Source organism: Channa argus, chromosome 11 (genome assembly GCF_033026475.1).
Source record: "Channa argus isolate prfri chromosome 11, Channa argus male v1.0, whole genome shotgun sequence".
NCBI lineage: Eukaryota > Metazoa > Chordata > Actinopteri > Anabantiformes > Channidae > Channa > Channa argus.
Window position 1 is genome coordinate 5697013 of NC_090207.1, and position 122470 is coordinate 5819482.

At 41.0% G+C, this 122470-nt stretch overlaps 5 protein-coding genes across 13 annotated transcripts in view; 2 read left to right on the forward strand and 3 right to left on the reverse strand.

Annotated features, from left to right (window-relative positions):
- The window catches only part of fbxo21 (F-box protein 21), a 7739-nt gene extending 2120 nt beyond the window's left edge, over positions 1-5619 (reverse strand). For 2 of the 3 annotated variants that reach the window (XR_010915541.1, XM_067521017.1), the window contains exons 1-11: positions 5369-5619; positions 4692-4827; positions 2686-2795; positions 2408-2529; positions 2147-2293; positions 1719-1855; positions 1474-1610; positions 1087-1266; positions 641-773; positions 191-381; positions 1-82 (exon numbers count right to left, since the gene is read on the reverse strand). The exon at positions 1-82 is cut by the window's left edge and continues 76 nt beyond it. Coding sequence is in view for 2 of the 3 variants with exons in the window: in XM_067521017.1 (XP_067377118.1) it covers positions 1-82; positions 191-381; positions 641-773; positions 1087-1266; positions 1474-1610; positions 1719-1855; positions 2147-2293; positions 2408-2529; positions 2686-2795; positions 4692-4827; positions 5369-5592 (1599 nt within the window). In the remaining variant the exon portion in view is untranslated. The remainder of the gene's footprint in view (positions 83-190; positions 382-640; positions 774-1086; positions 1267-1473; positions 1611-1718; positions 1856-2146; positions 2294-2407; positions 2530-2685; positions 2796-4691; positions 4828-5368) is intronic. The other variant, XM_067521018.1, reaches the window with a different exon arrangement.
- Positions 5620-6513: 894 nt separating this feature from the next.
- Positions 6514-31980, forward strand: nf2a (NF2, moesin-ezrin-radixin like (MERLIN) tumor suppressor a). Of its 5 annotated transcripts, none has more exons than XM_067521012.1 (16): positions 6517-7455; positions 8774-8899; positions 9039-9161; positions 11713-11796; positions 16914-16982; positions 17138-17220; positions 20327-20402; positions 20979-21113; positions 21412-21486; positions 21632-21745; positions 21939-22061; positions 22421-22638; positions 24008-24113; positions 25645-25976; positions 26605-26764; positions 30336-31980. In XM_067521012.1, exons 1-16 carry the CDS (start codon positions 7342-7344, stop codon positions 30384-30386), a joined length of 1989 nt encoding a protein of 662 aa, XP_067377113.1. In that variant the 5' UTR covers positions 6517-7341; the 3' UTR covers positions 30387-31980. The 5 variants fall into 5 exon arrangements, 3 of the variants coding, with proteins under 3 accessions (XP_067377115.1, XP_067377113.1, XP_067377114.1); XM_067521013.1 differs by having other exon boundaries at positions 6519-7455; positions 25858-25976; XR_010915539.1 differs by lacking the exon at positions 30336-31980 and having other exon boundaries at positions 6515-7455; positions 25805-25976; positions 26605-26745.
- Positions 31981-68503: 36523 nt separating this feature from the next.
- On the forward strand, positions 68504-89269 carry LOC137136629 (calcium-binding protein 7). 2 transcript variants are annotated; one of them, XM_067522191.1, is made up of 6 exons: positions 68508-68966; positions 69091-69433; positions 83341-83484; positions 83626-83738; positions 84945-85095; positions 86598-89269. In XM_067522191.1, the coding sequence occupies exons 2-6, from the start codon at positions 69325-69327 to the stop codon at positions 86726-86728; spliced, it is 648 nt and encodes a 215-aa protein (XP_067378292.1). In that variant the 5' UTR covers positions 68508-68966; positions 69091-69324; the 3' UTR covers positions 86729-89269. The 2 variants fall into 2 exon arrangements, with proteins under 2 accessions (XP_067378293.1, XP_067378292.1); XM_067522192.1 differs by having other exon boundaries at positions 68504-69433; positions 84945-85082.
- A 20421-nt stretch (positions 89270-109690) lies between these two features.
- Positions 109691-111776, reverse strand: zgc:112294 (transmembrane protein 17A). The gene is made up of 4 exons (XM_067522436.1): positions 111467-111776; positions 110720-110826; positions 110287-110400; positions 109691-110030 (listed from the first exon to the last, which is right to left on the reverse strand). The coding sequence occupies exons 1-4, from the start codon at positions 111591-111593 to the stop codon at positions 109710-109712; spliced, it is 669 nt and encodes a 222-aa protein (XP_067378537.1). The 5' UTR covers positions 111594-111776; the 3' UTR covers positions 109691-109709.
- Positions 111777-111911: 135 nt separating this feature from the next.
- selenoe (selenoprotein e) lies at positions 111912-115402 on the reverse strand. 2 transcript variants are annotated; one of them, XM_067522437.1, is made up of 6 exons: positions 115295-115368; positions 114043-114276; positions 113738-113896; positions 113330-113406; positions 112965-113043; positions 111912-112286 (listed from the first exon to the last, which is right to left on the reverse strand). In XM_067522437.1, the coding sequence occupies exons 2-6, from the start codon at positions 114160-114162 to the stop codon at positions 112143-112145; spliced, it is 579 nt and encodes a 192-aa protein (XP_067378538.1). In that variant the 5' UTR covers positions 114163-114276; positions 115295-115368; the 3' UTR covers positions 111912-112142. The 2 variants fall into 2 exon arrangements, with proteins under 2 accessions (XP_067378538.1, XP_067378540.1); XM_067522439.1 differs by lacking the exon at positions 114043-114276 and having other exon boundaries at positions 115295-115402.
- Positions 115403-122470: the final 7068 nt, after the last annotated feature.

The window sequence follows — 122470 nt, forward strand, 5'->3', positions numbered from 1 at the left end:
GTTGACCCTCATGGTGGTGATCCACTCCTGGCTCATGGTGCATTTCGGATCCCAGCCGTAGATCACACAGTTATAACCCGACCTGAGGGGGAGGAGGTGGAACAGCACAGACACGCTGGAGTCCTCTACAGGGATACAGTGTCTTAACAAAGGGATTTAGGCTTTTGTCAAACCTTCAAGGGTGACCCACCTCTTGTGTTTCATGATGAGGCCGACTGAATATTGAACCCGCAGGTGTTCTGGAGCACTGCGTTTCTTCACCTCAGGTGTCACAGGATGTTTCTTTTGCTGGATGTGCTCCAGTGTGTGCTGGACCAGATAACCCACTGCCCCATGCTGGGAGGGATCCAGCGCCTGAATATGCTGCAGGATGTCTAGCACCTGAGATGGTGAACAAACATCAATGGACTATGTTTGTAGGAAACATCTGACCTCTGATATCACAGCGACTTGTGGTAGATTTAAATACTGTGCAAGAGCAGAATAGTTTGTGTTGCGTACTGTCTGGGATTTTGTATTTGTTAATTACTTCTGAATTGACACTACAGAATCTGTGCAAAACACAAAACCAGTAGACTCAGTGTAATAATGGCTGGGTCAATATCAGCTTTGCTCTAAAACACAGCTTGTGCGCACTGACCTTTTCTGGCCAGATGCCCAGGTGGAAGTAGAGGCGGGCCTGCAGTAGCAGGTACTGCACGTTATCTGGGTGGATAGTGAGGTAGAGATCCAAAGAGTCTCTCAGCAGTTGGTAGGATTTTTCATTGCCCTCCCTGAAAGAACAGGAAATGTAATTCAGCCAGCAGATTGCATGAATTTATTAATTTAATTCGAGCAGCCAATACATTTAACCTAATAGTTTATTCAGTTCGAGATCTCGGCTTTGCAGCTTGGATAGACAACGGGATACATTCAAATGCTAATACTATCTAAAAACTATAATATCTTCCATGTTTACTAATCTCTGTGACTACAATAAACAGTCATACGTTATCCATCGATCTAGTATCAGCCCTTATTCATTTCTTTGGTCTAGTCTAGTCGAAGACCTTCAGCAGTGGCGGTCAGGTGCCCGGTTTTACATACCCTCTTTTGCCAATGTTAAGCAGGTTTCCCACCATCCTGAGCAGCACCTCTGTGGTGCTGATGGCACTGTAGTAATCTGCCGTCACCTGGTGGCCAATGAGATACTCGCACTCCTTGGCAGTCAGCTGCTTGCCTTTACCAAAGGCATCAATGTAGACAAAGTCATAGATGTCCTCACTCCTGCAGGAGCAAATAAATCTAGTAGGTAAACATAAACTGAGTATCTACTTTTAGTAATTAATTATGAGTGTGCAACAAAGATGACAAGTTATTACTATTATTATTATTATTATTTAGCACTTCTGGGGAAACCATCTACTATGTAGAAGACAGCTTAAGTCCCTCAAAACATTTCCAGAGAGTTAAGAGCTTCATTTTAAACCTTACCCTCTTGGTTTTTGGCACCAGCGCAGCAGGAAGTGATTTGGAAAGTTGACAGGTTCCAGTTGAACACACAACTTTCGGGCCAATGTCATGTAGAGAACAGAGAGACTTATGGGAATACCCGTACGGCGTAGTAGCACCTACAAAAATAAAAAGAACGGTCCAGACAGGTTTGTGAAATATTCCAAAATGAACACAGTTTCGATATTAATGACAAAACTTAAATCCATATTTCACTGGAGATCTACCTGGTGGATGTAAGAGTTGAGGGGATTGTAGTAGTCAAACTCATTGCCTTTGTATTGAAGTTGCTCATATAAAACTGAGTTTACAGCACCGAGCACTTGCCTCTGGAGCTCAAAGTCCTCTACAACAAACTTTTCACCTGTGTCACACACACACACACAAATAAAATCAAACTTTCATAGAAACCACCTCCATAACTTATCTTATGGGGGAGGGGTCTTGTTGACACCTCCCACAACAGACTGCAGACTCCCAAACAGCACTGGCATCAGTACAGATACGCTTCCTTTAGAAAAGTGGCGAGCCTTGTTTTTAAACAGCCAGAGAAGAAGGTCAAACCAGCTATGTCACAAGCTTGATACAAAACGGCACCTCGCATATATCTGCGAGATGCCAAATCTTGATGTCACTTCTAGTTTTCAAAGCCCACCTTGAGCAATTCGCAGACTAGGGTGAGACGGGTTCTTGATTCGCAGCATCTTCTTCACTTTCTCTGTGATCTCATCCAGCTGGGAAGATATACTGTCCAACGTGACATCAGCCAGTGGGTTACAATACTGATCCACCAGTACAGCACCTAGTGTGAAAGGTGAGACCAAGAGAGGACATGCATGAGGTACTGATACTTAATGCTGCTTAATAACAGGGCACAGTGAATAATAAGTTTGGCTGACAAGTCTGTATTTTTTGCCTTCTAGAGATGATTGTTGATCTGCAGGCTGCTCCAGGAAGGTTTTCAGACTCCTCAGAATGTTCTGTTGTCTCAGGAAGTAAAGGATTTTCTTTGCATAGTACTTCAAGGTTAAGCTTTTCCTAATGATAAATAAACAATGGTGAAACAATTGTCCAAGAATGAGAATGTGCAACACAGCAGAAGCTTTAATAGTTACAGAGGTCTCAGTGTAGATTAACATGTTCAATTCTGCGTGTGTAGTATGAGGATTCAACTGGGCACAGCGTTTCTCTCACCTCTTGTCAGAGCTGAGTATGAAGAGAAGCTCATCTTCACAGAAGTGCTCTGGCATTCCGAGTGACTCAATCTCTGCAAAGCTATCTCCCAGCACCTGGCCAACGCAAGGCTGAGTTACAGATCTCGGTGTTAGTTTGGAACATCGAAAACTTACATTTTCATGCACAAAATTACAGCCACAGAACAGATCAGCCAGCTTGCAGAAGAGAAATGACAATCATTTTTTTAATTCAGCTTGTGCAGATGTAATGCAACCACAGGGCGACGCAAGCCCCTGTCTTCTTGTGCCAGTCCCAAGTCTGGATAAATGCAGAGGGTTGTGTCAGAAAAGGCATCCAAAGTAACACATATCCCAAATTACACATGCAAATCATGACTTCCACACCGAATCTGACTTCCATACCGGAGCGGTTGCAGCCCGGGTTAACAATGACCACTACTGGGGCTGTTGAGCTACAGGGTGCCGGTGGAAATTGGGCTACTGTTGGTGGGAGAAGGAGAGTTCATAGGCAGAGAGAGAAGAGGAAAGCCAAGAGTGTAGGACTGACAGTAGGGGCTTTGAATGTTGGCACTATGACAGGGAAGGCTAGAGAGTTGGTCGACATGATGCAGAGAAGGAAGGTGGATATATTGTGTGTCCAGGAGACCAGGGGGAAAGGTAGCAAGGCTAGAAACTGAAGTGACTCAGATGAAGTGATGCAGAGCATCCCCAGAGGGGAGGACATGTTGGTGAAGGGAACAGAGGTTATGAAAATGGGATGGACAGGTTTAGTCATCAGGGCAGGAACACAGAGGAACAGATGGTGGTAGACTTTGCAAAAAGAATGGAAAAGTAGTGAAAACTTTCTTCCTGAAGAGGCAGGAACATAAGGTGACAAATAGAAGCAAGTAGAAGCACTCAGGTGGACTACATCTTGTGTCGACATTGTAATCTGAAAGAGATCAGTGACAGCAAAGTAGGGGAGAGTGTAGCCAGACAACACAGGATGGTGGTGTTTAAAATGACTCTGGTAGTGAGGAAGATGAATAGGACTAAGGCAGAGAAGAGGACAAAGCGATGGAAGTTGAAAAAGAAAGAATGTTTCTAGGAGAAGCTGAGCCAGCATCTAGGTGGATAGCAGGTCCTTCCAGATGACTGGAAAACTATAGCTAATGTGATCAGGGAGACAGGTAGGAGGGTACTCGGTGTGTCATCGGGAAAGAGGAAAGTGGACAAGGAGACTTGGTGGTGGAACGAGGAAGTTCAGCAGTGTATACAGAGAAAGAGTTTAGCTAAGAAGAAGTGGGACACAGAGGACTGAAGAGAGTAGACAGGACGTGAAGGTGAAGGTAGAGGTGGCAAAGGCCAAACAAAGAGCATATGAGGACTTGTATGCTACGTTGGACACCAAGGAGGGAGAGGTGGATTTGTACAGGTCGGTGAGGCAGAGAGATAAGGATGGGAAGAATGTGCAGCAGATTAATGTGATTAAAGATAAGGATGAAAATGTATTGACAGAGGCCAGAAGTGTGATGGGAAGATTCTGAGATTCTTTTTGGGAGTGACGAGGATGGACAGGATAAGGAATGAGGACATCAGAGGGACAGCTCACGTTAGATATTTTGGAGATAAAGTCAGTGAGGCCAGATTGAGGTGGTTTGGACATGTTCAGAGAAGAAACTGAATATATTGGTAGAAGGATGCTGAGGTTGGAGCTGCCAGGCAGGAGGTCTAGAGGAAGAGCAAAGAGGAGATTTCTGGATGTAGTGAGAGAGGACATGAAGTTAGTTGGTGTGAGTGAAGAGGATGCAGAGGACAGGGTTAGATGGAGGCACATCATTCGCTGTAGTGGCTCCTAAAAGGGAACAGCCGAAAAGAAAAGAAGATGAAGCTTGAACGGATGTGAAGCAAAACGTTTCTAATTCAAAAAAAATTGCAGAGGAATGTTTGTCACATCTATTTAAGCAAGGCTAACGGAACAACACTGTTAAAAATAACGTTCTTGATTACAAATGGATTACTTACAACTTCTGTGAAGAACCGCTTTGAGATTGATTCCACGGTCCTTTGTATTTGTATACCGACTCTATGTCGCGTTTTGTATTCTCTGAGCCAGTCGCAACTCTCATTCTGACGGTAAAACCTCTGCAGTCTGGGCCATCTGTTGATGAAGACAGTAAAACTGTTACATCAGAAATACTTTTGGGTAATGTATAAACACATAACCACAAGTAGTCAATACCACCTTTTCTTTTTGCACAGAGGAAACCAATTATGAGGGTAACAGCCAAGTCAGTCAGGAGGGGAGCTTGGCAGGAGCTGCACTCTCCTGCAGTTCAAAGGCTACTGTATAACGTTGAGCTAATGTAAAACTCAAGGTCACACAAATTCATTTTTGGGTGTTTTAAATAAAATTGTATGCAAGTATTAACTGGAAAAAGATTAAAATGTCAAGACTTCCAAGCTTTGAAGCTCTGCAGAGTAGAAGCTTCTCACTGACTCTGCACAAGGGTTAATTTGGTGCATCATCAGAATGTCAATGGCTGCCTGTTGGCAGCATGAACCTGCGAACTAGTCTTGAAATAGTCAATTTAGAGCAAAACAAATGAAAAAGTAAACGGGGTCTTGTTTCAGCAGAGACTTGTGAAAGACCTCCAAAGGGCTAAGCTGCCACGAAATACCACAAGTAAAAATCATAGCACCTGCGTTTGTACTGGTGTCCCCACACCTTCCCCCTCCCATGGCAGACGTCGTGCAGTCGTTTGCAGCAGCAGGAAACGTTACAAATGTCGACATTTTTAAGAACAGGGCAGCACAGGATGTGTTCGAGCAATTCAGTCGGCAGGTCGGTCAGTATTTTGGTTTGGGGCTCAGAAGTAATCCCATTTAGACTTGGTTGTCCCTCTCCACATACAAACGTAGCCATCTTTACTGTTTACCCCGATTACATCATTGCCCAGGTCCCGCCCCTTTATGGCGCAGGGGGCAGGGCCAGGGGCGGGGCATGAACACAGGAGTGTAAAGTGATTGGTTATGCGGTTAGGAGAAAAAAGGTAGCAACGCTGCCTTCAGGCTTCCTCAGACACTTGATTTTTTTAAAAAAAAGGAAATAAAATGCATTTTGGAATGTATAGTGTATAGTAGTGGAAGCTAACTTATTACATTTACCCATATACTGTATTATTTCGAGGTGCCTGAAAATTGTGATTTTATTTTATACTCCAATATAAAGAGAAATATGGTGGTTTTAACCGCAACCTTTGATGTGCAAATCCTGAAATGTATCTATCTAATACATTATGATGTATTATTATGGGTTAAGCCAAATGTATTAATAAGTACTGTAGGGCTTAACAGTTGCATCAATATTTTACATATAATAAAAAAATATTTAATACATATTGTACAACAACAGGCTATTCTACTATAAAAATATAAATACTACTTTTACTTTTGATACTTGATGCTAATAGATATCTGTGTTTACTTAAGCAGTTTTATTGTCACCATTAAAGAGCTTGGGGTGTTTTCCTTCTTTAATTGGAGGCTCCTGTGACATAGGACTTGTTCTTATGGCTTTAAAGCCCAGTGAGGCAACTCTGGGATTTGTTATTTTAGGAATTTCACAAGGTTTTTCTCCACTTTGGTTATAATTCCTAAAACTCACAAGATATAAAATCTTACAAACGTACTGGCATATTCACAAGATGTTAGATTTGTCTTTACTATGGGACTTTGCAGTAAAATTGGTGTGATTTCAAAAAGAACAGAATAAACATTTTACACCCCAGTCCTATACTTTCATGTGATAATATGTGGTACATTGGTATTACACAATTAAAGGGGGCTCAGTGGTAGAGCAAGGGCCAGCCTAGTGCTGGTCCCGAGCCTGGATAAAATGGAAGGGTTGCGGCAGGAAGAGCATCCGGCGTCAAAACTCATGCCAGATCAACGTGCGGAACACATTCCGCTGTGGCGTCCACTGAAGCGACAAGCCGAAAGCCGTGGATCTTTTTGTTATTACACAATTCTCGCCGGGCCTTGAAGGCAACATTGCAACAAATAACAAACAGCTAGTTAGCAACAGTTAGCTAGCGCTTCCAGTTTAGTTTGCATGCAACAACTGAGCTAATTAATTCTCCAGATTTCTGGGGTTTGCTTGGGTTTAAACTTTAACGGATTTCGGCTCAGTATACAGATACGTGTAAGTTTACCACAAGATAAGGGCTTAACGGTGACGTTCTGTTGGATATATAGTTAAGTTACTGTTAAGTTAGCTTCCCTTTAATCCACTGTTAAGATAGCTGACGTTAGTAGCAAGTCTGAGACTGCATGTAGAAGTTTATGCAAAAACGAATTTGTAAACAGTTTTCTTTTTGGAACTAGTGACACATTTATAAACACGGTCAGTGTGAGTAAACGCCTTAACGCTATGCGAAGAGTGATGGGAGTCGCCTAAAGGCGAAGCATCCATCTCTCGATAGTTCAAAGTGACGATCCTAAACCCGCGCGATCACATCTGGGCCACAGTTGCGCTCGTGGTATGAGAAGTAACGTTAACCTTTTATGCAGCGACTAACCCCGCGTGGACCCAATGTCTCGTCCGAGCGCAGCTTTCGTAGGAGCGAACGACTTTGAATAACGCAATTACAAGCAGGTTCATTAGCCGCCCACCATGGCGAGTGCCTTAGCAGCGAAAATGGGATTTAACTCCCTGATGAGAAAACAAGCCAAGAACTTCATCGTGAGGATCTGCACAATGGAGTCAGACATGGAGTTCAGCTGCGAGGTGTGTATATCAAGCTCTGTCTACACTAGTTACACGATTTCCTTCAACTCGCCCAAAAGGACCAGATTGAGACCACATTTGTAGTGGTCGAAACCACAGCGTCCCTCTCAGACCCTCTCCGTTCCCCTGCTGACTGTAATTTGCATGCACAGCAGTGCATCGGCTGCCACTTTCTAACCTTAACTATCATCTTTCATGACTGACTAAATCCTACGGACAGTTTAATCAAATATTAATATTTTTTCAAAGATAGTATTACTTTTCAACGCTAGATGGCAGCAGGGAACCATTAAAAAAACGTATAGCTGTAGTGAAGCTGTACTACACAACGCCAAGTCTGTATAATTTACAACGGCCCGTCTTATAATTTATCTCTGTCTTATGCAGCAGTAGAATCTGGAAATTGTAGTCACTGGCCACCCAACGGGTTTCCTGAAACTCCTAAACTTAAGTTCTCGACATTAAAGTCCTGTCATTGGTTGGTGTTTTTGTACTCTTGTTTCATGCAGTATTTATTTATTTTTTTTATTTGCCATATTTATATGTGGGGTCTTTGGAATGGTGCATTGCTCAGGAGATTATATAGAAGAGCCGAAAGGCATCAAAGTGACTTGCAGACACCATGTCTGTACTTAAAGGGGAGGAACCCGGCCAAAGTTTGCAGTTGGTAATTACACAGAGCAGCATAATGTTAGTTGCAGGTTTCTATTTTCTGTGCTGGAATGATAATTGTATCAATTACGGGTTTTGTAAATAGCATTTAACGGTGATAGGTCATAAAGACAAGATGGTCCTTTAGCCTCGAACAGGAATTTCTGGCCCCTCTTTCTGCACGGTGGAGGTGATGCTCTTCATTTCTTGTTATTAGTAACAATTTTTGTTCAGCCTTCAATGTACTTTACACTCGCTTTCATCCCAAGTTAGCACAGAGTCTACAGATGAAAGCTATCTACATAGGACATGAATGCACGATATGCCTCCTTCACGGCTCTCAGCTGGATGTATGGCTCCCCGCTTTAAACCCCAGACTGTGGTTAGGATGGAAATGCTAATACGTGTGGATTTGGTGGACATCCTACGAATGACTTTGGATGTTTAATCTTACAAAGAAAAGAAGTTATTGTTTTCTTTTGATCATTCATATGCTCTGGTGAATGATGTGAATTTTACTGTTACTATTTAGCTCTAATAGAAGGAATGGTCATTGAGTTTTTAGTTGTAAGAGAATTGATCTTTGACTATCAAATTAAATTCTGGCATTTCTGCATTTTTGTTCTAAAAAAAACCTGCATAACACTATGAAATTTATGTCTTCCAGGTGAAATGGAAGGGAAAGGACCTTTTTGACTTTGTATGCCGAACTCTGGGACTGAGGGAGACATGGTTCTTTGGGCTCCAGTACAACATCAAGGACACAGTAGCTTGGCTGAAGATGGAAAAGAGGGTACTTGATTTACCTGTAATATTGGGCTTGATAACAGCCTTGAGCCATGTAAACATCATCAGAATAGATGTTCCAACCATGGAAAGCATATAGATTTCCCCACCGTGCATATGCCGATTTCTTCAGTTAATCGTTGCAGGTTCTGGATCAGGAGGTACCAAGGGAGGAACCCATCACCCTTCACTTCCTGGCCAAGTTTTACCCTGAAAATGCAGAGGAAGAGCTAGTGCAAGATATCACCCAGCATCTTTTCTTCCTACAGGTAGCTATAGCTACATAATATAGCATAAACCTGTTGTGTTGTTATCGGGCTAATATGCAGAGTTCCATTTTCTCCATTTCAAGGTTAATCAGATAAGCACAGCATTTAAATAGTTTAAATATTTTATTTTGACCTTTGGGTTGTTCTTTTGTCTCTGGGTGTACTCTTGATATAGCATTTACATAAATGTCTTTTGATATATTTCATTTGTGCCCAATACGCCATAAAGGCCTTATGAGAAGGTTCTTTGTACACTAACTCACATTCTCTCCTTTCTCTGCTACCTTCCAAGTTGAAAATGCCGGAGGCTTATACGTAAACCTTAGAAGAATCTGTGGATCACTGCCTGGCTAGTAGACAGACAACCCTTAGGCCTTGACCGTAATCTTCCTAGAGGGGTGCTGTGTTTGGGGCTTTAAAGGAAAACATTCTTTAATGCTGGGTGTCATCATTCTGAGCATCTTGACTGGCTTTAAAAATAAGTTCGTGATTACGCGAGGAAATTCCTTGTCAAATTCAGACTGTCACCCTCGCCATGTATCTAAAGTTTCCTCTCCTTTGTGAGTTAGTGCCAACAGGGGGCACGCATTCAGAGTTTCTGACAAGTTGCTGAGCAGAGCACTCTGTAATACACTTTTTCACTTTCCCTGTCTGATTGTGTGCAGCCATGTGGAATCAACGCGCAACATATTACCGCTGCCCTTTCTTTCCACTTAATACTCCTTGGGGAGTTCCTGCAAAGCCTGCCGCACCATTCATCTCACAGGAGATGAGATTTGTAACTGTGCTCTCACATCCAATGCTGCCAGCCACATTTATCAATTACCAATTAGGTTTTAAAGGCTCAGTTATTGGCCCTGTTAATAACATATTCTCCATGGGACACTGGTCCCCCATAGTAGTCTCGTAACGTCAGGCCTGTTGTGCTGGTTTAGCTGTATGACTTTAGATAACAGTGCAAGCACTTATTTCTCAACATTGTAATACAGGCACACTGTGTGTGCTTAATGCATTTAGAGCTAGTTGAGGCAATTTATTTATTTCAGAGGGGAACCTTGCTAAACAAGCAAGCAAACAAAAAAAAAAAAACTACGCTTAACAAATTACTCAACAGTTTAAGCGGTACGCAACTACAAGGGGAGAAGAATACAAATGTGTATTGCCTCGCAACACCTGTCTCCTTATTACTCTGCTTTCATTAATTCTCATAATGTCGTGAGCAGGCCTCGGTTCAGATAGTGTCACAGGCATGACACCTGGATTAGTGCTTATCAGAAATGATCACCGATCCGCTTGCAAAGAAACACACACACCTCTTCCCTGACATGCTTTACACCACTTACAAAGAAAAGGCACATGCACATCTTTGTCACCTCAGCCTGCAAGTGTTGCAACAACACAGTCTCATTTGTAAACCAGATTGCAGCGTCTGCTTCTTTAGTGCATACCATGATTAGGGGCTGTCACCTCTGGCTCCACACCTTTGTTAGAACCAAACAAGAGAAGACAGCATGACTGGCTTTGCCAATGATAAAGTTTGAAGCATTAAATTGCCCACTTATATAACGACAGCTCAAGCACGCTTGTGCCATCTAACCTCAAAATCTGGCTTTGCGCTCTATATGTAGTTATGCGAGTTTATGATTCAATTAGTTTGAGGGGTTATAGAGCTCAAGTAGTGACACCTGGTGAGAAGCAACGCTGTAATCCAGAGGAAACTTGTTAAAAGGGGATTTTCCCCATTTTAAGACTAAGATTATTACTACGATCCATGACAGTTAATTCTGTGCTTGTAAATATGAACCACTTCTTGCTTAAGCTATAAACTGGAGCACTAAACCTTGAATTTGTCACTCACACTAAGTGGAGCAAACTCATACACAGAATCAGCTATTCTGGGTCATGCCGAAGTAACACGCATCATAAAAATGGGTGGCATTGGCCTGTAATTGCCATTTGAGTTCTCATGTTGTTATGGTCTGTCTGTTGAAAACAAACTAATAGTCTCGGAGTAGCTTAATGATCATATGAAATACTTGTGGCTTAGGTACATAGTTCCTGTCTCAGTGTCTAATAGGTTCCCATGGGGCTATGATACTTAAGTTCTACAGCACATATTTGGCACTGTTTGTCCTATTTCTAAACCTCTGAAAGTCCAGTGTGTTGTAGCTAATACACTGGTTTTTTCCCTGTACGGATATAAAATTACGGGAAGTTCTGGCTGTCAGAAGCACAGTTTTCAGAAAGTTGTATTTCAGCTTGCAGTGTCTCAAAGGTGTCAAGCCTTTTTTCTTTTGTATTTGAGTCTAGCAGATTCACCTGTCAGTCGGATTCAGACTCATAAGAATCATTTTGCTTCTCTCATGGAAATCGATGTAAAGATGATGTAATACTCAAACTAAAGCAACATGTAGGTGACAGGAACTTTCTTAAGTTCTGTTAGTTTAAGAACTAAAAAGCATAGAACATACATGAGATGTTAAGATTAGATTTTGTATTAGAAAGGTTTGGAGAAGGGAGTCAAAGCTGATTATATTTGGCAACTCCTCAGGTGAAGAAGAAGATCCTCGAGGAGGAGATTCACTGTCCGCCCGAGGCGTCTGTGCTCCTGGCCTCCTACGCCGTCCATGCCAAGGTTAGTTCTCTTATTTTCTTACAAGAGCTGGACATGTGTCCCGCAATCTGCATATCGTTTGAAAAGGTATCTTTACTTTAAAATTTGCATGACTCTGCAGGGCCGAGCAAGCAGGCGAAATCTTTTGTTTTTCCTCACAATTATGAAAACAAATCACAACTTATTGGGCCCATAAAACTGGTCAATAAAACCAAACTGAACTAAACTGAGTGATCTCTAAACAAACTGACATAAAGTAACCCAACTTAATCTAACCTGCCGATGGAACACGGGAACGTATATAATGGCTGATCAAACCATTAACACCACGGGTAACAGAAAAACAAAACCTCACAATTAACTTATAGGGACAAAAATATAAGAATAAATAACATAGCATAAATAACCCAAGATCCTAAAACAGAAATTACAATTCCCCCATAAGGTAGCAGTCTCCTGGTATGGTCCAATTGACAAATTCCTCTATTTAGATGTTCTGCTTCCTGGGGTCCATCTTCAGCTGAACAACATGTCCCTCCAGCAGCCGATGCCCACAGAAGTTCACCTGCACTGGTAACTTCATTATGATTAACTCAAGGAAAAATAATTAAAGTGCGACTGTACAGAAATTACCTAAATCTGCGCGCTACAAGTTGAAACGTATCAAATAAACTACATTTACAAAAATGAAATGACTCCTTATTTAATAAACTGTACAATTAAATGTGTTGTATGTACTAAATTATTTAATTAATAAATTTTGTCTTTTCGGCTTATCCCGTACGTTCGGGGTCGACACAGCGGATCATTGTCCGCATGTTGATGTGGCACAGTTTTTACGCCAGATGCCCTTCCTGACACAACCTTCCCCAATTTCTACTGGGCTTGGTACGTGCACTGGGCAGCTGGGGGTTCAATGTACTAAATTACTAAATGTAAATTAAAAAGAGCAAAATGTGCTGTGCAGGTGCGTTACCAATATTTACCTGGATTGTGTGGCAGCAGGGACGGCCATCACAGTGACTACATGTCGAATTGATCTGATTTTAAAAAGGTGTGTTTTATTTTATTTTTTTCTGTTTCTGGTAATGTGCAAAAAAACCAAAAACAACAACAGTTCTAAATTTTAAATGTTTCCATTTAATCGGAGCGTCTCACTTGATACAGTGGCAAATAAAATCTGTTTGAATTAGTGGAGGGAATATGTTTGCCCATCTGGAACTATCTTCAACAGTTTTTCTTTTTTTCATCTTATGTAATTAATTCCTTGGGCTGTAGATGGCTGCATATTTAAAAAAAAAAAATCTGAATTCATGGCCTGCTTTATAATCAATTTTTTTTGTCTTTTCTTATATCACAGTGTAAAAAGATTGTCTGTTTCATCCAGAATTCTGGTGGACCCGGAGAGCACACATTACATTCACATTTACATTTACATTAAGTCATTTGGCAGATGCTTTTATCTAAAGTATTTTACAAGTGAGGTACAAGGCAGGCAAAAAAAAAAAAAACTAAGTCAAGGAGAAGGCGTAAAAGCGAAATGCAAGATTGGAAAGATGGGATATGTGTAGAAGAAGAAATCTGTTTTCAGCGTTTTTTTGAATATTGGTATTGAGGCTGCTGAGTGTGCAGAGTTTGGTAGCTTGTTCCAACATCGTGGGAACACTAAGCTGGAGAGCTTTGTTTGGGGTCTTTTGCTGTTCGGTGAAGGGCACCACCAAATGCTGTTCATTAGCAGAGCACAGTGGGCAGGAAGCATTGTGGACCTGGATGAGGGAGTTCAGGTAGGCAGGTGCTGGTAAGCTGACCACTATCTTGGCAAGAGTCAGTGCTTTGAACCTGATGTGGGCAGCTACAGGAAGCCAGTGCAGAATTCTGAAGAGCGGCGTATGACGTATGTTATTTTTGGCTGGTCAAAAAGTGAGAGCTGCTGCTGCTGCATTTTGGATCATCTGGAGGCGTTTGATTGGGCAAGCTGGTCACCCTGTCAACAGGGCATTGCAGTATTCAAGACATTACACCTTCACTGGCTGTTTTAGGCAATCTGTGTTTCATGTAGTGTTATAGATCCTGGCATTTAATGCTTTTAATATAAACACCAGAGGTGCAGGTGCTGTAAAAGTACCCTCCTAAGTAACAGCTTTAAAATGCAGAACAGACACCTTTTAATAAAGTGGCGCCTTCTGATTTGAGCAGACTCCTGCGTAGATCTATAGGTGGCAAAAACATTCAACCAGAAACCTGCTGGAAAGATGTAGCCAAATAGCGGAGTGTGTCCGGTTTGATGATCTTACCACACAAAGATTGTCTACAGATATTTGCCATGAAGCCGAATGCTCCCTCTTTCTGCGAGGAGCCAGTTAAGTTATTTCCGGTGACTGATCAGAACAACCCCCTTGAATGAATGATCATACGAATGGTTGGGGGGGAAAAGAAAAATTTGTGAGTAGACCTGGATGTGTTATCCAGACACAGTGTGTCTGTGAGTTGTATTGAATTTTTTTTACAGTATATCATTTACATTTCTTTTTCTTTACATATCAAGCTTCAGTCTCTTATTATTTTCACTGTATGAATGGCACTGTACACTTTTTCACTGACGTACTGGTGGTGCACTAAACAAGAAGCTACCTGAAGTTTTTGGACATTATTCCACAGGAAAAGCTCCCTTAATAAACCACAAGCGATCTCAGTCGTTTTGGTTGAAGGATCTCATCTCTCTAAAATCTCTAAGAAAAAACGAGAGGGGGAGTGAGGTGCAGCTTTTTGACAGGCGGACAAGGTCTAGTGAGACTGAAACTCTACCTCAAAGATTTGGCCAAGAGCTCTCAGAGACTTTCGTTCCCATGCCAATTTAACAGGCCTTGGTTAAAAGAGACTGCGTGGATCAAGAAAAATTGGAAAATCAGCATGAGACTTGTGATCTGTACTGTCAGCACTCTCAGTTGGGAAACAGCAAAAAAAAATAAATACAGGGCCAAAATCTGTTTTCATTTAATCAACAGTCTACTTTGATTAGAGCCAATTTGAGTAAATTAGGATTGTAGAGGGGAGACAGGTACATGTTTAGCAGTGCAGCTGCTGAGAGGTTTTTGTCTGACTTTTCCCTGATCGTCATGAGATGTGTAGCCCATGAAGCGTAGAGTATGTGAGTATCTGCCTCATATTTAATCATTATTATGCCAGAAGAAGAAATCAATGAGGAATAGCTAAAGACCAACAAGGCCTAAATGTTTGAGATTTTTTTTTTGTTGATTCACAGCTGTCTTCACGTATGGTCGATCACGCAGTTTCCAGTTAGAGCGAAAGTGCTTTATACAGGATAAATAAGTAGAGGAAAAAATCTAAATTTCAAATGTTGGAGTAATTTGTGTGTGCACAAATACTTTAAATTCCCTCTCAGTCCAACTCAAAATATTGTATTAAAAACAAAAAAAAAAAACCTTTGGCCTTGTCCCCTGCGCACAGAGATTCCTCCTGATTCTCTGAATCTTTTGTTGCTATTATATACTGTAGCTGGAGGGATATTCAAAGTCTTCACAATTCTACATTAAGGAACATTTTTCTAAATCTGTTCCACAATTTTTAGAAGCAGTTTGCATCTTCACATTTGAGAGGCTGTGCCTCTCCCTATTAGTTGTCCAAGGCTCCTCCATTTTTTTTTTTTCATTTGCAGCAATTACTTTTCCATCCTTTTGTTGCCCCTGTTCGGATTTTTTTGAGATGTGTTGCTGCCATCAAATTCAAAATGAGCCAAGATTTTCCATGAAATGGTAAAATTTCTCAGTTTCAACATCGGATGTGTTGTGTATGTTCTATTGTGAATTAAATTTGGGTTGATGAGATTTGCAAGTCATTGCACTCTGTTTTTAATTTAGATTTTACACATTGTCCCAACTTTTTCTCAATTGGGGTTCAACATTTTCTACAGTGGCTGTGTTGAACCGTTTGTATCTATAATTCAGTTGCTGTATTGCTTGCTAGTGACAATTACTGAATAAAAATATTGACACATAGCTGTCCTAAAAGAATGGAGTCTGAAATAACTGGTGAAGGGTGTGTCATTGAAAACCCTGTGAGATCCCTGTCACTGTCTCTCCCTAAACTGAAGCCCATTTAGTGCCATAATAACTGTAGAAGTCTATAAATCTATTAGCAATCTAAACTATGTAGCAGTTGCAAAATATACAGGTGGGGAACTCAAAGAGTAGAAGCTGGAATGAGGGGAAGGAATCTAATTAAATGGCCCTCGGCTTCTTCACGGAGTTAACCATTGCTTCAGTGTTCCAGACTTTCCAGTCGATGTTGAGCTTATTAAATTCCGGTCTGTTAAATACTGTTTTAAAGACTTGTGTACAAAAAGAAAATCCAATTAAACCTCACAACCAAAGTAAACAGAACCCAACAAAAAAAAAAAAAAAAAAGCCCAACGCAGAATTTGTAAGTGGCCAAAAGCACCTCATTTGGTTAGTCTCTCTGGTAATTGTTAAAGGACAGAATTGTTCATTTTCTTCCAAACACAGTGTCAAGTGACATGGTTTTAGTTATTTGACACAGCGGTAAAAAGGGTTTCTTTTAGCCACACAAAACTTAAGTAGTGTCACATTTTGGTGTCATTTTCACTAATCTTGTGAATATCCCAGTGTCATGGAATAATGCAAAACTTACCCACAAAGACGCTTGCAGCATGCAGTAATGTACCACTAAGTGTTTACCTACAGCTTACCTACATTTAAAGTCATAGCCTCTTTTAAAGACTGTAGCATATCCCTCCATCAGTTTTACAGTAATCCAAAGGAACATCATCTTCAAACACGCTTGATATAATTTGTTTATTTGTACCCCAGCTCTTAGATGATAAGTGGCCAGTCGCAGTTCTCTCCCATAGAGCTGTATTAGCATCATTTACACCGGCACCCAACAACAGTGCCACTGGGTGTGCAGCACACTTTAATGACCTTATGGCAGACCAGCCGCCATTCATTCTGCAAGATAGCCTTTTCTTACCATTGCTGAAGTTTGATCTTCAACAGCTCCCAGGAGAGGCATAGTCTGGCCTATTATCGGATGAAAGGTGGAGAGTGGCTATTATTTTGGAGTGATTTTAGTTCCCTTGGCACTTTTGCTCCATTTTACAGTATGGAGACTACGACCCCAATGTTCACAAGCCTGGATTCTTGGCCGAGGAGGAACTACTGCCAAAGAGGGTGAGTGACAGCTCAACATTTAGTTTTCATTCATAAGTAAAGATAATTGCATTTTTGTTTTCATCAACATCCGTACTTGCTTTATAATACAAGCAACTGCAGTATGCACTCTGTGGATTCATCGACATTTATACATCTCTCTCTCTCCATTTTAGGTGATTAACTTGTACCAGATGACTGCAGAAATGTGGGAGGAGAGGATTACTGCGTGCTATGCAGAGCACAGGGGCAGGACGAGGTAAAAAACTGCTACATGAAATGGTATCACAACCAACATTCACAGTCATCAGCCCAATTGAAGTCTTGAGTTCACATGGCTTGTACTTAAAATTGGCTCTAAAAGTAACATTTCATGCAAACTCAAACCGAAGTTGACAAACTCAGGTTGTATTTTTAGCGAAGCTCTGTAAAGAAGTTAATGTATTCACAGTATGAACGTTTTACTATTTATTGTTGACCAAGAAAATGTTCTGCTTACCAGAGCCACACTCATCAGTTAGGTGTAATTTTATATACTGTTCATAATTAAAAGAACATTTGATTATTGTCACAATTTTGGAGAAGAAATGCAACAGAACTATTTGGCATGAAACAAATACAGAATCCACACAGAATCCAAAAAATGCACTGGACAAAATTATTGCTACCTTTAACTTAATATTTGGAAATCAATCGCCTCTCATAAGGACTGTGGTTTTGTCACGTACGTTTTGTCAAACCCCAGTCTTTCTTTTTGTCAGCCTTTGAGTCAGCATGGTGTCTTCCTAGGTCTCCTACCATGGCGTCCCTTTTCATTCAGATGGCGACGGATACTGTGATAGATCAGCTTGTAATAATTTTGTCCACTCCATTTTTGAGTTCTGTGTGAATTTGTATCGGATTTAAATTTTCTTCTGTTTTTTTTTGTGTGTGTGTGTGTGTGTGTTGATCCAGTGCAAACAAAAACAATAAGCACGTGAATACCAAAACATTTACTATTGTAACAATTGAGAAAGGTTGAATTTTCTGACAAAATTGCAGGGGTGCCGATATTTTTGGCCTTGACTGTACATCACAGTGAATAGCACTATCAAAATGATATGGCTGTAATTGCTTTCATAAATCTAAATTGACATTAGAATTAAAGTCTCTATTGTTGCACTTTACTAAACCACTAAGCTGCACTAAGTTGAAAATGGATGGAGAGTAAGTGTGAGGGATGTGGAGTGTCTTAAAACTCCCGTGGGTGGTAGTTTTGTGCTGTACAGTAATTGAGTTCTAAAAACCAGAAACCTCAGTCCTTAAAAAAAATAATAATAATTGAGTCACTGGTGGTGATCCTTTCAACCCCAGCAGAGGGTGTGGAGTTTGTGGTCCTTGCACATTTAGTGTTTTAGTAATATTAATAATAATTGATGTAGTCCAAACAGGGGGGACATTGATGTTTTCATGACTCTATGGTTGCGTGCCATTTACATATTTCCAATAATAGGGCCGATTGTTTTTTTTATCCATGCTAGTGTTGTGGCTCTAGGAATGGCAGTGTCCATCTATTGATCGGAGGTTGGCAACAACAAGCATATTCCATGTTCAGATCAGACCTCCACTTTTAGCGATGATAACAGTACTGAGAGCAAGCGGAGGGTCCGTTATGGCCAATGTGGAATAATTAAAAGCATAATAAGGAATGTAGACCTTTATCTGAAGTTTAATTTGTTTTTAAATTGTGTCATCACGTGAAGAAAAAAAAACCCACTACATAAGGAGTTGAGATGACGGAGGCTGTAGAATTTATTAGGAAGGGGCAGAGGTGAGCTCCACTAATCTAACACTAATTTCATGCACAATATTAATGTGTAGACACACGCGGTAATACATGAAAGCAGGTTGAAAGCCACGATTGATAATTACTCCCCACGCATTTCCCTGATCAATATGTTACAGGCATTGCAAAGAACAAATTATGTGAGGCATCCTGATCAGAACAGAGCTGTGCACATTATGTTTCTCATAACTTATGATAAGAGTTTAGGTAATTTAAAGAATTAGAAGCATTTATGGTTATTTAATACCTGTTAATAGAGATTTCTACAATTAAGATGTGTAGACAGAAGAGAGTTGGATGTAAATGCAGCTAAGGATCAGAAGAGGCACATGGGAATTTTTAAAAGCCTGCTAACAACAAGTTACCGAGAAACTACCTCCAATGGCAAATATATAGGCTTTATTTAAACATATATACTTGAATGAATGTGAAAGCCTAAATTATTTACTGTCAAGTCAGTTGGGGTTAGTGACAGATGAAGAATATCCTGTGAAGTAGGGCTTTCAGAGAGGAAGAGCCTGTCCATTGTTTGGCAGGAAGCATCGCGTGGTGGATGTTAATCTAAGCACAGCCCAGGCTAGTTGTGTTTGGTTACTATGGTAATCGAGGGCACTAACATTAGAAATGGAAATCGCAAGGTGAATAGAAGAAATATGATTTTCTGTCATATATTATACATCAAATGGCTCTTGGTGGGACGACCAAGTGGCGACAAAGCCCCACCCTGACTCTGCCTTAAGCTTGCTGCAAAAATACTAGTTCCACTAAATGTCCAGCCCAAGATGACACTATATATATGGCACAATATATTTATCAATAAAGTTATCTGACTGACATGTTCTTTTTTTAGAGTGCAACTCTAATGCTTTGTACTTTCACAGCATTAATCAAGCATCACCATTTAAATTTCCCCTGAGCCACAAGTTAGAATGTACTCAGTGTCCAACCTAGTTAAGATTTGTTTACTTGGCATGATGCTCTCTTGCTGGTTTAAACTTTGATGAAGCTTAAATCATCAATTTTCCAACCACCCATATCAAGCAGCCAGTTATTAAAAGTTTAGGCGCCTGCATGCCCTGATTTTCCCTCAGTCATCAAAGTATGCTAATGCTCCTTTTTGCTGAGTTGACCTCGAAATCACAACAGATCTACTAACCAAGCTGCAGAGAGAAGAAGAAGAAGACAAGAGTTTGATGCATTTGTTTTCTCTTTTGCAGCATTTTGAGTCTTGGAGGCATCAGTATGAGTCATCTACTTCATCAATCATGACCTCTAAAGCCTGTTGGCAATTTACAATTGTGTTGTGTGTCAGCACTGTGCTTATGTTTTCACCCTCGCAAGAGCCATGTGGCAGAGTTTTTTTTAGATCATACAACATGACAGATGCTACACAAAAGCAGAGGAACCGAGGTCTGATCTCCTTTTTTTTTTTTTCTCCATTTCTGCTCATCCTCTACTGCCACCCCCCCTTCTTCCCTCTCTTCTTCATCCCCTTGGATCCCTCTCAATCTCTTTCTCTCTCTGGCTGTCTTTGAACCAGGGATGAAGCTGAGATGGAGTATTTAAAAATAGCTCAGGACCTGGACATGTATGGCGTCAATTACTTTTTAATCAGGGTGAGCCAATGCTGCTTCGCTATATCTTTACAAAGTAAGCCAATATGCGAGATTAGGAGGCGTGTCAATTTCACCATGGTGTTAGGAAATGAAGTGGGGGAACAGCAGTCTGACTCTGCTTCTTTTTAAATTGTTCTTTGCTTGAAACTCTTATTTGAATTTTGAGCATTTTCCAAATAACTTTTTACTTAAATAAATAGCTGACTTCATACCAAAAACAAACCTGTAACAACTCCTGACAAACAGTCACTTGAGGTGAGACCGGCCTTGATCAGCGCATTCATCGAAAAGGCAGAGACATTTTAAAATGCCACCAACAAGTCACCCACTGTTTAAGTAATTCACTCTAGCATTACTTTTCAAATAAGCAAACCCAGACTGCATATACACCCGACAAGTGGCGTTGGTCAGCTCTGCTCAAATGGTTTTGGCAAGCAGAGCCGCCACAATGCCACCTCTGTCAAAAGCAAGTACAAATCAACGTTTGGCTGGAAAGGGGGTCTCACTACTGCTCACTGGAGTCCCTTAACAGACGGGTTGTAGTAAAGATTTGTTTGCTCTGCTGATGTGGTTCAGAATAAAAAGGGAACGGATCTTCTTCTGGGAGTGGATGCCCTGGGTCTGCACATCTACGAGCCAGACAACAGGCTGACACCCAAGTGCTCCTTCCCCTGGAATGAGATCCGGAACATCTCCTACAGCGACAAGGAGGTGGGAGAATTTGCTGCAGTACATTTCACCATTATCATTTTCAGTGCTTATACTGTTGAATTTTGAAAACAGCTAGTCGGTAATTACACGTGGTAGAATTTTTTAATCAGCCTGAAACCCTGCTGTCATAAAACACATGTATACATTTACATGCTGGAAAGACCGAATGGCTGGTCACTATCATAATAGTGACCAGTTAATTTTCTGTTGATTATTTGATTATGTGTAAGCTGTATCTCTTCTAGTTTTATCCCTGTTTTCATCTAAAATTTGATTTTGTTGTCTTCTCAATATTTAGTTTACTATCAAACCTCTGGATAAGAAAACCAGTGTGTTCAAGTTCAACTCTTCACGACTGAGAGTCAACAAATTGGTGGGTTCAGCTGAAATGGTAAACATTGTTTTGGTTTGTTTGTCATAGTTGATTTGAAGTAAAATGGTGAACGTGGCTGGTAGAGTTTAAAGATGTACCGAGCACTTTGATAAAGTGTAAACTCGGTTTTGTTTCTCTTGTGCAGATTCTCCAGCTGTGTATAGGGAACCATGACTTGTTTATCCGACGGCGGCGGGTGGATTCTCTAGAAGTACAGCAGATGAAGACTCAGGCCAGAGAGGAGAGGGCTAGAAAACAGGTATTGATGGAGACTGGAAGGAGCTGAACTAGTGGAAAGCTCAAAAGGCATTCTGCAAAAAAGTCTTTGTCGTGTTAGAGAAACTTTTTAAACTTCAGAAGCACCTGCTTCCCACTTGTGCTTTGACCATTATTTTTTAAATACATTTAGTAGTTATCCGTTATTAGTTCTGTCAACATATTCTCTAATTCAGGTAGAGAGGCAGTGTCTGCAAAGAGAGAAGCAACTGCGGGAGGAGGCCGAGAGAGCCAGAGACGAGCTGGAAAGGAGGCTGATTCAGCTGCAGGATGAGGCTCACATGGCTAACGAGGCTTTGGTAAGACTTCAGTGGTTAGCTTATAATGAAGTCTACCATTTTGTTGGCTATGTCATTTATTGTTTATGACTGTTTATGTCTTTCACGCCCTTGTCTTGCTTCTTCACCTAATTTTCTTATTACTTATTCCTTTGGATTTAAATGCCAAGGACTTCTGCCTCTTTCATCTCCATCAATAATCCTCACTTCTTTTATTTTATAACTTTTTATCTTCCCACTTCTCTCCTGTCTTTTATACCTGCCATTCCCTCTGTCTCTTTAACATTTCTTTGTTTGTTCCACTTGCCCGTGTTCACCTCATATTTAAAAAATGCACTTTTTCCTTCGACCCTTTTCTCCTCCCTCCTCTCTCTCTCCAGCTGCGTTCTGAGCAGACGGCGGACCTGCTGGCTGAAAAGGCCCAGATCGCAGAAGAGGAGGCCAAGCTGCTGGCCCAGAAAGCTGCCGAGGCTGAGACAGAGATGCAGCGCATCAAAGTGACTGCCATCCGTGGCCAGGAGGAGCGTCGGCTCATGGAGCAGAAAATGATAGAGGCAGAGATGCTGGCTGTCAAGATGGCCGAGGAGTCTGAAAGGAGGTGAGAGGGCTGGGTGGTCGAATGTGTAAAGTCATACAGCCATGTTGCTGTCAGCATACATTTGTTAAGCTTTGGGTGCTTTGTGGTTTTGTCTCTTGCTTTTTGTATGTATATCTCTCTCTCACACACACACACACACACACACACACACACACACACCATGCCTGGTTTTTGGATCTTGATATACCTCTTATTTTCCCCCTTTATTTGAAATGAGAACCTCTCAAACTGTGGGAGCTGTCTTGCTAAGGTATCAAAACACAGTTTCTAAGTCACTTCCTCAACTCAGAATCTTCCCATATGGGTTTGAGTTTCTTTACTCTTAAATGTCAGTGTGCTCAACCCCGTCAATGCACATCAGTTTGCTCAGCAACGCATCACTTTGCTGACACGTTCCGAACACATAGCAAGGTAACAAAGCTGTATTTACATCAACAAAGAAGAACTTCCAACTTTTTTAAAAATCATTTCATTTCAAGGCCTTTGTTCTTGCAGCGCAGCTGAAAAGCCAGGTAATCACGCCGTTACAGCCACACTGCCGCACACAAAAGAAAAAGTGAGCAAGCTTTTGTTCGACACCCCTCCCTCTACATCTGGGGCACAGCAGTAAATTTGTGCTAGTTAATTGCTAGCAGTGGTATTGATTGATGGTGTGAGTGTGTATCAAAGACTCTTTTACTGCACATTCAAGCTACACAGTGTTGAAACCAACTTTTTCATCTGCTTGTTGAATCGGTGCTTTAAAAAGACATCTTGTGATTCAAATCGTATCGTAAGTACATAAAATAGGTCTTGGTGACTTTAGAATTTCTTTGGAGTTGAGGTAAATAAGGAGAAGGAGCCTCATTCAGCACTATAGGTACCAATCCATAGAAGCAAAGAAGCAAATACATTTTCCTAAAAAAACAGTGCACTAATAATATCACTTTTGAGCCTGTACTTTACAGTTTATTAGACAATCATTTCAAATGGGCACCATTAAGCACTTGCCAGTAGCAGCAATTTCTCGATGAGCACTTTTCTACACGAGAGAAATTTAAACCAGGGGCACTCAACATGTAAATGACTATGTCCACTCAAACCCTTGAGGCACATGGCTCCCCCACATCAACGAGGAACTGCTGAGTGTTCAAAAGAAGTGCAGTCACCTTACCTTGCGTCACAAACTTGGCAGTAGGATAATGGAGCCTGAAATGATTGCTGGGGTGATACCTTGATCACATGGGTAATAACAAAATGACATTCCAGCTTCATCAAGTACCGCCGTGGCAATTATGCCACATATTTTTTGGATTGAATTTAGATCATTCTGATTCCTTCCTAGAAGGTGTATGAAAGTATTACCAGCATCTGCCTGTTTGTCCCTCAGGGCCAAGGAAGCTGAGCAGCTGAAACAAGACCTGCAAGAAGCCAGGGAGTCAGAGCGCAGGGCAAAGCACAAGCTGCTAGAGATTACCAGCAAAACTGTCTATACGGTAACAGACTGTAGAGATGCACAAACACACAGAAACAGATGTAGTACTTGCATATACTTAGAAGACAGACAGGCAAAAGCACAGTCTATACGGTAACAGACTGTAGAGATGCACAAACACACAGAAACAGATGTAGTACTTGCATATACTTAGAAGACAGACAGGCAAAAGCACAGACTTGACGTCTGTGCTTTTGCCTGTCTGGCATCTTCGATACACAAATCCAAGATGAGATGTAAATGATCAGGAATCTGTTAAATCAATTTATTGTTAATTGATCAATTGTTCAAATAATTTATCTTAGAAATAACAAATGTCCATTGATTCCTGTGCTCTAACCTTAATGTGTGGCTTATTTTTATGATCGCAGATTTAGAAAACTGTAAAACTGTAAACTGTGAAAAAACCTTTTGTCCAATACGCACATAGATATTCACTTAATTTTAAGAGCAAGAAAAGCAGTAGCTTGACAACTTTAAAATGTTTGTCATTCTTGCATCTAAATTCGTGCAGAGAACTTTGGAGCACCCAACCATTACCGCTCTATATCTGGATAAACATTGCTATTATTATTATTATTATTATTATTATTATATAATTTAAGAGACTGAAAATGCTGTGTTTCCACAGTATCAACATTTCACATCCACAGTATGTGACATTTCAAATAAATATATCTCAAATTCCTATATTTCAAAAATGTTGTTTTTGCTATTCATCAGCTTAAGCCAAGTCATCTAAACCAAAGGTTTATGGATGAAAGTAAATTAAAAGATGACTCAATAATAAAAACAGTTATTAAAAGGTCATGTATTGTAGATATAGTATATACACACCCAAAAAATAAAAAACACAATACAAATAAAATGCAGTACACGAATACACTCCCCGGAACAGTACAGAGTAAAGTATTTTCTCATTGGGAGTATGAGCTTGCTGAGGTTGGTATGAGCTTGCACTAATAGCACACACATACACATTTGTAATTTGTAGCACAATGAACAGGATCTACTTACATAAGAGCAGGCAGCATGTAAGGCAGCCTACGCAAGAGCTTCCAACATGCTAAAAACCCACACAGCACACATTCATCTGCTTACACACAAGTGCGCATATGCACAAACGGATACAGTATTCAGATGCTGGCCACTGATAAAGACATTTCCACTTGTGAGCTTATGAATCGGGAGCCTAAACACACGCACAAATATTGTGTGCAAATATACTGTTGAATACAAAAGACATGCTGCCACTCGAGCTCCTCTAAAACCACTTTAGCCACAAATCTAGTGACAAACCTATAAAAACTTACACTCCCACAATCCCATTTTCCTTAGTCAGTATTTACATCAAATGTATCCACCCTGTAGCATAGCACACGTGACACGATGGATTTACATTTATAGTGTGTACGATGTCCTGCAGATATTTGGCCAGGATCTCAAAATGGATATTTGTGTCCTCATGCTCTGTGACCATTCAAGTTGTCCTGTTTTTCCTCTTCCTCTCTTTTAACTGTTCCCTCCATCAGCATCGGGTTCCTATGTTTTCTGTCCATCATCCCCCATATTTTGTGATGCTCTCCTTTTTAATCTCTAATCATCATGTGCATTGTTTTCTTTCTCTTATCATTCCTATATTTTGCTCACTCCTTCTTTATTTAGCTGCATATGCCATTTTATTTCTGTCAGGTTGTCTGGATCTCTTTGTTCCCTACAATCTGTCTGTCCATCTCCCCTCCCAGTCCCCTGGAATGCCGCCTGACAGCATGCCTCCTGACCTAAGCTTCAGCAGGGAGAACCTCAGCTTTGACTTTAAGGATACTGACATGAAACGCCTCTCCATGGAGATTGAGAAGGAGAAGTGAGTGACCAGTCCTACTTTGCTGAGGCTCCCTGATAATTTATGTCTCAGCAAGCCTCAATTTTACATTCTCTAGCCCGACTGTGGGGTGAATTAGGTATTGGCATGATGATTAATTCTTTTTTAATGCAAAATTCTCTCTTTCATGGTACTCGTAAATAACTTGGAACTGTGTTTGAAAAAGATTTCACTTGGTGCTGTTTTGCAATTGGAAGAACACCTTCACTTTTAAATATGCACATTTTGATTCAGGAGGTCACGCGCGCAATTGACCCTCAGCATTAGCTGCCACTGATGTCGTGTTCAGCCATTTTATTTCCCAAAGCTCTCTAAGTAATTATTAGCAGGAAAAACTACATTTAGGCAAGTGTGACCCTGGCTGTGGCGATTTCATGTCCTAAATTTGTTTACGACGGGATTACCTCCAAACATTTTCCAAAACATGAAATAAAGCAGCCAAAAAAATGTTTTAGCAGGGTTATGATGTAAATAAAATTTACAATGCTGTGTACAATTTCAAATAAAATTATGAGTTTATATTTAAAATGTATGACTTACTAAAGATCTTTAAAGACAAAAGTTACAATCTACTAAACAGTCTCCCAACCTGCCGTTCCTCCGTGTTTAGGGTGGAGTACATGGAGAAGAGCAAACACCTGCAGGAGCAGCTGAACGAGCTGAAGACGGAGATTGAAAGTCTGAAGCTGAAAGAGAGAGAGACTCCTCTGGACATCATTCACAACCAGAACACAGAGCAGGGGACCAGCAAGCACAGCAACTTTAAAAAGGTTTGAACAAACTCAGCTGCTTGGTGGTAAACACCGAAACACACATTGTACGCACCAACAATTTCCCGTGTTTCTCCAAACCCAAATTCTCTCTCTCGGATCATTGGTCAGTGATGGGCTTTGGTTCAGGTTTGGACTTAAGTAGGCTGCAAAACGTTTGTCTACGGGCAAACCGACACTTGCCTTCAGACTCCAGTCCTGAGCCACAGGATCTAAGGTTAAACACAATCCTTAAGTAAGAGAATAAGAGAAACAGGTGGTTGTTTGAGTTTAAAATGATGGTAAAAATACGGGTTTGATCAGATGAAATCTCTGCACCTGAAAGTGCGGCAGAATAACCAACAAAAACATGAAAGAGTCCAGTTCTCGTTTAGGCTGTAACGTTTATTTATTCATTTAAAAAAAAAAAAAAATATTTCAGTTTCATTATATATGAAGTTTAAGATTTTGAATTTGTATAAAAAATGTTTTAAGTTCAATACATACATGATTTTCCAAAGTCAATGGGTAATGGAGTTAATTAATTAGGATCACAAATAGATTGTGAATATGATTTTGGTCATAATTGAGCAGCCCTAGTTTGACAGCACTAGTGCAGCGACGCTCAACAAGACAGCACTACGCTCTGGCACAGTGTGTGACCTACAGTACATTTTTCAAGAGGGGTGGGCCATCTGAAATGTATGTTGCAATGTAATATGCCGATGGCTGATGGTACCAATAGTAAAGTTATGGAGAGGAGCAGTCAACATGAGGCAGGTAACTGAATATCTAAATTCTGCCTCCTGTGGAACCGACTAAAACTTAAGTGAGCCAGCATTGCAAACGTCTGTTGAACCGAGATCAGAATTAAAATGTCTAGGGCCGAATTTCATTCCTAGCTATTCAGCAGTTGTCCAATCAGCTGAAGAGACACAGTGAAGTGACGTTGGTGGGAATTTGGTCTTAATACTGATCTTTCAAGTAAAAAATGTGCTAGTCCTTTCAGGTGCAACACGCCCGCTTCACCATCATATTATTTTTAAGGTGGGATATTGATTCTAAAAGTATCACTTAATAACAGTCATCTCTACTTGGCCTCGGGTTGATTTTTCAGCCTTCAAAATCATCTTTGATGGAGCCTGCTGGGGGAGCGAGAGTCCCTCAACCATGACCCCTCAAAGAGCACAGTGATTACTGGTCTTAAGTGCATAAAAAGATTCTTGCAAAGCAGAAGAGGGAAATGTGTTTTTGTATGCAACACATAAGTGTATCAGTGGGAAAAGCTAGAGTATTTAGTTTTACCTCTTCATGCCTGAAAATAAAGTCGTTTTATTACATCCTTGTTTAGTAATAATATGAAATTACACAATGAAGTGACACGTCCATTCAGCTTGAGGGATATTTCATAATTGATTGGTCAAAGGCAGCGGAGTTGCTATAAAAATACATTCGGTTTTCACTCTCCTCAGATGAACTGGCAGATTAGGCTCATTCGCCTTTATCTTTCCATTCCAGTAGCTGTCTAATTTCAATAAATGCATCAAATGGAAATTCAGGCTACATTCTTAGCACATTGTATAACAAAAAAAACCCACCCCCCCTTTTTTTCTCCTAGTGTAAAATATACAAGTTATGGGTCTAGTAATTGATTTTTGCATGGTGATTAGTCACTGGGATGGATGGGGACGCTTCTGGCATGCAAGGGGAGAAGGAGCAAAGATAAAAGTGTTTGTTTAATTGAACCAGAGGCAATTGGCATTCATCTTGTTAGTGGGGGGGAAGGAATGGAGGGCAAGGGCAAGAACTTGGGAGCGGGGAAGCCAAGTCCGCTTTGCCAAAAAAAACTTGAGCTTGAGGAAGGCCAAGTCAGGGAGACGTGCTAAGAACACACTTTGAAGTTGGAGACCAGAGAAGGACGGGATTAGGAGCAGACGGTGAGAAAAGAAAAGCAGAGGGAATGTAGAACGGAGCACAGATCTTTGAACCAGAGGCATCAGGACCAGCTGCACCCCTGAGGCGAAGTGTTGTCTGTCCACATTCCCTCTCCCCTCAGGATGATTAATGAATGGTTTCTTAACACAGCCCAGTGCTTTTGCACTTGAGCGGGGGCACAGGTTCTGCTCCGTTAGCACCGGGCCTGTCAGGAGAGCCCATTCCTAACAACTAAAAACAAGGGCTGCAGAGTTTCACTGAGGAGAATTTCCAGAGATGTATCATCCAGACTGTGTGAAGTGCAACACAAAGGAGGTCGACCACGAGGGTTTGCTCATATTGTGCTAAACACATACAGAAGTATTTATTTCCCACAAATAGCTCGCTGTTGTGCCCTTCACAACATTAATACACTGAATAAAGAGTTCTGGCTTTTCCCTGCATAGGGCCTGTGGGCAGTGTGGAGTACAATGCTGGAGAATTAGACACAGATAAACACACACACACACACACACTCGGCCTCTTACACTCGCTGGTTTGGTTCAGGCCGCTTATCATCTGGGACAATGGAAGGTGAACAGTAAACATTGCAAATCCATCCCTCTCCCACACAATATCTGTTAGGATTTGCTTAAGTCCCTCCATCTACACGTCCCCCAGAAATAAACCGGGATTTCTCTAACTGTCCTCCTTCATCCCCAGTCTAATATTTACCTCGGAAGCGGCTTTAATTCCTTTTACCCTACAGATGTTGAATAGAGGAAAAAGTTTGCTCAGCCAATTTGAAGCGACGCTTCCTCGCGCTGTATTAAATTAGCTCATGCTAAGATGTGTTTAAAGAGTGAAAGCACAGCCTGTGGCCTGAATTACTCCATCACCTAGTCTTTTAAACCTGGAAAGAAACACAATTACTAGTGTTTTCTCTGGGTGATATTGATCTTACTCCCCCTGGTCTGTCTCTGCAGTAGTAAAGAGTTTGGAAAACATTTCTTTCTCCATTAGTCCTAGTTGTATTAAATACTGCCTAAAGCTCATTTCTGTTTTCTTGATGTAAATTAAGATCAGTGCAAGGTGGATCAGCAATGCCGCGGGCTTTCACATAGCACTAACAGAATAACCCTGGGGATTGTTTGTACACTCGACACACAAAAGCGTACTCTCCGATTATCCACTCCTGATGATCACTTAGCTTTTTGTTATAAGCAGGGCAGCAAGTCGCATTTTTAAATTCACTCTGAATTTCATCAGAGGCATGATTGGATTAAACATACATGTGTGTGTTATCTAACCTCAGTCAATTCAAGTAATTTTCTAATTGTTCGTCTTTTCTAAAGCCATGGTCCCTAATCCGAACAGCCAATCAGAGGCGTGTCTGACACAGCAAAAAAAAAAACAGATGCTTGACGATGGCCTGACGTAGTCCAGTGGCTGACACGGCGGCTTGATGTGTCACGGCCCTAACACAACATAAGAAATTTCAAGTTCTGGAAAACTGTATTTGTGCAGCAAGTTTGTTGAATTTTCAAACTATAGTCTTATAAAGTCATATAAAGATGTGCAGTGTTGTTGGATTAGGTGAACACAAGCAGAAAGAAAGGGGACACCAGTCTCCAACAAGGTTTCCATCTAATCAGGTCTGTTGTTATCTCATCCACAGCTAACACTACAGAGCACCAAGTCCAGAGTGGCCTTCTTTGAGGAACTTTAAACGACATAACTACATAACACAAGAGCCGAAATGAACAACTGCCAAGCACCTCTCATTTCTACATTCCTGCTCAGTTTGGATGACTGATCTCAGCACACGGCCTTATACCCCACTTCCTTGGAACTACTATAAAACCACTACAAGAAAATGTTCGCTGCCTTGATCTGCACCGACTCCGGGGGCCTCATGTGTATGCACAAGCTAATGCATATATAATGTTCCTGCACTAAATCTGGGATTCGTAAAAATATTTTGTGTTTACAGTGATATTGTGTTAATGCCAGCACATTTCCTCTGAATATTTGAGGTGAACTGGAGTGTGGGTTTTTCTTAATGTCAAAGAATGAAATTAGGTAGGTGCAAAAAGGAAGGAAGGAAAAAAAACAAGATGTGATCTTTGAACCTCTGTGGGTTTAATGAGACAGTATTTCTGTCCTCCAAATCTGGACGTGTAGTCCAATCATGTCTAGAGCGAATGACCTATATTATGTGACTTTTATTTATTTTTTAAATTCAAACAGAAACTTACCACTAAAGGAAAAGTTGAAGAGAATAAATGCTTCTATGGGCAATATGCCAACCGTACCCCGACATAAATATTTGATATTTAATAATTATACAGAGCAATTTACCATATGTATGTTACACTGCCTTGTGCTTTAACACTGACCATTACCTATATTCCCATTTATTTAAAATGCCAACATATAACTTTATATAATTTGTCTTTTCTTTGCTCACCCTTCGTTTCCTCGGCTCACAGCAATGGTTAAGTGACAAATGGAATGTCCAGGCTGCAAATACAAAGCATTTCTTTGTCACCGTACATAATGCGAGCCATTTATTGCTAATAGTTGGAGTTGATGAGCTGTGCTGAATCTTAAGCTTGTTCAACACAAAAATGGAATTGTGTGATTTATTATTATTAAGGGATTTGCCTTAGTTGAGTGAGCAGGGTTTTTTTTTTTTTTTTAATCTGAGAATCTGCATTTATGTTTGTGCCTTTTTGGAACTTTTTTTTGTGCTGAATGTAGACAAAGTGTTATACATGGAGCCTTAGAAACCTACGTTTACATCTTGCATACACAGAGAAGTTACATACAGTATCTGCAGCTGCCTCGAGCAGTGGATTAGGGTGTCTGGGGTGCAACAAGGCACCGAGTGCACTATGCTCTGCTCTTGAAAGTGGAGAAAACAATCGTTTGTGTTAGGCAGCTCTTAGAATTCCAACTGCATGAAGGAACTGTGATTCTTAGATGTGACACAAACTCACATCTATCATCTCTTTTATTGTGTGCGCGTGTGAAGACAACCATATTTTTTTTTTAAACATGAATTTGCATCTATTTTGAATTAATGTGTATTTCTGAATTAATGCGCTCTTTCCCTCTGAAAGCAATTTATTTTTGGGGGGAATTATAATGTGAAGAAAATGTGTATATCTTTCTTCTTGTCTGCATTTAACGATGATAGGAAGCAGTATTTAAAATAAAGTTTTGGGTTAAGTTACAGTACTTTAAATGTTTTTTGCTATGCATTGTAACAGATATATACTGTATCTTTTGCCTGTAAAATAAATTTATATCGGGTCTGATATTTTTGTGTGTGTGTGTGTTTTAAACAATCCAGAAATAGCTTTGTGTTAGTTATTTTGGCAGCCTTTGACGAATGTCAGCTTTGATATTGCCAGTGCCAAGAGCCTCTTCCACCCGACCCAAACAGACATCCAATTACACCTTTGAAATGAATCGAGTGTTACATAAGCACCCTCCATCTTGTGTCAGATCACATACCCCGGTTGCTTGAGTGACAAGGTCTTTGTGTGTGTGCTTGTGTACTTACAGATGCGGGGGTGAGCGGGGTGTGTTGCACGGCCCGTGCACTCATTTTTGTGCCATCGCGCATTGTGTCACCACATTAGCCTTTTAATGTGAATCTACCCGTGACTTTGAGTCCCTGAGACTGACAGCTCTCTGACAGAATGAGTGGCGATGAGGTCAGAGACTTTTTCACAGCTCTGTCACCTCTGGGCTTAGTTGGAGAATGGCCACCCTTGGCTTGTCAGTGTTGTGACAGAGAGGCATCTTCCACGGCCAGCTCTCCCCGGGGAGCTTTGGGCTCTGAGGGATGAGGGTTTGAGGATCTGCAGGGGCATCAGCAAACCGGCAGACACACAAATTCTCCCTCACTGCTGCCTCCTCTTCAAGACTGTCCTTTGAAACAGGTGACGAACATGGTAGAAGGAGGAAATGAGATGGCGAGAATCATATCCTTTGTCATTTATCCATCCTCAAGGGATCGCAGTTGACGTCACGCTGGCACACAGAAACACGAGTGTCTTGCAGCAGATTGGAAAAGGTTCTCGTTGCACTGCATGGTGAGAGGGGTTGATGGCAACAGCAGAGCACCTGCAAAGGGCTTAAGTATAAAACAAGCCCACACAGTGGAAAAGAGAAACTCCAGCGCATAATCCAAGTCTCCACTGACAGAGTCTATTCAGGTGTCATAATAATGACACGGTAACAGTTTATTGGCCAATACATTTTTTTCATTACCTTTTTTGACTGTGTAAATAATCCATAATAATAATAATAATAATCCACTGCTGTTTGGCTACTTACAAAAACGTAAGTCAAACTGTATTTCGGCAAAAGTGTTTATGAAGCATGTGGATCGGTGTGTGTGGGGGTGAATGAGAAGCAGTTTTGGAAAGCACTTTGGTTAAAAGTGCCACATGAACAGAATTGTACAGTATTTTCAAAATTAAATGACAACTCTTTCACTATTTATCTAAATGTATTTTAATATTAAAACCTTTACATGCACAGACTAACGCAGGCTTAAAGTTTAGAATCAATCCGAAAACACTGAACTCGCTGAGAAGTTGGTAAATCTACTGACACCGTCACTAGTTGCCATAGCTGCTCGGCACACTGAAAAGTGTGACCCCACACGCCACAAGCAACATTTGGTAAATAGACTCTTTATTATAAGTGTAGATTTGAGGACATAAACACATTTTCACTAACATATACTTATTTTAATAAGCCACTTTTTGCAGTCATATAATCATCATATATTAGCACAGTGTTAACCTGTCATTTTGATGGTAGCTTAACTATAGTTTTGTTTTTTTCAATTATCCATTTCAGCAAATTTGAATATCATAAAATTGTTTTTGTAATGTAATTAAATAGCCAACCACTTCACATAAACTAAAGAACAACTTTTCAGGTACAAATTACTGCATCAATGGAATGTGGCATGGAGGCAACGAGCCTGGGGTGCAGCTGAGGCTTCCTCTGCTCAATACACCAGAGACTCTCTGTGGGGTCCAGGTCAGGTGAGTGGGCTGACCAATCAGGCACAGTCATATCATGGTCAGCCAACCACTCAGTGGTCGTTTTGGCACTGTGGCCAAGTGTAAAGTCTTGCTTGGAAAAGCGCGAGTTGCTCTAAAATCTCCTGATAAATGGATGTGTTGACTTCTGACTTAAAAAAAACGCAATGGACCCCACTGTGCTACCAGCAAGTATCCTACCTACAGCATGTGCTCTAACAATAAAAGCTAATAATGTTAAGATCTGCATATGGATCTGCAGATCACACATGACCAAGTTTATGTAGTAATTGATGTAATTTTAGATAAAGATCCACATTTTTCTACAGAATCGCAGCCCCTGCTTCTACTTATCAGACAATAACTTTCCTCACCCAGTGCTCCATCGCATTTCCTTTCACGTGCTCATCTGCAGTGGCTTCCCATGACATTCTGAGCTCCACAGACTAAACCACCTATTGTCTGCTTTATCTGCACCAGATACTGTATGGTAGAGCTCACCATTTCCTGTGGGCTTATCAACCGTTTCCTTAAATCTACTCCCATGTGCTAATCTCCTCTCAGCCATACCTGTCCCAAAAATACGCCAGCTCAGAAATCCTTTAGTCCCTTTCCTTTATAACACTAGGGATAAATGTGACGGTATATTCACATCGGGTGACAAATGAATTTCTAACAATTGGCTCCTGATTCCTGCCGCTAGATAATTTACGTTATCGAAACGGGGCAGACGCAGTATTTTCTCACAAAGTGTTTATACAACTTAATGTAAGGACTGGTAGTGTAGGCGGATGTTCAGCATGGGCGATTCAGACAGGAGACGCAACCTAAGATGAACCTAACCCAAAATCATAGCTAACAGATCAAGAATTTATTCCAGTGTGCTTCATAACATAAACTTTGCTCCAGTCCAGTTTCTGTCACACTTTCACATCACATCACAATTTATGCACTGACTGTTTTGCCTGCAGAACAACTCTTTTCAACTTTGCAGTCTCACCCTGCTAATGCATTTCCTCCGTGACCGGCTTATGTTTCCCTGAGGGAGTTTTCTGCATAGATCTTGGCCTTTCTGTGACACAGTTCCTCTTGTCTCTCTTGTTGCGCCTGCACCAAAGTATTCCTCCATGTGAGTGCCAACTCAACCTGTTGAATTACTTTGCTTTGGATAAAGGAGACACTTGTGCACTTCTGCTCCATCTTTAGATGCTTTGAACCTTATCTCCAAGCTCACCTGCATGTATTTAAATAGCTCTTCTCAGATAGATATGGAGATAGAGTCCAGAATCCTTTACAGCTTGCCTTTGATGTGCAGTCTTTGATATCATCACCTCATGAATTAAATTTGGGAGCATCAGCAAATTTAACTATTGCCGCATGTTCCTGACCTTTCGGTGTCCTGACTCAGCGCTTTAAATTCCTCCCACACAGAATGTCCTCACCAGAAAAACAGCAGCATTGTTCGTGTGTTAAAACCTCTTCGAGGACTGACACGTTTAAACTGCAAAGGCTCTGCCATCACCTGAGGCTGATGTGCGTGCAGCTCCAACACCAGAGATTGCGGGTAGCGTTGTCCAAGAACAGTGAACATAAGTTTGCATTGGCAATCGTTCCGAGTTTAATCATGTAGGTACAGCTGCATGAAGTTGATGACCGTGATGATGACAGATAAGAAAATTCACGAGTTGCTTTTGAAACAGCCAGATTAGATTCTATCATGGTTCCGTGCTGGCAACAGCTATAGCAGGAGGCCTTATGGGTTCTCTGTCCCGGTCTTGTGAACGTGATTGATTTCACTTGATTTGGGGGTCAGAGGTCAAGGTCCATTCATTGTTGTGGATGCCTTATTTTAGGCATTGTTTAAGGAAATTTTATTCAAACATCGGCTCGAGCTCAAGGATGAGCTGATTTCTGTTTTGCTGGTCAGAGTTCAAAGGTCAAGGTCACTTGTGCCCTATGTTCTTTTCATTCTTGTGAACATAATATCACAGAAAACACCAAGAGGGATTTTTTTCAAATTTGTAACAAGCATCAACTTCGACTCAAGGATAAAGGACATGGTTGGGTCTAGGTCAAAGGTCAAGGCAGCCTCTTTTATTCCACATATTCTTGTGAATACAATGTCTCAATAGATTGGGGACATTTTTTCTAATTTGCATCAAACAAAGATGAACTGCTGAAGCTTTGATGGTCAGAGGTCAAAGCTCTTGGGAATGTAATATTTCAGGAAAGCCTTGGTGGAATTTCTTTAAATTTGGCATTGACAAGAAACCTGTTGTGAAGAAGACTTGCTTTTCTCCTGCTTCAGCTCCTCAGTTTGCCATCTGAAGTGATTAAAGCTACGTGAAAAAATCACATCACATCAACATCAGTGTGACTAAAAATTACTCACATTGGATTTTCCTGATTGTCATTGTCATGTTTCCTACTTTTGATCTGAAGCCAGCAAAACTAGTAAACGTTTAGGCTTGATCTATTTAATTCAATTCAATTTAACTTTATTTATATAGCGCCCATTCAAAACGAAGTCGTTTCAAGGCACTTTACAGAATAAAGTCAAGACTATAAAGATGTATAGAGAGAACCCAACAATTCCCTCTTGAGCAAATCGGCAACAGTGGAGGGGAAAAACTCCCTTTAAAGCAAGAAACCTCCAGTAGGACCAGGCTCAGGGTGGACGGCGATCTGCCTTGACCGGGTGGGGTGAGTGGAAAGTGAAGACAGAAAAGAAAAAGAGAAACAAAAGCAACAACAGGGTGGGGGTGGGGGTTCCCTCAGCAGTCTAAGCCTATAGCAGCATAACCATAACTAACTATAAGCTTTATCAAAAAGGAAGGTTTTAAGCCTGGCCTTAAAAGTAGAGAGGGTTTCTGCTTCCCGAATCTGAACTGGGAGCTGGTTCCACAAGACAGCTAAAGGCTCTACCTCCCATTCTACCTTTGGAAATTCTGGGAAACACAAGTAGGCCTGAATTCTGAGAACGAAGTGGTCTACTGGGATGATATGGTGCTATGAGGTCTTCTATATATGATCTCCTTCTGGTTTCTGTTCATATAAACCTTCCTGGCAGGACCATTAAAAAAAAGATGTTCGGTCCTATTTCTAATGCGGTAAATCAACAAATATTGATTAAAGCAATCACAAACTATGAACAGTTTGAGAGTGATGCCATAGTGTGGTGCCGCGTAGAATGTTGAAGAAACAAGCTGGAACTTTAACTTTTCCATTTTCAAGCACAGTGCAACATTGGTTTGATCAGCAGACCGAGCAAAGTTGAATAGATCGAGGTCGCTGTAAATCAGGAAAGGAAGGTTCGACTGACCTAGAGGCTTCAATAGAGGGTGGAAGAAGCAAATACTCTTGTACCATAAATGTATTTTGACCAAACGACTTTAGTCTCTAGCAGCCAGACTGATGCTTTGGTTTGCCATACTGATTTCTGCATCAATGGAAATAGACAGCATCCTGACACACTGCTGCACAGTACTCCAGCTGCACCACGACAGCCGATAGGAAGAAAACAGCAGCAAATATTCAAAATGGCTCATTGGAATAATCGACTCTTCACTCCCTAACCTGAATAATATCCACTCAACTATTTGACTGATCTGAGTATGACTATTTATGTTTATCATGCTGTGTGCAGTGGATTGCTAAGGTTTGGTCGTGTGTTGATTTGCCAGCCAAATGTCAATGCATCTAGCTCAAAGAAATTATAGGATTTACTTAACAAACCAAAGTCTCGTCAAGATGCTGTTGAAATAATGCCTTTATGACACTAAGACTATTACAAAACTGTCTTACAGGCCAGGTTTTGATCAGGATACAGTGGGACCTACTGGAAAAGAGGCACAGCCTTTTCTGGTACTTTTTGCCACCTACAACTCACGCTGATGTCTAATTGACCACCTCCGACATCCTGATTAAAGGTAGCAGGGAAATTGTCTTTCATCAGGCCTATCACATGCTGCCGCGATCTTTTGTGAGTCATCTGTCAATTCACAGCCCTGGAAGCCCTGACCATGTTTTTAACACTGGGATTTCTGCAATACTTCATGTGGTATTCAGCCAAAGGCATTACTGAGCTCTAAAAAAACCATATGGAGATGTTAGTTCTGCAGCTTGGCTAACCACATTTGGTGCCAAATCAGGCCTGCCTAGTCCAGCCGTCTGAAACTCGATGCTATTCCAGGCTCTGGGGTGTCAATTAACTAACTAAAGTAACTCCAGTGTACTGCAGCCGGTTTTACGACAAGCCAACAAGAGAAGCGTGTGCGGTTTTAAAATGTACCTGCATGAAATGGTCTGCACGGCCCTACACTGGTGCAGGAGCGTAGTCTTTTCGGCTTCACCAGAACCTCAGTAAGCTTCAGTCGTCACGTAAGCACATGACTTTGGCTTACGGACGGAAACCCAGCAGATGGAAACAACATTAAAATGGGCACGTGAGCGCTGTAGCTGCACGCGCAATAAGCACATTTCTCGGCATGTTCTGCAGAATTACCTCCCCCCTACTTGCCTCTGTGTGTGGGGGTGAGGTGTAGACCACCTGCTCCTGTGGGAATGTATTTTATTCAGTACAAATCCTCTTGACATTACTCCTTTTTGCCTCCTTTCATGCTGGTGTTTATTTGATAGTGTCACCCCACCTTACATATGTTTAGTGTGATTAAATTTTTCCAGTCCCCGGGGACCTGGTGCGGTGGCAGAGGGTGTATAGGATTTGATAACTTGGAAGCTCCCCCTTGTGCTGCATCAGGATGGTGGCGTATGTGTATTTCTCTCATGCAATTCATGCACCCACCCACCCACACACACACACACACACACACGCCGGAAATCACAAAATCCTTCTCGGGCCTTCCAGCCAAATTAGTATCTCCTTTCATTCCAGGATGCAGATGTTTCTGAGTGAAATACCTGTGGAAAATTGCCATGATTGGGTTCATTATGTTCCCCGCAGTTAGCAAGAATGGAAATGAGTTTGGTATTTTAGGCTGTAAGAAAAATCTCCCTTTTCAAAATATCAGCTTGTTAGACTCAAGGAAGTGCTTCTGCCTGCCTGTTTTAGTACATCTCTGAACTGCTTGATGAGGGGCTATAAATAGATTTTCTTATGACCCCCGAGATAACGATGAGCTCTGTTTAAAATTTCTCTGTTTATTTTGAAATTACAATACGAATATCTACTTGCTCGTCGTTGTATTCATCAGTCTTCATTAATCTGCTATTTCTTTTCCTGTCTGCATTGGGGTGAAGTCATACATTTTATGTTGGGATCAGCCGACTGCAAAAGGGCGGCACATTTTGGAAAACGATTAAAACATTTTTGGGATATAATAAACTTGAAATTTATAACAATATGTTTGTTACTGTTAATGCAATGTCAAATACGGGCCTTATATATTTTATGTAGTCTACTATTTATAACTGAAATATAGACCAACATAATAAACAAGAGGGGAAGGGTAAAAAGCGGTGGTTGTCACGGTAACAAAATTCAAATTAGACTAAATATATCAAAATACATAAATCTCCAAAATATTTATTTACTGTAAAAAAAATTTGGTTTATTTATATCCTGCCCCGGCTCTGTTTCATGTATTGCCTACTTTTATCTACTTTAAAGTTTGCTGTCTTTGTCTGTTGTCAGTGTCCAGGGCTGTCATGGGTCAGTGGTCATCATGATCTTCATCGTGATTGTCCCTCTTCACGCTCGCAGCATAACAAGTGCTATATATGCTCGCAAGACAATTAACACGACAGGAAGTCAATAAACTAGCGATAATTAAGGAAAACACTGTTTGGGAATATTTAAATCTGACGGAACCGTGATTGGAACCGTTTTTAGTCCCTCATAGTTTATGCGTGCACATACGCTGAGGGGCCGCTTAGTGCACCTTTACTTTGCAATTTCCCTCTTGTTATTTGCAAATTAGTTTCTCTTTACTCAGCCTCCATTCTAATCTCCTCATCTGGTGGCATGACAGATGGGGTTCAGCCTTTTCGCTACCAATCAGAGTAATGGTCTGACCGCCGGGCCGCCTGTGGCTTGTTTGATGGTGTCGGTCTGATTTTAAATCTAAATACCTGCAAACAGGGTCAAAAAATAGTCCTGGAAACGTCTTGAAGGTATTAATTAGATTGTAAGAAGAATGTGTTTGTCTCACTCATCCATCTTGACCTGTTTAACTGACCCACTTCCTTGCTTGGACCTACCTGTCTGCTCCAGTGTTGTAGGTCAGGAATGAGAGATTTACATGAGTTTGTTTGTTTTCCCTTTTTCATCTAGGGCCACGTTTCTGTGTTGTTTGAAACGCCTTGTCTAACCTGGCAGTTTACTTCCACTGGAAACTTGCTCTGGGGAAAAAACCTCACTTTAGGTCCTTGTTTGCACATTATTACCAGCCCAGAGGAAGAGATCGAAAAGCCACAAAAGCACTAGACCAATAGGGCACGTACAGCTGTTACAGATGTGCTGTGGTTTCCCTATGAGCTGCTTGTATTCACTAAGCTGTATATGATCTGACCATCTGCAGGTTCGAACAAACCAGCAATCGATTATTGGCTAAATGCTGAAGAGGAGAGTGTAGAAGGAGCAGCAGCACAGTGGTGGCTCTGTAATTGGCTGCTCTATTTATGATTTCTATATAGTGCAGCAGCAACATATAGTATCACTGCCCGGGGGATGGAGGTGCAAGTTAGACGCACACCTATCTCCTCTCAACTGAATAATATTGTATTGATTAAGTGTCTTGAGACAAGCTGTGACAAGTGTGTAGTAAAACCAAGAAGTTAATGGTACAGTTCAAACACAGTTTTCTTTAGCGTTGATTTCCAATGTGCAAAGATTGTTGAATTCTTCCAACTTAACGAGGACAGAATCATTTATGATATTTTCTATCGTAATGACGCAGTGATGGACCCTGTTTTTGTTTTTTTTATTATCCTTAAAAACATCACCAGCCTAATCCTTTAAAAACTGAGTGCCATTTCTTTGTGAAATCCGAATTGAATGAATCCAAGTATGCCATCTTTGGTTTATTTGTACTCGAGGGAATTTGGATGTAAACTAGCGTTATGTAACAGGCAGGGACTGGGGCAGAATGCAGCACAGAAGGCAGTTTTGCTGCGGAGTGATGTCAGTTGCATTGTTCATTCATGTGCCTCTCTCTGTCTCACCAAGCTGCCATCCTCCTTACATCCTGGTGGCAGCCATCCCAACAACCCTGGTTGAGCGTAAGGGGGATTCACACACACTTGGCAGACGCTTCTACTCTCTCGCTGTCCCTCTTTCTCAGTTTCTTAACAGCTAAAGAAACAGATCTCCAAACACTGTCAGGTCTGGAAAAGTGCTCCTGCCGAGTCCCTATTTTTAGGCTTGCGGTGAAACGAGATATTTCAGCTCTGCTTTATGTATTTCCCCTCCTGTCTACAATCTATACTTGTGCAGGGAATCTTTCTTTCATCTTCCTCACTCTTGTCAACTCTGACGATGTGTTTTCTCTCGGCATCATTTTCAGCTGCCACCAATGCAGAGAATTTGGTAAAACCTCGAACGAAGGGGGAAAAAAAAAAAACTGTCCTATGACTAATTTAGCTGAAACAACAAACAAAACACAGCCTACAATATTACAGTAACTTGTCGTGTTGTTGAAGTGACTCTGTCGAGTGCGGTCTAATTATAATCTCTTCTAGCCCGTTACTCAGCTCAGCAGTGGCTGTCAGAGTTTGTCATATTTTCTTCCTTATATTTTTCCCGTTGTCTGCTCCATGAATCACACCACCCTGTTTCCTCTTCTCCTTGCTGTAGGTTGTGGTTAGGTGACCTATTTGTTGGCATTTTGGGGAGTGTAACATTTTCTGGCTTGTCACCTCTTTGCTTCTCACAGGCGTTATTGATTTGCATAGATGTCTATTTGCTGCCGCCACTGATTCAGTGTATTGTTCAGTCTGTGTGGTTTCTCTGTAAATCTGTATCCAGAAATGACTGTTATGTTGTGTGCATATTACACAGCTATTTGATCCGTTGTAGAGAATTGTTAGGCGAAGAAAATATTGTATGTTTCCACCCACCTACAAATAGCACATATAGCACGTGTTACTGTCTTTATTTTCCATGCCAAGCTTCTGTTGCTTGGAAAGTTTTTGCAAGGCACAGTTTACAGACGTAATGCTGGCAAATGTACGACCGTATTTGAAATTCCATTTGCTCCCCCCCCACCCCCCCCAATTTTTCATACTATACCATCTTTAAACCCAGATATTCAAACCAGAGCAAGCTTCTCATTTTTCTTGGTCAGCGACAACTGTTGTAAAAACCTACACGCCTAGTCACCGTTTCACAGCCATGTCTGTGGATGCAGAGGGAAATAAGGTTGCACAGATATTTAACATCGTTTCAAGCATATGTGTGTCCTGTGCTCAATTGCAGTTGGAGGAAGTGGAATTATAAATGTGTCAAAACTTGCAAAACACTATTTCTTGGAATGCACAGGTTCACCGCATTATATAAAGTATGAGTATAGGATGGGTACAAAATTGTTTCATATGAAAGAAAAAAATATATATTTGGGCTGTTAGAAGAAGAAAACTGAAATCTTCAATGTGTTTTTGGTTTCATTTTGTTTTCTATTCTCTCCGCAGATAGTGAATTTGTGACAGTTGATGATGCAAAAAAGACTCAACTGTTTACACACGAAATGTTGAAATTTGGCAATTTGTTGGAAAGAGTCTGGGAGAAGAAAAAAAAAAAAGAAGAAGCCCTTTATCAGGATAAATCGTAGATGAGCTCATTTTCATAACGCAGTCTTGTTCTTTTTATATGTGCCATGATTTGGATGGTATTTAAAACAACTGAAGTAAATGATAATAATAGTAATGATGAGTGTTAATGGTGAAAACCTTTAGGCTTATATTCATATTCTATTAAAGAAGCTAAAAAGTGGCCAGTCCCCATGTACCGGAGCTGCACTGTTGTTTTATTAATAAACAGGTCATTCATTTATGGAGGGGTCCTCTGGCTGTTAATATTGGATAGACTTAAAAAAAAATGGAAGAACTTCGATAAGCCCTCAAAATTTGAAAATGGGAAATGGAGCATGAAGTAAAATACTGACTGAAGTCATATCGCTCCGTGAGGTCTAAGTTTTCACTTTGTTTTAATCTGCCAGGGTCTCATATGTACGGTGGCCCTGAGGGCTCAAAGCACTGCAACGTGAGAAAACACATGCAAATAGACAAAACACAAGCAACTATACAAACGATAGGGGCTTTACTCTAACTCAACATATTAGAAAATTAAGTGATGAGCCATTCACGCGGTTTTGTCTGTAAATTGCATTACAGGTGTGATGAAGTAGTATCACAGTACAAAATGCTGAAGTAAATCAACTGCTTTGTCCTGTTTCTTTGGGCTTGTTAGCCCGAGCTTGTTAACCTTGTGCTCTGACACCTGCTGCTGACTTGCTGTTCTCCATCACTGAGTGGTTGGCTGTGTGAGTGTGTGTTAAGATGCGAGTAGCTGGGCACAATTTCTTCCAAAATGCAGTGGAGGCCAGAAATTTCGTTTTTTTAAAGCCAGACACCTTAATATAGCATCTGATGAAGTGTTCACTCATTTGCATCCCCCCTGGTAAAGAACATTTGGTTGATTTTTTTTTCCCCTCCTTTAAGCGTTTGGTGGGCATTTGCTGCACCGTTGTCTGGAAGTGAAACTCCTTTACAGGGAAAAGATCATGGAAGCGCTATAGAAAACAAACTGCTCTGTTCAATTTCATGCTCACCAACCACGGAAACAGGCGCTCGCGAGCGAGTCCCTCCATCCATTCGACGCCCGCGGTTGCCTCTCGAAGATTCTGTTTACCTCCTGGCCCGTCTGTGCAAGTCTAGCAACCCTGTCGGAGACCTCGGTCTTCAGTCAGACCCACACTAGACACCCAGATATACGCCCCAGGGCGAAGAACCGTCTGCTGTAACACTGTCAGCTCTAATTCTTTTAAGGTTTTTTTTTTTTCTGCAGCACGTCTGCTACCCGGATGGATTTCTGGTGTCAGATTTAGTGTGGATTCATTTTTAGCAGATGTGCCCCAGACTATTTGTGCCGATAGTTTTATACTGTCAGGGGCTTCATTTACACGGATGAGATTGTAGATTTAGATGGAAAACAAAAAATGACACTTGCTATTGTTTCCTTTTTTAATGTAGCTGGTAGCCTTTTATTACATTCTACCAATATGATGATATACATGGATTTGTGTGTATGATAACTACAAAACTTTTAGTGCCTCAAGACAAATCACTTTCATTATTCCACTCACATGTGTGGCTGAGGCATTTTCCATTTGATAGTTGCTTTAGCTTTGTGTTATTTATCAGTGTTGTTACATTCCAGCTGTGATTTATGTGCGTACGAACCCAATGTAACTAATTTGAATAATTTCTCAGGAAGTATGACTGACTGCAAGAAGTTATGATTGGAAATATAAAGTGGAACATTTGCGGCAGTTTTCTCCAATGGTTTGAGCCAAGTACACACAATTTTATGTCAAAACTTAATACAATGTATGTGAATTAAGAGCAAGGGAGGTGGAGATAAAGGCCATTACTTTAAAAGAAAAAGAGCTGCAAACATAAGGTGCATTAAGACAGTCACGACGAGGCAAATTTCCCAGAATCACTGCTAATTGCATCATTAATGCATATTACTCGTTTTGTTTAAAGCGTTTCTTTTTTTTTTTTTTTTTCCGTCCTCGGAAATTTACTTCTCACCATCACGCTTACTGCTCGCCACAGATGCCAAAAAGCCAATTATTTCACCAAGCCTTTCAGTAAAACCAGATAAGAAAAAAAGATAAGAAAAACAAAATGTGCACTGGGTGAAATTGCCATTTGCCTCCCTCTGGCCTGTGTGGGTCTGCCAAGAGGGACCATATTAGCTCACGTTTATTTTTTTTTTAAACACACGAGCGAGTTTAATTGGGAAGCGGTTTCTTCTGGGGGATGTCGATACTGAAGGCCTTAGTCGGCTAATTTCATTTGGATTGTCTACAGCGGGCTCTCCTGCCTGGTTCCATTACCTTCAGGACTAGGGGAAAAATAAACAAGGTGAGATGAATGAGAATGCGTGGTGAAAGAGAAAAAGGCGAAAGGGGCGTGACAAGGAGTTCCTGCTGTCCGGCTTTTATGGTTGAATGAGCATTTGTTTGAACAGGAAATGCATGAAGCTGCCCTTTTTTTTTAAGGGAGGCGTGTGTGTGTGTGTGCAAATGACTAATCAGTGCAGATGTCCTCCAGGTAACCTTGGAAATATTACACGTGTGTAGCATTTAACGTCTCACATTCAGTTATGTTTGTCTTCTTCACTGTGACGATGAACACAACATTTTCCAGTGATGAAACCCCTTGTAGCACTTTGCCTCTAGAATCTGCCTCCACGACCATCGATCAAATTCAGTCAGTACCATCTGGGAGACTTACATAAGCTCTGTCAAACCCGCCTCTTTCTGCAGCTTCCACTCAACGTGCAGCCCCTCGCTAGGATCCTTCACTTCAAAGACTTTTCTGGAGAGGACTCCGGGCCCCAAAGTGTCTTTCTGTGTCCTTCTACACCTCCCTCGGAAAAACAAGCAAGTGTTGCACGTGAAATGCCGCATGCCTCGTTTTTGAAAAACAAGCCGCTGCCACATGCGTTTCCAGGGGGGAGAAAGCTGCAGATTTGCTTCACACAGAAAACAGGACGGTGATTAAATCAAACTGGGAATTAAGACGTGCTCGTGTCCATTTCACACTCCAGCTGTTGTCTTATGTTGAGGAGCAAAGCTAATTAATTCTACACAATCATAATGAAGTTTTAATACTGGGGTTTTTCACCCAACACTATCGCTCACTTTCCAAACCGCAGCTGTGAAGTGCAGATTTTCAAATCAATCTTATTGACATTTATTTCAACATATGAGCATAACATTGTGAAATATGGGTCATTCAGAATGGGTCTTGCCATCTCTAAAGTGGAAAACCATTTTGAACCGTCACCAGGTTCTGTGAAAAAGATTTCCACCAGTGACGTCCTTAAAGCTTCCAACTAGCGCGGTGCAGACTACTGAACACCCTCAGATCATTAAAAAATAAACACAGGGACAACAGACAGCAACATGATTCCATTAGAAGATGCTGAAGTGCAGATATCAGCGAGACAGATGTGGCCTCGAGGCATCTTTAGCTTTCCCCCGACCTCGAACAGGAGGCAGAATAAGTGCAAAAGAGCTCATTGTTGTCCAGTTTGTGTCCAGTTGAAGCAACTCACATGGTTTGGTTTGATGTAGTTCTCTGTGGTGGACGCACACACGATTGTATCAGTAGCTGCTTTCATTTTCAAGGTCACCCAGTATGCGATAGCCGTCCTTCAGAGGATGGCTGTTTGTCTAAGAGCTTTGGCTCATGATTATTACGAGTAATACTGACAGGCACATCAGCACTGTGGATTTGCATTATTTTACCTGACTGACACCTCTGGAACTTTGGTCACACTCACTTTTTTCTGCTACTTGAGGACTAGTTAAGCTGTTCCCCCCACACCAAGTGATTTCATTATGACTGCTTCCTGTTTATATATCCAAACTACTAGACCATATTTATATCCCCCTTTGGAAATCCTTTGGACTCCATTGGACCCCTGGGACCCAACAACGGCGTCTCATCATTCTGTGACACATTTCCCTAAATGATTAGTACCGATAATGGACACTCTAGAGGGCTCTATCTGCCTTTTTAATGCCATAAATATTTCCCTTCGTAAAACCTCAGGCAACCAGGGAGGGACTGACTTGAAAAATGCGCATCAAAGGAATATGTCCCTGGGAACCATGTTGGGAGGCAGTAAGTCTGTGTAAAAGGCAAAGCTGAGATTTGACAGCATCATGACAAGAGCGAATGATATACAATCAGGTTATACATTTAAAAAAAGTGCCAGGTCACATTAAGTTTGCTGCAAAGCGCTGTGTGACTGATAGTGGCAGAGAACAAATGAACAAAGAGGAGTTCTTTTTGCAGACTATATTGACTGATTGCAGGTTTTCTGGCAAATGTTCTTCTCTGAATACTCACTGACACCGCTTAGCGTAACAAAGACACCTCCATCTCTTGCCAGTCTGGAAATCAGTTGTGCATTTACAGGACACCAGTTATCTGAGCCGTAGAATAAAGAGGTGCAGCGTAGGTTTATGCCACCAACATATGGCAAATAGCGAGAGAGCACAATGTTTTTCTCCAGAAACCAAGAAGCTATATTTTACTGCAGATATTCTGCTATGCCAGTGTCATTGTTTCAGCTCCATCATATTTTGTTATGACATTTTCTCTGGCGTTTATCGCAATTTGCCTGCTCTGCCATCTTCTCTCAGTTCACACTCTTCATTATTCCTTTTGTCCCTCACAACCCGACTCGCCTCCATCCACTGTAGGACTAAGGCTAAGTGTGAAGGAATCCTATTGAGTGATTTGGGTTAGGACAAGGTTAGGCCCTGGTTCAATTCAGTTCAGGTTAAAGCAATGGGGAATCAGTTTAGTTTATCTTTATGTGTCTTTATTTATCATAATATGTTTATTTTTTTTTGTGATTTGTTTTAAGGGAATTACACAGGAAACAGTTATTACTAGCCAGAAGTTCTTAATCTCGGCAGAAGATAAACATTTTAGGACTGACAGGTACAGTGGCTGGGGTTAGGGTTACGGCGAGCTGGTGGTGAAGGTTATAAGCGTTCACGTGTTCAAAGAATAAGTTCCAGAAAAAGTGGACCACTTCAAAGGTGGAAAGTAGTTTATCTTTTCAGAACCTTCAAAGTTGATACTTCTCAAAAGTGTCATTTTGGCTGAGGCCATTATTACTGTAATATCTAGACTTAAATAAAAATGCACAAATGACAACAACCATGTCCCCTAAGTCTATTTCTTCTGAGCAAAGAACTATTCTGGTGACTCGGTGATCTGTGACAGGGGCCCTGTAAATGACAGAACACTGAACACTTACCTGCTTCTAATCAAAGCCAGTTTGTATTTGTTGCTGATCTGCCTGCTCCCCTTTTAGACGTCTTAGTTCTTGCTGACGTCCCACCTATTGGAGACCTTGTGTTTAAACAAAGAACAGGTCATTGACCTCTCCTGCCCTCCGTCTGGACCGTGTGTCACATCTACAGTGTTATTGCAAAGTTCAGAGAAAAGTTTTAAGGTGGTGTTGTACAGTTCTGGGAACTTCCACATGCTCTCTGGCAGCTGCCATTTTGTTGCGTACACTGTTAAAGGTCATGACAAACAAGATAAAAGTTTCAACTGATTTTAGCTTTGATTCGAGTGGAGAGGTGCGAAACAAGCTACGCCCAGTCGAGCTGCCACAGTGCGCATCGTCTGTAAATGAACGTAAATCTGCAGAGCGTCTTTGGAATATTTCAATGCTGTTTATAGCGTAGAAACTCATAAATAAAAACGGAGAAACTGAACACACCAGTGAAATGCAATTTACACTTCTTGAAGAGGAAACTGAATAGAACAAATACATAAATGCCCACTATTCTTTTGGTTTTTATTCTGGTCTGTTCCAAAGTCCTGTCATCTCTTCTACTTTTCTCTTCAGTCCTGTCACGCTAGAGTTTTATTCCTTTTTGGGTAATACACCCATTTCCAGGTGAAGTGGAGACTGTGCCGCAGTACCATTGCAGCTATACAGACTATGGAAACAAGAGTGTTGCAGAGACTGAGAAAGAAAGAACGAAAGAAAGAAAGAAAGAAAGACACAAGCAACACACAGAAATGAAAAATGCAGGGGCGAGGGGGAGCCTTTGGGTGAGGAAGGTGTAGCAGAGAGACAAAAAGATGACAGGTGAGTGTTTATGTGTGTATGTGCACGCATGAATGAGTGTGTGTGTCTCATTCTAGGGAGAGAGGAGAGCAGTGTGGAGAAAGAAAAAAAAAAAAAGAATACCCCCTCCACCTCAAGCCTGGGTGTTGTGCAGAATTTTAATGGACTCTAGAGTCAGATATGGGGATTTTCCATCCAAACCCCCAGATGTAAAGCGTGCACACACACACACACACACACACACACACACACACCTAAATCAGATGAAGCAGATACTGCATACCACAAACTATACTGATCGAAAACCCAGAGAGAAAAAGTGGTGATAGTCATTTTATCCATCGATATCTTATTACACCATTACTAATAGTATACTGCCATGCTGAGTGTCCAGCAGAGGTGGGGTTTTGTCACACTCATCACCCTAAAGAAAAAAATTATTCTGCCTTAAGTTGTTTACATACACAAAAACACGCACATGCGCACATTTGTGAGTCAGTGTGGGAATTGTAAGTATCCACAGACTGAGATTCGACTCAGATAGTTGCTTTCTGAGGCACTTCTCCAATATTTGCAGGAGCCAAGGGGTAATACAGTGGGGAAATATACTCTCTGTTTGAGACAAACATACCGTCTCTGTACAGAAGTTCATCACAGCTGATGCCGGCGTCTTCTCTGTTAAAACGGCTGCAAGGCTAAAGAGAGACAGTGTAAATAATTTTACACTGAAAACTTTGTTTTTACTTATTCGTGACATAATTTTAGGAGAGTCCCATTTTTCTGGTTAGCCAGTGTTGTTCAAAGGTCATCTAACAAGTAGAGTTCACCTGTACGTTGGTAATTTGATGCAGGTACCGTGCAGAAGAGGGTTGAGGAAGGCATTTAACCACTTCATCAGCGAACATACAGTACATTTGAAGGATCAGACTTCAAGACTTATGTCTCAACAGTTAACCCTTAGATGCATAAGTGGGTCAAAAATGAGCCGGCGAGCTCGTTTTCTTGCAATATCGTGACAAACAAAAGTAGTTCAGCTATTTCACAAAGAGTCCGGTCTCTCGTGCATCTAAGGGTTAATCAGCCTATGACTTTTGTGAAGTTTTCCAAAAAGCAATGAAAGCCTTCATCAGTATGTGTCATTCTCAGAGTTATGGATGCGTTAGTGAACAGTGCTCTAAGGAACAGAGAGGTCAGTGGACACAACACAAAATGAAGTGTTCAGCGACAACTAGAAAAGGATGCAATAGGATGCAAAAATGATACAATAACAACTGCAAAAATGACCGAGAAATTGACACAAACTAAGCCAGAACAGACCAACAATGGCTAGAAATGAACACAAAATTACTAGAAACATATAGAAACCCCCCCAAAACAGAAAGGGACACAAAGTTACAAAAAACAAATGTAAAGTGTAAGTTTATGCACCCGCAAAACTCCGGGAGTGAAGTGGCGATGTCACAACTGATGAAAGAGATTTTTCTGCCAAATATCTCACATCATCATATTTACATACTTTTCACAAGAAATGTTCAAAAAGCATTTTAATGCTGGAAATGTACATTCGAATATTAGTTTTCAACTGAAAATGTAAGAAATGTTGGCCAAATGTCCTTTTTTTTGTTTTTCGGTGCCAGAAGCTGCAGTGGTAGCACAAACCAAGAGAAAAGATAATATGGTGGGAGATACTCAGGTTCTCGGGAACTGCACTCGATAATACACGTCCACTAAGAAAAACACACAAAAAAAAAACCTACATATTTCAGAAACATAATGGAATACAAACAAAAATGATTCTCTGTTTTACGTTTTGATAAACTGGTTAAAGAGAGAAATTTAGATGATTGACACAAACTTGAAATTGTCAAGACTCCCTCAAGAAATAAAAGTATGATCCGACATCTGTGCTTTTGCTGCAGATGCTGCCTGTGCTGCTCCTCCTTCTCTGCCATCATTATGACGGCTCTAAGAAAGAAAGTACAAACCTTAGTAGTCCTGTTCTCTTGACCTAGTTCCCCATCTTTCCAGAAAAGTGCTTTTATTTGCCTGCCTACTAATGTTTCAGATATAGTGATCACCTCTGGCCTTTTCATAAGCCTCCTAAATTTGCGTAAGTTATTGAGGCTAATTACATTCCTTAATTAACTAATTGAAAAGTTGTTCACAAACAACTCATGGACCAATCGATTCCACTTAATTTTGACCATACACTTCAATCAGGTTTACGTGTTAACAACGTTACTGAAACGGCCCTGCAAAGTCATAAATGACCTACGCGAGCTAACAGTGACACTGGTAAAATATCGAGACTTGAGAGCAGCACTGACTTCACCCTTGGGCACAAAAATGTGAAATACTAAAACACAAACACTTACTGTCAGTTCACCGTGGAAAGTGAGCTGCCTCCGCTCTCTGCAGACTGTCTTTAAAGTCATTTTCAAACCTTTCCTGTCTCGTCCAGGTTCATTTCCTCAAAACAGCCCCACAAAGACCTTTCACTTTGACGAGGTCCAAAACGCACTCCGGAGCAGTTACTTTGTATTGAGAACATGATCTGACCTTGAAATGTTGCATTGTTGAGAGATGACTTTTTTTTGACTTGCATTCTGCCTTCTGCTGCGGATTTGAACTTTGCTCATTGTTCAGATAATAAATGCTAAACATGGAGTATTGGAATTCTTTGCCAGCTTGTGTTGCATGTCCTCTCACATAAGGAGGGTTTAAAAGTAGGCCAAACACTTCTCTGTTTTCCTTTGATTTAAGTGTTAGGCTGTTCTTGGTGGTCTACAGTTATGTATATGTTGTGTATAGACGTTTTTGCTCTAAAGTGAAGCAACCTGAATCTTCCTTGGAATGAAATGTGTTATCGGAATAAATGCAGCTTTACCGGACAGCGAATGAACTGTAGTTGAGCTACATGCATAATTCAGAGAGTTGTATTAACATACTGTATGACTGTCTCCTAAAGAGACTTTTATTGTGAAATAAACCATTTTATTCTGGGCCTTACAGGGATCTAGACTGTTGTTGCTCTTTGGACCATAAAAGCTGAAATTTATCATTGCAGTATTTGCAATATTCTGACTAATTTATTGGTTTAGGACAGATTGCAATGTTTGAAATGAGTCCTACTGACAAAGGTTATTAAAGAAAAACAAAACATACATACAGTCATTGATTTATGCAGGGACCCGTTTCTCGTCTTCGGCAACAGAGTCTTAAATATAAAAATAAATCCGTTAAGCACTAAGTAATCAATAAATACATTCAATAGCGAACCAGCAAAAACTGCTCTACCATGCCCTCGTTAAAACGATATCCAGAGAAGGATTTAGTCTCCTGCAATAAAAAAAAAAAAAGTAGTAAGAACAATAGTTCAATGCTACTTCTGCATGTTGATGAATTTGCTGGCATTTCCTTCTTGACTGCTGGAATTCAGGACTCCCTGTCAGTGTTGCAGGGCAAACACATTCATAAGTGCACATTTGCATAATGACGCATTATGCTGTTTACATGGAAAAGGAAAGAGACAATTAGTGAGGGGCTGCAGAGTGCGGGAAGAGGACACCTGTTGAGATGCTATTGGAGATAAAAAAAGACAGGTTTCTCAGTAATGGTTAGTGTTCGAACGCCATCCGAAGTTATTATGTATCCATAAGTTCTTAGACTTAATAAATATAGCAAAAAGGTTTCCGGTTTAGCGTAAAGCTAAAAAGGAGATTGGGAAGGAAGGTCGGATTCAAACCGGGGACCTTGTAGCTGTGAGGCGGCCGCTCTAACCGTTCCAGCATCATGCTGCCCTTAGAAATACTTTCGAAAACACACCAAAAAAGTAAAGTCTTTCCAGAAAAATAACAAACCAAAATAGCAATTATTTCGTCGTCCTAAATAACCGCTTGACTCCAGCTGAATCGTGCGTAGCAGCAAAATTAAAAGAGGGAAATTTTTTTAGTGCTTGGTTTTAGCTTCCAAAACACCTCTTTCTTTTGAGGAGTTTACACAACGAGCCAGCAAACACTGATTAGGCAGCAATTGAAAACAGAAATAAATAAAATTGCTTCTGAGCTTACGATCTTCCTCACAGCCATTATCTGTGAGCACGATTTTGCTCTTTCGCAATTCCTCTGTTCTCTCTTCAATTAAAGCTCCACAGACGTGGGACGTATTAGGCACAATTGCTGCTAATGTAATTAAATCCATGCGGCAGGCATATAGTGATCCTGACGACGGCAAACGGAGGTGAACGCTTCTGAAAATCAATGGGTTTTTAATGATTCGCTGACATTGTTGAGTCATTCCTGTGAATTGCTCCAAAGTTTTTGTTCACACTGGTCGACACTGAACCAGTGTGCAGGAGTTAACGGTGTCTTCCCCTAATGTCCAATTCTTTTCCCCATCTCTGCAGTGACTGAGCTGTAAATAAACACAACCTGGGGTTGCACATCTGTGCACATGTCCACATGTGTGTCCTGTGAGGACTGCTTGTGCCACCTGTGCTTGTGTTGGACAACTGAGAGGTTGAATATGTGCTGGAAAGAAACATCCTCCTCCTCTTACTTTCTCATCGCCCTCCAGCCTGTGAGACTACACACACACACAAACACACACACTCTGTCTCTCTCACACACACACAAACAAATATACCCCTAATGAGATTTGCCTGGGTATGGACTGGTAGTTGATTCATGACATGCCACAGCAACACCAAGAGAATAAACACGAGGCTGCTGGCTCTCAGTGGAGTCTAACGTGCCATTTGGTTGGACCGGTGGTCATGTGCAGCACAGGTGGCCCGAGGGAAACCGACTTACACTGTGCTCCACTTTACAGGACCACAAATTGAGAACTTCATCAGTTCAAATTTGCTGTAAGGACTTTCCCCACACAATCACTACCATGTAGCACAAGGAAGAGCTGCCAGCTCTACATGCAGTTATACCAGTCAGATACAGCAGCAGGACGCCAAATTGAGACGTGTGGACTGGCAGCACCAGAGTGTCTTCAACGCTGCAGCAAAACCAGCAGTGGCTGTCAGCGGCTGTCCAAGAAGTGACTGTTGATTTTGGAACATCCCTACCAGAACAGCTGTCCAATCATAATGAGTTTGGAAGAGGTGTCTTTCTTGTTTGCCTAACTGAAAGCGGACGTGATCCAGCTGGCAAACTCCCCAGTAAAAATGCAGAGATGTGTTCATTTAAAAAAAGGCTGCTGCTGCAGCGTGCTGGCTAAAGACAGGGTGACCTGATCAGACAATATTGACAACGGAGACGACTTGCATCAGTCTCATGCCAAAGATGATTTGTGACCGTACAAATCAGATGATATCTCACTGACGGATCCTGGCCTAGTGGCTCAGTTATGCTTAGTCTGTCCATCAGATGTGATTTACATGATGACCTTCCATTTATGATAACGAAAAGAATAGAAAATGCCGTCCAGGCTCGCTCGGGTCAAGAGCACGTGACGCTGAGCATGAGGCCTTTTCTCTCCTTTTCTTGGAGTTAAAAGTCTTTAAATTTTACAGATCCTAAGAAATCTTAGAAAGATTATATTGGAGCTAGATTGAATGTTTGGCTAATATTGCTGCTAATTTATACATTTGTATGCTTTTTTTTTTTATGTGGGCTTTGATTAAAAGTTTTTAATCACTCCTGTTTGTTTCAGATCGCTCAAAAACAACTTCAGAGACTTGGTTCCAGTTACAAGGTTGAAAAACGATCCAATAGTGAAAATCACCCGACAGCCACGTTTTGACGTGATAATCTGTTTACAAATTTGCCCAGACTTTCATCATATCACAGCAAATATCTCTGTCTTTTAAGTTTTCTGAATTGTTGTCAACAAAGCAAAAATTCTGTGTGGTTACATTAGGGACCTGCATTTGTCATTGAATGTAGTGAAAGCTTCTGATAAAAAGTAATTTGTTTCATATAGATATGTAAAATTTAACAAAAGAATAAAAGGATCCTCTGCTTAGTACCAGGTGCTCACCTGACCCACCGGAAGCACCTTGGGGTCCAGTGTCTCGTCCAAGTATAATAATATAAAATAAGGATCTTTTAACCTGTGTATATCTGAAAACCTGCTATCATGGATATTTAATACATATTGAGTGTATTTTGAATATGTCTGAGATTTTATTAATTCTCTAAATGTATCTTTACAAACAGCTCAGAACCCTCTATGCTCTGATGCAAGAATGTCAGAGGGTATAGAAATTGACATTTTCAATAGTCACGAGCCCCCAACCCTGACTGGCTGAAGAAGTGGGCTATTATTCCGTCATGCATGCGTAAAAGCGATAGTTACAAAGTGATCTTGATTTTGATCCTGAACGTAACGGGAAAGATTCTGCTGTTGCACAAATTAGCCTTCGACAGGATGTTTCAGAACAGTAGGATCGCGTCCACGAATCCCAACAAGTAACATTTCTTTCAAAGATAGCTACAGGCAGCTACTTTATCTTCAGCACACATCACATCATTAGATACGTGGCGTTTAAAGCCACTTCTAACATCCAGTTTTGCTCCTCTAGGCCAGGCTGAAACACAATCTTTTCTTTTAGTTCCTCTTCCTTCTGCCTCTATCGCTTTAGTGATATTGCAGAACCTGCCTTAGACAATCCGACAATGAACCACAAGCAAAGAAAAGTTGGTTCTTCTCGACTTCTCATATGTAAAAGGACAATGTGTATCACTGTGTACCTTCTATCTGTGTGATGCATGTTAGAATCATTCCCCAAATTCTCTGCATCACACGAATCTTCCTCTGAAGTCATTAAGTGCATTTGCCTCTTCCAACATCATCACTGTCAACTGGAGACTAAAGATGTCACATCAAAGGTTTTCAATTGTCTCATTCATTTCCTTAGAAAGGCTTCATTTGCCACATGATAGCAGTCAGCAATGCTGTATTGATTTGCAGCAGCATACTCACTAAAGCCCTTGTCTCAGGCTGTGATTGACAGCGCTGCCTCATGTGGCCGCTGATGCCGGAACTGAAATATTGACTGTGGCCTAGAACCACAATCAATCAAGATTACTTAGGCATAGCAAGCTCAGCCCGTCTTTCCATAACCATAGAAGTCAGGTGACTTGTCACACGGGGATTCGACTTGACTGACAATGATGGGCCCACGTTAACCTTGTTGGGGTCCGATGTTTCTTAGCCTACAGCCATGACTTCACCCACATGACTGCAACTACTGTTGCGATTGTAGCAGTTAGTGCAGAGAAGTTAGAATCTGCATAAAAACCTGAGTCTAACTTTATCCAGTTGTATTTATTGTTGTGGGGGAAAATACCCACGAAGACAAGACAAAGTGATTTATACTGCTACAGTACGCCAGCTTTTTGTAAAGTTGATCGATAGTTGTGGTTTAGGATAAGAAGATTATGAAGACTGGGATGCAACGCTGGAAATTCTTTATAAACCCATGAAATTGTAAATAATGTTTCTGCCCTGATGTTACAATTGTAGTGCAGCAAACAACACACTGCAAGAACAGAACCAGGATAAACTTTATTCAAAGAACACGGAAATACTTGACTGGGTTTTTTTTTTTTTTTTTTGGCCCTCAAATTAATGGTAGCATGCATTTGTCCTTCGAGCTCAGTCTTTGCCAGCCCTTGATAAAAATGTCTGCTACATTTGAAACGTTTTTTTAAGTTACTTACTGACTTGACTACATTTAGTTTGCTGAAATCCATTGCTCAAAATGCTCTCGCTGCCGAAGGTAAAAAGGCAGTGGGGGTCTAACAGCTCAGTTACAGGGTCGGCTTTTCAACGCCCTGCTTACTGTCCATGTGTCAAAGCGTCCCTGAGCGAGCTGAGTCCCTCACTTGTAGGTCGTTTTGCTGATTGAAATACTTTACAGCAGCGATAGTGACACTGTACTTTATATGTGGACATTCCCATGTGTGTATACAAGCAAATCCTTTCTCCTTTAAATGAAAGGTTTTCTGCTACAAAGCTGTATATACATTTCAGGGGTTCGTGTCCTTAATATTCAGACTTATCTGTTAGCTGCATCCCCCGGCAATGGAATCCCTAATCTCAGGGGTGGAGAGGACAGCCCATTTTAGAAGATGTGTTGAGAAGGACAGGGAGGAGGGGCAATTTTTTTAACCTAATGAAAGCCCCTCACCCTTCTGCAAGGCACCAGGTTCATATTCCCTGACAGGCAGAAATACGTTAGCTTCTGACTCGCCGTTTCTCGTTTGACAGGATTACACAGTCAGGCAGGGGCCACGAGGGAGCGTGGAGGGATCAGGACCGTCTCAGACACTTTGAGTCACTTTCCATTAGTGATGCAAATAACAAACTTGCAAACTTATATCGAAGGCTGGGAACATATAAAAAGGCCAAATATCACTATACATGTGAATCTTGGAGGAAAACACACAGTGATTTATTTCATCAGCTGTGGATAAGGGATGATTTATGATTCATTTTATGCTCACTGGCCATCAGGCAGCATATTAGATTGGTATTCAGTCCAAGTAATGTTTTTGGTTCAGTGGTTACAATCTAAGCTGGGTTGTTTTACACAGTGTGTTTATATCCGCTGCATATATTTGTTACTGTGTGTATTTATGCTTATCTGATGCTAATGCATCTTCGGGAGCGAGACCCTCTTCTGCTGCCGTGTTCTACATCTGACCTGTTCTCTATCACACCTCCTGACTCTCTCTCTGTTAATTGAGGAAAAGTGCACTGAAGCCGTGGATGAAAAACAACAACAAAACATCAGGGTGAAAACTAGCCGGTATAACTTCAGTTAGGAGAGATGACCCTTTGTCCCACAGTCCACAAAAAAAAATGTGATATTTTATTTATCATTTTGAAAAACAGGCTCAAATCCTGAGGGTACATTTGTTTTTCTCTTATCTCCAGCTTATCTTTGGGAAATGTGTCAGTCTTTCTACTGACCTTGCTCCTGCTGGCACTTTTGATGCGCTATCTTTCTTGCTCATCAAGGCTGTTGTAAAACTAGTCTAGATAAGGTCCTGTGGTCACATGTGCACTTTATCCCCCTAGAGATATGTCTCTTAATCCATCTCTTGTATTGATAAATAAATTGCAGCTTTAAATAGAAAGCAGTAGCGTTCCTTTGCACTTGTGTAGGGGGCAACCTGTAAAATGCCATTTGTATTTGAAAGCCTTTATGATTAAATAGCATAAAGACAGCGTATTACATGTTGAAATGTTGGGACTCATCAGACCAAGTGACAGTCTTCCATGTCACCTTAAACCATTTTTAAAAGGTTTGAGCTTGGGCTCAGGACCAGAGGAAGCCGCAGTTTCCTGAATGGCTTTTTGGACCTTGTTTATATAGGTTTTTTCTTTGCAAGATAACTTGCGTTACTGCTGCATCAAGGTTGTTCCTGAGCCCATGTCACCGTCACCAAAACACCAAATGAGAGTAGGTACCTCAGCTTTTCCATTGTCATTCATCTATGTTCAAGTGTACTGAGAGAATGTTCTGTGCCAAGGTTGTGTGCTTCTCGGCCTGCTGACTGTCACTGTCAGTGTGTGAACAGTGAGCAGTGGGATTTATGAAACCGGTCTGTTGCTTTTTCATGAATGTGCACGGTTGTGTTTTGTTAGTTGTACACATGGTGCTATAAAGAAACGTGGATCAGTCAGTGCAGAGCAGACTCAAAGGCAGCAGAATTTCTACCACCTCAAAAGGAGGTTGTGGTCCAACAGCCCAACTCCTTCTGTGGGACAGTGGCTTTTTAAATAGTGGGAGATTTTAATTGGTTTTGTATAAACAACTTTTTTTTTTACACTTTTATCATAAACATAATGATAAACTATAAACACAGTTTTAGTGATGTAAAACATGTTTTCGTTGCTTATACATTTACAATGTTTCTCACACGTTAGGCGCAGGAAAGAAATAAAAAAATCTTTTTAAAGCTATGGCATTGATGGAATGATTGCTGAGCTTTCTGCAGAGCCAAATGTGTCCCGATTGTACAACATGTTACTATCCAGCACAGGCTGAATATAGTGCAAGCAGCACTGGGCCCATCTGTGTCGATACTCGGCTGCAAACACACAGTCACTGTGTCACAAGGAAATGCAGTCTTTCACAATGGGGGGCAGCATCGACTAGCGGCTTTTACCTGAGAGAAAGGCTCCTGTGAGAGGAAGTTTGGGGTGTAAGGAAGAACAGATTGATAGACAAGACCCACTGAGTGCTTTCATTGAACAACAGCTTTGTTAGAAGTCCATCCATTAATAGCCGTGGTTCTGCACATGGGGAAAATCAAGAAGTTATCAGACTTACCTCCACCATCCGCCTGTCACACCTTCCAGCATCGCCTGCAGTTTGCCCACCAGCAACACGTCCGCTCATGACAAGGACACTGAGCTGCCCTTCATAGGCAGTGGGAAAACAGATCGGCACTAGCTGTTTTTCATCTGACTGCACTTCTGAAAGGCTTTAACCCCACAAACCTTTGAGTGCAGAGTGATTTCACCTTTCCACCTTTCAGTCATTTCAAGTTTGATTCGACAATGCTAATACGGGAAGCTAAAAATAGGCTTATTGCCAATTAGAGCCATGGAATATTACTCAGGCCTTTTTCTGAATTTGAGAGACATTTAAAATATTTCTCATTTGCATTTTAAAGAATTGTTTCATATGATATGCAGCAGTGCTGCAGGACTCTGGAGACATCTAGAGATTTCTTTAAATACTGTAGAATAACAAAGCCGCATATCATTTCTGTATGTGCGGCAACTTAGAAAAATAAAGACTGCAGAGTCAGGAATTGACCTATGTTCAATGTCAAATATATTTCAACATTTACAAATCTTACAGCTACAAGGATAAATTAATACAAGCAGCATAAACCTGACATTTAAGTTAATCGGATGCATTGCTTCCATTATGAATATAATTAAGCAAGAAATGAGTGGAAATGACTGATGCAAATAAATCCTGGCACGAGATTCCTGTTGCATCATAACAATACATGTGTAGCGAAATTGACAAGTGGACTACATGCAAAACCACAAGCTACCATTCCTGCGATTCCCCTTCCGTCGTGGCCTGATGGCTTTACCTCACACAGACAACACACGCCAACATGCTCATTACTGGGTCACACCGTTAAGATACATGGACTGACACCTTAGGAGCAACAATGGATCATCAGCTGTTTGGTATTCAGTGGCAAACCAGGTGCGGTGAAGTGGAGACGAGCTGTTGATGACCAACAGACACGATTTAAAGTGTGCGGCTGTCACACTCGATCAGTTCTGGGCTCACCCGGTAAATCAGCGCGCGGAATGATTGAGAATGAGAACAATTGCAAGGTCGTTCTTGTTAAATCAAGTGCTCTCAGCCAGCTGCAATAGGCAAAGATAATTTCTAAAGAAGCAACATGGTACTTCTTCCCCGTTAAAATACTGTGACTTAAAGACTGTCAGGAGAATTTTCTGCTTTTTGCAGGACTTGCATGGATTCGGCAGCATTTTAATTAGCTACACCCAGTGTGCTGCAACCCATACATCAAGGGTACACAACATGATATCTTCATTGGGAGATAATGCAACTTTTTCTGTCAACTTATATTTTATATAAGTTATCAAATCGCATTCACTCACCGCCTGCCTTATTCTGAAGGTGAGATTTGTAGAAATGTTTTTGTCTTTCAAAGTTACAGTGTGCAACATGTTTGCTTTTTTTTTTTGTAGAAACATGGTCCAACACGCATCGCAACAAGCAGTGGTGCAGTGGAGTCCTACAGTGGCACATTGCTTTAACCATAGTACAATTATCTTTTAAGGATATAGTTTTAAGATCCACTATATCTTATAATATCAAGGAATTTGCAAGACATAATCTATGTTGCAGCTAATTAACCTGAACCTTTACCCCAAGGACATGTCTCACAAATAAAGACATGAAAATGTTTTTAACAACAATTTCCCCATTAGTCCATAAACAGACGTTGATCCTTAACTGCTCGGTTTTCTGGAAACATCTCCACCCTTGTTTTCGCTTAATGATTAATATACATAAATTAATATTATGAAGATGTACATTCTCCAAAGGCCAGCTGCAGTGCTTGTAATACTTTTAGCTGTAATTGTATTAGTGAAACTGCTAGTGAAAATACAGTAACAAATCAAATAAAAAATGCATTTTTTAATTGCAATTCAAAGTGCTTTGCAGACGATTGAAAGCTGGATAAGGTGTAAAAGTCAAAAACGATTACGAGTAAAAACAGTGATAATAATGTCGATAAAACAGGATTATATATAAAAAAGGATAGAAAAGTTGTCAAAGTCTGAGAGTATAAGACAGTGAGACCAAAAACAAAACACAACTTAAGTCAATGAAAACAAATTGGAAAATGTAATAAAACAAATTAATTTAGGTTATTAAAAAATATATACACAGGTTTTTATTCGTCACTTTTTATACATCTGAGAAAAAGTAACCAATAGTAGAAATAACAGTTGGATTTACATTAACGCAAAATTTGACCATTATCTATTTATCTATGACGTTTAGTGTGTGTGTGTGTTTATTGAACATAACGCACAATTTTGACATTCAGTACACAGCTCAGACCACTTCTCCTCTACTGAAGGGTTATGTAGCACATCATAATACACACAGATTATAATGTGGACAGAAAGTGCATTAAAGAAAAACAACAACAACACAAAAAGACAAAAGAACAAACATAGTAGTATTGAAAAGATGAAATGCACACACACCCACACACACACACACACTTCCAGTCACAAAAGGCTGCTGAGGAGCAGTGCACACCATTCTGTATTAAACATTCACAACTTCTTAGCAGCCAGTAAGATTCTGCACTAAAGAGACAGTGTAACCTTTTGCTATCTGGTCTAGCAGACCTGTCTGAGGCCCATTTTCTCAGTGGGGTTCAGTCATGGAGGAGATGTTGGATGTCGCAGGGACGGTTTGCCAGATACACTCTCATCCGGAATGTAACACATTATGCTGAAGGGTTTAGCTTGAACCTACTCAAACACACACACACACACACGCGCAAGCACACGCGCACACACACTTTGAATCATCTTAGGAAACTGCCAAGGCCTGCACATCCCTGGAGATGACTGTGAATAATTGATTTTAACCAGGGAGACGTTTGCATTTCCCCCCATTTCCATATAGAGGAGAGTCTTGAAGAGGTGATTCAATAGTTGACTGATACTTGCAACACTTTGGAAAACTTTGAGAAAGTATAATTTGTAGGTCTAGGATGTGTCCCAAAGGGGTTTTGGGGACTAATGCTGTTAGGCAGTTTTATTGAAAAATCTGAGGACATTGATTATTATTTCTTTTTCTCCACAGGTTGTGCGTCAATATTTAAATGTGTGCTGCAACTAGCCAAGCAATATGCTAAACAGATGCCACACTCCAGAACCTTTTAACAAATGTCTGTATTTTCGTGTTTAAGGACTTCCACTGGGACATTTTCTGCCCCCAGGAACGGTGGGTGCAAAATAGACGACGAAGAACATTTTCACCAGTGTCACAGTTATCTAATCAGATTTCACCTCACTCTTACGGAACTTGGAGTTTGCTTAACTTTTTTCAAAAGGCTAAACTCCCTCGTGGTTTCTCTTTTCCACCGCCGTGTTGTCTTTCATTTCTGGGTCACGAGAAAGAAAACAGACTCAGGCAGTTTTGATGTGTCGAAACGGTTCCCGCAGAAAAAGGTGTGCAAACACTCCACGGCTCACTCGAGAGGTAAACATGATGCAGCTTTCTTACCCCAGTTTCCACAACTTTGATGTTCGGGAGATGGCATTAACATTCTGGAGGGAGGGCGAGCTCTGCGCTCCCTCAAACTAGGAGCTTAAATCAGTCTACCAGGAATTTTTTCTGCTCGGAGTCCTCAGCCCTTCTCGGATTATTGTCGCCTTTCAGACACCTTTGGTTGTTGGTTCCACGGTCATTCTGACATCACAGGGGGTTTCGGGAAGAAACTGGGGATGAGTGGCTTTTTAAAAGGTGCCTCTGCAAAGTCAGTGGTCTTAGAACTGTGACTCTGTGAGGACTAATGGCCGTTGAAATAATTCGAGATCTGATGGATGAACACTTAATGGAACATTATGTTCTATGAAATAGCTGGGAAACAGCCCTAAAGGCTGAGAGCACAGGGTCCCTGGTTTAAATGCCTGGCTGATAAACAGAGTTCTGTGTTTGCACTTACAGTGAAGCTGCTGTGCTCTCAACAACGTGTGCCGCCGTGATGAGGAGCCCATTAGTTCAACAAGGTTTATTAAATATAAGAAACTAACTGTAATTAATTTACATTCCAGAATTATTTGCAGTTAATCTGTAAAAACACATTCAGGGCAGTGAAATTGCACTAGTACAATAGTAGCAGTGAGTAATACATGCTCTAGATTTTTTAAGGCTCAGTCGTGCTCGCCGCAGCCTTGTGTCCATGTTCGTATCAAACAATACATTTTTTATCTCTCAGTCTGCCAGGGTCCAGATGAAATCTTCATGGACAGTCTGCAGTGATTCAACCTCAGTCCGGCCTAAACCAGCATGTTTAGGGCAAACGGCTCATTCTTTTTACAAAGTGTTAAGTGGTGTTAATGGCTCGTTCGTTTTAGTAAGAGCATGGTTTGTCCTGTCAGAGCGACCGCATGGAAAAGTTCCTGTGTTGGGAAAAGGTTCTCTCTCAGGCAAAATGTATGATTATGGTTGTTGAATTTAGATGAATTTAGATGGGAAACAAAGTTTAACCCCTGACCCGTCGATCTGCGTCTGTCAAAACTCGATTCCATGTTCCAGAGGAACGTAATTCCAACCAAATTACGTTTTCTCAAAATATGATGTTACGTAAATGGTGAGTTGTAAATGCATTTAACATCAGTAAAATGTTACCAGACAATTTATTTTTGTCTGCCTGTTTTGTTTTCTGCCGAAATATGCGAATCCTGCAGTACAATGACCAGTTACAGGAGCCGGTTAAAGTCAGAGGAAGATCCAGGGCTGGAATATTATAAGGCAATCTAACAGTTTTATTTTACACAAAACGTGTTTTATTGTGTTTCATAACTAGACGCGGGAATCAGGAACGGAACTTGGGTCTTTGGCTTGACTGTCGTATGCTCCGTATATCCACCGCCCTCCCCAACCATCCTCAATGGCAGCTCCTTTTCCCTCAAGTTATTACATTGTTCTCTTAGGATTTTCAATTGCTGTTTGTGAATTTCATTCTTTTATGACGCTTATTTAATGACCTCTGTCAATATCCTCAAAGTCACAAGGTCTTGGCAAGGCTTTTTAGCTGGAGGCTGAGAGCTTCTTACCATGGGTTGCCTTTTGGTGTCCTACACAAATAAAGAGGTTTTCTTTGCTTCCGAATCCAATCTTTTTTCCCCCTCCTACACTTCCTCCCAGCGGAAGTTCCCCAAAAATAGCAAAGCGGCACTTCAAACAGGAACCGACATCCTCTGTACCCCATCAACCAGGTCCAGCTTGGGGCTGCCCAGCAAGGAGAGGAGGAAGGAAAGGGAGAAGAGTGTACCATGGAGATAAACGCGAGCCAAAAACACCTCAGGACTACATGTTCTGGCCTGCAGTGCAGCTTATGTTGATCCTGCACCTTCATTCAGATGCGGTTCTAGCACAGGCACCCACTGCCATGTCCATAATTCCCTCATAACCGGGGACTCCTCTTCCCGTAGCCTTAAACCTAAGATTGGCAGTACCAGGTCAGCCATGCATATGGTAGAGGAGAGAGACATGATCTGAAAAAATTGGCTAATGCCAATTTTCCCACTAGAGGATGTTTGGATGTGTAATGGGACTGAGGGCTGGTGGAGTGATCCAAAGTAGAGCTTAGTCAGTCGTGTCAGACTTTTGTCAGCATTTCAGACTCCCTGAACATCCCCCGTGTCCTGCAGGCATTATGTAAATGCATCACCTAATGACATTAACTAGTTGTAATGCAGAGCTTTAATGACATAAGTCTGTTCAGGGTTTTGTGAAATGACTCTATCCATCTTTGTTTCCCCCAAACAGAGAGGAAAAGCTTTTTTCCTCCATATATGGCCTTCGGTCTCCAGCTCTCTCTGGCTCCATGCGTATAATCCTGGAGCAGCTCAATTGGCTCGCAGTATGGGCCATTATTCACTCCAATACTTTTTTTTTTTTTCTCCTCTCTCTGCTGGTCAATAGGCAGGACAGAATCAGAATTGTAAAGGTTTATTTGTTCCACAGGGCAGATGGATCTGACCGTGGGGCATCAGAACAAGCCTTCATCTTATGGTCTCCATAGCCTAACCTCCACATAACACATAAAATATCCACATTGTTTTTTTTTTTAATACGGTAAACCCTCAGTAGTAATAACGTCTGGCAGTGTGTCTAACATGTAATGGCAGTCTCTCTCTCTCCCCCCCCCCCCCCCCCCCCTCCCCCTCGCTCTCTATCTCTTACCTACCCTTTAATCTGCAACAATGCAATCAGGCAGTTTGTGTATGTACCTGAGCTCCTCTCTGCTTTCTCCTTTGTTACACTCCTGTCGGGTTTTTGTCTTTGTCTATCTGAGGATGAGATGTGGAGAAAACCTGAAGCCAGAGGGTAAAGATTCCAGTTTTTACCCCGATTACTGTCAGTCAAACCGAGAATGTCAAATTCAAAATCTGTCAAAGCAAGTGTGGAGGTGCAGTAAAGTCCTATAAATTGGTTTGAGACTAATGTTACAGCACATTTGTTGTAGGTAGTAAAATGTGACATTCATTTTCTTTTTTTAATAGAAACAACTTTCGTCTGCATCAATGCACATTTTAATTACTGTGGGCAAAGTAAGAATGTAATGTAAAAAGGCTCACTTGCAGTGACAAACCCTTGAGAGTTTTATCGTCTTTCGGCTCGTTGTTTTGGTTTTATACTGCTTGTACTGTTGCTGCATGCAGCCGGCACAGTCCCAGTACCTTTAGTCAAGAACTAATGGAATTTTACGCTACTTTCCCAACACCAGATGGCAAAAAGACATGAGTCCTGAGCTTGGGAACATAGAGTATTTGAGAGACAAAAACAAAGAATAAAGAAATCTAAATAATATATTGGTGGTCAGACAGATCATAGCTTTGTTCCAAGGTTTTCTCTGATCACCAAATGGCAGATCCTCACATCAGGCAAGACAGTTTTGGTCTTAGTTTCTTGTTTTTAAAATGATTCAAGCTACTCTGCATCACAAGTAGTGATGCTACGTCAATACTAAATGACAGATGTAGTTTTCAGTGATCGTTCAGAGACAAAAGCACTTGAATACACAATGAGATTTAGGCTCAAATTTACAACTTGCAGCAGTATGAGTAGATGAAGGTGGCCAGCCTGTTCTGTCAAAGTGCTGCAGGCTAATGCATGGTGAATGAGGGGAATCTAGGACTTAATGAGGGAAATATTGGATTCACACTGCAATCATTTGGCTTTTGAATACTTGGATTACACTGCTCGAGTCTTTGGGGCAATTTGCTGGTCGTGTTTTGGACATTTGAAACGGGTTTGCATGCATTTCAGCTAATTTAGACATTTAGACATGCTGTGCTAACGCGGGTATTGAAACAATAGATTTTGAATTTACATAAAGAAAATGACGTGTGCTCATTCTGGGTATTTTATTTAAATCACTGTCCCACTTGTAATTCACTTAACGATTATTCAAATATTTAAACCCAAACAATTTTTGTTTTTGCGGCCATTGCCAGTGTTTAGTGACTATTTAGTGACTGAGAGAGAAGTACTGGGGTGTTAAGATCAGCTGCCGTCTAGTGAGAGCCTTAACACCAGCTCAGCTCTCTGACACACAGGTGGTGTATAGCCAGAACACTAGAGATCTTACTCTAGCAAGGGGTAATCATTAAACATTTTTAGTGACAAAAAGGCCCAGTGACGCATTGGAGTCTGAGTACTGTGGCCATTGGTTTCTGAAATTGGTCTGACCTTCAAAGTTCTCCTCCCGTTGGGAGGGCTTTAGGTACAGACGGTTTTTGTGGAAATAAAATGGTGCCACGTGTCACAGAAGGATACAAAGTTGTTGGTGCCCTTTTGTGTCTAGCCAGACGTTGCTGGACACTCCTGACACCGTCAGACTGACCAATGGTCTATTGAGCTTTAGAAAATGCCAGCCAGCACAGTGGATGTTTTTATGTGCAGGGCCAGAGAGTTTTGGTGAGTTTGTTTTTAGTGGTTCAGACATTACTGGTCCGAGTCGACCTGTGGCATGAGCGAACGAGACAGCCGTCTGAATTAGGGCATCAACTGGTTCTAAAAGTATTTACACGGATTTCCGTGCTCATATGTTGTTCATAGACTGCTTAGTTGTGTTCCTGAGGCTGCATCCGTGTGAAATTGTCATTTATACATATTTGATCGGAATAGAAGAAGAAAAATGAAAACAAAGAAGAAGACAACAAGTACATTTTGCAATTACCATTATTAGTTTAACACTTAAAAATGTCAATGAAATTAAAAGCAAAGTGCTGTACATCCTCAGTTTTAAAAGCATAAACAATAAGGCAATGTTATTACAGCCAACACGACTGGTAATTCTTTTAAGCGACGCCTTCACTAATATTAAACTTGCTTCTTTTGGTTTTAGTTTGAGTAGTACATGTAAATAAATGCCATTAAACTTTCATCTGACTTCCCTACTTTAAAATACCTCTATTTCTCACAGAAAAACGCCTCCTGGTGACACCACTTGGTGGAACCTTCAGTTCCGATTACGTCATCGTGTTGCTAACAGCGTGGAGTGTGTAATCATGGTCAACCTGCTTTTTCAGAGCTCAAACGCATGATATCATCTGAACTCCTAATGATGAAACCACGTTCTGTGGGGGGAAACTGGAGTACCTGAAGGAAACCCACACAAGCACAGGGAGAACATGCAAACCCCAAACAGCTGGCCGGGGGATTTGAACGGGGGACCTTTGAGCTGTGAGACCCCTCCACGACCGCCTCCTCCTTAAAACATGCCATCACTCATTTATGTTCCCTATATTTGGAACATTGTAGCTGTGTATGCTCCAGCGATGTTATTTAAGTGGCTGAATAATGAAAGGAAAACATAACAGATGCAGGTGCACTGCATTGTACAATTAATCAATTAACATCCAACCACACTCTGTGGCATGAATGAAAATGCTGAGCAGGCCCATTTCATTTCAGAGATCCGAATGACTTTAAAAGATGGTTCATTACTGGACACACAAAGTTACTTAAGAGGGTCTAGGACTCCAGATAACAAGCAAGTAAAATCAGAGTTATAGGGAAACATACAATTTCATCCACATTTCCCATATAAGTAAGACGCCTATTGAAAAATAACTTGATATCTATACTCCCACCGAAGGAGAAACACTCTGGGAATTGTATGAATACAGCTCATAGCCACCCAAAAAGCAGCTGCACTCAAACATCATCCGTATGCATCTTACCCTGAACTGCTTATCCAACCGTGTCAGTTGAAACGTGTAACAGTTCAAAGGGTCCCTGTGTGCGGATGTTGGTGCAGCAAAGCATGAAAGAGAGATGAGGAGACTGGAAAGCTACTGTACAGGAGTTGTTTTGGTTCTCTCCTTCTCTTTATGTTCAGCAAACTACAAATTACCTGCACTGGGGCATTATTCGAGAGATTCACAGCGATCCATCCAACCAAAGCAGCAGCTGGTGCACTTTGCGTCACGACAAAACTTGATGATTGGATAGAAATATGATTTTAGAAGACATTTGTGTCCTTATAGCTTCTCCTCAGTGGAAGGACATAAGCATCAATCACAGTTTAGGGCTTTAACGCCGGGGAGTAACAAGAATGAGTAATTAAACAAAAAGAAACAGAGACCGAAAGGGGCGGGGGGGGGGGGTTGTTGCGGCGTTATGTGGGTGGGGGGGTGGTGTACACCCATACACTCTGTCGGTATGTGCAGACGTATGTATGAGAGAGAGTGATCGGGTCCACACAGACAGCTTTCTTTCACAACAACAACACTGCTTCACTCATCCACTGAAAACCGGACCAGCTGGATCGCAATGCGCCCGCGGAGACCACGGCCAATTAACAGCGAGCGAGCAAATGTTTGTGTCACCTTGCATCCTTTCATGCTTTCCAGAAACACGCTTAGATAATTCTTTAGTCCACTGTCAAGTGCAACACGTCGTCTCTGTGGATTATAGCCTTTGAAGCAGGTTGGATCTGCGAGGACGGAGTGCGTCAAGTGAGCGCACGTATCCAACAAGTGGATGCATGAATGTGTTCGCAGCAGACAAAACCTGGGACTAAAAGCCTAAACCATCAGTGGATTGATAACCCACGCATTTCCGTATTTAATCGTCTATTTGCAAAAGAGAAAACAAACGGTAATTAGCTGTGTCTCAGATGTGGAGCTGCTCTGGATCGACGGTGATGTATAAATGTGCGCATTGTCTCGGTCTGAGGTAGTTTTCTATACAGTGACTTGGTGTATTTTTGATTTCCAAACAGATACTGAAACTGCAATGAGGTAAGACCCCGCTTACATTGTTTCTACTCTTCATTCATTGACCAAGAGCAAGAATAAAGCGGACACGCTGCGGAATCGACCGTTTTCCACCTCAGCCCTCTCCCCCACACGGTCTCGATACTCCGTTCCCTCGGTGACCGTGGGGGGAAGTTGGGATCCTCTCTGTAGACATTTCTGTATGAAGAGGGCGCAGGTGGAAGCCAAAGGTCGCAGCCATGCCGATGCATCCAGTCACCTCCACGTTGATGTACCGGGGGATTTGCACCATCCCTGACATCCTCTCCTACAGCGCGCCGGTGAACCTGCCCGAAGACGAAGTTGAAGGTGAGATGATACCTGTTAGTGTGGACCTGAGGGCGTTCAAGGCTCCTGAGCTTAACAGGCTGATGTAGTGTCAGTGCATGTGGCTGTGGTCAGCTCCTGAGGTGGAACTCATTCAGCACCTTGGACAGCGCCCACAGGTCTGTTTGGAATGAGTTTCTTTAAACAGCATGTTTTACAGTTTGGGATTTATTTTTAGAATCTTTATAATCTTCCCATTTCTTATCTTAATACACAACACAATTACCTACGTTGTTATGAGTGTTGATAGAACACATTGTGGAACAATGTGGAGCTGTTATGGTTAAAAGCTAAGGCATCTCGGCAGCCACTCGGGCACAAAACGTGGCTTCTTGGGGAAAACATTCATGCATTGTCTCTAACTGGAAGCTCCCCTCTTGAGTGGCAATTTGGGAAAGCAGATTTTAATGCTCAATTGGTTTAATCACACAGACCTTCTGAAAGCCAAAAGACCAGAAGTGTTCATTCTGTCTTGAAACCATGACTGGTAAGAGATTAACAATGTTTTCTGAAAATAATCTGTCATCCTCCATCAAAGATGCTGATGTGTAACAACTATTCCCAAGAATTAGATTTTCTCTTGTATCCTGGAAATACGACTGTCTCCAGCACATGTGATGTGAACCTGCAACATCTGCACATTGTCTTGCAGCAGACCTAGGGACATTGTACCAAAGCACGTGTGATGATGGTAGGTTCTTGGATTGTTGCCATGTTTTGGTTCGATATCTTTCCGAGTCCTGCTGAACCATTAGTTTACTCCACCTTACATCCTTGTTGCCTGAATAATGTAAACTTTATTGAGTAAATAAAGCAGAGGCCTTTTAAAAGTTATGCATTTCTGATCACGTTCTGACTAAAATGAACGTGGGGGAATTACAGGCAAGCTGGGTCTTGCTAGAAATCTTTAGTGGCCACTGGTGCAGAATCTTCCAGGGAGACACTGGAGATGCACGGACAACATAGTCATTTTTCTCTCTCACACACAGAAGATTACCGTTTGATACACATATATAGCAAAGATACACATCATAGGGTTGCCAGGAAAATGCTTTTAGACCTAAAAGGTGTTTCCATGAATGGCCTCAGTACTTTTTACACAACGCCAGTTTCCGAACACACATCACACCAGAAACCTCAAGGAAAAACAATAATGGGTACAAGACAGAACAGGCTGGTTTGAGGTGACGTTGCGCTTTAACCCAATAAACAGCGCGTGATCAAACAGAAGTGTCAAGGTGTCAGTGCCAAAAGTGATCTTTGCATGACGTCAAGCCCAGGATTGTAGCATTGCATCACTCACAGCACCTTTCAAGATTTCCAGCGTAAAGAGAGCTTTCATGTCAGGAATATATTTTTGCACAGAAAAATATTTACTGGATGTTTCGTATGCCAATGATTTTTATCAATTCAAGCCGCTTTGGGTTGTTGGGATTCAGGAATCTGTTTCCTTTTTACTCTCAGCAAGGAAGAGACAACACTTTGTTTTGACTTTAATTACTCAAATCCACTTGTACAGTACACTCGTGCTGCAGTTACTGTGTTGCAGGACTGAGTGAGCCAATTTACAGCTCAGCTTACGGTGAAAGCTTGTCTGGAGGAGCCGTTGGATGCTTTGTGGTGAGACTAGCCTGTGTGAGCCCGAGGAAATGCACAGTTAACTGCAGTGACAGAGCCTTTTCAGCTTTTGTAGAGCATTAGTGATCGCTGTGACGGACGTCTTACAGCTCGTGAAAGGGGCAGGCGGTGTCACTTAGGAGACTGAATGTTGATGTTGTCACGAAAGAAACTTGAATCCATAGCTTTTGCTTCTAGATAGCACAAATTTGGACAGTGTAAATAGTCTAAATAGTCTATTTTAGAAAACAATCTCTGTCCCTTTTTTTTTTTTTTTTAGCCGTACAGAGATGGAGGACAGTGCTAAAGGCCTGCGGCTCAATAACACATTTTCTACCCAAACAATATTGTGATAAATTTAACTCCTTTTTTAACGCTTCAATTGGATTTCTCCTCCTAAATTCTGTAGGCCAGTCCTCTTTAATGGCACAGAACTGTCACATGTACTTAGATAAATGTGAAATCCAATAAATATTTTACTAGAATAATTCTTCATCTGTGCATGATCTATATAACATATATAGCATAAAGTATGAGCAAGATTTTCAACATATTGGGTTATTTTCTGAAACCTACAAAGCCCCCTGCTGCATTTATAAGATAAGGGAGTAAAGCAAATTCCTGAATTGCAGATAGGATACAGGTCAATAAGCTCCTAACTAGAACAATCATGAGCACCTGTTGTTCAGCTTTTGACAGCTGTCACGTTTCATAACCCGCTGTCGCCTCGTCACGTCTCCGCTCTAATCTCTTGAGAGATGGATGAGAATTGGCTGGAAGTGTTACGTCAGCCCAGCCTTGAGGGAGACGAGGCTTTGTTATGAAATCAAATTACATGTTAGTGCATATGTGTGTGCAGGAGCATGTACTGGGACAGGTGGCTGCGGACACTCATAGCCAATGACTTGATTTTCAATTACCAGCTCGGGCACCCAGGGGAATGGGCCAGTAGTGCTGCACTTTGTGGACAAGAAGGCTGTCAAATCTATAATTGGAACAAAACGCTGTTTTTCTAACGCTCGATAAGCTTCCATGCAAACGTGTGTTGAAAGGTGGACGGGGTAGTAGCAGCAAATACCTTAATGTACAATGATGCAAGCTTAAATTAAAATGGACTCCATATTCTCCATTTCCCTTCCTACACAAGAGGGATGGAAAAAAAAACATTCATATTAGAGGAGCTCAATATAGTAGACCTCCTCCACCACTAGAACACACACACACACACACACACACACACACACACACACACACACACACACACACACACACACACACACACACACACACACACACACACAGTGAAAGCTTAGTGTCAATATCATTGCAGGTGGAATTAAGTGGGTAGCCAATTTCCACACTGCCTAACAGCCTTATATGAAGCAGCTTCACAATAGTCCCAGGGCTGAGTTTAGAGCATTTGTAACAGTTCCCAGAGTGAGACTCATGTAAACAGATGACACTAGTTTCTGTAGACACAAGCAAACGATAAGACGGGGGTAGAATGTTTGCATCGTTGCGACAAGGTTGAAATCAGTGCGGTTTATATATCTTTGCAGTTTGAAATCAGCTCTGGCTTCCTTGTCACTGTCTCTCACTTTTCTTATGTGTTCAACTTTAACATATTAATGATGCCATTTCTTGTGGATATAAGAATTTTGTTTGAGAAAGGAATTTGTTTATAAAAAAACAAAACAACCTTTACTATAGTTGCCCGGTGTTGCTGCTAAATCTTAAGAGAGCCGTCCCCCAAACCTTCCTCAAGGCATTTGGGGTCATGTGATCATGTGATATACATGAATGAACAAAGACACGTTTCACCTGTTGTCTAACACCTAAATGTTATGTTCACCTGCAATAGGAACATTAAAGCTCCAATTTATTAGGAAATATATACTATTAAGTAATTTAAAACAAATATACCTCAGTTGACACCATTATGTTTTTTTTCCTACCTCATTTCTTATTCCACTCTGTTTAGTTTGGGCACGGACGCCTTCTCTTCTCCACTGTCAAGGAAACATGAAAGTGTGTCCAAAGCCAAACCTGCCGCAGCAGGGCCAAATCTCTCAGGGAGCGTTTAACTCACAGAGTAGCTGTCAGCAGTAATCGAAATCTGCGCAGCCTACTAAGTTCTCTCTCCATTTGTTCACGCTCGTGGCGGAGCGAGGGGGGGGGGCTTTCCTCGTCAGAGATCAAACGCAGATTGGATTTTCACTCCTCCCTTTTGGCATATGGAGTGATGGCAGGAAGACTTACCTGTTGGAGAAAACACATGCAAACAAGTTCAGCTTTGCTACATGCTTGTTACTTAAAATGACTAATGACTGCTTCTGAAACTTCCTTAAGCCTGTGGTATGTTGACTTTTTGATTTGATTTTGATTTGTGCAGAAATAATAAATAAACTTTGAATTATCGACACTCAATGGCTTTTGGATCCATCGAGTGTCCCCATCAGGTCAAAATGCATTGTCCAATTGTTTGGGTTATGACAAGAGTTGCTGCAAAGCTAATCACATCAGCCTCAACTAAGTACACAGTCTACTGTCACTGTGCACAGACGTCCTTCACACCCTTTAAGTATAGCTCTGTGATGTATTATGTTTTTTTTTTTTAAAGTCTGTCTGTAACGTCTCTATGTCCGGAATGTGTGTCTGTCTGTACAGACCTTTGTTGTTGTGAATTGCAGAAGGCACAACAAATGAACTAACCTCTCACAGCTCTCAACTACGGAACCACCAAAGACGCACAGTTTGTAAATTAGTGCTTATCAGTGAACGTTAGCACGGCCAGCTCGAAGGTGAACTTGGTCAGTATTTCAGCATGCATTGTCATTTCCAGCGTTATCCTGTAGGAGCCTCGAGCACAAATGAATGAAGCCCTTCCTCTTAAAAGGGATATGGAGTATTTGTCATTGGGTTATTCATCCCGGCAGAATGAGAATGTCTACAAATTAAATAAATTTTGAAGTAGTTATGCAGTACTTGATAACAGAGCGGGATTAGTTTAATGTCTGTCAGAGAAAGAAAAGCTCAGTGGGAACAGAGATGTTGAGTGGAATAAAAATAAAACAATTTAACTGAAATTGGTAATGTCTGCATATATGAATGGGGAAACTCTGAAAAACACTGACTTGTGGATGGGGCTAATTGGGGGAGGTTTTATGTGTTTCTTTGAATCATAAATAAGCAGTTAAAAATGTTTTCTTAGGATATTCAGACTCCCGTGTTGCATTTGGGTGTTGGAAAAAGTGTGCCTTCAGTCGTAAAATCCGAACACACAGTATTTTGGCTTCAACCTTTTCAGTGATTCCCTTGGTAGAGCTTGGGACTTGCACATCGCTTTGACTGACAGCTGCTCAAAAAATAAAAAATACATTTAAAAAAACCAGACTGATACAACTGTGTTCCTAATGGCATAAACTGCCTGCAAGGCAATGTGGATGTTCCTGCTCGACTCCTACTGCAGCTGCAGCAGAAAACATTGACTCATTCCTTCGCCCTGAGGTGGAGGGATGACTTCCATTCCTTTCGAAATACTTACATGAATACAAATGAAGATATATAAAGACACCGGCATCTGCTTGGCAACGCAGAAATTATGCACATAACGTCTTGCTGGTGCAGAATCCGTGGGCGTTACGTGGGTGTACTTCCAAGGGGTCAACTGAGACCATTTGAAAGCGTATGCTGTTTAGAGGAATTGGGCAACAACGCACAACACAATGACCAATCACGATGGCAGCAGATTTGCTGGCTCATTTTCAGGAGTGTGGTTTTGCAAATGATCCAGACGCGTTTAGTGAAACCAGAACTGACTTTGTCTCCCTCATTTGCTCCAGATATTGACTGCTATAAAAAAAAACAAACATTAGTTCAGTTATTGTTCTTCTGCTAGAGAAAACACACACCATGTTTTACCCTTAAATTGGATCCCCTAAACAAACCATTTGTTTCCTCCTGCACAAAGAGCTTTTCATGCCTTTCTAAAGCACATTAACTGTTTCTCATCAAAGTAGCTTCAAATTCTAACAATGCCACAACCCAAATGAAGAAAGAAAGTTAATCAAGCTAATACATGAAGTGTTTTTTCACTGCCGTCACCATTACATTTCCACTTTCTGCCTTTCAAATGCTGTTTTACATTGTTACAAGTCTGGCAAACACCAGTTTATAACTCAGTCAGCTTTTGTTAATGATTAACAAAGAAGAAGGACGTGCGGAATCAGCAGCACTGACTACTGTAATTATTAAACTACTCCAAGTTTAAATGCCTGTAAAAGCCTGCAATATATTCAGAGTTTGCCAGAACTTCACTTGTGTGACTTTATTTTATAAAACATTCAGAGAATGGTGAGATAATGTTGCACGAGGGTGGAGGGAAGGTGATGGATCTGCACTGAAATATCAGTTGCTAAAGTCTCATAGGTTTTCACCGTTTTAATGAAAAACCACTAAACATCTGGGCAAAGGAAAGAAACTCAGTGATACTGGAAAATGAACTTCATCCATTTTGAAAATGTACAGGGCTCCTGACATTACATATGTGCAGCAGTGGAGAACCTGTCTGTAAACAATCGGACCGAGAATAATAAATCTCGCTCTGGATGTCTTCCCGTCATTCCGCTCAGTCCTTAACCATTCCCGCTCTGATGGAGAGTTGTCTTACAATCTGTCAGACGGGCCGGAGAAATGGGTTTCAAAATGGCTCGCTCAGTCGTATCACCTGTCTGAATGAGGCGAGAGGCACATGAAAAGCCCTCCTTGACATAGGTGGTGAGAAAATCTTTACTCATTTCTCAAAGGGTGAAGTGGCCTGGCATTATTGAAAGACAGGTTTTATTTATATAGTCAAAATGCTTCTGTGGGCTCAAGTAAAGCTCAGTAATAAATGTTTGTTTGTACACATGTGTTTCTGCTCAGTTGGTAGAGGGGCTGCCCACCAACCATAGGGTCGAGGGTTCGGGCCTTGCTCTCCAGGACCACATGTCGAAGTGGCCCCAGCTTCCACCGGTCCCAAGCCTGATAGAAATTGGGGAGGGTTCCATCAGGAAGGGCATCCGGTGTAACAACTGTGCCAAATCCACATGCGGACCAATGATCTGCTGTGGCGACCCCGAACTTACGGGATAAACCAAAAGAAAAAGTATTTCTGCTTGGAGACATCTACCGGCTGCAGTGAACATTATACCATCGCTCGGTATTTAGATTTTCCAAAGTTTGTAAGGTTGCAGGTTCCAGGTGCTGGATTGCACAGATTAAATCCCGAGTTTGAGTGTTTGAAAGGAAAAAAAAACCTAGTTTGAAGCTGGTAAGCAACGATATTCATATGTTGTGTGACGCCAATTTTCTACAACTCTTGCCATATGTGGTGGTGCTCGTTTAATTTTTAATGGGTTTTGGGTCATACGAGAGGGCAGGTATGAACGAGCTATAGGGGCATCGAAGTTGGAAGACATATTGTTGCTTATCTGGTAGATGTTTTGTATAGAGACAGAGCAGGTTTTTTTTATCCAGTTGCTGAACTACACTAACGAATTCTACATTGCTTCTTACCTAATGTAAAGATATGATACAGCGATGTCAATACGTTCCCCACCGTGAATATAAGGGGTTATATTTGTATTTTTGAAGATTGCACATTGGATCACAACAACAACCATGTTTTACTACGAATTCTCACTTAATCAGTTGATTTACTGTGGTATGACATCCCACCTAAAAAATTGTGTTTTTATGGTAAATATAAGGTGCAGATTAGCAGGGCATATCACGAGCTGTCGTGATTATGGCTGTTGGATAGGTACAAATTAAACAATTTATTTCCATTTTGATGGACTGCCATGAAGGAGTGGATCCAGCAGACTTTATTACCTGTGAAATGAACTGTGATGAGTTCTGGAAGGTGAAGTGCTTTTTCTTGTGGGGGATTTTTTTTTTCTTCCTCCCTTTGATGAACAATACTGCAAAGTCTACACCAAACAATAAGAGGGAAAAAAACCTGCACCCATAAGCGAGTGCATACTGTTAACGCAGTGGAACTGATGAGAGGGAGTGTTGGATAAGCTGTAATGCACAACGGAGGCTTCTGATTGTTCCTATCCGACCTTTGTTTGAGATGCTTCTCACACGTTTTCACCTTGTGGATACTGGCTGCGGCTCAGCTTGGCATCGGCTGTGATGATGAAAACTTAAAGCTGTGGATATGCAAAAAGTGAGGCAGAAAAAAAAAAGAGAAGAGCAAAAGAGTCAATCCCGGATCGATTCTCCGTCCTTGTTGGAAAGAAAAGTGAAAGGAGTAACAGAGGTGGGTTAAAATTTCACAGCCTTTTTCGGACTTCAATCATTCAAGGTCAAATGGGGTTTAAGAAGTTGGACTGTTTTATTGAGGATTAAGCACATAAACCTTTCCAACTTCTCTTTCCCCCTGTGAGGAAGCCATTGTTGCATTGGTTAGGTTAAAGCGCTTCAAATTATACAATGCAGGGATGACTTTCTATCCAAACACGGATGTGGGGTTTTTCATTAATACACAGATGACTTAGACTCTGCCATATACCCCTTTCGAATACTCCTGAGCCTCGTTAGAAGCCTGTTAAGGTAATTTTCAAATCTTCTGGGTGCCCAAGTCGGCCCATATCCAGCTAAAGATGGATTAAGGTTGCTACGGGTGTTTTAAAAATAGTCAGCAACGGTTCACACGCGCACAGAGCAAAGCCGTCTTTTTCCCCACACTGATAAGGTCTTACGTAAAGAGTGGGTGTGCTGCAATTACAGCTCCAAAGCAGATGCAGGTCTGACTGAGGCAAAGAGGATCTCTGGCTCCCAAAAACTGGGCCCTGGATTATGTTCACGGACGCTTCACCAACACAAAAGCCCTGGTATTAGCTGAGTGCACCGAGTGCAATTAGCAAAGGTTTTCACTGATGCTACATTTTGCCTGAGAAGGACCACGGCTTTGCTCATGATACGCTTTTGGAAATTCAAATTAAACATTTCCCATGCGATTTGTTTCTGTTTGCTTTCTTATTAATTCTCTGCTTTGCAAATACAGTATGTAAGCACATGGGTGGGACAGGCCCAGGGGACAGAGAGGTCAGGGGACAAACTTACAGAAGATCAGTTAAAACAAAATGACCACAAATAGAGAAATATTACTCAGGTCTCAAGTCTGAAAGGAATTCATGCCCCATGTCATCCACATTTCACCGTTGTCGAGACTCGAAGCGTTTTCTATTCATTTACATGAATCAACTCTATTTCCACGTGATCCTTTGTTTCGTGCTGCGTACGGCCGAGTGCCATTCATTCGAATGCAGCCGTGAATGGGGAGAGCGGTTCTCTGCACTTTTCTCTTGCGGGGATTTCATCTTTAGACTTGGCCTTTCACAGCTCACAATCTTAACTTTAGCTTTTCATCCTCTGATCAGATCACACCGCAGGGGACCACATGGCACCAACAAGCACCTCTCTACATCAAAGCAAATATCACACGCTTTCAACAGAAATATTCTCACCTCTCCGGAGGAGCCACGCTCCCAGGGACCCAGCAGGAGATGCAACAAAGGCAGATTTAAATCCTAAACAACGTATACTGATATGCAACAGCAAATATGTTTGGAAGGAAGCATGAGGGTTTTCTATCAACATAGTGTTTTTTTTACTAAATTGCCTATTCTTGTGGCGGTGATTCCATTTGTAGACACTCCCTGCATTTGTTTACCGTGAGGGAAATATCAAGATCATTATTCAAACCGAGAAAAAGGCAACGTCGACTCGGTAACAACAGATGGTACGTTGGATGCAAACATCAGCGTCTGGTGTGACAGTCATCTGCCACATCCACTTCCCTATGGCTGTTCACACATGCAGCTCTCCATTCATTAAAAAAAACAAAAGCTAAATGTTGCCTCTGAACAGAACTCTTTCAGGGAACGTGTTTGGCAAGCTGCCACGGACATTGTGGGAACACAGTTCAGCAGTATATATTTATGGATGTGATTTCTACAAAACAGGTCAAATTTCAACTTTGTTCATAATTTCCTGCTAATTCCTACTTGCTTTAACATGAATCATGGATCACGTGTGTAACTTGGCAAATGCGGTTTTGGTTGGTTCCAGTTTTATTCTTGTGCTGCCCCTGCATCAAGCAGCTTTAAAGAGGAAATGGACAATAAAACGGAAACAATTAGCCAATGAAGTAATTATGTTAGTGGGCAGAAAAGTAATTCATCGTTTGGATTATTTAAATAATTAATCAGAGCAAACAAGCAATATAACAATGTCACCTTGGTCTGTGGGAACTTGTGAGAGATTTGCATCTTGCATTATGATCTTTCTTTCAAGCTGCATGACTAAGTGGCAGTTAGATTTTGCTGACAGGATAATTCCTCAGTATTGGCACAGACGGAGCTCTTTTTTATTGTCAGAGCAGCTGTGATTAACACACAGTCAGTGACATGCGATGTTTGTAAGCGAGAGACTACCTCAGCCAGTCTCTGTGGGGGCACACGTGGGAATGTGGCCCATTTTGGGCCAAAGTTAAAAAAAAAAGAAAAAGAAAAAGAGGAGAATTCAGTCGCGACTCCTGGGGACAATGCGCATAGAGTCCTATCTCTCTCTGACAGTTGTCCGGATGGCGTGTGGTCAGAAAGAGAAATTAATTCTTTTAGAGCATGATTAGTCAGCCTCTTTTGATAAAGTGCTGGAGTGGGGATTGTGCATTGTCTGCTTTACTTCAGAGATGTCTTAGTTCATTCTAGTACTTCTCTGTTAGTCCTGATTTCAAGTGGAGCCAAGCGCTTTTGATAATATATTTGTAATGGCTGTATATGTTCTAGCTTTTCCACTGAGTATCTGACCGGACTTGATAAGCTTCATTACATTTCTTGCCAAAGCTGGACTGTGTGACAGAAGAAGAAATCCTCTCGTGTCATTTAATTTTATTAAACACACGATACATCGCTCACCATGAGGATGTTTTCCTCACCTTGCCTGTTGATCAGTAAATAAAGCTTTTAGGAGAGACAGTGTATCTGCTAAATCTGTTTTGGCACCTTGTTTGCGTCCTGCGAGGAGGCAACATGTGTTTTTCAGAGTGTGTCTGTTGCAGCGCCCCTCTTTTTAAAGTAAACAGATGGAGCAGGGACCTCAGGTGGATACTGAGGTATTGTTATTCTATAAACAAGAAGATCAACTGTAGGGAGGGAGGAAAACATAGCTAGAGACTCTCAGTGATTCAAACTACACCTCCAGTAAGACATTTTTGGGGGGGAAAAGCAAAGTGCAACTGATTTATGAATTATATGTAATCCATCCAAGAACATGACTGTCAAGTGCCCTGGTTCCTCTGGCACAATTTCAATTCTGTGGACGCGTACTTGATTACGACAAACTATTTCCTACGGCCCCCGCCACCACATATACACAGAACGACAAACCCCTATTTCATGCCATCATCGATATTTTATGTTTTGTATTCCAGCTGACATATTTGTCAGAGACTGTCACGCTGTGGATTCTGACCTGAGGCTTGGCCATTTGACGCCACTGACACCCCTGTAAATCACAGGAACAACAATTCCCATTTATAAGACTGTGGGTTTTGCAGGGAATTGATGAAGCTCGTCGAGTATTACAATGCAGTAAATGAACAACAGCTAATTGGCTGTAGAGTGAGAAGGGAAGGTCACGTTCGAATTTTTATTGTGCTCACCTGTAGCAGAGACAAGTTGTGCATTAATAAGCAACCGTGCTCATGTATTGTTTAGTCCGTTCATTCAAAAGCAAACTTACATATTAACATTTGCAAGATGACCTTTTCCTCGTCTTTGGCTTTGTCAGCGTCTGCCATGTATTTCAACAAATGCTGGATTAGAGAGCTTACAGACATTATGTGACTTGCTGAGGATTTATTCGGTGCATCATCTCTACCTTAAGATTCATCCCCTGCTCTGCTTCTTTGTGCCCCAATCAGGCATGCGACACAAGGATGGGACAAGTTTAAAACAGTGGCTGACTTGGTTTTGGATCTTACTGCTTATAAATGAAGGGATTGAGTCCCTCATGAAGTGTAAACAAGGAGAAATGTGCAGTGTGGCTGAATAGGGGAATTAATAACTTAAAGATATATTTTAGTTATAATGGCTCCGCAGCAGCAGGAAGCATCTTCTGCTCTATTACATGGTGCTATGCGAGTTCAAAGAGCGTCCGCTAATGTGACATCGTTTTATTTGATTTTTGAGTTTCTGCAGCTGACGGTAATTTGTATGTCTAAGAGATACTTCGTTTTTTTTTTTTTTGTTGTTGTTGGTTTCTATTTTTCGTTTTAGATACATTTTAGTTGTTAGGTTGAGTTTAACTGGCTTGATGTAATGGGAGTGTGAATAACTCAACAGTGAAGGTCAAGGACGGATTGAGAAAGCTTTGGTCCTTCTGTCTGGTATTTGGTAGTTTTGTTTGGACTTTGTTGTTATGTTTCAGGTCATATATTTTTGAGTCATTTGTAATCTTTCTGTTGTTGCTGTAGATGTCTTCTTGGTTATTATGGGACTATTATGGAACAGCTCTTTCAAACAAGTAATTGCCCATGGGGGCGTCCTCGGGCCCCTGGGTCTGTGCCCAGTAGGCTGCTTCAGTAATCAATCTATGGGGGAGGTGAGACTCAACATCTTAAGTTTCCATAGCTGTTTGTTCTCTAAGAGTATTTTATGGATGAAAACTAAAGTACTGATAAGCCCACACTCAAAATGACTGTGCTCCTCTAAACCCAGACAGAATAACGTGGAACTTTTGGTAACCATTATTATTATTATTATTATTATTATTATTATTATTATTGTCAGCAATATTACATAAACCACAGCTTTACAAGTGCACTAAAAACATTTAAAAAAAAAAATAATCAAAAAACAAGGAGAAAATTCAACCTACAGAATCTACAGATTTAAAACTGGTCCTGTTACTATAATTTCTCAAAGGATTCTTTCTTGTCAAAAACAAGAGGCAATGCAATCTTTTATTAAATCACTGACCAAGAAAAAAAAAACGAAACAAAACAATATTTTACGGGCTTCCGTATTATGCCCCTGGTGTAGGGGAACCTAGACATTACAAGATGTGCTCCACCGCTGTTTCCGTTCCCAAGCAAAAACCAGACCAAGGGTTCCAAACGGTAGCAATTTTGTTTGCTTCGGATGTGAGCTGTGCCCAAATCCACAAACAAAAACTCTAGCAACTCAACCCTGTCTTACCTTAGGAGACCAAACCAAATTGTGGTAATTTTGTGTCTTTTAACTGAGCTCTTTCAAAGAACAAAAACAAGAGTAACCTCAGAAGCTCTTGTCCATGCCCCTCCCACCCTCAGCCCCCTCTAGGGTTTGGATATTCTACATTTACCATGATGCATCTTGAAAGTAGTTGAAGTTCCTTTATTGTCCGGTGGGAAGGAGCTGTGTCCTTATCCACTTTGAGAGTCTATAGAGGGGCATAAGTTCTACACAGCGATTTGTCTTCTTTAGACCTTCCATGCCTGATAAATGTCCGAGCTGCTCAAACTCGGCATTCCAGTTTGAAACGCAGCCTGTTAATAGTTTGTAATCTCCAAATTCAAAAGAAATAATCCTGACGACAAACATCGGCTCCCTACAGTGATCTCTACATTTTAAAGACATAATAAATCACAGTACAGGTTTCGTGCCACCTTAATGCTTCACATTACAGTAAGTGATTTGATTTGATTTTGTCCGTTCTTATCCGGGAGGTTTTTGGTAATCTATTACTTATTCGAACCTTGCTTTCTTTCTAAGGAATTAGCGCACGGATCTAGGAAATGCAAGCACCAGAATGCTCGACTGTCCCACTTAATGTGATGCAGAGTTTCCCCCATTGAAGCTTTTTAGGTTTTTCAGCCAAGAAAATAAGACTTCAAAGATTTGATTTATTCCCCCAAAACATTTTAAATTCAGAGAAGCCAGAAAGTGCTGACCTTTAACATATTGACCGTTTGTTCTGATCTCCACTCCTTGGTGAAGGGTATTGATTTCATTTTAGCTCTATCATTTTGCTGGTTGAATTTGTTCTCCAGAGCTGCCAACCCGCATATAACTATGACTCAAGCATTGGTGCAGCATAACAAATGTGTCTTAGCTGTGTGGAACATTTCCCACTTTTATATTCTGCTCTGTTGTAAGACTTCATCTTTACTGTGTGTGTGTGTGTGTGTGTGTGTGTGTGTGTGTGTGTGTGTGTGTGTGTGTGTGTCTTCCCCGCAGAGATTCGCGAGGCCTTCAAAGTTTTTGATCGCGATGGGAATGGGTTCATCTCAAAGCAGGAGCTGGGAATGGCCATGCGTTCCCTGGGCTACATGCCAAACGAGGTGGAGCTGGAAGTCATCATCCAGAGACTGGACATGGACGGTGAGGCAAACACACAGCTTGGATTTTATGATCTTAAATCACAAAGCACAGAAGCTTTACACTCTGTTTGCCCACAAAACCAGACTATAGTGGGCAGTAAAACCTGAAACAATAAACAGCAACTGTTCCTCTTTTCTGCAGGCGATGGCCAAGTGGACTTTGAGGAGTTTGTCACTCTTCTGGGTCCAAAGCTGACAGCGGCTGGGATGCCAGATAAGTTCAACGGCACTGACTTTGACTCAGTTTTTTGGAAGGTGCTCATTATTCAGTCACTCACTTCCTGCCTATTAGATCGACAGCTGTAGCAAGTCACCGACTACAGAAACATTCAGACTCTATGCGAACTTAAAATAAAAACCAATGTCATGCAGTTGATTGCTAATGGGTGGATCTCGCAGAGGCTTGAATTCCCGCAGGGCTGTGTCAAGACTTCTGATTTGCTATCACTGCTTCTTTGTGTGTGTTCACAACCTTATTACTTAGAACATTAAAGTCCATTTTTATGTAAAATAGATTTTAAAATTTATTTACAGACACCTCATTAGACAATCAACTGTTCCCTTTTACAGCAGGATGCGAATTATTGCGATGGAGCTCATGTCAGAGCTGCCTTTGTTGTAGTGAGCGGCGGTCAGAAAGGGAGGCTCCAAATTAATCAGGAAACAGGAGAGACTTCTGGGAATTCTTGGTGCAATCAGTGTCTGAAAAAAATAGGGAACTGCAACCTAAGATGCATGCTGGGAGAATCAGGAGGGGCCGCTGCAAAGGCTGCAAAGCTTCACATTCCATTTTATAATGGAATAGTTTTATGAAGCATGTGCTGGTGAAGTGATCACAGAGAGCCTCTGGTCAAACTGGAGCGCGGCGGCTCAGGCTGAGCTGAAAATGAGCATCACAAATAGCCACAGATCACCGACTGGGACATCTGCCGGTTTTTTTTGTTTGTAGATTTTGTCTTAGTCGTGTTCATTCATTGATTTTATTTGAAATGCATTTGCTCAAAAACCAAACTTTATTTTAATACTTTTAATATCCCTGCTTCGGTTTTACAAAACATCATTGTCTTATAAATGTTTGAACTATAATTTCGTCACTTCTGATCAGATATGAAATGAAAGCATCCCACTAAGAAGAACCACACAAACACAAAAGCAAATAAAAAAAAAAAGCTTGTACATTCAGTTAGAACAAAGAAAAATAAAGATAAATAATTAAGATGAAGTTTGCATTTATAACATTACCATTTTGAATTAAGGCAAATGTTTCACACTGCTGCTTTTCATCTTGGAACTTTAATACATTTTATTCATACTAGTTTTAAATTCAGTTTAATATACACTCAACTGTATTTGTATGTCATAAACAGTTCAGTGTAAAAAATGAAAAACCTTGCATTTATGTGTGTCTGTTTGTGGTTGTCGCACGCAAATCTCCATGTTAATCTATGTGTATGTCTCCAGTGTGACATGCAGAAGTTGACGGTGGAGGAGCTGAAGAGGCTTCTGTACGACACCTTCTGCGATCACCTCTCCATGAAAGACATTGAGAACATTATCATGACAGAGGAGAACCACATAGAGAACCCTGAGGAATGCCAGGTGGATATAGACAGTAAGGAAGAACTTCCTATACTTGTTTTGTTGATATTTGCAAAAAAACATATTAGCACACTTTTGCACCTGCTGGTGGTGAATGAACTTTTGGCCAAAGATGAGTTGAATTGGCTGTGAGCAGCTTTTATCCAAACTACATACCTTCATATTCTACAGTGATAAAAGAAACAGTCGCTTTAGCTTTGCGTACAGATTATGCACAAAAACATCAGTGATAGGTTTAGGGAATGATTTTATTGATTTAGATTTAAATATTTGTAGAAGACATGCTGTGTTCCATGCTTCTTGAGTTCCACAAGTTTAAATTACTGTATATCATACTAATCTGAGAGGTGGATAAGTAAATTAAAATCAAAACTAACAGCAGCAGCAGTAAAGGTGGGTGATGTATGAAATTCCCCTTGAAGATACATCAACATTCCTCAGTTACACGGAGAAAATCTCCAATTGAATTTAAAAATCTAAATAAAGTACATTTTCACTACACCCGGGTGACCTTAATATTGAATGATTTTTTTTCCAATAACCCATCACCACAAGCAGAAACTGTTTGTAGCCACCAAAATTCAACAGTCACACGGGGAGAACTGCAGAGAGACAACAGAGATTATTATTCCCCATCAGCAGCCCCGATAGATCCTAATGTACTCCAGCCGCTCATTAACTGTATATGAAATGCTGTGTCCTCTTGGGCACCTGTTTTGTAATTAGTGCAACTGTGCACAGAGAAACATGGCAGTGCTCCCGCTCCACTCTCTTACTGCTCAACTGTAACAATTACCACACGATTGCAGAAACGCCATCCGCCTACTCAGACTCTGCGTAGAGAACCTCATCCTCCGAGGCTCATTTAAAAGTCATTGTCAAGTAATAGTCAAGGCAGATTGAGGGAAGTGATAAACTTTATTGCATGGCAATAAAGGGGAGTCCTGCCTTTCCATTACAAAAGATCCGGAATTTACTAAAAATGGCAAACTAGTGTCTCAAAGGAAGTATTTTGTCTTTAGGGTTAATTTACTGGGGATCACAGTTGAGGCTGTTTTATGGTTATTTATGTAAAGTTTAGGTTCTTCGGCTAATGCAGATCCACTCTGTGATTTGCAATGAGAAAATTGCTGTGTGGAGGAAAATAGATCAAAGGGAGAATCTAGTTTAAGTATTTGGAAATAACTCACAAGTACAACACGTACACATTTATTTTTTATTTTTTTACTGGTCAGCAGATGATTGCAGGTGTATTACACCGTGCCAGTCAGGAGCCAATCCATTTGTTTGTTGTTATTTTCAATAAAAGATACGGTTATGGAGTGTACAGGTGCGAAAACATCCCTTATGATTGTGTTCATGCAATTGCAAGGTTTTGTGATGAGTTCTTTCACTCAGAAATTCCTATCAGATTTCTTTCAAGCATTAAACACCACCTGATTCAATGGACCGTCTGCTGAATTCGTTTTCTCGCTTTTCCCTAAGAACCCCTTCTTCTTCTTTCCTGCCCTGTAGGTTCCAGCCCAACGCAGCAGGTCAAGCAAACTTGTGTGCGCAAGAGCCTGATATGCGCCTTTGCCATCGCTTTCATCATCAGCGTCATGCTCATCGCAGCCAACCAGGTGCTGCGGAGCGGCATGAAGTAGGAGCTGTGGCATTTTCAGCCTTGGCCACCATGTACAGTAAAGGCTACCTTACCAATCATTGACTTACAGACAAGGCCAAAAAAATAAGAAATAAAAAAAATCTCAATACCAACAGGCAATGGCACAGCTGTGACACAGGCCAACACATGACTGAAGAACAACTATAGGCACCAAGGATGCTTTTTAATGGACAACAGGACCTCACACACAAAAAGACAGCAGTGTGGTTCAAGTGGAAAGATGACTATACATATCACTTCATAACAACACATTTCGTATTCATTAGCTATATGCATTTGAGCAGTGTTGCATTCAGTATGGTGGCAGCTATAGAGAGATGTGTAGTGACTGTCCAGTTTTGTATTTATCCTGTGTACCATGCAGTGTATTATAAACAAGTAGGAAGAAATCTGTGAAATATTGTGGGGACATCAGAAGAAATGTATTGCCTGAGGCAGCACAGTGTTGTTTTGTTCAAGAAGTTGAGTGCAAAGTGTTGTGGGGATATTGTATGTGGTGCAACATTGTTCAAAACCACTTGGGAATAACAATAGCTCGGTAAGAAACTGATAATAGGAAGCGTTTGCAGGGAGGTGCATGTGATTGTGTAGTGGGATTTACTCACTCCTAGGCTGCAGGGCATCAGTATGAGCAGAGGGAAGCAGGTTAACAGCTCTCAAGAGGATGGTGTCGAGGTCTGAACGGACGGGTAAACATGCAACTTTGTCTCAACAGCGAGGCTTTTCAGGCCTCAGATGATGACCATCATCTATGCATGAAATGCATGGATTTAAACAGTTGTCTTGACCCATCTGTACAAGTTCTTATGTGTTAATCATTATGACTGTGTAACAGAGCTGTTTTCAAAATTACTTAACGACAACTGTGAGCAACTGTGTGTAGTGTGGGGTTTTAGCAATCACAACAAAAATATACAACTGCATGAAAAAAAAAAGGGCTGCTTTACGTGCTTGTAAAAATTATTTTTGGGATTGCTAACCCGTGGGATTTTTGCAGCGCCGGACGTCTGATGATCATCTGCCACCGCAGAGTTGTGTGTCAGTCAACTATATAAAGAATATGCATCAAAATGGTCTGTGGGGATACAGGAATGTGTCGTCCTTTTCTCGTTTGTATGCGTTGCTATACAGCAATAACTGTATGTAAAATAGACACACGATGCTTTAAACAGACGGGCATCGTCAAAAAAGTCAGCCAATGAACCGATGAACCCAATTGAGATAGAAAAAAAAAAAAAATATTAACAGCAGTTTTCAAATTAATGTTTTGGCCCTATGACAGAAACATTGATGTTCAAAACACGGGGCAGTAAGATGCAAAAAGATTAGTGCAGCTTAGTGAAAACCAGAGTAGTGGATGCTGATGGTGCAAACTGTTGCAATAACAATATCTATGAAGCACCACATTAATATGACTGTGTGCAGTTCACATAGTTGTGTATGCATGTCACAATTAATGTGTATTAAAATGACTTTACCCAAAAGCTCTGAAGGAATCTAACAACAGCAGCCCAACAAAAACAAGAGCACCCATACATCAGCTCACCATTGTAAGGAAAGATTTAACCTTTTCTGGAACCAAATCTGAATTTCTAACATGGCAAAAATGCGTTTGCATCCTTCAAAATGCCCTCAAAAGCAAGAAACTGCAATACAGAGAGCTTAATAATTCACATCTTATGAATATTTCTTTTTAGCAGTGCCATTGGCAGCTCCCTAAACTTGGATCTTACACCAAAGCCAGATCCTCAGAGGCAACAAAATTAGACTACCTTATCGCCCTGGGCTGGGCCGGATAATGATTATCTGATGCACCCGCACAATTTGTCAAAAGTGTCAACACTCTGGGGAACATGTTCAAGAAAGAAAAAAAAAATAGAAGAGAAAAGCGAAGCCCATCTTATAACAAATACCTTTGTTTTCATGTTGCACTTTAAGATGTGCTGCAGTGCACAACAACTCACCGCCATGATTGTTCATCCATTTCCAGAAATAGTTTAGGCATAAAGAATTTCTTTACCATAGATTTATCTATTTTTGTGATACGAATGTGATAGAATAGAACATTAACTGACTGACTATTGATACTGTCTCATTGATTTTCTATTATATCGTTATAGAGGGATCGTTTTCATGGGGAATAAAGTTATAGTAATTTTATTTGTTGCCTTATTCTTTAACACTTAACTTTGAGGCATTTTTCCTACACACACACACACACACACACACACACACACACACACACACACACACACACAAATATACCAATTATGGATTTGTTATTTATTAGCAGAGCAAATGAACACATTGATATTTATTTTCTTTTTACAGGTGAGAACAAAAAACTGTACGAACTTGTTAATAGTCTACTGAATGTTATTTCCATTGTACTGTACTTTGATACTTGTCTTTGGATCTAGCAAATTGTTTATTGCCCATGTGATATCTGTTCATGGAGTCCACACAATGTTCCTCTATGTTTGTGGCTTGGTATTTCACATGAATAAAATCATATACCAACCATGCTCCATTTTGATTTATTTATGTAGCGATGACAACATAAAAAGGGACTGATTGAAATCCTGACATTTCAGGTTAAAATCCATAGAAAGTGATGGATTTTTTTTAAGGTTTACTGAGTCCATATATTGCTGTATTTCATTTTGAGACACCCGTTGGCTTAGCGGAGTGTTTAGGGCCCCATCTGTCTCATTTATCCCCTTTTATTCCTCTTATGTCCGCTAGCGATCACCAAGTGGATCCTCTGTGGAAACCTGCAGACTGCATATATTTGCAAAAGTCATTAATTTTAAAAAGACTGGCAAATGTACTGCATATATACTGCAATTGTCTTCCTGTCTTGACAGTTACTCAAAAAGGTGGTTTATCTCAACTAGAACAGTGAATTTCTAGAGGCCAAGGACGACTAACTCAAACCCTGTGAGCTACAGTCCAACATAAACACCTTATGAGACAGTAATTTATCACACCTACTAAATAAATACTGCAATTATTATATACAATGAGGTTTTCTATTTTACATATTATAGTACATTTTCTGATGCTGGCAGGAGATTAGGAGTGTGTTGCCACAAGGCAGAGAACCTGTGTCCCAAAACTGAGTTTGAGCCACGACACAAGCCCCAGTGATGGAAATCGTTGTTTATCGTTGGATATTTTAAACATGTAGAGCGTATTGTATTTTATAAAATCAACAGCAACAGTTCACTTGAAACGATTGGCATCTCTCTCTCTCTCTCTCTCTCTCTCGATTGAAGGCCAAGTCATTACACTGAACATGCGTGTTTGCATGAAACAAAGAAAACATCAGTGCAAATCATGTTTTGTAGCAGCTTCTGTGGTGTGCATCACTGATGGTTCAACTAAAAGGTATTCATTTAGCAGACACTATTGTCCAAAATGCCAGGAGAGAACGGACTAAGGTTTTGTTAGATGTAAGTGCTGGGGAATGACTTTGTTTAGTTTTTTTCTTTTAAGTGCATTGGAAATTTCAGTCTTTAATGGTCTTTGAATATTAGGAGTGCGGCTGTTAAGAGGGTGCAGAGTAGTTTTGCTTGGAGTCTTTTCCTGTGTGGTGTAGTCAGGATTAGTCAGGATTTAGAGTTCATCACAGTACAGAAACAGAACTAGTAAAAGTCTCCAATGATCTTCTCCTCGCTTCAGATAATGGACTTGTGTCCGTACTCGTCTTACTAGACCTTAGTGCCGCATTTGACACCATTGACCACAACATTTTATTACAGAGACTAGAACATAGATTTGGGATTAAAGGAACCACATTACATTGGTTTAAATCTTATCTGTCAGACAGATTCCAACTTGTTCATGTTAATGATGACTCTTCTTTATGCACCAAAGTTAGCTATGGAGTTCCACAGGGCTCTGTGTTAGGACCAATACTTTTTAATCTGTACATGTCACCTTTAGGCAAAATTATTAGGAAACATTCCATAAACTTCCACTGCTATGCAGATGATACCCAGCTCTATTTATCTGTGAAACCAGAAGATACTAACCAATTAGTCAAACTTGAAGCATGTCTAAAAGACATAAAGACCTGGATGTCCTACAATTTCCTACTTCTAAATTCAGACAAAACTGAAATCATCCTCTTTGGGCCTAAAAACATGAGAAATATGCTGTCTAACAATATAGTTACTTTAGATGACATAACTTTGGCCTCCAGTACTGCGGTGAGGAACCTTGGAGTTATTTTTGACCAGGATTTGGCATTTACGTCACATATAAGACAAATCTCTAGAACAGCCTTCTTCCACCTACGGAACATTGCTAAAATTAGAAGCATCCTGTCTCAAAGTGATGCCGAAAAACTGGTCCATGCATTTGTTACTTCTAGGTTGGACTACTGTAATTCCCTACTTCTGGGGTGTCCTAATAACTCTCTAAAAAGCCTTCAATTAATCCAAAATGCTGCAGCAAGAGTGCTGACTGGATTAGGAAAGAGAGATCATATTTCACCTTCACTAGCTTCTCTTCATTGGCTTCCCATAAAATCTAGAATAGAGTTCAAAACCCTCCTCCTTACATACAAAGCTCTTAATGGTCAAGCTCCATCATATTTAAAAGATCTCATAGTTCTGTATCGCCCGATTAGACCACTTCGATCCCAAAATACAGGCCTACTTGTGGTTCCCAGAGTTTGCAAAAGTAGAATGGGAGGCAGAGCCTTTAGCTATCAAGCTCCTCTCCTGTGGAACCAGCTTCCAATCCAAATTCGGGGAGCAGACACCCTCTCTACTTTTAAGACTAGGCTTAAAACCTTCCTTTTTGATAAAGCTTATAGTTAAACTGCTCACTCAACCTGAACTAGCTTTTCTCTATACATTTACTTGTCACTACTGTATACCATTAATTCTATATCCTACAACCTGCACGATGCTTTGTTGTTGCTTTTTTGTTGTTTTGTTGTTGCTTTTCTTGTTGTTTTGTTGTTGCTTTTTGTTGTTGCTTTTTGTTGTTTTGTTGTTGCTTTTTTGTTGTTTTGTTGTTGCTTTTCGTTGCTCTTTTCTTTTCTTTCTCCACTTTCCACTCACCCCAACCGGTCAAGGCAGATGGCCGCCCACCCTGAGCCTGGTTCTGCTGGAGGTTTCTCCCATTAAAGGGAGTTTTTCCTCTCCACTGTTGCCTAGGGCTTGCTCAAGGGGGATTTGTTGGGTTGCTTCTACATACTTGTGTAGTCTGGACTTTATTCTGTAAAGTGCCTTGAGATGACTTTGTTGTAAATTGGCGCTATATAAATAAAGTTGAATTGAATTGAATTGAATTGTAGGGCCCCCAACGGAGTAGGGGAGAGGACTTATAGAACTGGATCAGTGTGTTCAGGTAAAAACTTTGTACTGTAGAAATGATTCTGAAATCATTCAAATCATTCTGGCTTAAAAAGTACCAAGTAGGCAATGATCAGAGTTTCAGTTTATCGTGTCTGACTAAGGTTGTGTTTTTTGCCAGAACCTTAGGCTCCACAGAGCGAGCAAGGAAAAATTAGAGCATGAGTGTGAAACAGTATCTGTACTTTAGAGAGCAGGGAAATGAGATTAGCGTTATGAAAAATATGGTTTAATGTTTATGGTGCAGCCTCTCTGTGGTAGAGTAAGTGCTGGTGGCCTGCTCTCGCTTCAGGAAAGAGGGACTGGTTTAGTGAAACATGGGAAGCAGTGTGGTTGTAATGTGATTCGAAATGTTGTGGAGGTGTGTGCGGTCACTCCGAAGCAGAAAGATAAAGACTGTGTAGGTATAGTACTACATACTAAGTAACACGTATATGTACACGTCTATGTACAGTAGTTCTTTGTTGCTTGTATAAATGACTTAAAGTTGTATTTTGCAGGACAGTCTTGATCAAATTGAAATGTGCTGCTGTGTTTGCACAAGCTGATATTCCTGTTTGTAGGACATAATAGCACCATGAGTAATAATTTCATTAAAAACAATCAGTTTAAAAAAAAAAAAACTGTTCCCAAAAGAGTCCTATTCATTGAATCCAAAGGTCTGACTCTGTAATGTCAGTGTCCCTGTAGGAGAGACTCCGTCATCTGTAACAGGGTGTTGATTACATCTCGAAAGGAGCTCTACAGGTTTTTGAGTAAACCAATTCAAAATCTGCCGTATTGTTTCCCCATTTGTCACAAGCTACTGAAACCTCTTATTTCTGCACAGTGGATTGAACAGGGATGCACATCAGCTACAGCAATATTCACCTGGATTTTACAGTATGATCCATGTTGCATGTTACCGATGCCCCAAATAGACACAGCTAAAAAAGCAAAGCTTTGGAAACATGCTGAGGTTTCCCCAATATACTGCAACTTCAAGCTCCGGTTCCTAGCAATAACCGCTTTGTGTTTCCTTTCTTGACGTGCTATTTTAGGCTCAAAGTGGCAACAATTGACCGCAGGAGAAGAAATAGGAAAATGGTTTTATTTATTTTGTTACAACATTAATCAGTTGCCAAATGCCTTAAGGTGAAAAAGTGGTTATCAAAGGGGAACCATAAAGTTTTTGTGTTTGCATTCTGATGGGCTGATGATCAATGGTGGCACACTCATGCTCTAAAGTTCCACATGACAATGGAACTTTTTGGATTAATGGTGGAGTTGGAGGCATTTGTCCAATTCTACATGGTGGTGAAGCACCACAGTTATAAGCCTTGTTTTTTGTACAAGAGAGAAGCCAGATTTATCCCAGATTCCTCTGTGGGACCAGTGACTCACGGTATCTTTATTGCTCAACTGCAGAGTTCAAAATGAGCACTATTGCATCAGTCTGTAAAGGGCTTTCACTGAAGTTCTGCACCCGGGGACCATCTCCCGCTTTGGCAAAGCTTTGAGGCTTTTCATTTAAGAGAAAACAAAAGAAAAAAAGATCTTGATGTTGCTTCAAAGGACCAAGCCAGTGTTGGACATGGTTCCTAATATGACTTGAGACCCAGCAACGTCGTGAACCCAATGGGTGGCAGAGAAAAAGGACACGAGAATATGCTTGAAACAATACTCGAGATAATACCTAAGTGTAAACCCTGAGAGGAGATTTTGTAAATCTTATCACAGCTTAACAAACAAAACAGGCAATTGAGCAGGTTCTCCTTTCTAATCTACTTAAATAAGCCCAAGAGCCGAGCCGACATGGTGCAGAACCACTGGTAAATGGTGGACAACCGCTCTAGCTCCTGCGCCACAGTCGCTCCTAATCAAATTTATGGTAATCAAATGAAAATGGTAATCAAATTTATGGAAGGGAGCAAACACAAGATTGTTTAGCAGATCTTTAAACTCGAAAGCATAATTAGATGGATAATCAAGGTTTGTAATGGAAAACAATAATATTTATGCAGCAAAAGACAGAAGGTTAAATTCATAACCGCGTCATTATTTCTCAATCAAGCGCATAGTATGCACTTGCGTGCAGACATGGATGTGAATGCAAAAATCACAACTCAAGATGAAGCTCAGTCTTCAAATTAAAGGCTGCACTTTCTTGTTTGAACCAGTATTTTTTTTTTTTTTAAATAGTCCCTGCTGTCCTGGACATCCGAGCGCCACGGATTATTAGCATTTCTCAGTAAGGTGCTAAACACACGCACGCTTTCCAACTAAATTAACTGTCAGGGGACGGTCTTTCATGTTTGCCAATCCCCACCAATCCGGGCTCCACACAGATCACTGGTTTATGACCTTCCAAACGTGCAGTACTGTAATTTCTATTATTGCACATTACAGCTTCAGAGGACATCGTTTTCCATTGGGGACGTAAGCAGCCACAACAGGCCACGCTATGGTGGAGAGGGGGGGGGCGATTGGTTTTCAGAGTAGTCACTTGTTACTGACATAGACAAAAGCAGGAGTCTGAGCTTAATGATGTATTTTTTATTTTTTAGTGAGGGCAGTATTACAATCCACCAAATCAGATCAGAGGTGCAGAGCCATGTTCGGGAGTCTTCTGTGGTTAACTGTTGTGACCCAAGTTACTGTGGGCTCCAAATTATTAATACACATCTTTGTAAAATAGATCTAGTTTACTTGTGTTCTACTGACGACACACGCCTCTACGTGTGCTTGTTCAATAAACTTTGAGAGGCCATTTCCACAAATGTGTTTTCCCCATTTGTTACACCAAACTCTGCCTCTCATCCTTCTAGTCGCCAAATGTGTATATCAGCCAAAAACTGGAAAAGACAAAGACGAAAGCCTATTATTCCTCAACATTTCCCCAGCTCAAAAAGCAGCAACGCACAAAGCTGGAAAACGTCAGTGAGGCGTAGTTTTTCCACACTGGGTTTCCACATGCTTCGTTGATCAGCCAACTATTCGTGACTGACCCTGCAATGAGGGAAAATAAATGACAAGAAAACATTTTTCCCCCAATGTTTTGTCAAAACTAAATATATTGTTTGTTCCATACAATGTCTGTCTTTTTGTGGTTTTTTGCAAGTCTGCTAAATACTACAGGTTAACAAACATTCTCTGCACAGCAAGAGACCGTTTGAGAATGTCTTCTGCCAAGAAGACACTGAAGTCAAGAGGATCATTGAAGTCAACCCCGAGGTCAAGACCAGTTTGCTCATGTGGACGATGAGAAGCTGGGGACATCTTGGATGTCATCATTGCTGCACTTCATGGGAGCAGATGGAGTATTCCCAGCAGATGTGGGGCCTGCTGACAGAGGTTTGAAGATGTATTGTCTCCTGTCACTGCCTATTTAATTAGGTTTATTTATTATGTTTGTTCTTCGACAGGAGGATCAGCTTCAGGGTTTTTCTGTCTTCTGCTTTAATGTCACAGATCTTCAGTAAAGGATTTGTCATTGGAAACCAACTCCCGGTCTGGTTTGTTAGAGATTTCAGAATTTAACCAAAGCAGCTAAGTTCAAAACACATTTCCAAAAAAGGTGGGACACTGCAATGAGATATAATATAAAGTCATTTTGAATTTGTTTGGAATGGGATTTCAGCTGCTCACTTGTTCAGAGCCTCCAAATCCACACAAAAGTGTGACAGGTAAGTTTAGCACCTGCACGCGTTTACTACTGAGCCATGGAATATGTGCAGAAAGTGGTTTGTCAATGTGTTGCTGCTGAAAAGGCCTCTTCTAGAAAGAAGACATCCTTTGGAAGCAGCATGTGTTGCTTATTATTCAGCACTACTGGTGCATTAATGCCCCCCCCACAGCATCACTAATGCCTCTGTTTGAACCGTGTGCTCACAGTCAGATGGTCCGTCACCCTCTTTAGCCCAGAGGGTCCAGCGTCTGGGATTTCCAGAAAGAATTTAACAGTTTGACTCGTCAGTCCACAGGACGGTTTTCCACTTTGCCTCAGTCTATTCTCTGGATATACAGAATAATTTGATGATATTTTAATCCTTTGAAGATAAACCCCACAGTTTCTTTACAATTATAAATTGAGAAATATTATACACATTTTTTGAAGGCAATTTCTTTCACAGAGTGATGAACCTACCCCCATCCTCACCCCTGAATCACCCAGGTTCTCTGTTTTTACACCCAGTCATTATACTGACCTGCTGCCAGTTATCCTCAACTGTGAGATGGTTCCTTAACCTGCCTAGTGTCAATCAAAACAAATTCTCAGTTTCAACATTTGATGTCTTAATAATTAAAACAAAGTTTCATAAAAATGGTGGCACACTTTTTTGGCTCGTGAGCTACTTATAAAGTGACCAAGTCAAAATGATCTACCTACTAACATATATTTATTTATGAATATATTGAGAATTCTTTACATACACAATATATGTTGGTGTAGCTTGCATAACTACATGAACCCATATTGCGCAATACAACTCTGTACATGTTTTTCCCCATTACCTTACTCTGATGACTTGCACTGAACAGAATCAGCCGACGATGCATAGTCCGGACAGTAGCTGCTGATAACCAGCCTCAAGCTGCGATTTTAGCTCCTTCATCCTTCTTCTTCTCAGTTTGCTTTTCGGAGGGAAGTCAGTGTCGTAGTTTTTATGAACAGTCCGAAAATGCCGCTCCACATTTCCCTTATTCGGTGTAGCGATGACCGACCGGCAGATGAGGCAAACGCGCTTCGAAAAATGTGACAAAGTGAAACAAAGTCCACCTCCCACTCCGTATGGAAGACTCCAGCTCCCCCACTCATTTTTATACCCTTTCTTAAGTTTAAAAGACATAAAATGGAGGCTATCTCGCTAGCTTGCTAGAGTTTGGCGGCACTTGGCGCCGTTGTATGTATGCGCATGCGCGGTGACCCATGTGTCGGAAAAGGTCAGATGTCAGACTGGCTGCCCTGTACGTTAATCAAGTGACAAACGTCATAGTGAGGACGGATGATGAGCTGACGTCTACTTTGCTAATTCCATGCGATCTAACCACATTCGATCGACTTATTGGGCACCTCTGCATCGATCCACAGGAAGCACTTCGGGTCAAACTCTGCACTAAACAGATACATGAAATGTTATTAAATTGCATTTTTGTATTTTTATCAACCTCATCAGGAAGTTACTTTAAGTTTATTTAGGGCCAAAACCTGACATTATTAATTATCTCAGTAAGTAATCAACGTAAGCTCTACTTTATTCTAACTTCTTTGGCTCTGCTAAACAAATCGGCTTCACAATTCTCTGGTCCACTTCAGTCAATTTACGAGTTTTTTTTATCCTATTTAAACATATTTGTTTTGTCTCATTAATAATGTGGTAGGTATTTGCATACATACATATTTCTTTGTATTCCTCTACAAATAGACAAGAGCCAGTTTAGGACCTATAGCCTGAACCACATTACTGTACATTAACGTTACAAGTTTTTGACTTGCATTACATGTTTTAGCTTTTCCCATTTTTGAGAGCCATTCAGTAAATAAAACCAATTTGAAATGTGTATATTCAGTACTATGGGGTTCTACAACATCAACTTGTAAAACTGTCAAAAAAGTAATTTTAAACTAGCTCATTACTCCTTGGGCATAAGGTACTCAAACTTACCACTCACACAAAAGGCTGAAATGTGCACTTTTACCTAATGAGATCCAGTTGAAAAAAAAAAAAATCTTAATAATTTCACCTTTACAAAGCTCTTAATTGAAAGCTTAAGGTCACTGTGAGTGAAAGGCCACGGTTAGTCAATTTCACAAGCAGTATAATGACTCAACTGTAGGGAGTTTCAATTTGAGCATTTAGAGTCGTGACCCACTACCTGCCTGTGGTTTCCAAACCTTTGGTGTGTCCCCCACAACTGCATATGCAAAAAGAGTTTTATTAAGTAGTGCTGCAAAGAGGGCCATCTTCCAAGGTGTTACAGGAAAGAACCATATTGCCTGATACCACAATACATTTTTTTTCCCCGTCAATCTACACTCCTTACCCCATAATGACAAAGTGAAAACAGAATTTTAGAAATGTCAGTAAATTTCCTTTCTGGAGCAGAGCCCAACATAGTTGTTTAAGATGCTGTGAAGGAAGCTAAACTTTTGCAATATATATGGCTGAAACCTCTTTGTAGATCAGATAACTTGTGACCTCTGTGCGAAGAGGGAAAGGACAATAAACTAATTCCAGTAAGATCAAGTGGTCTGTCAACTCCAAATGCATTCCACTCCATAGACATTTAAAGATTTTTCCGACGTCTGCACATCAATAACTCTCACATCTAAACCATATCCTGACACTAAACATACTCTAAACATACATACCATCATTATCACAGTTACCTAAAGCCAGTGCCAAATAATAGATCGCACATGCTCAATCTCATCATTATTAATCCATCTCAGTGCTAAAAATTCCCCTTCACTCTCCTGCCTGTTCGGAAGATGATACACGCGAACCTGTTTGTGTCTCAGAGTCTCTTCGGTGGCATTATGATTCATGTCGTGGTCATGGACCGGAGCCAAAAGCTTGATTGGATCAGGAGTCACCGAACTTCCACTTTTAATTGAATTGGAACTACTCTCTCCACAGGAGTCTCCCCTCAGCCCATGGGTAGGAAATACTACGCACAGCAATAATAAGCATGAAAGTGTTAGAGTGCATTGGAGGCGATAAAGACTTTAATAGACAGTGAATATGATCTGCTTATGGTCTGAATATCAAACTTTGTCTTTGACATTATTGGACAGAAGGCTCGAATTCCGACTGAGTAAAAAAACAAACAACCATAAATTTAGAACCCACACAGCCTGAAAAAATAGGTAATGAAAATGTGACAATGCTTGCAGCTTATAGTAGAAATTGTGCCCTCTTCTGATCATAAATTTGAATTACTGTATTTAATTGTTTTTATCTTTTTAATATACTAGGTTTCATGAAGAATTGCCAGCCTAGAAAGCAGCTTTTTATCCCCTCGCTCAAAAGGCCTGGCATCCCTCTCCGCCATGTTTTCCCTCAGCTGTCAGCTTGAAAGCGTCTCGATCATTCGGCTAACTATCAGAGTTTGAACATGTTTTCCCATAAGCGCCCGTGAAGAACTCTCAGTAGCTCAGCGGCTTTCGTTTCTGCAGATGCTGCGCCTGGCAAAAACACAAACATGCTAAAAATGCAGAAAATAGAGTTCATATGAGAGAACTTTTGTGGGGAGTTAAGGCTAATGAGTCATAGTTTTCTCTGAATAAATTATTCAGCAAAAAGTAACTATCAGTTTCTTGCGTTTCCTTTTTATTCGTGCTGAGCAAAAGCTCACACCGTTTTGTCAGAACACACCTCAGAGAGATATCTGAGTCCTGCCTGAATCAAACGGCTGACGGGCCTGCGAATGATTCATCCAAGCTTGAAGGTGGAACTCTGCTGCACTGCTGTTTAATAAAAACCAAATGAGCCTTCATATTCATATTCAGTCATATTATCAAAAATTCTTCTGAGAACAAAGAAATCATTCATCAAAGGCCAAAAAAAGCAGGGAATTGAATTCAAGATTTCCAACTTCTAATGGAATATGCAACATAAAATTTACGAGTCATAATGAGATTCATTAAGAAATCAAAAATGATTTCGCCTGTTGCACATCACAAGAAGTTGCCCTTCTGACATTTTGTGGCTCACAGTGGCCTAATATGATCTTATTGTCAGCTATGACCTGGCTCATGCTACTGTGGCCGGGCCAGAGATGATGTGACCAACTACGTTACCTAGGCAACTGCACCACAGGAAACCGGGATGGATAGTTCAAAGATTTTATTTTACAAAGAACAATGCCTTTTACAGCTGAATCAAAATTAAAAAATATTTAATGGGCTAAAGTCATTGAATAAAGGGGGAGGGGGACTATGCTGGGCAGTGTCAGTGGGTGTTACCATCTACTTGCCATGACCGGATCTCTCTCACACACACAGGCACACGCTGATGTATTCAGTGTCACCACTAAATAAGGAAAAAGGAAAAGGAACTACAACCAAGCATTCGAAAAAAAGACAGTGGTTGGTGGAAACTTTAACATCAAAGTGATCACAACTAACACAAGTGGAAACAGCTTTAAAACAAAACACCCAGCAAACAATCAAGGGGGGGGGGGGGGGGGGGGAGGGGGGGGGAAGCAGAGGTAAAACAGGAGCAGATATTTAACAAGGTGGAAATAGTCCAAAGCTTTTTTAACAGTTGTCCAGAGCCAAAGAATCACCGTCAGAGAAGGATAATGGTTACATCTAGATCCCTTTCAGAAATATCCTGGCAGACCTACACACTGCTCACAGTTAGCAAACAAATATCACTTTCTACACAAAACTGAACGTAATCCATTTAGATGCAGCCTTTTCCTGCATCTCCTCCTGCAGGTAGCAAACCAGTTCACCACTTGCTGAACTGGAGTGCGGAACAGAAGATTGGCATAAAAAGGGCAAATGCTAAATTCTGTTTCCTTTAAGAACGGTATTAGGAGACTATAACTGATTCTTTAACATCAAGTTATAGCTTTCGTCCTTCTGCCATTACCACCATGGTCTTTGATCGGATAAAACACGCCTTTGTGTGTAACCAAGTCCGCAGCTTTCTTGACACACTTTTTGCATTTGAACTCTCATGATTGTCTTGGTATCAGCCTGACTTAATTAAATGTAATTGAAGTGATTGGCCAGCATATCAACACCCTCATTGCCCTCCACACTTACATCAACAGTCAACCCCTTTATTATGTTACCTGTTAATTACGTGGAATATTAATAAAGGGAAATCGGCTTCTTGGTGTTTCATGGTGGTTGGCAAACAACAAACCGCTGTAATATTCAGTGGAGTGTGGATCCAGTTTCCCCCTAACAACTAGTTAATTTGACAAAAACAGTGGGAAAAAAAAATTCTAAGATACTTAAAGATACTGAAACATCTTCGGAAGCTCTCTATGATCACATGAATCAAATGTTAACTCGATTTCAATTATTCAATTACTTTCAATTCCCTCCTCTCAGTCTCTTATTTTTGGCAAAAGGACATCAGCAGCTCTGAGATCACATTCTGATAGCTTCCATTTCAGTGTTTCCACATTTTAAAACGTGTTGTATGCCCAAACATTATCCTAGATATTTTCTCTTCTGTCCTGTTTCTCCCAGGGTTTCTCATCTTTCCTACATTCCTTAAAGGGAAATCAGTGATCACAAGTACTTTTTACCTGCCCTTGAATGTGAAGAAGCGAGGAACCTGTTACCAGGCGAGAGCTAAAGAGAATATAAAAGTAAATGAATTATCCATGTATTTTCTAGTTGGATTGAAATATCTGCGGAACAATGCAAAAAAAAGTTTTCTATTGAGGCTAATAATTGTGTAGTTCCTTTTATTTATTTTTTTAAACAAAACCACTGAAATATTTCTGTCCTGTAAGGAAGTTGCCAAAAAAGCTAAAACCATTACCTAACCATCTGCTCTTCTTTGGGTTCGAAGCGTTATTCTGTTGCATTCTGCTCGATCTGCAGTTCAATAGTATAAACTACAAAAGACCCGCCCACTGTCGTCACAAGTGTCTGTGGGAAGCAGAAAAGGATCATTCCAAGGTGATAAAAGACAGTTCATGTTCTCAGTCGAGGTTGTTTTAGATCCATTGAGCGTCAACCTCAAGTCTCCTTGAGACAGAGAAAGAGGGTAGCGCCCCAAACTCACTCAGTCGCTGAGTCTCACTGGATTAAAAGGCCTAAACTGTAATTGATACCTCGTCAAGTATAATGCTGTTTATCATCTGCTCATTTGCAGGTTTAGCCACACTCACCATGGTCCACAGTAATTACTGCCTCACAACCCTCAAATTATTGGCATGTCCACAAATCACATATACACTCAATGGCCTCTTTATTAGCTACAGCTTGCTAGTACCAGGCTGGACCCCCCGTTTTGATGGCATAGATTCAGTAAAGGTGCTGAAAACAGTCATCATACATCAAATGCAACTCGTCTCAGTAAACAGCTATATCCACCTCAGGTAATGTGTATCACACTGTCTATTTCTTTTTTCAATGTTCTTGATTACTTCCCTTTGACTTAATAGGTTAGAAAAAACAATCAGTACAAACAGTAATTTACAGTAATTTTACATCTTGTAGAATTTGTTCTTGTAGAAACAACAAGGGATTTGACGAACAGATGGATTACTTTTATTTTGTAGTTAAATTTGATCTACGCTAGGAGGATTTATGACTTGTAGTAGTGGATGGGTGGACTATGTGAATATAAATCCGCTTTGTAAAGTGCTTTGAATAAATGCACCATATACTGTAAAGCAGGCCATTTACCATCACGGTGTATATTAGGTGCATCAGCTGAGTTCTGAAGGTTAGAGCTATGATGCACTATGTTGCTGGTATGCGTGATGGTGGCATTTGAACAATGCCCAATTGGTACTAAGGAGCCCAAATTGTTACTACTAGGTACGTTTAACTGAAAAGGGTATTTGAAATCATACGCAGCATGAATGTCCTTTAGATTTCGGATGTATGTGGTACATCAGTGCAGGGTCACTGCTTTACAGATATATTATATTTAATATCCTCCGGGCAAAATCTCTTACCAGAACACATGACCTTTTATCATTTACACGAAGACTCCAGTTTGCTAAAGGGAGGTATGAAATAACTACAGTAGAGCATCCAGCAAAACCATTCAGTAAAATGTGGGCAGGGAATAAAAAAATGTGCGTTAGAGTTGTTGCTCTCAGTTTCTTCTCCTAAATATCCATCATAGGAGCAAACTCAACAGTGCATTTCTAAATATTAGAACTTAATCTCCTAGAGTGAGTGAAACCTTTTAGTAAAAGAAGATTTAGGTAATATATAATTGACCATTTTCAAATTCTAGCAACATAAACTAAACATACAGTATAACAGTTTTTGTGGTTGGGTTTGTGCGCTGTACATTCTCCTGTGTCATCCAGTGTTGCATATTTAATACTGTCGTTGCTGATATAACATTCATCTGTACTGTATTTAGAGTGGTTATTTCAACCATTGGGAGAAGTGAATTGCCCTGCCATTCCGCCTCACCTAGGCAATCAGACTCAAATTGAAAATATCCAGCTGCCAATTTCAGTCTGGATTTCAATATTCTCAGCCTGCCAGTATGATGTCACATTTTCTTCCGAGCCTGCTGGCTGTGCAGGTGGAAATAATATAAGTGGTTTAAGAATGAGATTTGAATTTCATGGCCCAACATCGTTTAAAGTCGGTAATTGGCCAATATGAATTCTGTACCCTTGAAATGCACTTTAACTGATCGTGATTTGAGCCGAGGAGCAATTGGGTCATAGGAATGACATCAAATAATGGGGCCATACATGTGTTTCCATTAACTGCTATATTACCATTTCTTTCCTTCTCTATGATCACCTACCTATCTGGGGACATGAGTAAGATGGACTGAACATTGTGGCAGAGGATTCAGCAGTAGGCTCACAGTTTGACTTTTCCTTGCAGGCCTGTGCAACTGAAGCTCATAGTGTGTTTCTGGAAGTGTTTGTCTTCAGTTGCTAATGGAAACGGGATGTGGAAAATAAGCTGGGTTGACGATTTAATTATTTTTCATTAGCTTAGCAGATTCAGATTCACCTAAAGGAGAAGAGAACCCTAACTTACCTCTAATGGTAAACATTTTTTATCCGCACAATCAAAGAAAAGTAGCTGATATCAGCAAAGATTTGGGAAAAAATTACCAATGTTGCTTTGAGCTTTTATTAAAAACTTACTTCAAAAGAAAAAAAAAAGAAAAGAAGTGCAGTAAAAAGAGGAATACAAAGACGTGTTTTGGGTAAATTTTGTGACAAGAGCTAAACAGTTTTTAGCAAATGTTACAGAGAGCACTAATTTAATATTTTAATTTTAATAAGGATTTTTCAGATTTGCCATTGCATTAGAAGCAGGACATTGTATGGAGGTTCTGACACATTATAAAAAAGGCAATAAAGTGACCGTTTAATGTCTTGAGTATTTTTAAAAAACAGTGGAGGTGAATGATGTCCAGAATGTGATATCAGACGCTTAAAGAATTAATCTCCAGCCAGAGATGTAGAAAAAACCTTTAATTTCATATTTATAGTGCATTTATTTCATAAATGAAAATATTTCATCTATATTGAAATGAGGCTTGTTGTACAGATTTACCAGCTACGATTAAGAGGATAGGAACCTTTCCATGCATCCCGGCAGGGCCGGCCAGCCGGTAAAGCATCTAGTGACTGAACGATGGGATGAGGATGTTGCCATGATGCTGCTCAGCACAGCCTCGTCACTCACAATTTGCAGTTATCACTGAGCTGCACCCAATCATAATTAATATGATGACGCTCACCGAAGCCCAGCTGATGATGCAGCGCTGTGATATTGAGGAAGAGCTGTGAAGAAGCAAACTCTGTCAGAAGTTGCGGGAGCACATTTGCAAGGAGATACCAAAACACCGTGTTTGGTGAGAGAGAGCGAGAACATTATGTCCCCAGACTGTTCAGGGCTATTATTCATCACACCCCAGCACAGAAAAGCAATTTAATAAGGTGAGAGGTGCAAGGAGCTGCTTCACATGTGGCCACTGTGGCTCCAGGGGGGGACTCCCTATTTCTTATTCTGCCAACACCTGGTTCATCCTCTCTCCAGCATCTAATAGAGTTCATAGATATTAAAAGCAGATACAGGACATGCTGAATGGGACAGAGCACCTGGGTGAACAGACCCACTGCCCTCTCTCTAAAGGCTGATTACATTGGTAGAACGTATTATCGACATTATCAGTTTGGGAACTTGACTGTTATTTCTTAGATCCACAAACCCCCGTTTTAAGGAAAGCTGGGGCAAGTTGTAGAATGTAAATAAAACTAGGACAATGATTTGCAAATCATTCGAAACCCATTTTTAATGGAAATAGACAACATTTTAAATGCAGTGCAACGATTGTTATTGTTTCATGAAAAACCCGCTCACTTTGAGTCTGATGGATTAAGAGGATGGGAAGACATCGAATGATTTGCATTTCATTTTAAAACTTTTCCAGTTTTTTATGGAAATGGGGTGTGTAGATGGAGATGAGACGGGATTCCTGCCTCAAATCTTCCCCCAGACTCCCTGCCTGTATATGTGGTTGAGCTGTTGCAACAGTATAAATATCTAGGGACATTAATTGATCATCTGATTGCAACAATGACTCATGTGGAAAAGTTCCCCCAACTAAGGTATTTTACTATAAGCTTACGAGTTTCAAGTTTGTTTTTTTTTATTCTTGTCGTATTGAGTCCATTTTATTTGCTAGTTCAGGTCTCTTCATTTGAAAATCAAGAAGAGGTTAAAAGGTCACTACATTGTGAGGATGTGCAGGAAAATTGCACTAGAATTTTGCTGGTCTATACAAAAGCAGAGCTCTGAGGATGCACAGGCAATCATGGCTGATAAAAGGGCCCCCCCTTTGAAGTTGGTGAGACGTGGTCAAAGACGTTCTTTGCCAAAATGTAGGACAGGTTTTAAAAATTCATTTTTCACCACTAGCATTGCCCTGTTGAATGAGTAGGATTGTATTGGCTGTGTTTTTTGTGGGGTTGCATAATTGCTTACAGCAAGACAAATTGCCCCATAGGGATAACTAAGTTTACCTGGACCCCCCCCCATGCCAATACTGTAACATTTAGATAAGTCAGTGACTCACCAGCCATGAAAATTACAACAGTGAGTGGGATGTGGTCATTGCTCGATTATAAGCAAACAATAACATCTAAATCAGTGTCTGTGTGTGGAAACACTTCATGCCGTTTGTGTTTCTCATCAAAGTTGCCTTCAATGTTGAGCAAACCAACTACTGCATCTCCCCGAGCAGGTTCCCTGAACATGCTTTGCTGTTGCGCCCTCTGCTTTGACTGGCAGGTATCTTATCACAATGTGAGCCCTTTAGGTTCTTACCCAATTACAACATCAACGATCTGAAGTAAAATCCAGATACAATGTACTCATCAAAAATAGGAACAATTCTGGTGTTTGTATGACTGACGCAGAAATAAGACTCTGGTTCATTTACACCTAATGACAAGACGCACAAAAACAAACTAATCCAGCAGCTACAACAACACAGGGGCACTTCAGGGGCCAATCAGATTTCACCAGGTGCCCCTGTGTCTCTTGTTGCAATTGCTACCAACAATAAGAACCAATTTGAGAGGATCATAGCTCCACTTGATGCCTGCAGCTCTGTAAGAGACTCTTATAATTTTGCCCATTTGTTTGTTCTGATTTTGGTTCACGGAAGACGATAAACACGTCGAGAGGGATTTTTCAATGAGCATTTGTCTCCGCTTGCAATAAAGCACTAGTCAAGGACACAGTCACCATCTTCGTATTGTGCTCCAAGTAAAATTCAAAGTAATACAAATCTAATTGAAGAAGTTTTGATCTTTTAAACTTAACTTTATATGCTTCATGATATTACATCCAAACCCAGTAAAGCTGGCAGTGGTCTGATCGCTGGGACACATGATAACCACATAGAGGAAAAACTAATCCAGCATCACAGTTGGACAGGAGAAAGCTACCTCCTATATATAAACTGTGAAGAGCTAATGAGGGACAAGGTTCAGCTGGGCAGGCAGTTGAACAGGTTTAGTTGATTAACTGAGGAAAAAAAAAACCTCAAAAAGAAGGAAAGAGAGTTTGGATGGGAGGGGGGCTTAAAGTCTCCTGACAAATAACCAACCTTCCGAAAAGAATGATAATCACAAATAAAAAAACATAGGGACACATACTGATACTGTACGTAGATCCATGACCATGTATTTATTGCACCAGCATGTTTTCCAGCTGTAGGGAAAAAACGTTCCTCCTTCTAGGACAATAAAGGATATAAGACGTCCTCATTTACTGTAAACGTGGCATAATATGTTGAAAAAGGACAACTTCATTTGCTAAATTATCTGCGTTATACATATCACCCAGCGGAGCAGTGTGTCTGGTTGACGTGTTTTTAATAATAATATTTTTTTGGATACCGACACGGGTGCATGACACAGATGAACAAGTTAATCTTCTTCTCCTCTGAGTAGAGGAAATTCACTGCTGGTTTTTCGAATTGCTGAAAATGACTGACAGAACACGGAGCAACCTGTTCTTTTTCTCCTGTTGTTAATAGTGGTTTGTCTCATTTTTAAGATTGTCCCCCAAGACAAGAAGCATCGCTGTCAATACCGGTGTCACTTTCTTCCGTTCCTCGGGGTCTCACAGGTAAAATTCGATTCACGGGGAGCATTTCATGAGCAGTTACACCTTTGTTTACTTAGTCCAGATACACTTGTCTTCGCCTTCCCAGTCTTCAGATCTTTTCCTGTGGAGCAGTATGCGACCTCACAGTCAGTGTGTATTGGTTTTGTCCACTCACTTGTACTGTACGTACGGCAAATTGGTAAGAATGCATTACATCCTCCACTTCACTCCTCCGATGCTTTTTCCATTTCCTGTTTAGCGTGAACAATGCAGCAGCCACTGCAGCTTGTTGTTCCCTTCACTATGGAGTGAAATAAGCAGGTTGTAGCTGTTTGACTATACACGACACTCTAAATAACACCAGAAAGTAGCTTTTATGCTTGTTGTAGAACGACGGAGGGAAAAGAGGTGTCGACAGCAAAGTACAAAATTCATTTCCAGGCAGACGTGTCCCGGAGTTAAAGATTATCAAATAATACATCATATTCAAGTGTGGACAAGCCTAACCTTTATTCTTCTGCCTGAGGCTTTCCTGATCAGGACATGTGCTGCATGATAATCTGTTCTCATTGGACATTGCAGCACTGTCAAATGCTCTCCATCCCTCTTCTGGTCACTCACTGCCACTGTGTGGTCATAAATATTTAACACAATTTTGCTGCAGTTGGACTCCTTCACTATACAAGCCTCAGGGAATTTGATTCCTGCATCCCACTTATCAGGCAGTAAAGGTGGTATTATATATACTGCAGGAGAGAGTAATGGATAAAATAGGCGAAATTTATTGTCGGTCTCTGGTTGATCCTGCCTCAAGTAAACAAACTGATTGCTTTATACCTGTGAAACGCTAATCTCGTTTCATGGGCTAAAAATTGAATCTACCTTTGCAAACACAATTCTAATCTACCAACGCACCCGCTCCCATCATCGATCATCATTAAATAAGAGACAATCCAAAACTCTTTGACGCTGTTTGATAAATGCAGCCAGTGTCAATGTGCTGCTGTGTATTTCTGAGCCTATTCCGTTGTTTGAGAGGGTATTTTCCTTCTTTTCACGGGAAGTCGCGTCACTCCTTGACAGGTTGGCTGGTGTGGCATTAGGTTTTGACATTTAGAGTGCGGCTAAAACGATGTTTTTGCATCTGTTTAAAATGACAACAGCAAATGTCAAAATTTGGCATCAGTGTGTTTTTGAAGGGGGTTCATTTTAGAGCTGACAGCCCACCAGTGATCACAGACACACGCACGCACGCACGCACCCACAGTCTCACACCACATACAGAATGACTCAACACAGTTTTTTATTTTAAGTTTGGTGAAAAGGACGCGTTTGGTTCTACTTTAGCTAGTACATGTACATAAATGTACACAAAAAAAACTTCCTTAAAAATATCTCTCTTCTTCTAGCTAATACAAATTCCTCCAGATGACATCATTTGAAGGAACCTTTAGTTCAGATTATTCCATCTTGCCTCATAGTGGGAAGTTTGTAATCACGGTCAACCTGCTTTTGTGAGCTCCCACAGATTACCTAATTTGAACCCCTAACGATGAAAAACCCCTCCAGGTGATGTCATCTGGAGGAGTTTTTCAGCTAGAAGCAGGAAAATATTTTAAACATAGTCAGAGGGAAGCATTATTGTACATTTACATCTTCACCAAAGCCATAGAAAGCGAGTTGAAAATTGGTGAAGTCGTCCTTTAAATGCTAACAACACCACAAGTGGTTAAAGGCCGAAGCTTGCAAGCATTCTGGAATCTTATATTTTAAAAAGTATAGTAAAAGGATAGTAACTAGTTTTCTGTCATTATCAGCTAATATTTATGGTCTAAGGCACCAACCACCTACTTGCATAGTTATCCTGAATGAAACTTGTGGGGAATTGGAGACATCTACTGATGCTATGACGGCACTTGGTGGCATGTTTTAAACTCGACTTGTTGTCTTTGTAGGGAGGTGGTGGGGGTGCGTGGGTAGATGACTAACCATAAGACAAAAAAAACAAGAATCCACAGTACATGTTCCAATTCCTATTTCTGCAATTTAACCCAGACCCTGATCTTTTCCCGACCCTAGCTTTCTCGTTTCTTTTCTCTAAACGTAACCATTTCTCTGTCTCAATCAACTGACAAAGTGTTGCAAACTATTGCAAAACAACGACACTGCATTGACACTGCTAGAAGGTGGAGCAGGTACCTTGTCCCTAACTCTCGGGTTGACAGCATCAGATAAAGGCCACAAATGATGTATAAAAAAACATATCTACTATAATAATGCAAGTTTAACTGAGGATGTATGCTTTAATAGTACAGATCATAGGCGGGTGACACGGGCAGGACACTGCGGTGGTAGGGAAAGGTGTAGACAGGGCTCATCCCTGCGCGGTGGAAGCTCTCCACTTTGCCAAACTGTCGCAGATGGAAGAGGAGGGTGTGCTTTCGAGTCATGGTCCTGAGCGCCAGGAAGGATGCCAGGATCTGGGCGAGGAGGAAGAGGAGGTACAGGGAGTGGATGGCTCTCTCTAGAGGCAGGATGATAATTCCTTCATCGGTCAGAAAGAACAGCAGCACTGGCAGCTGGAACATGAAAGACAGGAGCCAGAAGGCTGCAAGTTCTGGCAACTGATGACAGGGAGGAAAGAAGAGAGAATTTGGGTTAGAGGATGCAGGAGATGCAAAGATAAAGCAGTCGGGCATCAAGTGCCTCGGTTGAATCCACATCCACACACAGACAAATAGACAGTTGTAGCCCAGAGCTGATTGTTTACACATGCAGGCAGAATACTCAAGCGGCCACTTCCTCTGCTGTGTTATTCAGAAGAGTATTCCACAAAAGGACTCTGTGTTGGGCTGCAGAGAGGATTTTGATTTGAATTACCTTCTCTTTAAGGTTGCCAACGTAGCCCAGATAGAGTCGGACCGCTTCAATCACAGTGAGGAGGATGACTCCGGTTGTGAGCAGTGCCTGATAGTACCCTGGCAGGTAATAGAACTGCAAATAAAGCAGAGTTATTAAAGTCATTCTGTCTCTTTAAAATTAGGGCTTTTTATTGGCCACGGAATTTAATGCAATTTCAACATTTGGCAAATTATTCTAATGTTATTAATTTTATTTGCATAAAAACTGGAAAACAAACAGCCTCTTTTACTTCATTCATCCCCTGTGTCTCAGCAAAATAAATATGATTTATTCTTGTGCCACCACTAGTTGGCACCAAATATCTTGGTTCCTTTACAAAAGTAATAGGTTTGTACTGCAATATACTGTGTGAGTGTGAATTATTTTCCAAGGTCTGGACGAACCAACCCACCTTTACTTCCAACATGAGCACAGCTGAGAAGCACCAACATGGAAAATAAAACATGTTGAAGTACAGCAGCATCTGCAGGGGAAGGTGGGAGACCAGCTCGTTGACCACTGAAAGGCAACGACAGGTTTATTTTCATTACACTACTCCCAGAAAGACGCGAACAATCAAAGAATAACCGTCGCTTTGCACAATGTGGTTTACAATTTTCCACAGTTTAGACCTGTGTATTGCAGACAGTTTTTTTTTTGTTTGTTTTTGATCTTTTTGTGGTGGTCGTACATCCGGTTGACGCCATTTTGTGTCTTTTATTGAAGCACTTTTAAACAAGAATTATGAACAATAACTTCTGAGGCTTTGAACCCCTGAAAAAGCCCTGAATACTCAAGAATCTATCCACGATGCATTGTACAACTGCAACAGCACAATTAAGGTACCGTCACTGCTAAAGCTGAGTACTGTGAAGTACCGCGGGTGCAAGCAAGAAGAGTTTGTAAGCTAGAGTAGAGGTCAGGACATAAGATATTCTAGTATGTGACTTTTTACAGTAGCATAAAACATAGCACATAATCAAAAATTAATAATAATTAGTGAAATACTGAGAGAAAAGCATAAAAAATGCATAACAATCGCAAATTTCCTGCAATTCCCTCACCAGTCTTCATTTCCCATCACATACAACATGTCATGATGTATTCTACAATATTATCTTACAGCTGTAAACTACAGTGATACACTGCCTGAACTAACCAGCTGCATCTTCCTGCTCCTTGGTGAAGTCACCGTCTGTTGTCCTGTTGTTGGTGAACACAGAGCCGCCCATATAGGTCAGACTCATCTGCAGGTTCTCCGGAAGAGGCGAGTAAAACACAGGCATTATGGGTAGAGCTGGTGGCCTTAATTGACTGAGTCAGGAAATTGTTCGTATTTCAGCTTCTATCCTCTAATCCCTGTTGTTTTGAGTCAAGACGAATGCACAGTTGCCGCGGCATCGACATGCAAATGGACACACGCAGACACACGCTGGCAGACACCGCTGCTAATCAGATTATAGTGGAGGAGGCGGGCAGAGGATTAGGATGAAAGAAGCAGTGTGGCAGTCGGTGGCCGTTTATGATGCTCACCAAATTTGTTTATATAATTGGAGAATTAAAAAGTTGAAGCGCTACAGATTTAAAACAGGACCACGATGATGGAAGATTAACACAAGGATTCATTTAATTTAATTTATTTAGGATTTATTTAAAGCCTTCCTGTTTAAATGAAGCATGCTGCGCCTAAAGAGTGACCCATCACTCACTCCTGCACACTGCACTGGGCCAGAGAGTCCTCAGAATGGTGCCTGGCTTATCTTATTAGCCTTTGGGCCCCACTCGTCATTTCAGGCCACTGAGGTGCAGCGTCAGAGTTTGGCCACAAGGTGTCGTCACAGCTCGTCCCTAGGGGCGCGAAGGGGGAAATGCTGGAACTCCTCTGGCACCTCTTCCCCTTTCTGGGACCTCTTGTAGAAACCGAGTGAGTCTAGCAGGCTGCTGATCTCGTCTGCCTTCATTTTCTTCACAGGAACAGTCTGACGTGTCAGGAAGCACACACACACACACACACACACACACACACACACACACACACACACACACAGACAGGAGTACAGGCTTACAAAGCAGCAATGGAGGGTAAATTATAAGTATGAAGAAATATGTGTGTTTGTAAACAAAAATGTTCTGATTCACATTGGGTTTATGCTGGTACAATTATTTGTCTTATTTTGATGGTTTATTATAAAAATGCGTCCAATCACTGCTGATATTAGTTTGTTCTGCACATTTATATCTGTTTAGGTCTTCGATAATATGAAGTTTATAACCAAATTCCAGTCTTGAATTGTGCCCACATTCTGACACAGTAAATGAAAAGAGCAAACTCCAAACCCTCAGTGAAACAAACCCTCACATACTGTAGGCTTCCAATGGAAAATGAAAGATTTCATAACTCAAGTCTGGGTGCAGTTTGCTTTATGCATTTAGAAGAGGCCAATAGGGGCCACATGTGTAATTCTAGGGCATTATGTTTAAATTCACACCAACTATCCAGCTTCAGTATAGAAACTCCTCAGCTGTTTAAAACTCTATATTGTGTCTGTCACTCTTTCAAACACACCTCTGATCAGATGCTCAAAACGTCCCTACATAAATGATGAGCCCCATCACGATGCAGATGAGAGAAAGATCCACGAAAACCCACGTCTCACCTTTACAACCTCGTCTTTTTCATTGTAGAAAATCAGACGGGGATTCTTCTCCTCCGATGAATCATACTCCAAGTTGTGGCTACACAGGAAAGAATGGATCAAGGGAAATAAACAGGTGGGAGGTGTTGTGAAGAATAAAGCACATCCGCCTGGCTTTGCTTTTTTTAGACTGACTCAACAACGTGATTTCAGCTTGGAAGAGCAGAGTGTTGGAAAGCTCACAGAGCTGGCACTGGAGTTGGCAACTTGTTAGGAACATTGTTTTGTGTACGAAAGAGGTCATGAGAAAATAAGGGATGTTTCTTTTTTTTGAGGTCATGTCTCGCTGAAAAGCCTGAGGAACAAGACAAAGACCATAAGGATACTACAAAGCCCATCGCTCCATGAGGAAATGATGGAGCTCAGGCATTTTCTTTATGCTTCATCCAACCACACTGGGAGCCTGCAGGGATGATAACAAACAGTTGTTTAAACAGCATGACAAATAGCATTGTGCACGCTTCGCTCTTCGTGTGATCGAGGCTACCAGAAGTAGCTTTGGTACCTCAGCAGAACACACACTGACATGACAGCACACGGCTTAACACTCATCCCTTATTTCCCCCTTTGCTTGTCAAATGCTACTGCCGTGTCCCCTGTCCTCCTGTCGAGTGTATTTTTAATTCCACACTTTGAAAGAGTTCCCCTCTCCCAAGCATTTCAAAAGACGTGACGAGTTGTTCAGATGAAATTTTAAAGTTGTCCAAGTGGAACAGATATCAATTTGTACTCACCAGCAGTTTACCTCTGGCTATGGCGAGCTTTTCGTCAGCAGCTGCGGTGCTGTTGGTTTCTGACGCGGTGACAGCCAAGGCAAGATTGAGCACCAGGAAGGCCCACATTGTATTAGAAATGGGACTCGTTTTCCAAAACTGTCTGACCTTGTAGTCCACCTGGACAGTTTCAAAGAATGGGAAAGACCATGGCTTATTTTTACGGGGGAGTAGCATCCACCTGGGCTCCCCATTTATAACGTTTCTTGATCTGGTTGCTTGAGTACTGGGTCACAGGTTTGGTGACCCAGTCGACATACAAATACCTCTTTTGCTGTAGTCTCACTCATGTGGCTGTTTTTTGATTTTTCCATAGCCATGCAGACACCCCTGACTTTGGAATTTATAGTTTCTTCCACATCTGGTGTCACGCATAGAAACTGCATAACATGTGTGCTCTTATCATTCTTTCCCACACTATAAACTTGCAGGTGATTGACGGCCACTGAGACAGCCACACTCCCATACTGTAGCTGAAATTGTCCTCATTTGTCCATTTTCTTTAAAAAAAGAAGAAGAAATGAATTTGATATGTGTGAATCTTTTTGTCTAATGGCACAGTATTCTTATTAACTACCAATTTAAAGAACCATTTCTGAACTTTCCAGGTTGACATCGACATGGTGCCACATGTACAGTGCCTTGAAAAACTATTAATACCCCTTAAGCTTTTCCACATTTTGTCACATTACAACCAGAAATGCATTTTATTGGGACTTTATTTGATGGAGCAACAGAAAGTGGAACATAATAGTGAAGGGAAAGGAAAAGGTGATAAATGGTTTTCAAAGTTTTTTTTTTTTTTTACAAATAATTATCTGAAACGTGTGGTGTGCATATGTAATCGGCCTCCCTGATTCAATATTTTCCAAAACCACCTTTCACTGCAATTACAGCTGCAGGTCTTTTGGGGTGTGTCTCTACCAGCTTTGCACATCTAGAGAATAAAACTTTTGTGTATTTTTGTCATATCGTAATATTTGTGCAGGTCTTTTCAGATGCAGATTTACAGCTTTAGGAGACATTTAGTATTAACTACATGCAAACTAAAACAGCAGCTTAATTGAAATATCAAAGTAAACTTTCCTTTTTTTTCCCCTATTTCCTTTCGTATTTATTCCTCAGTGTGTTGTAGTTGCATGAGAACAACACTTGATTCCTGTAATAAAAGCAGACCTTATGGCAGCACAGCACATTTGCACTGTGTTAACAACCTGGAAGAGGAAAACATCTCTGCCCCCAAAGTTTACCTGACGCCTCTGTTATGAAAAAGGCAAGTCTGCTAGGTCGCCACAAGAGGGCACTAAAACACACACGTGGGCCTATGGTTGCTGGCAGTTTGGCGGGTAAAATGTGCTTCCAAATCCTAGCCACAGACAATTATGTTTCCAACAAAAATAAACCATTCCTGCCTGGAATGCTGCAGCAAAACCATCTCTCAGTCTCTGTCTTTTCCACACAGGCCTGTCCTCTGCTTGTACTGTTTGTGATTATGTGTCGAACGGCAATAAAACTCACCCCTGTTTTAAGAGGGTTTCCTCCCCTTGGCGGCCTTTGTAAATCCACTGGCCTGTACACTTCTCTTCCTGGAGCTTTACGTTTGCCACAATGCATTGCCTGATGAAACTTAAAGAAAGACTTGATGAAAGAGGTGAAAGAGCACACTAAGCGGGGGGGTGGGGGGTGGGGGGGGGTGTTACCATGTTTTACTGCTCAGTCTATATGTGTGGATGCCTAGCATCTGTGTTCACAATCAGCATGTTTCAGCGTACCTCATGTGGTCCGTGCCAAAAGGGATGCTGTTATTATTAGTCTGCTGACAAATGGGAAAATGCTGTCATTTACATCTAGGGGATTGTGAAACAAAGAAGTAGATGAAAACATTTACAAAATTTGTACTGAGTAACTTTTTCCGGTTGGAGGTTTTTGCAATTTTTAACACTTGCAGCGTACACACACACACACACACACACACACACTTCCTGTTTCTCCAAAGCACAGGATGCTGCCTACCAGCCAGCGGGACATTAGTTTGTGTGTTTACTCGCTTATTGGTGTGCACAGAAAGTACATTTTTTTTCCATCCACTGTCTGCATCTGTGTGTCTCTGTTACATTTATTCACATAATTTAAGGAGTGAGGGTGATGAAAGAAAATATATATTTTGTTAACTCTATGCCTATGTGTGCTTCACGGACCTGTGGCTGGGGAAAGTCAGCTGGGGCTGCTGACTGTCTGCCTGCTGCACTGCAGTCAGCTCATAAAGAACAAAGGCAGCGTTGAAGGAAGCAGAGTAAGTACGTCGAGGCTTCATTCATTAGGAATCCAATGCTAATGAATGTGTGCTACTGTGTACTGTGCAGCAAGTGAACATAACCTTGTTGAGGGTTAAGGTTCAAACATAATTTCTTCTGACTGGAAGCTGGGTTTATCCAACTTGTGTATAAATATTTGTTTTTACACAATAATTCTCTTAAGAAATGCTCACACATAGATATATTTCCTACAAGTCCATTAATTGGTGAACTGTAGCCTTTGTTTAACTTAGGTTAAATTAAAACATCACAGTAAATTAAGAGATAAAAACGGGGCCATGGAGAGAGAGCGACAGCAACTGTAAGCAAATTTACGGCCCATGGAGTAAACGAGGACGTCACCGAGTTTGATTTATCTTGTGGTTAGCTTGAACCTATGACCTAAAATAAATGACTCCAATTTTCCTCACACAAGGAGGCCGCAGAAGGCTGCGCAACCCTGCTGTCCTTGGCAACGGATCTGTGTTGCACAGGCATGGAGGACGAGGGTGGTTTAGCTGTACGGCAATGGGAAGATAATGGCCAGTTTGGAGCATGTCGCTGAAGTATGGAGGATCTTCACATACCTGTACACTGAATATTTAAATATTATGCCACTTTATTATAAATGTGCCCATATTGTTTAATACTCCTCTAGGTTTGACAGTACATTTAGGTTCAGATACAAATCTGAATTCAGGACTGTTTTACGTCATAGATTTCTTTATTAATAGGAAGTTATTCCTTTATTAAGGTGCATTTTATTTACTATGTCGTCATCACTATTCTTTTATTAAGATGCCCATTTTTCTAGAACAGATTTCATGACGCAGTACATATTCTTAACTCCAGGATGAGTGAGTGAGTTTACCTCCAAGTCCAGGCTCTGTCATTCACAGTGACTGCTCACTGGCAACTGTGCTGGACGCCTGGGGTCCTGGCCTGGTTTAGCAGCCACTCCGTCCTCAAATGTGGTCCATTTAGTCAGGTGCTCCGTGTCAGCTGCTGCGGGAATTTCCTTCAACCCTGATGGTCATTCCTGCTCTTAGCCCTTAGCCATCAGCCAGCTCCAGTGGGGGTTTGTTCAGTTCTATTAACAGTAACATGCAACTTCAAATACAAACATCGCTCTCTGGAGGAAGATTGAAGAATCCCTGGAAAAGTCCACAGTTCCCAAATCCAACACGTACACTTTGTCTGCCTCCTCAACAAGTAGGCAAAAATAAATAAATAAATAAATAAATAAATCCTTTCATCGCTGCTCTCTGGTGATTTTCACATTACTATACACCAAAATTGACATTTTTAACTGTGGTGACTAAGATAACATCAGTGGGGATTACTTATTTACTTTCAGAGCAGGTTAGAGCACTTGCAAAAAATATATTTTGATATGTTTTCACTAGGATGGGATAAAGCTGTGTCACTTTTGCTCCAAACACCATCTGGCACTTTAGAGATGAAGATGAAAACCTGTCTACATTAGCAGTGACAATGACCACTTATGAAAAGACAAGAGCGAAGAAAAACAAGTTAGCAGAAGCAACCTAAATTCCACTGACAGAAAATGGAATGGAAAGAGCTCACACTTTTGGCAACAGAGTCTGATTGACAAACGATCTGTCATAGCCACCAATGCATTGGGTACCGCTTGCAAGCTTTTCAATGTAACCGTTAAAAACTACTTTTGGAAGAAAGTTTAGACAATTCTAGGACAATAACGACAGATGTGAAGAAATTGCTTGTGCTTTCTTTGGTTGGCTTTTTGACAACTGGTTAACTGTCCCTTAAGTCTAACAATCTGAGTTATGGTGCTTTGACGACACACTGCTGAATTGTCCTCGGGCAGCTCAGCGATTCCTCACTCTGCGAACGACGGCGCCCTATAACTGGCCTTGACCTCTGAATTTCACCCCCACACTCTTGTCTTCTGTGATTGCAGAAGCCAGTGCCAGAGCCACATCTGTGTTTACGATTTAGCAACACGAGCACATCTCGGTGCTTTTGGCGTGATATGTAGAGCAAGTCGGAAAAACTTCACTGACACAATTTCCAGTTTTTAAATATTTAAACGAGGAACAGGATAAGGTGGTCGATATGGAGCGGGTGGTGACATCATGTGGGAGAGGGTGTGGCATGGACACGGGAAGGCGACAAGAATGGCGAAGAGATTTGCACTGATGGATGTCCAGTTGCCGGCCACATCAGAGGAGCCGGGGGGCAAGCAGACAGCAACCGCTGCTCCCCTCCCACTAAATCTGTGCCTCGGTAATCAGAAACATATGGCTCCCCACAATGGCTCCAGTGTCATCTTGTGAAGTAGAACAGGGCTGTTAGGGTCGAGTACACAACAGCACACAGCTACAGTGATGATAAATATACAGCTAACACTTCCCTCCACATGCCAGTGCACTGCAGCCCCGTGCAGTAAATAAGCCTTCGCATACTGTACACGTACAGATAACGGAAAAGAATCTGCCTATTTTTAGGCTGCTATCGAAGTGTCTAACCAAATAGCCGACGATAAGAAAGGTGTGTATAATCCTGACCTCTGAGTCACAAAGATGTGATAAAGTAAAATCAAATTATTGAAAAATAGGGAAATATTTATTCATGCTAAAGGCGACTTGACTTCGTCGGCGTGTATTTCTGTGATGGGTTTTTGGCAAAAAGTGGAGTTAAAGTTTACATCTGAAAAAAACAAAGATCCAGCTACAGAACTGATTTCAGGGACATTTGAGGTTCAGTGCATAAAAACATAAGCCATCTGCTTATTTTCCTTGGGTTTTGGGCAGACGCATCCAGTTCTTGTGATCATTTTCCGTCCCAATAATTGGAAAAAGGCTGCAAAATTTCTTCCTTTCTTTTTCTCTCTATGCTGCTCCAGGTTGGAGTGAGTGAGAAGCAGGAAAAAAAAAAAAAAAGAAACATAAAAACAACAACTTTGAGTCAGCCTGTGGTATTATGTGAAAGCTGAAACCTCAAGCCACATACTGCAGTCCCACTTCGCTGCACAGATAGCGGATGGATGGGTGTATGAAGAAATACAGGACAGAGGGAGGGAAAGAAGGCAGTAGGGTGAATGAGGGAGAAGAGAAAAATGGGCAAGAGAAGGACACAGAGCTTAAATGAAAGAAAGACACAAAGAGGGAAAAAAGAGAAAGCATCTGACTGATCTGCTTTCTATTAGCCATCCCAATCTTCTCCCCTAATACACACATTCCACAGAATTATGCTGACAAAGTGGGAAAAATCCAGGGCAATTTGAAGTCCCAGACAACAGTTTGCACACCACACAAAGAGGAGAGAAAGTAAAAAGACACACACGCACACACAAATGTCCATGTGGGTAGAGTAAATGACATGGCCTAATTACATTTCTAGATATTCATATGAAAATGAAAACTGAGTGTGTGTGTGTGTGTGTGTGTGTCTTCCAGAAGCTCTGTGTCTGCTGGCGTGATGACACACTAGTTTGAGTTTCCACAGATTCAGCAAAATGGGCTGAACTAAAGTCAATTCTGTAGTAGTTGTCAGTCTCATGCGTTCACTTAACCACAGGCCGACTCAGCGGGGAGGCAAAGGGGGCGACAATCACTACCCCCGCTGCCCACAAGGACAAACAAATACCATAAAGTCATCCTCTACTTTGCCCCCAGTGTGAAACAAATTCAATAAAGTAGCTTCTGAAGTGCCCTCGCAGTAGAGAAAACCTCATTAAAGAGTAAATGTGATATAGTAATGTAGCCTTTTAATCATTAAAGCATCATTGTTCTCTGCGGGTGTCAGGTGCCCTCCAATTTTTTTTCTGCCCCTGACCCTCAGAGACCACCGCTGGACACAACACCAGTGAGGTTATCTATCCTAAACTGCGACTTCTTCTGTTCGAGCTCTTTTGACCTAGTTTCAGCAGCTTGCTTGAACATCTGTTTGGGAGGTCAGCTTGCTGTGTGGTATCTCTTAATTTGAGCATTAAAAGAGAACTATTTAAACTCAGCGCCACTGCATGTGAGTTCCAGATCTATTCTAATGACAGTCTTAAATGAGTCTTAGTGAGTATATGTCACTAGAAATCCATAAACACAGATTGGATGCTGGCGCTGCTTCTCTTCCCCATTCTGGTAGCGCGCTGACCTCAGTTCTCAGTGGTTTTGGCTCGAGAAAAGCACAAGCTCGATTTCCAGTAAATGTCATTTCATAGTTACTGCATTTCCACAGGGCTGAGAAACAACATTTAACGTGTAAGGAGGACTGCAATTAGACAGTGTTTCTCGCAGACAGCGCGTCGACAGGGATAAGAGATGAAAACAGAATTTCAAATCTCCTCTGGCTGTGTCTGATGCAATGAATCGGCCAGGGAAATTAAAGCGTTTTAGGAAATCATGCTGTAACAGACACACATTTTTGTCAGACAGTGAAACAGTTGGTGTTTTGAATGCTGGAAATGTAAAAGATGCTTCAGCTACAGTGCATCCTTTTTCATCTTCTTCCACATTTTGTTATGCTACAGCCTTATTTCAAAATTTCAGTGGAAAAGCATACACCTGTCTATATAAGGTCACATCTCAGAGCACAAACCAAGCCATGAAGTCCAAGGAATTGTCTGTAGACCTCCGAGACACGATTGTATCGAGGTACAGATCTGGGGAAGGGTAGAGAAACGTTTCTGCAGCATTGAAGGTCCCAATGAGCACAGTGGCCTCCATCATCTGTAAATGGAAGAAGTTTGGAACCACCAGGACTCTTCCTAGAGCAGGCCGGTCAGCCAAACTGAGCGATCTAGAGAGAAGGGGCTAAGTCAGGCAGGTGACCAAGAACACGATGGTTACTCTGAAAGAGCTCCAGCATTTTTCTGTGGAAGAAGAAAACCTTCCAGAAGAACAACCATCTCTGCAGCACTCCACCAATCAGGCCTGTATGGTAGAGAGGCCAGATGGAAACCACCCCTCAGTTAAAGGCACATGACAGCCCACCTGAAGGACTCTAAGACCATGAGAAACAAAATTCTCTTGTCTGGAGGAAACAAAGATTGGGCTCTTTGGCCTGAATGCCAAGTGTCATATCTGGAGGAAACCAAGCGTCGCTCACCACCTGGTCAATACCATCCCTACAGTAAAGCATGGTGGTGGCAGCAACATGCTGTGGGGATGTTTTTCAGCAGCAGGAACTCAGAGACCAGTCAGGATCGCGGGAAAGATGAATGCATCAATGTACAGAGACATCCTTGATGAAAACCTGCTCCAGAGCACCGTGGACCTCAGACTGGGGCGACGGTTCATCTTTCAACAGGACAACAACCCTAAGCACACAGCCAAGATAACAAAGAGGCGGCTACGGGACAACTCTGAATGTCCTTGAGTGGCCCAGCCAGAGCCCAGACTCGAACCCCATTGAACATCTCTGGAGAGATCAGAAAATGGCTGTGGACCGACACTCCCCATCCAACCTGATGGATCTTGAGAACTACTGCAAAGAAGACTGGGAGAAACTGCCTAAAAATAGTTGTGCCAAGCTTGTAGCATCATACTCAAAAAGACTTGAGGCTGTAATTGGTCCTAAAGGTGCTTCAACAAAGTGTTAAGCAAAGGCTGTGAATACATATGTACATGTGATTTTTTTCGTTTTAATAAGTTTGCAAAGATTTCAAACAATCTTCTTTCCCGTTGTCATTATGGTGTGTTGTTTGAAGAACTTTGAATAAAATAATGAATTTAATCCATTTTGAAATAATAATAATAATAACAAAAAGTGGAAAAAGTTGAGTGTTGGAAATAGTTTCTGGACGCACTGTAAATACCTCACAAGCTCAGACTCTGTTGGTTTTTCAAGAAACAACTAGTAATAGCATTCCAACAATAGGTTTTTAAAAGAAATGGCTTTACAGAGAAGATTGTACAGATATATAAATATAGATATCTACAGAATGCCTCTTACAAGATTATTGCTCACAACAATCTTGAGTATAGCTCAATCCATTATCCTGAACTTAGATGTGCATCGAAAAACTTCTCTTGACTAAGCCACTGTAGGATTGATATTTTCAACCTCTTTCAAGTGTAACACGACTCTACTTTCTTTCTGCTTTGCATTGCAGAAAATATTTGTCTTTTTCCCCCTCACTCATAAATTTCTTTCTTCCTCTCCTTGCAGGGACTGAAATGGCTACCAGATGTGGTTCCAATCTGTTCCTGTTGCCATGGAAACAGAGGGACTGGAATAGGTTTCCTAAGTCCAGGCCTTTTGGCTGACTCATAGAGCCGGAGTTTTAAAGCCTTTCTGTTTCTATAGACTTGGCCCACTGAGAGCGCCCCCAGCTCCAAGTCGTGTTTAGACTGGCAGCCAGTATGTCATTGAACTCCCTTCCAATCCTTCAAACCCTAATTTTTTGACCATATTATCT

What these genes read in the sequence shown, in the direction of transcription:
- nf2a (XM_067521012.1), top strand. Translation starts at nt 7,342, where the DNA reads ATGGCGAGTGCCTTAGCAGCGAAAATGGGATTTAACTCCCTGATGAGA. An exon ending in GGCTGAAGATGGAAAAGAGG is followed by an intron (nt 8,900 to 9,038) that starts GTACTTGATTTA and finishes TAATCGTTGCAG; the next exon opens with GTTCTGGATCAGGAGGTACC. An exon ending in TCTCCTACAGCGACAAGGAG is followed by an intron (nt 21,114 to 21,411) that starts GTGGGAGAATTT and finishes CTCAATATTTAG; the next exon opens with TTTACTATCAAACCTCTGGA.
- LOC137136629 (XM_067522191.1), top strand. Translation starts at nt 69,325, where the DNA reads ATGCCGATGCATCCAGTCACCTCCACGTTGATGTACCGGGGGATTTGC. An exon ending in GCCCGAAGACGAAGTTGAAG is followed by an intron (nt 69,434 to 83,340) that starts GTGAGATGATAC and finishes TCTTCCCCGCAG; the next exon opens with AGATTCGCGAGGCCTTCAAA. An exon ending in ATGCCAGGTGGATATAGACA is followed by an intron (nt 85,096 to 86,597) that starts GTAAGGAAGAAC and finishes CCTGCCCTGTAG; the next exon opens with GTTCCAGCCCAACGCAGCAG.
- zgc:112294 (XM_067522436.1), bottom strand. Translation starts at nt 111,593, where the DNA reads ATGCCTGTGTTTTACTCGCCTCTTCCGGAGAACCTGCAGATGAGTCTG. An exon ending in TGCTCATGTTGGAAGTAAAG is followed by an intron (nt 110,401 to 110,719) that starts GTGGGTTGGTTC and finishes CTTTATTTGCAG; the next exon opens with TTCTATTACCTGCCAGGGTA. An exon ending in TTGGCAACCTTAAAGAGAAG is followed by an intron (nt 110,031 to 110,286) that starts GTAATTCAAATC and finishes CCCTGTCATCAG; the next exon opens with TTGCCAGAACTTGCAGCCTT.